The 121919-nt window shown below is 42.2% G+C and overlaps 3 protein-coding genes across 7 annotated transcripts; 1 reads left to right on the forward strand and 2 right to left on the reverse strand.

The window, feature by feature from the left end:
* Positions 1-9858: 9858 nt before the first annotated feature.
* Positions 9859-19860, reverse strand: MTX3 (metaxin 3). Of its 5 annotated transcripts, none has more exons than XM_040090777.1 (9): positions 19729-19860; positions 19194-19263; positions 17664-17740; positions 16044-16136; positions 14854-15036; positions 14629-14705; positions 13602-13759; positions 13117-13205; positions 9859-11741 (listed from the first exon to the last, which is right to left on the reverse strand). In XM_040090777.1, exons 1-9 carry the CDS (start codon positions 19807-19809, stop codon positions 11631-11633), a joined length of 939 nt encoding a protein of 312 aa, XP_039946711.1. In that variant the 5' UTR covers positions 19810-19860; the 3' UTR covers positions 9859-11630. The 5 variants fall into 5 exon arrangements, with proteins under 5 accessions (XP_039946711.1, XP_039946710.1, XP_039946713.1 ...); XM_040090776.1 differs by having other exon boundaries at positions 9859-11767; XM_040090780.2 differs by lacking the exon at positions 9859-11741 and adding an exon at positions 11811-12881 and having other exon boundaries at positions 13080-13205.
* Positions 19861-26893: 7033 nt separating this feature from the next.
* On the forward strand, positions 26894-66968 carry THBS4 (thrombospondin 4). The gene is made up of 22 exons (XM_040089761.2): positions 26894-26981; positions 31141-31344; positions 35514-35764; positions 36861-36966; positions 43416-43498; positions 44083-44134; positions 45474-45646; positions 48805-48942; positions 49635-49712; positions 52944-53096; positions 54434-54538; positions 54763-54870; positions 56486-56645; positions 57314-57432; positions 58251-58303; positions 60254-60447; positions 60736-60914; positions 62342-62390; positions 62489-62685; positions 63221-63393; positions 64704-64843; positions 66743-66968. Exons 1-22 carry the CDS (start codon positions 26894-26896, stop codon positions 66802-66804), a joined length of 2865 nt encoding a protein of 954 aa, XP_039945695.2. The 3' UTR covers positions 66805-66968.
* Positions 66969-70419: 3451 nt separating this feature from the next.
* On the reverse strand, positions 70420-111791 carry SERINC5 (serine incorporator 5). Its single transcript, XM_040090475.2, is given in 15 exon segments — positions 70420-76977; positions 77267-77414; positions 78114-78153; positions 81237-81303; positions 83536-83662; positions 86450-86545; positions 87133-87344; positions 88990-89083; positions 91906-91988; positions 92300-92478; positions 98451-98618; positions 111288-111356; positions 111358-111426; positions 111428-111604; positions 111606-111791. Coding segments are annotated over 15 exon segments (1863 nt in total). The 3' UTR covers positions 70420-76829.
* Between the last annotated feature and the right edge of the window lie 10128 nt (positions 111792-121919).

Below are 121919 nucleotides of genomic sequence, written 5' to 3' on the forward strand. Positions count from 1 at the left end.
ACACATCAAGTTCATCCTCATATGCTCAGATGTCTCAAAAATATTCCATTTTCTGAGAAACTTCTGTAATGTCCTTTCTTGGAGGAACACAATAATTAGTCAACATAAAGCAGAGCTATCCAACTGGTGCTCACGAACACAAGTGTTGGCTCTAATGAACCACGTTATTTTTTTTTCAGCTTTATTACTTTCTGCATGCATGTTACTGGCATCTTATGTTTAAGTGATTCAAATTTAAAGACTTTCAAGCTATTAGAGGGAACTGGAATCTGACCACCATTGTGATACCTGATTTACAGTCAGCAAGACATTTTCTTTTTCCTGGATCCCACTTGCACCCTGGGAAAACACCAGGAACAGATGGTTTACTATCCAAATTTTATAAGCAGTTCAAAGAGGACTAGGCACCCTGCATGCTGCAAACATTTATAGCATAATCTGCTCCAGCTAGCCACAGCCAACTGCATCAATAAAGTTAGCAGTAAGTATGGGGAGAAAAGCCTAAGGCAATACAGTTTTATGAACATTCTACATTGTCTTGCACAATATTTAAGATTACAGCTAAAGAGCTGACACAGATGAGAGTTCCATGTCTAGAGCAGAGACTTTAACACTCATGGTAGGTTATTCATCTGTACCAGTGGCTAGCAAAATAAATCTTTAGTTTCATTTTACCTTGCAGGTGTGAAAGGCTCTTATAGCAGTTTTTGGTGAGGAGTGCTCTATCTGGAGTGCTTTTTTTTTTTTTTTTTAAATGCTGATTCCTTAAGGAGGTGAAAGTAATGGGGAGGTTTCACTTGTTCAATGGTCTTTGGGCAATTGAAAAGATATCTTTAATGGTCCTGCTTTTGTCCAACAAGAGTTAAACATTATATATCTGCTCCTTCTTTCTTTGAGCAAGACAGTGTGAGAGAAATTCTGCTCAAGATTCTCAAAGCTCAAATTGATACAGAAAATTTAAACCCCGTCTTCTTTAACTACATCTGAAGTGCAAATCAACAAGAAGGTCTGTCTTTGTTTTATTATTTCTATGTGTTTTGATTTCTAGCTGTATTTTTTAAGTTCATCAAGAGCTGTACTTCAGCAGACATCAACAATCAATAGAATATGCAATCTAATAGTTTTCTTTCTTGATTATCTAAAGTGAAAAGCCTAATGAGTGCAGCACACTTTCTTACAGGTGAGATATTTCCATAGCTTCCTCTTGATATCTGAAAATATGAAAAGCTGTTACAATCAGCATAATGACTCATTTAATAGCTCAAAAAGATCTGCTCAGAGATCACTACGACTCATGAAGTATAAGGAATAGGTTCTGTTCCATTAGTTGTAGGAATAGTGGCTTGGAAGAAAAGATTTCATGTCAAACAAATGCTATTAGCTAAAAGCATCCATGCTATAAATTAAGTTTTAAATTTGGAATTTGGAGACAAGTAATATAATGTGCTCTTGGTTGCAAACAGGCTTTGTTATACAACATTTAAACTGAGTTTTTAAACTAATACACAGGTGTTAGTTGCTGTAAAATGTCCTCTGGTTATCTATAGGGTTAGTGATTCAAGAGTAAAAAAGTCTTTTTCAGAGTCACTACTGAAACAGAGTGACATTGTTTTACCTTTAGGACGCAAACCCCAGGACTTGATCAGTTGGCTTCATTTACATGCAATACATTTTAGTTTAATATGTACTGAATTTTAATATGACAAGAGAACTTGACATCTGGAATCTGAAGAGAATTAAAGTGCACTTGCTGCTTGTACTGTGACAGTCAGCATTCCATTTCCTGGAAGAATCTGCAATCACTCTGCTCAAGGTCTGCTGAGAATTGAGACTAATTGTGGTGACAAGGCATCATGGAGTTTGGCACCTCCACAGCAACTAAAGTTCTGCTCTTCTTTCCAGAGGCCTAAAGACTTTAAAATACCTTTTGGAAAAACCCACAGCTCTGCCTCATACATTTGACTCTTCAGAAAGGCAGTTTTCAGCAAAAGAAAGAAGTTTGGAAAGGAAGGAAGACAAAATTCACTCATGTTTTTACACAAATAATGTTGTTCAAAGAAATTCAAAGGGTGAGTATCAAATCATTAGGAAGGAACAATATTAAAGTCTATTTCTACAAAGCAATAAAGTTTGTCTTTTTGGTGTTTTGTGGTTTTTTTGTTTGTTTGTTTGTTTGGTTGGTTGGTTGGTTTTGGGGTTTTTTGGGGTTTTTTTTGTGTTTTGGTTTTGGGGTTTTTTGTTTTTTTTTTTTTTTTTTTTTTTTTTTTTTTGACAGGGTTTTTGTGGACTTTTTTGGTTGTTGTTGTGGTTTTTTGTTTCTATTTTTTACTGTATCATTTTGTCAACCTGCTTGCTCTTTTGAGGAATCAACCAAAACTGCACTCTCCATTCCGGTACTCTGAGTACCTTTGTCTTGTACCAAAGTACTGTAAAAGAAGGCACTTTTAGCATGAGGTGCTCTAGAACACCTTGGCAAAATCAGGCAGTGGGACTACAGACTGCTCTAAGTGATGAACACACTAACAGGTCCTCTTCCAGGATCCTTTCTTTATATTCCTGGACAAGCTGCTTTCTTTATATTCCTGGACAAGTTGCTTGCAAATCTTTCTTTGGGTCCCAGCTCCCGGTACAGTACCCTTCTTCAGCTCTTGTCTTGTGACTTCTGAGTAGCAATACTGTGAGCTGTAAAAACTCCTTTGCTTTCACTTTTGATAGACAGATAAAGTGATCCCATCAGTGGCTGGGGTCTCCAAGGGCACCTTGGGGCTCAGCCTCAAGAGGTGATGAGCATCAGGCTGGGATATATCTAAACACTAAAGACTCTTTGTCTTGATTCAGCCTACAAGTTCATGAGTGAGGAGGTACTAAAACACAATAAAAACCAATTTAGGTTAAGTCCTAAATGCATACTGTTATTTAAGAACAGTATTTTAAGCTTCAGGCCCCAAAATATAACATTGTGCTTTTAAAAAAGCTTTCCTAGAGGTTTGGCCCTGATCAGTAATTTTGTTGTATGAGTTAAACAAGAGAAATGATACATGTCTTTGCCAAAATACTTAATTCACTATATCCTCATTTATATTGCACAGGAGACTCTAGGAACACACCCTGTTTTCCTTCCAAAAGACAGCATCCTTCCAACATCCACACTGGGCACTGTGGATGTACCTCAAGTTACCAGAAATTTCTTGCAGAATTCAGCTAGTGAATAATTGCCAAGGTCCTGGAAAAGGAAGAAGAGCAGAGGAGAACAAACAATACAAGTGCTCGTGTCAGTTCAGGCCATCTCATCTGTTTAGTGTTTGTGTCTGACCTGTGACAGCATTGGAAGCTTCTGCAAAAATGCACCAGAATAAACTGATTTTGTAAAAACATGGAGATGGAAAAGTGGGAGTACGTTAATCCATCTATGTAGTCAGATGATATAAATCAAATTAATAAATCAAATGTAGTCAGAAGAAATAAGCAGGCAATCTAAATTCACCTATATCAACTTAAACTGACTGTATATAAGTTCTTTCCAGGGTGTGTCAGCCTCATATGAAAAATTTCCTAATTTTTTTTGTAGGAATTATCTCAAATCAAGTTTTGGGAAGATACCTGGTAAAATCTACAACTAAAGGAAGTGTTACTAAAGCTGAAAACACACAGAAAAGTTATTAAAACCTCAGGCCACACTAAACCAACTGAAAAATAATGAAAAGGATATCATTATTATTCAGAACTAGCAGTTAATTGCTTAATGAAAATCAGATGGTTTACATACTGTGGTAATTTATGACAGCATAGCCTATTTTGTTTTGTTCCACTGGCCTTTGGAAGAAAAATGGTCTGGTTTTGTTCTATACTGGCCCATTTACAGCAATATGCTATTTCAATAATAGCTCTAACAGATCAGCAGATCCAGTGAAGCAATGTAGGCTCTGAGGCTGTCAAAAACCCTTCAAATATCCTGACAATTCAGGGAGCAGATGTCGTTCTGGCACTTACTGTTTCTTACTCCAAGAATACAATTTGTGATTCAGGAAGTAAGATATTCTCTCTATGACAGTGGACAATTTTCTTAATGGTGAACAAAGAACCTCTCAAAACTGATTTTTCTTTATGTCAGACTTTGCCAGGCACAAGAAAAGAACAGAATACAAGAATTCTGTGCACCAGAAATGTGAATTAAAAACTTGAGAGTGGAAAATGCAATGTTATGCAGATGAGGGCAGGACTTTTCTACCAACCCATGCCCATACTGTGAAGGAGGTAAGGAAATCTTCCTTTACTCTGCCAGATAAAACAGCAACCTCATAGTCTGCAAAGATTTTCCAGACTACAAATCGCTTTGTAAACTTGGTGAGTACTTTAACCAGCTCTGGAAACCAGCCCCTTCTATTTCTCAGGAACACCCACTTCTCCTGCAACCGGATGAGTCAGGCAGCATCCAGGAGCTTCATTCCAGGAATCTGGCCCACTCAGAAACCAGGAAAGAAGCACAGAGAACTGACATTTTCTTGATAAAAGGGAAAACACAGTGAGCAAATGCTCTGGACAAAGTCTACCCTGAACATCGAACAAAAGGCCCTAAAGAACTGCCCCCACTTCTCTATCACTAATGTCACAGCTTCCCTCATTTAATCTGTGCATCAGGCTTGTGTCAGAGTCAATCTTTGTCACAGCTACGGGTGAATTTCTCATGTCCCAAGACAGAGCATCCATATTTATTTGTCTTGTCTCTTAGTACCAACCAGTTATTAAATCCCAGGACCAAAGCTGTAAAAATGGGAATGGTAACATTCTAACATGTGTTGGAACTTTCCAAACTAAACACGATGAGCAATTATATGGACAGCTGGCAACTTCAGGCTCAGTCTTCCTCCATCTGGTAGGACTGACTGCAGGAGAGCAAACTGGCACAGTGCCAGTGTCAAGACGCACCAAAATAAATAAGGAGCCTTCTCCACTAAACTGGCATAAGCATACCTAAGTGAGACCTGAGGCTAACCCAAGAGAAAGCTGAGTTGGTAATTTGAGGAGAAATGTGGGTAGGGCCCACTGTCTTTCACTGGGGAACTGTCATTTCAGCTGTCCTAGTTCTCTTTGGAGTCTCTGGTGGAAATTGATGTCTACTGATCGGGGCTGCAAGCAGCACAGAGCCCTTGGGGAATTTGCTGTCATGACTGCCCATTGCTGGAGACAGTATCTAGCAGATAGGATGCCTCCCACAAAATACTCTCCAGGAAAAAAATAAATAAGTATTCTGCCTCCTTCAATCCTTTAAGTATGTCACTCCGTTGCTATGTTATCCGCACTGGGCGCCAACACCATTTCAACACTTTGTCTTCCCTCTGTGAAGATATCTACCTGGCTCAGCTAAAATAAGGACACCAGATAAACAGAATAATCCTTGTGTGCAGCTAAGAAAGCAAACAGAACAGATGGGAAACTGCTTTCTTACCCCATGGAAGCCAAGGGGATTTCTGAGTTTTTCATATCCTGCACCAAGGAAACAGGACCTTTTCGGGATTTTTGTGAAAAATAACGTACCTCTGCCCACTGCAGAGAAACTACTAATCCACTGGCTCAGACACTTGCCAAGAGGTGTGGAGCAGCCAAAATGAGTTCTCACTTTCCTTAATTCAGAGCAGACAGCTGAAATCCCTTTCCCACGTAATCACAGAGTATCAGCTGTTTCAGGAGAATTTGTGCCTGTTCTGTATCCATCAGTTCCCTTCCCTCATCTCCAAATTTCTATCTGGGTATGAGCAATCTTTCCTGTCCAAATCACTACATTTCTTTGTAGAACATGTAGGTGTGAAAAATTGGCTTATCCAAAGCAGTTTCAGCAGGACATGTGTCACTGGCCATGGATGTACTGTAGCTCTTCCTCTTGCCACGGCTGCTGCTGAGCAGTTATGTGTTGGTCTTGCGTAACTTGGCTTTTAGTGGGAAGAAGCCAGCCACGGAAGTGAATTTCTGTGAAAAGCTGCTAAAAGCTTCCTCCATGCCTGGCAAATCCAACCCTTGGCTGCCTCTGAGAACAGACATGCTGCAAAGCCAATTAGAGAAGCTGGTAACGCCTCTGTGATGGGAAGTCCTCTGAGAGATGTTTTAATGTCGTCAGGGTGAGCAAAAGTGCTTCAACCCATGTGCAGCCCCTAGGCTGCCTCAGTTTGCAGGGACTCTCCTTTGAGAAGTCCCTTTAAGAGTTCTGCTTGTGGCTCAAGGTAAGAAAAAATACACCCTAATGGGTGTTATTGCTAACTGAGGCAGCTTAGGTGTTGTGCACTCTTCAAGAGAATGAATTGAAGGAAAAGTGTTGCTCAAGTTTATTTTACTTTTCATTGTCTTCTTTTAAATCTGTTAATAATGAATTTTTCTTTGTACACTTTAAATATGAGCCTGTTTTGCTCTAAGTATTTTCTCTTAAATCTTTACCTCAATCCGTGAGCCTTCCTTTGCTCAACTATGGCAGAGGAGAATGAATGAACAGCTTTCACAGATGCTATTTCAACCATGGTATTTCAACCATGGTATTTCAACCAATGTCAAACCACAACAAGTTGTAACATACTGCTGAAGGGGTTTTAAGAGATGCCTTTCACTAGTGGTCACAACTCAGAGCAAAACTCATTGTGAAATCCTGGCCTGAACATACATAGCCCATTTATGTTCAGTGTATGTTACTTTTCACCACAGCAAATGACAATTCAAGCAAAATGGACTCCACCTCTATCACTTGAACAGTGCTTTGGGTAAGCTAGAGCTTTTCAGAGATTTCCCCTTTCTTATTTGTGCTCTCCCCCTCTCACCTCTCTGTTCCTGAAAACAAAAACCGTGAGGTGTCTGCATGAGTTGGCAGGCTGCCTAGCTGACCTTGTCAAAACGGGTTGGTAAATTTGATCAGAGCACCAAATGTTTACACAAGGATTGCTTCTCCTTAATGAGCTTCTTGATTCTCAAGGCATATAATTTCTATGCACTGAGGGCTTAAATGAAGCATCACATTCTGAATTTTGATCACAGTAAATCATCAACAGGACCCACATGCAACACTTGAACATATACAAATTTGGGACATTTACATTCATGATTAATAAAACCCATGTGATTTTAAAGATAAATGAGCAAAAGGAAGGTGAAAAGCATTGAGGAACACCCTTGTGCTGTGTGTTGATTTACTGCAAGATCTTACTTGCTCTGGAAGTACAGTGATTCCTGATTAACTTGTAATGAAACACAGGAAACCGTGGTCACTTGATCCTGCACTGAGGCAGACTGACCTAACCCATTACAAATAACTACTTTTTGTTTGTTTGTTTGTTTGTTTTGGTTTTGGTTTGGTTTGGTTTTGTTTGTTTGTTTTACCAAGCATGCAGCAAGCCACTGGATTCCCCACTGTTTGGGGGTTTTTTTCCCACAAGAACAGCATATTGTAACTCATGAAGCAGTCTTTCAGTCCCAAACAACATGACACTCATAAAACTCTGACAAGAAGTCACTTAGGGTGAAAACAGATGCCCCTGATGCCTCTCCCTTGATCACCTTTTCTTTCCTTCTCCTTCCTAGGTTCTCATTCCAACCTGATCTGATATCTTTAGACAGCTGGGATCTATTCCTGGGATTTTTGCTCCAGGCACAAACAGCAAACCAGCATGGCACAGGGAACCCTGGCCTTAGTTTTTTCCTTCTTTGCTTTAACACATCCCTGAGACAGTGCAAAAACTCACTTGCCATCCTGGCAGCTACTTCTGATACAGAACTCAGCTCCAGAGCAGGCTGCTCCTGGCCCTTACCTTTGCTGGGCAGGTCGCTATGGGGTGAGGAGGAGACCACAGAGTGGGGCTTGGTCTCTGCCCTGCTGCCCAGACCAGGACACAAGGCACTAGAGGAGCATTAAGCCCCACATCAACATCACCAGCATGGCTGGGCCTCAGACAGATGCAGAACAGCAGAGCTGACGAGAGGCCCCCAGGCCAGATATCACATACCATATGCCTGGCAAGCAGCTGGGCATGGGGAGTAGCTTCTCACCAAGAAACATGCGCATGATCAACTGTTTAGGACATCTTGTTGCCAACTGTACAGATCATCCAGATTTCTGAGTTACAGTATAGTTTGTCAAGCTAACATGTAAAACTGCTCTGCCTTTCTGCATGGGAAAAAGAAAAAAGAAAAAAAAAGAAAAAAAAGAAAAAAAGAAAAAGGAAAAAAAAAGAAAAAGAAAAAGAAAAAAAAAAAAAAAGAAAAAAAAAGAAAGCACTATGAACGTTTCCTGCTGCGATGCCAAGAATCATACCAAACAAAAGAAACCTACTCAAGGGAGTCTGCAAACTATATTACTCAGAAAAAAACCAATAGGGTGGGTTTTTTTCTTAATGGAGTGTTATGCTACATTAGTAAAAGTGATGCGACATCATGATTGTGTAAGCATATATAAAAGCCTAATATAACAGTATTTTCAGAATGGGGAGGGGTAGCGGGAGAGAGGAGAAGGGGAAGGGAGGGGCAGACATTTTTAAAGCAGTCTTGGAAATGTTAAAAAGAACATATTTGTAGCTATTAGTTTGTGACCTTTTTCACCTCATTTCTTCTGGAATATATATATTTCTACAACCAGGTGACATAGAAGAACACAAAGTAGCCCTACAGATATCTACATACAGCTTTCACCAGAAAATTCCCCGGGAGTGAGAGCGTTAAATTTGCAACCTGCCAAAGTGGTCCACTCCACTCATGACTGGCAGACAGGTAAGTTGCTTTTAAGGTAATATCTGTTCCTAGCCACCACCTTTCCAGGGGGAGGGCAAGGATGACAATGCTCATCAGCTGCTGCGGTAGCACCCAGGCCCTGGAAACCCAGTGCTATATCCCACACTTCCACATTGTAGGTGTGTGCACCAGAAGAGAACAGGTGAACCTGAAGTATTTAGAGACTGCAGGGCTGCAGAAGCTACAGCAGCCAGCGCTCTGCACAGGTTGCAAACAGCGGTTCCAAGGCCATACCACTGCTGTCTGGGCAGAAGGCTGCCTGACTCCTTGTGTTTCAGAACATGCACCAGTTCAGGCAGTGGAGGAAAAGCCAAGCACCGTGGCAGGTTTTCATCTTAGGTAGAGTTAGGCAGCCAGGGCTTCCTTTGCACACAGCAGACACAGCACATGTTCAGGAACGCAATTCTTATCTGCTCTAAGTAGACAAATCACACCTCAATCACACCCATCTTTCCCTCCTAGCCAGAGAAGCAGCTTTGACTACTTCAGATGCATAGTTATTTAAATTGACTCCACCCTGGAAAGCCTTCACCTCCCAGCTTCAGAACATACAAAATGTGCCAGTAAACTAACGGGCAAGCCTGAGTTACCAGCCCAGGGATGACACTGCCCACATAAAGGAGTCTGAGTTTGAATTCACCTTGGATAGAAAGTAAAATAAGGAAGTGAATGGCTATGCAACCTCACTCGTTGCCTGGGACGGTGTGCATGACTGCAGGCAATGTTTGCTGTGATCTCCAGCCCTGTTTGTCCTCTGCCACCAAGTGAATGAAGTTCCTTGAGCATCGGTATACCAAAATTTCAGATCGGCCCAATCACATGGCCCAAAGCTCACATTTAGTAAGATCAGCAAATGTGTGCCTCCACATTCCTCCTTTCCCAAAAGCAGTTGTGTTGAAAGGAAGTAATGATACTGAAGAGGTGTGATAAAAGTTTAAAATCTAATCTCATGGATATGCTAAGTTGCTTCAATTTCTTGTCCCAGCAGTCAGCAGGGTTTTTGTTTTATTTTTAATGGACAAGATAAACTTTTCCACAAGGAAAAAATAAAAACACACAGAAACCCCAATGGATATACCACAAAAAACTCTACCAAAATTCCACTAAAAATCCAGAATTTTAATCTCGGAATAACAATCCTTTTTACAAAGAGATTTTATAGGCTGAGTGAATGTACTCACAAAAGCAACAACCAAAGGCATATTTTCCATGGCCGTGTTTGTAAAAGAAGAGCTCTGTAAAGCTATGTGACTTGATCTCATGTAAATCTTGTCCAGGTACAGGCAGTATGGATTTTAAACATTTAAATTACTTTTGCATGTAATGGACTGTCAGTTTATACAGTTATCATGAATATGAGCTAAATTAGTTTCAAGTCACTGCAACAAATACTCTAGTAAGAGCATGAAGCTTCAACAGTATTTTAAAGTGCTCATTAGAAACCAAACATTTCAACTAAGAAATGTTAAAGATATTACATTCTCGACATATCAAGTCCAAAAGGTACAATATGTACACAATCTACCATCCTGTTTTCACAAAGAGGAAGTAATTTATCTGTGTATCTCAAACGTGACTAGTAGCCAAAGGGAAGCTGAAAGACTATTTGGATTTGGCCAGAGAAACAACAACCCTGCCTCTGAACTGTTATCCCACACATACAGCTATCTGAATTCTGTATCCCAAGCACTGCCATTTTGACCAATCTCCTTGTCTAATTCTCTTTTCATCCACTCATGAAACACCTGCCAGTACTTTGCCAGTAAAAAAATTACATCTCTTTTGTAACAGAATTGCTTGGATCTCTAGAGCTGGCAAGGCTTCTGTAAAAGAAAAAGTGTAACTGAACAGAAGAAATATGCCCTGCAATATACCACAGTTTGCAAAGAGAAAGGAACTCTGAACTAGATAGACCATCATGTAAAAAAAAATTTAAAAATTTTTAGTTTAATTTTTGAATAAACTGTAGTGGTTTTTAAAAAATAAGACTAAGCTAATTAAGAGGCATTTGTGACACATTTAAAAGCCTACATCAGCCTTCTTAACAAGCCCTAAATAGTCCCTTTCAATCCACAGATGCAATAAGTTTGCTCATCCAATCTTGTCCTGACAGCAGCTAATCAAATGTTTCCATCCACTACAAGATTTCTGTGATTTTGACTTAACAGTTTTGCAGCATGTGCTATTATTCTGTGCACAGGTTAAACCTGTTTCACAAAGAACTAATACGAGGTACTGTGAAATGTTAGCATTGTGCATCATTTTAATCCCCATAGTGCACATGCTTTTCAATAATCCCCTTCAATATACAACATGACAAAGTTTCAAAGATACAAACAACCATAAAACACAAATCCCAAGTTCATTAAAGCACAATAAAAATATTTACCTTCCTGTCATTTTTTTTCATTTCTCAGCAGCCATGAATGGCAACATTTTGTCTTTTCAGAGTTTGCAACTGGACTTTGTCCTTTTCAGACACAGTATACCCACTCACATACAGTAACATGATTACAGTAAAATCAAAACCCACAAAATAAAATAACAGTGAACATTCCATAAGCAGATTTTTAACTTTAGGTAAACATTTCTGCTAGGCTAAAGGCAAAAGTATGCTATACAAAATCATGTTAACATCTGCAGTAATAAGCTTGGTTCAGTTTAGCTTAGCTTAGCTCCAGAGTAGTGTGTGGCCAGCCTGATCTATGCAATTTCATAAAAGAACAGGTAGACAGAAGACTGTAAAACTCTAATTCTTCTCTACTTGTACCCTTTAGCATATTCATCCCTTGCAAAACATTCATGTGAAAAAAATTTACTGTGGCACTCAGCTGAGTTACAGAACACATGTATATGGGCAACAAGAGATGTCAAGGCGATAAGCGACTCATTGGACTGCTTTCCTCTCCACCTGCAGCAAGCTTGAGCGTTGTGAGCTTACGAGGGGGATGCTGAGGACTCTTACGAAGGTTGTCATCCATCTGCAGAGAAACAATGAGAGCCGGATCTGGCAACAGCAGAATATAGATTATACAATTAGTCTTATTTGTCAGAGCTGCCATCATTTATACTGGGTTGATGTATGTTTACTGTCAGGACCAGCAACAACTGGTGGTTTGTTTTATTTCCACTCCCAAATATATGCCTGTGTTAGAGCCGCTAATTATTCCCTTACATATGGTGCATTAAACCCAGCGCACCTGGATGTGCTTCTGCTCAGGCTGTTTGGTCAAGATTACTGAAGGAAGCAACACCATTTCTAAGAGGTCAGATATTGTACAATAACCAAATGCTGTGAGAAGGCAGATCAAGAGTCAAACTGCTAACATCAAGGGATGCTTCTGCCTATTCAGCACCATGCAAGAATAAACCTTTTGAAATCAGAAATGTTCTGTAGATGCTGAGTGAATTTGTATTAGTTGCACATTTCAAAAAGTATGTAATAAAGCACTTGTGTTAAGACCTTTTCAAATAGAGGTTAAAATTAATCTCTGAATATAAATAATTTACATTTTCATAGGAAATCACTCTAATGCCCTCTACGTAATGTGGTCTGAAAAAGTTAGTTGATACAGAATAAAAGCACAGGGGAGATCTGCAGAGGCTGCCTAGTCTATTCCATTTCTTCAAGGCAGGATCAGATTTTCCTCCATCACACCTAAAAAATGTCTATGTAACCCATTGTTTAAAACTTCCACAGCCACATTTCAATGCCAGAAAGAGCATCAATACCTAATGCTACAGAAGGCTGATCATAATGAATGATCTATTTCACACACTGATCTTTTTCAGGAAGAAAAGCCTTCTACCCTTTCAGTTAGTGTTCTATCTGCATAAAAAGGCTAATTCTTCACAAGTATTTTTCAGGTAAGTTGTATAGCTTTTGATAGGTGCTGAGTGACAGCCTTAGAAGTAAAGAACATAAGAAAAAACAGCGAGATGTAGAACAAGCAGGAGAAGAGTGACTGCCGGTTATTTACTACAGCATGCAGCTGAGAGCAAGGAAAGCTGGTGATCAGTTTTAATTTGCAGGACCATTTCTGAGTTTTGACCAATACATTTGCCTCCTTTGCTCAACGTACGCCTGCGGAAAGACACCACTCCTCTGTTGGTGTGCACACCTGCAAGACAATGTTCTTTTGGTTGTATTAAAAATACTTTTTTAGTGCAAGGCTTCATTAATTCCTCCTTCCAAATAATGTAATATTCTTCTCGCCTCTCTACACAACGTAACTCACTAGAAAAGAAGTAATTAAAATAAAGTCCACTGTACAGTTGCATTTGCCATGCAAGGGTATTTGTGAGCAAGTAACCACAACAAAGCGGCAAAATTAAAGATACTGAAGCAAAAGTAACCTTTTCAATCAAGTTGGACTCCTTATTTACAAGCTGTGTGAGTTTCTGCAGATTAGCATCTGCTGTATCCTGTCCAGCTGGAGAATGGCCTGGAGAGTGAAGGTAGAAAGATGAAGAGTGAAAAGGTATTTATAGAAGCTTTTAAATTCTTAAAAAATAAACTCACATTGGAGAGAGAGTTCATGCAGTATTTTTACGCAAAGAAGAATCTAAGTGAAAAAGCCATTCCATGTGAGAAAATCAGGAGTACTAAGCGTGAGCCATAAGATTTTGCCAATACTCAACAGAATCTAAAACTGAGTATTAACACTTGCTTTTAATTTTGAATCCTTTCTGCCCAAGTGTAGAAGTTTCTTCATTTCCCCAAAGAAAGTCTAGCATAAACGACATGAAATCTAATCTGCCTTGGTTCACAAATAGAATCTTTAAGTACTAATTCCAATAGGAGTACAGACGACAAAAAGGAGAAAAACCCCACAACTTACCTGAGACAGTTAACCTGAAGTAGCAAGTTAAAATTTCATCACAAAATCGACACAGATTGGAAAGCTGTTTCAAATGCTCTTGCAACTGTACCCTCGGGAAGCAAACTTTATAAATTGGTGCAAGGAAACCAAACACGAAGGCATCCAAGGTGGTAGGCCTTAAAAGAGCAACACAAGAAAATACTGAAGTGACTCGAGATAAGACATTTAAGACTTCTAAGCATCCAGTTTTCCGTGTATGTCAAATACAACTCAGGACAGAATATAGACAGTCCTTCTGTCATTCCACCTTTGCCCATCAACCTGGTAATCGCTTTGTACCAACTTTCAGCACCCAACTTTAAATCCTTTCAGCATCTCTTAACTAGAGACATGCTGGCAATAATGTCAGCATTACAACAGAGTCAATGCTATCCCATACACGGATAAGCAAGCCATTCTAAAACACTTTTCTGCCACCACAAAAATCATGCTGGGGACCAGGGGACCAGGATCCTCCCTCATGGAGCGGTCCAGCTTCAACAGCTAAAGAAGAGATCATGCCTTTCAGGACCTGCTGGCTCTGTGTTCCTGGCCCTATCTGCTTCCTGCTCTGCACACACACCACAGGAATAGCATTCCTGGACCTACGCCCTTCTCCCATGAGGGCAGTAGTAACACCTCAGCCAAAAGCTTTTTTTTCTACATACAAAGCCAGGGGGTGACAGTCAGTGACTAAAAAAGTGTTCTCCAGTGCACCTCACATTTTCTTAGCAGCTATGGGCAGCATTTCCCTCTCTGTGGAAAAAAGCAGGATAAGAGAGACAACACATTGACTAAGTCTGATGATCTCATTCATGCCCTGTTTGCTCATTCACATTTATCTGAAAAGTAGAGTGTGAGACAAAAAGCTACTGGAAGCACTTCTAACATCCTGGCAGGTTAAAGAGAAAAAAAGTTCAAGCGCTCACAGAGTGGTGTGGTACCTTTTTTATTAGTCATTTACCAAAATAATAATAATAATAATAATTTAAAAAGTCACACTCACGTATCTCCAAAGAAAAACTGAGATGTTCCCAATCTCTTCGACAGGAGATTTAGGCACTCCTTGGCATCCCTGTATATCTGATGAGACACAAGACCATCTAAGAGCTACAGGTGTAGCCAGGCTGGTATGCACAGCACCATTTGATAGTTTGACAGTTTGCTAGACTGTTTCAGTTCTTGTCTTTGACAGAACCAACTTAAGAGTTCCTTACTGCACAACACATACCTGCGCTTCCACTTCAGTGAGACTGTAGAGTGGAGGGCCTCCCTTGGTCAGCAAGATCCTGTTCAGTGCTTCCCTGGACATCTTTCCAGGCAGATACAAACTCAGTGGGAAGGCAATCCTTGAGGCAAACCATGGCTTTGTCACACTGCAGTAATTTTCAGCCTCAACCCAGAAAGTGTGCAGCTGTAACAACATGAGGGAAAATGTAACTGAAATTTGAATGAGTAGACAACTCGTGACACCTGACATGCAAGCCCTCTCTCTGAAAAACACAAGAAACAAGAATCGTTGTAATTTAAGGCTATCAGGCTCTGTAGAGGAACATACTAATCCTGTGACTGCAGGAGTACATGAGTAAGGCAATAGTTACCTCCCAAATAAAGAAAAACACCAATTATATTACAGAGATCTATACGCATCTGCATAAAATTATGTATGTATTATGTATTGTACAGATACATACACACACACTGTATATTGAAAATAAATTACAAAAAAGCTGCATATATACAGCAACAGGTTTGAACTTCCTGGAATTTTGTTTTGAAACTGTATATAAATCTTAAAATACAAAACATTATGAAATTATGAATTGGAAACCATGGTCAGCCGAAAAGCTGAATAGCTTATGATACCATCTGGTCAGAGTATTTTTCCCTGTACAAAATGACTTCCCAAAGTCATTTAAAAGACTCAGTGTCTCTGGGTCTTATAGCTCTAGTGTAATTGCACTGAAATAGTGAGGGCAAATGGCCATGTCTTATTTAGAACTGAAAAACTAAGCTAGCAATGGACATTTTAATTTCTTAATTTTAACTCAAAAATTCAAAAGGCTTTCAATTGTGCATCTCACATCAGACACATCTTAATCAGTTTTTTTCAGAAAATCAAATGAAACAAAAAATGGCCACAATAAGCTGTTTTTAGGATACTGTTTCCCAAAGACCAACAGAAAAAAAATCCTAAGTAGGTGTCCTTTTAAAATGTATTCCATAAATCTACTATTATTACTTGACACTCCACAAACACACACTTATTTCTTTTTCAAGAGTTGCTAAGCAGTATTTCCAAAAACCAGACTAATGAAACAACCATGTTCCAGCCAGGGCTGCGGCTGAGAGTCTTTAATGTCTCTTACAGCATTCAATTCCAAGTATTCTGACCATTACAAAGTATTCATTAATATTTACCAGAGCAGGAAGCAGTTTCTCTTCAAGTAGTGCAATATATGCCAGTGTATCAGCTCCTTGTTTTGCAGACAAATCATAATCAGCATTGTATTTCTATTAATTTAAAAACAAAACAAAACAACAACAAACCAGTTTAAACACAGAACTTTCAAAAAACATTATCAATGGAAAGTTACTGCTGCAAACTTAACACTTATCAAGGCAGTAAATAAACAAACCATTTTTGGAATAGAAAGTATTCACTCACTAGAATATTCTTCCTTCGGGCCAACTCTGCCAAATCTTTTTTCCACTTTCCCATTCCTAGAGCTTGAGGCCCTCCTATTTCCAAAATAATTCTTGTGTCTCCTTCTTATGTTTCCAAGCAAATGTAAAGCGATACAGAGGCAAATTTTCAATACTCAGGGATGTAGCAAACCTCTGGTAAGTCTCCACTGTTATTTTTCAAGAAGCATCTGAAGACACTTTAGCAGGTGTAAGCATAAAATAAAAAGCATGCGTTCCCATATTTTGCTTTTAATAAACATTCTAAAAGTTAAGAAATTGGATGGTAACAATGTAAGGGAATAAATGTACAGCTAAATTTATGCAGTTACTGACCGAACTTTTAATTCTAAAACTGGATTCTTCTAAGATACATTATAAGGATTGAAAAATTTGGGGGCTGAGTGAGTAGGCTTGCTTCATTAATTTATAACCAAAAGGCCAGTGCTGACACTTGAACATCTGGAAAGCAAGCATACAACTGTTATACTTTAACATAAAGAGGGTTTTCCCCTCAGCATCATGGAACCTTTGTTATTCACATGAATACCAAGTTCAAATTCAATCCATATGAATCTGAAACTTCAGAATTTCAAAACAACTGTCTAAAATTCCAACTCAACTGTCTTCCCATGAAGCTTTAAGTTTCACTAACATGGTATTTAACAGATCATCTAACCAAACAGGAACTGCATTTCTAATGTAAAAGCAGAATAGTGGGCTAGAGGTCCATCTTAGGAATAAAAAGATGATGACATCGTTTACTAGATATCATTATACTTTCTGCGAAGAAGAAATTGTACAGCTTTTTTCTTTGTGTACAAAAAACATTAAGAGTCCAACAAAAGGCAATAACCTGGTGTGCATCAAGAAATGCCTGCAGACACTTTTATGTTACAAGCTATAGAAAAAACACAAAGATCAAAAACATGTATTTTTTTGATGTATGTATTATACATTATTAATATGTATGTATGTATTATCTTTCAAAAATAGCACTGGGAAATGACCCATTTAAACTGTTAACCTAAATGATGATATTTTTCAAACCTAGGTCTGCAAAGTCATAATGACATTAAAAGTGTTATAATTATAAGCAGGGTGATCAGTAAGGAACTCTCAATTAGGGACAGCTTGTTGTCCTTTTCAATTAGATTTTTTCAATGCTTATTTTTAAATCTTTCACACAACTGATGATCAAAATTTTAAATAACAATTTTTCAATTCTCATGAAAAACAGAAAAGCACTGGGTCTGAACTAAACTCTGTGTTTTGGAAGCCTGCATCAGTGTACAGAGGAGACATGCATGAGTCACTGCAAGTCAAAGAAAACAAGTCTTTTTGAAAGAGATCTACCTGCTTTCTTAAGAAGTTAAGTATTTTTGCTGGCTGAGAAATAACAATGTCTTCTGATACCAGGACTGGCAGATCCCCTAGAAGGCATAAATAATACAGTCAACAATTTGTATGAATGAGTTCTAACTAAAAAGCATTCAGTCACTGTATGTACTTTCCTTTTCCTCAATAGCATGCTCTGATTTTCCTAACATGTAAACAGAAACAAAACATTTTACATAGCAGGGGAGTTCCACTGACGTTACAAATACTCTTAGTCTATTGTGGCCTTTACTAATAATAAACATAAAAAAGGGCAACATCAAATCAGACTGAAGACAATGTTTTTTCCTAGGTATCCAATATTTTGAAAACTGGGTTTCTTGTCTAGATTTCAGATGATCATCTTAAGACAAAAATTCCAACTCAGTCCAACTATCCTCTCAATTCATCCACCTCTGAGCTGCTTTTCAATTTTTCTTCTTCCCCTCCAAATCCATTTTAACCATCTTTTTTTTCTCTAGCCTTGCTACAAACAATGCCCAAGCTACCACTGCGTACCCATGAATTACTCAAAGAACTAAGTACTTCCCCTCTGCCAGAAGCTGACTGGACATAATCAACTCCTTTAGTCGTAAAATTGCAGGATCAAAGCCTGTAGAGTGCAGAGTCTCTGTAACAGGGGCTACCTTACAGAGCATTCAAACAGAACTGCCAGAACGAGCCCAACAGGACAGTGCTAAATAATATTAAAATATTAATTATCACCAACACTTACATTTAAACTGCTTTCTTAATTGATTTTATGTGTTTTCCTTATGAGGATAGCCACCAAATTTCTAGCAAGTCCACCCAGCTCTCGGTATTTTCCCCTAACAGAAAATAACACACTGAAAAGCAAGAACCAAAGACTCGACTTGTGCATGAACTGATAACCTGGTTAAGTATAAGGGACATAGGACTTTAACCTTGCAATGATTTTACCTCTCTTAAATACACCAAGACAATAACTGTTGAGGAAACAAATAAGCAATGAATAGAAGCATCCAAAAGAAAGTAGTTCTCTCTGACAGGTTACCTTCACTGTTTTTCAGTCAAACCCTCTAATTCAGCACGATACCCAAAATCCCAGCTAATGTAAGCTGCACTTGCTGAGGCTCACATTCCACTTGCAACTGTACCAACCCATTAAGCTAAAGAGCTCTTCCATACACCTGTCTATTTACTGCCCTTATAAATATGCAAAAAGCTTACAAATTTGCCTTCACTATAGCATTAATTCAGACTGCCTGACTGAAACAGTTACGTTGGCATTACTGCTTTAACTGCCTGTTGCCTCACCCATGCACATTTTAATGAACTGTCCTCTGAAGCACTTTATTTATGTCTTCCATTATTTCATTCTCACAAATTCATCACACTTGATCCTGTGAAGTCATTTAATTGGGGCAGACTGCACTCATGAACACAAACCCAATGCAAACACAGAAACTGGGACCTACATTTATAACACAGCTGTGATTAGAGTAATAAAGGCTGCGAAGATGGTACCTTTCGGAGCTCTCCAGGAGTTAGTTATAGTATTCACTGTCAGGGGAGCACCAGAAAATTTGGCGTAAGCCTGCAAAAAAGATTGGAGGGCAGGGGAGAAACCTTGTCACAATGTATAAGAAAAGCGTAAAACAGAGCTTTAGAAGTTGTGCTGAACACCTTCGTGCACTGAGGAACAACCACCAGCAGGTGCGCGACGGGTTTCGGTCGGGCTTCATTGCCCCAGTGTGGCTCCAGGGAATGCTGGGCAGAGGCCCCGCAGCCCCCGGCAAGGGCGGCAGCGCCACCGGGAAGGGCTCCGCAGCGCCACCGGGAAGGGCTCCGCAGCCCCGGGCAAGGGCGGCAGCGTCGCCGGCGTCTCCCGTGGGGAACGAGGCAGGCCCGCGCCGCGGGCCCAACATCCCGCCTCCCACCCCCGGCCTCTCCCGAGGCAAGAAGGAGCCCCGCGAACGTCCGTGCGGGCGGCAGGCGAGCCCCGGGGCGCCGCCGCTCCCCCGCCTCCCTCCCGGGCCGGGCGGTGGCCGCCGCCCGTTACCATGACGGTGAGAGACTCCGGGTGCAGGGACGGCAGCCCCCAGTCTCCTCCCCAGCAGCTGAGCTCCATGGGAGCCGCCATCTTGTCCGCCGGGCAGCGCGGCGCTGCTCCCGCCGCATGGCGGCGCCCGAGGGGCCGCGGCCGCGCTGCGAGGAGAGAGAGAGGCGGCCGCGCGGGAGCCGCCGCCTGCCCTTGGGAAGTCACCGAATCACCGAATCAGCTCGGTTGGATGAGGCCTCTGAGATCATCGCCACCAGTTTGTGGTCGACCCCCAACCAGACCGCGGGGGCAAGTGGCACATGCGGGTTTCCCTTGAACGCCTCTAGGGGTGGTGACTCCACCACCTCCCTGGGCAGCCCGTTCCCGTCAAATCACACTTTCTCTGAGGAAATTCTTCCAAATGTCCAGCTCAAAGCTCCCCTGGCACAGCTTAAGACTATATCTTCATACTACCCAGGTCCCTTCGCAAAAGGACAACCACTGCCAGGATAGCCTCCTTTCGGGTGCTTGTGGAAACCAGTAAGTTCCCCCCTGAGGCGCCTCCTTTTCACCAGGCTAAACAAACTCCTCTTTCGCCCTCTCAGCCCCTCCCCACAGGACTTGTGCGCCGGAGCCTTTCACAGTTCCGTTGCCCTTCTCTGGACTAGCTCCAGCACCTCAATGTCCCTCTTGAATTGAGAACTATGTCCTCTTGTCCTGTCACTCCCTGCCTGGAAGAGGAGGCCAGGCCCTGCCTGGGGACAAGGTCCTCTCAGGCTGTATCCTGGGGGTCAGCCTCTTGGGAAGCAGCACGGGTGCTTTTGGTACTGTCTGGCTGAACCCTCATCCTCCAGCCCTGACACGGAGTTACGACTTTTCATAGGAGTGAGAAATGACAAGATTTGTCTTTACAAACAAGCCCTGGATCTGCTGGTAGAGAAAACTAGCACTGAGAGATAAGAGAAACAATGGGAAGGATTCTACTGGTTGATGAATGGAAGATACTTGCCTTTACAAAATGAAATTGGATATCGAAAGATGAAAGTAACAATGGGGAAAACCATAAATCCCATAAGAATTAAAAATTAGGGGGGTTATGCATTAAAAGGGGAATCTTAGGTCTTAGGCACTCCAGGAAGTCTGTACCTCTCAAGTCCCTCAGCCAATGGGGAAAGAGAGAGGGAAATACAGCCGGGAAACTCGGATAAAAAGGAGGCTGCGTCCTCCAAAAATTTCAGAGACCCTAGGGGAAATGCCCCGTGGCCTCTCCCTTTATTTGAATAAAGTAAAAGGATTCCTCTGTTTCCTTTTTGGACATAAACCTCTGGTGTTTGTGGATTAATTTCCCTAACAGGAGGAAGAAAAAAAAGTAAAATTGTGGCTCTCAATCCACTGTGTAGAGCAGCCATCAGCAATTTGGCTCTAAAAACAAGGAGCTCTGATGGTACGTTACCAGTTTTGACCAGGTTATAATGATAACCCGTTCAGTGTGGTTTTAGCTGCAGACCTTTAGAGGCATCAAGTTGTCAGCTGTTTGTTCCAGAGCTTGTGCAGTCGTGCCACGGCACATCTAAATGCTAAGTCAGGTTTCCATCCTTCCCACAAAAGGAAAAAATGCCACACACTGACTAAAAAAAGGCCCTGCACTGACCACCCTTATTCAAGTCTTCTATGCAAAAGGAGGAGGGTAAAGTTTAATTTTTTCTTTCACTCTCCCAGATCCACAATTTCAGATGCACATAAAAATTGTGGAAGAAAGTGTCAGGATAAAAATTTATGCCACAGATCTGAGATCTCAGATCTGTGGCATAAATTCTCCATTTTATGAGAAACATGGGAGAAGAAATACATACCAACATTTTTCCTCAGAAAAACATACCACTGGCAATGTTAACGGAAGCATTTTTTTTAAATTATTTTTTTTACTGCCATATTACATTTTTCCTTCTAAAGGCTTATTTAAGATACATATTCTAAGGATATTTTTTAATTTCTTTTCCTCCCTACGGGCACCAGCTAACTTCTCAGTCTGTCCAGGTACTTTGCTTTCATTCTTTCACCTTGTGAACTGAGATGTATTGACATGCAAAACTCTGAAAGGGAATTGTGGATGCTAGCAGCTGTGATTCCAAAGATCTGTTTCTATAAGGAGTATTTTGCAAAGGGCTTAATACTTGCTTAGCCCTATTTAGCGTCTTTGCTGTTGACCTGGACAAGGGGGTTGAGCACAGCCTCAGGCAGTTTGCAGGTGACACCAGTCTGGGTGGGAGTGCTGATCTGCTGGAGGGCAGGAAGGCTCTGCACAGGGATCTGCCCAGGCTGGATCACGGGCTGAGGCTGATGGTGTGAGGTTCAACAAGGCCCAGGGCCGGGTCCAGCCCTTGGGTCACAGCAGCCCCAGGCAGCTCCACAGGCTGGGGCAGAGTGGCTGGAAAGGACCTGGGGGTGCTGGTGACAGCGACTGGACACGAGCCAGGGTGTGCCCAGGGGGCCAAGAAGGGCAATGGCATCCTGGCCTGGATCAGCAATGGTGTGGCCAGCAGGAGCAGGGCAGGGATTGTCCCCCTGTGCTGGGCACTGTTGAGGCCACACCTCGAGGGCTGTGTCCAGTTTTGGGCTCTTCACTACTACAGGAGGGTCATTCTGGTGTTGGAGTGAGTCCAGAGAAGGGCAGTGGAGGTGGTGAAGGGTCTGGAGCACAAGTACTGTGAGAGTGGCCAAGGGAGCTGGGGGTGTTTAGTCTGGAGAAAAGGAGGCTCAGGGAGGACCTTATCGGTCTACAAGTACCAGAAAGGACTACAGATATGGGGGGTTCAGTTTATACTCCCAAGTAAGAAGTGTTAGTACAAGAGAAAATAGCCTCAAGTTGCACTAGGAAAGTTTTGTATTGGATATTATGAAAAATTTCTCCACTGAAAGGAATGTCAAGCATTGGAACAAGCTGCCGAGGGAAGTGGTTGGAGTCACCATTCCTGGAAATGTTGAGGATGCGTTTTAGTGGTGAATATGGTGGTGGTGCTGGGTTGATGGTTAGACTTGGTGAACTTAGAGGTCTTATTTTAAGAAAAACCTGACCCTTCTACGAGCTTTTCTGTCATATGGCTTTTCTTAAGGCAGGCTGCAAGAAGGCTTAGGAGGTTAGTAGAGAAGTAAGCTTTGCTTTGCCTTCAGGTCCAGTTTATCTCTGTGTTGTTGTGGAGTCTGAAAGATAAAAAAAGAAGCAATCTGTGCCTTTCCTCTCCCATGTCAGGAACTTTTTCCTCTTGGTTGCCTACATGGAATTTCTATCAGTGTAAATGAAAAGTAAATAGGTGCATTGAAGATTGATATATGACTTGACCTGAAGAAGTGGAGCTTCAATTTGTGCTTTGGAAAAGCAAAAATTCTTTTGAAACCTGTCTTTGAAACTTGAAACCCTTGAAACCAACTATTTATTTATTTATTTATTTTAAATGAAGCAGGATTAAAACCAGGAATGTTGACATAAATATGAAAGGATGTGTTTTAGAGCTTCACTTGCCTTAAGATTTCTATATCTTAATTGCCCATGAATCCTAATTTTTAATCATCCATATAATTCCGTGAAAACATTGAGTCTCCTGATGCATATTAGGAACAAAGCATGTAAGGTGACTTAAGCAGCAGGGTTCTTTTCTATTTCCCTTACCCCATTATTTGGAATTTGAACAAGTTACAGACACTTCTGTAAAGCAAAATCTGTAATGTTTGCAGTTTCTCTATATTCTGTATGCTTAAAAACATATCAAATTATATAATCAGCTCAAACATTATAGTGATTAAGGTTTTCTTGCAGATTCTATATAAAAAATTGCAGTCACATACTTGTGACTTTCTTACAAAATGTGACTGACATTATAAAAGTTTCTTGGAAACACAATTGATTAATCATGTTAAATCATTCTTACTTCTTATTTAACCTCCAGTAATTTAAGCTGGAGTTTGTACTTCAGAGAAAATACAAGAGTAAAAAGGCAGTCGCTAGTATTCCATTGTTTTATTGAAAATGTTGATTAAAGCGTCAAATAGTCCCTTTCAGACAGAAGATAAACTTTCTACTTTGTGAATTCCCTTAAAGAAGGTTGTGCTTGAGCACAAAATCCACTTCAGTCTGTAACATATTCCAACATAAAACTCAGAATGGAAATGAAAACTGGAAAAATTACAGTGACCTTTACATGTATACAAAGTTCTTATAAACATGGACTTAAGCTTCTGTTTATATACATTGTGAATTGGTTCCCTTCTGTCATATTGTATTGTGCCTCATGGGCTGTTTGCCAAACATTGCTTCCGTGTGCATTCTTTGTGAGTAAGCACAAAGAATAAGCAGATACAGAGAAAGAAAATTATATGGTCCTCACAAATCTAATGCTAATGAATATGTAATACTACAAACAAAATCCTCCTCCTGTAGGGCTGGTTAGCACTGGTGCAAGAGACTCCTGTGTATTTAAATCAGAATTAAGGAATGGTAAGTTATAATTATTTAACAGATATTTTTGTCAGATTAGGAAATCTTCCAAGCAAACATTTCATATGCTTTGATAAACTCAAACTGAATAAACTCAAAGTACATAATAAATGGCTGCAAATTACTCATGGTGTTCCCCTTTGGTGAAAGCAAGCCCTTTTTGTCCTTTTCTCACCCTTCTTTTTTTTTTTTTTTTTTTTTTTTTTTTTTTTTTTTTTTTTTTTGCCAGAACTGTAATGACTTTGCAGACCTTCATAGTGTTTTTCTATCATGCACTTAAGTACATGTTTGTAAAAAATGCTCTCTGTTGAGTCAAGGCTTTTCTTTAATAAGCAGTTGGACATCATCAATGCTTCCCTAGATCCACATATTAGCTTTGCAGCATCTGTACTCTCCCCCCATGCTTTAGCTTGGGGACAAATTCTGAACAAACACTTCTTTTTAAGGACCTTATGATACTCAAAGTTCCTTCTTTTCTTTTTCCTTCTTCTTGTCTCTGGCTTACCCATTTTAGCCTCCCTTTTTTCCCTGTTCCACAGCTCTCTGCACCTGATGATCTGTTTTCTCACTCCCCTGTGCAGCTCTTGGCCAGCCCATTGACACTGTCACTTCTGCTGCAGGGGCAAGGATGTGGGAGTGAAGCTGATGTGTTTCTTCTTGTGTGGAGATGTATACAGAAGGGCAGTAGGGTGAGGAGGAGGAATAGCACCATGCTGTGCACATCGGATGCGGCAGAGCGCCCTTCTGCCTGGCAATGGGCAGAGGAAGAAACGGGCAACTTAAGGAACCGGTCAACACTGCTACCAAGGATAAGCTAAGAAGTAAGGGCGTGTTGCAGGGTATATGCCATGTGGGGAGAGCAATTAGAGGACATGTGAATATAACCCAGCTGGAGGTACCTGAAAATCTCACTGGCCTGTGTTGGCGAGCAGCCCACGGCCGTGCTCTGTGTGGTGTAGAGCTGCTCGGGCAGCCCCTGTGCAGCGCTTGCAGCCCCCGCCCTGCAGCTGCGTCTTGCCTCGCACACAATGAGCCCCCCGAGGGCTGTTCTCTGTGGTGCTCCTTAGATGTATGCACCAAGCCTGATGAGACTGAACATTAATCAACACTGCCTTGCTCACTTTACCATAAACTTTCTCTTCTTTTGTTGCTGTACTTTTTATGATGCAAATAATATCAGACAGCTCCAACTTTTCCAGCTGAGTGTGGATGGCAAGCTGCGATGGGGCCAAGCAGGGCTTCCTGGATTTCTGTTGTGACAGATGTTAATCAGCAGAACTGATACATACAGAGACAGAGATGTACAAGACAACGAGTGCAGCAGGATGGGAAGCTCACAATGTGTTTGGGTTTCTTATTTGCCCCCTTTCTCCTGTACTTTATTAACATCAGCAGTGAAGACGTTAGAATTTTCTGAAGTAGAGGACAAATAATAGGATAATGATATCCTAAGGGAACACACAGTGCTGAAAATTGTTGTAGTTGAAAGAAGAAGGTTTTGGTGTTTTTTTTAAATTGACTTTGGCTAAGTTATTGAGTTTGGGAGTTTGCTAAGACAAACAGCGTTTTTCCGTAGTCTCCATCTGGTCAGTTTGAGCACTCCCAGTGCTTCTGAGCTCTTTAAATGAAACAAAGGAGCAGATGATACATTCCTCAGTGTGCCACTCAGTCTTCTAGAAGCCAAATTTGCCCTAGTCTGCAATCGGCACAGCTCTTTTTAGTGACACTCTTCAGTTAGGAAAAGTGGAGTATTTAAATTCTTACCAAGACAAAGTCTACACACCAGAGCATCCCCATTTGTTTTAACTTCATATATGCATGAGAGAGAATCTGTTCTAATGTATTTAGACCATAACGGTTGACACTAAACACCTGTCTGCAGAGCAGACAGAGAAACTTGAGAGGGGGCTTTGCAAAGACGACAGCTGTATTGTTGTCAGAAGACACAAAGAAATGTGTGGTCACCATTTGCTGAACATAGAAAGGGAGGCAAGAGAGGTTTCAAAGTAAAATTGCGCCAACCTCAAAGTTAAACCTCCTGCAGCCAGAAGGACTAAGTAAACAAGGCTACATTATCTTTATGCATCTGACACTCTTCTACATCCTTCACCAGGCTGGTGGTTCTCTGAAGGGCCGCTTGCAACAGTGCGGGACTAGTATGAACTTACAGAACTCTTACTCGTAAGCTTACAGAACTCTTACTTGCTTCTTAAAGCACACCAAATTCACATTTGGGGCCATCTTCTTGTGACTGGTAGTAAGCATAGCAGCTTATTAACCATTGCACTCCATGATCTTAAAGGTCTTTTCCTACCTAACCAATTCTGTGATACTATGACTTTAAAGCCGTTAAACACATTTCAGTTTCCAGGGCTCCTCAAAAGGCAGAGACTCCACACAGGGTCTCCCACAAGCGTTGATTTCGGGGGCCGTGGCCAGGATCTCCGCTTCTGTCCGAGCCGCCAGCGCCGGTTCCCGGCTCGGGTCCCGACGGTGCGCTCCCTCCCGGTGCACCCCCGGCGCGCTCGGCTGTCCCCCGCCGCGGCCCCCGCCCGCCTCCGTGGGGGGAGCCCCGGCCAATGGCCCGCCGCCTGCCGCCGGCCGTGCCCGGCCCCGGGGCCGCCCCCGTTAAACGGCGGGGCCCGGCGTGGAGCCCCGGCCGTCCCTCGCCGCCCTGCCCGGCCCGCGGCCGCCATGGGGTGCGAGAGCGGCGCCGCGCTGCTGCTGCTGCCGCTCGCCCTGCAGCTGTGCCCGGCCCGCGCCGCCGCGCCCGCACCCCGAGGTAAGGACCCCGCGCCCGCGGATGGAGCGAGCTCTCCTGTGCCCTCTTCCTTTGGGAAGGCTTGCCCTGCCCTCCGCCGAGAGCCCTGCCTGGCAGCGAGGGGGAGCGCCTCTGCAGGTGCTAGAGAAGCCGGGGCCGTGGCGGGCAGCGGGAGCCGCCGCCGCCCGTCGAGGCGCGGAGCAGCCCCGCTCCCCTAGCGGGACTAGCGGTGGGCACCGGAGGGGATGGCGATGTCGCCGCTGTCAGCCGCCCCCGTGCAGCCCGCAAGAAGCGTTTTTGTAGGTGTGCTGGTAGGTGCGTGGAGCATCTGAATAGCCCTTCTTCGGCTGCAAGTTCTCCTAAACGAGAAGTGAATTTCTAAGCCGTGAAAACTCTTTGGGGAAGCTCTTCTACATAGTAGAGTTCATAGAAAAACTCGTGCTTCTAAAACCAGGATTGCCCTGGCAATATTTTGCACGTATTAGTTCCGGAGCTGCTGTATTTTGGAGCTCGAGTTAGGTGGGTGGGTATCGCTCTGCGGTAGCAGCCTGTGACTGGGACCAGCACGGCTGCCGAGCGCAGCAGTTAGCGCAACTTCGTGCTGCTCCAAGAGCCTTAAAGCTGCTTGTGATTTTTGCTACATTTTTAAGCCCCTCCACTGCCTTACCGAATGATTTTTGACACTTCAATCCGTTATTACTTAAGCAGATCTAAAAGACAGCCAATCAAAACAAAACAATACAGATCATTTCCAAAAGCCTTTGTTGAAGACCTTTACCATGTGAAAACATTTCAGAGAGTAGTTATGATGATAAATTGCGTATTACCAAATTAAAACAAACAAACAAACAAAAAAACCAACCAACCAACAACAACAAAAAAACCCCCCGAAAACTCGTCTTCTAACTTGTCAGGGGTGGTGGCCGATGAAAAACTGCACTCTCAACAAGAGATGCTTCCAGCTTGTTGTGGTAGGGGGGGGGTTAGGATTTCACTCCAGGTGTCTGAGCCATTAATAATTACCTTGAAAAATGCTGAACGGGAAGGGAGCAGTGTTTGCATCTACAGTTGTGATTAGGTGTGACCAGAAAACAGCCTTGGAAGGTCTTAAAAAGCTGGTGTGATATGGCAAGAGAGAGGAAAGAAGGTGTGTTTTAAGTTCCATGCTCTCCTGTGTCACTAATTTCACTCCTCCATACCTCCTCACCCTAGCACTTCCCGTCATGTCTTCTAGCTCTCATCTGAAGAGCTGGCCTTGATGGGTTTGGGCAGATTTCCAAAGTGTGGTTTGCCACTGTCTCACCATGTAGCTCATCCCTTGTTAGCATTTGGCTAGGAGGGTGAGCAACTCTATTCTAAGAACCACAGAAGAAAAGTGGAGGAGAGAATTCCTGGTCTGTCCCACAAGCAGGCTCAGTTTAGCCCAGTGGGTATGCACACTTGTGCTTGAAGGCATAGAGACGTGTTGGAGTTTTCAGTCCATTGCATGGATTAAAACCAGCTGCTTGTGCCTTTCAGCTTTGGCAGTCCTATTCTGTACATTTGCTTTCAAGTCTGCCTTTCCATGCAGAGGAACAAAGAGATGAGGTTCTTCAGAAAAGGAAATGTGAAATCTTTGAGGATCTTTTTCTCCTGCTCCCCCCAAACAAATAAATTTCTCTGTAATGGCCAAGAGCTGTCTCTCTTTGCCAGCTCTGCTAAAGATGTAAAATGAATTTTCATAACCCCCTTATTCTTCTGCTAGCTGCGCTTGCTAGCATGTGTGTGAGCTGTGCTTAAGGATGGATCTGATCGTGTGGTACATCCACATGCTTGTCAGTGAAGATAGCCCAGGAAAGAGTTTGATAAAATGGTGCTGAAGGATCTGGCTAAGGCACTGTGTGTTGTGGAACACAACTGCCAAACCCATTTGAGTATTAATTTAAATATGCAAATTACAAAAATATCAGTAAAGGTTTTCTATGATGTTAGATGTTTCACAGTGTTTAGTCATTACTTTTGTAATATTTTAAGTGACTCTAGCATAGATTAATAAGTATCACAGGAATTGATAGAAATTCAGCCAATAGACCTAGAACTGAACTAATTGTATAGCTATATTTCATGCTCTCGAAGTCTTTGGTATTGTATTGCATTGCTCCAGCTGAGGAAACACAGCTGTATTTCATGAATGGCTATTCCTTGTTAAATGCAGTTGTACAGAGTACTGAGTTGCGTTTCAGTCTCTCTCATGGGCAGTTGCTTTGCTCTCTCTGCACTAAATGTGATTAAGTACTCAGCCTTTTCCTTCTGCATTCCATCTCACTGGTTTCAGTGGAAGTAAGGGTTGTCCTGGGATGCTGTAAATCTGAACTGAATGAAAGAGAAATATTTTGTCCAGGTCCACCTTACATATATGTTTCTTAGTTGTTTGGCGGTAGTATTACTAGTATATGCAAATCAAGGGCCTGATATTTTTTTGCAGTGCGTTCTGAAGATTCTCTGTAGAGTCATGAGATCCTCAGACCCAATACAAATGTAAACTTCAGAGATTATTTCAATGACTCTGTGAAATGAAGAGAACAAGGTCTTCATTTTTTTCTCTTTTTTTTGGAAATAATACTAGTGTCTAAATGAATGGAGACTCAGGATGAGTGATGGGAGCAGCATGAACCCACAGTATAAGGGAACAGGGTTTCCCACATATTTGTGGGAAGGTCTGCATGCCCATCTTTGAGTGCTCTTCAGTCTTTCCCTGTGTGTAGTGTATGGATACGCTGGAATGGTAGGATAACCTCATCACCCTACAGACAACAGCAGCTTTGGGGCTGTGCTGCATAGACAAGACTCTTCTGCAGAGGTTCACCTGTGTTTTTCAGCCTGGGAAACTAAACTTATCAGTACAACCATGGGCTTGAATCAAGCTAAGACACAATGTGCTGTCACGTGCCTTTGCCGTCTGCCTGGCGTTACGGCTCTTCTCTGGTGACAGCTCTAGAGTAGTGTTCTGCTGTGGGAGAAAAATATGGCCCAGCTGTGGTAGGCCTATGGAGTGTCAGTGGTATACAGTGGCTCAGTGTGCTCTTACCTTCAAATAACCCTTGTGCGAAATCATTTATCTGCCGGGGTATAATAAATATACTGCTTTAATTGCAGAGGGTTGGAATAGGAGATAATCAAGAAACCTAACAGAAGAGTTTATTGAGTTTGGAGAAGTTGTGGATTTAGGGACATTGTGGAAAACCCCAGTTTGTTGTTTCAGTGCCATAAGGGTCATAGGTGACACACACATATATATATATGTATGTATATGTATGTATGTATGTAAGTATGTATGTATGTATGTATGTAAAATCATAAACTCTTTGCTGATGCATTGTGGAAAAACTAAAATAAAAATTTGAAACAGCTTTCACTATGCCTTCAGGGTTTATTGGCTTTATTTTGTTTTGCTGTGTTTTGTCAGGCCTGTATTTCTTTGTTCTCTGTGCCAGAAGGAAAAGATGAGTCTTATTTGTATAATATATATTCTGAAAAGCCAGTGAAGTGAGAAGAAGGTTGTGAACATCATATTGCTTACGTGGCTTTTTGTCATTTCAATTGACGCCCTGCAAATGTTATCAAAGGATGAGCACTCTGGAAATCTGTCTGAAAATTTTAATGCTGAATCCTTCTCTAATTGATATGTGAACACATACATCTGAATTTTTGAAAGCAGAAATAGATTAAAAAGCTTTCTGTTGAGGTGACTACTCAGAAGATAAGAACTTTTGAGACCTACCAAAAAGTATTAGAGTACCTCAATTTGAAGCCTAGGTATTTCTGCGTTAGTAACTTATCAATAGTGCCTTTGAAAAAGAAAAGTTGCTAAAATAGTATCAGTTGTATATTATCAACAACAAATTATAAATATTTTGATAGAATCATAGAATAGTTGTAGCTGGCAGGAATCATCTAGTCCAAACTTGCTCCATGTGTGGGGACATGTTTCACTAGACCAGATTGCTTGAGATATCCCTTCTAGCACTAGGGATTTGGACTTCATGGTCTTTACAGATGATCATCATATTGATACATATATTTTTTATTATTTTGGGTAGGAAGAGTGTACAGTTTCCAATATATGGCTTCAAATCACATTCTTCTTTGGTCATTATCATATTTAATTTGCTGTTGAAATTTTCTCTTTTCTCCCCCCCAGTTTTCGATCTTCTTCCTTATTCCAACAAGCGTGTAGTACTGAACTTCTTGCAACAAGCATTTGGGGATCCTATGCTGAATGAAGTGTACTTGCTCTCAACATTCAAATTACAGCCAAAGAGCACGGCCACTGTTTTTGGCCTATATTCATCAGCTGACAACAGCAAGTATTTTGAATTTACAGTAATGGGACGGATGAGTAAAGGTGAGTTGTTTGGAATGCCTATGGTAGATCTGGTATTGGATCCATAGTTACTGGTGTGTGACAGATGAAAGTTGACAACTGTGTGATTAACCTTTGTGCTTGAGTCATTCCTGTTGCATGCTGTCACTTTTCACATCCCCTCTCACTCCTTCATCTCTTTGCTTCATCTCCTTGATGCTGCTCTCTCCTGGCCAGGGGAAGCTGACCTGACAATCAGCTGGTATCTCGGCTGTGGTGCTTCCTCTGAGAAATGCTGAGAAAGGAGGAAAAAACCATGGAGACATGGAGTATGGAGCAAGGAGTCAATTTGGTTTGGTCTCTCTCTCTCTCTCTCTCTCTCTCTTTTTTTTTTTTTTTTTTTTTTTTTTCCCTTAGGGACAATCACTGGTTCTTATTACTCAGGAATGCGAAGGACACATGCACATGCTGCCTCATGCATATGAAAGGCAGGTTCTTGTTCAGCTGACCCTGGAGGTTAGATGTGACTATGCAAGACAAATATTCCTGGTGCTTACAAGATCTGTTCGGTGAAATAAAGTGCTTGTTCTTTATTTACTAGAATTAGGTCGTCAGGAGTCAGAGTAGGAACTGCAGCAGTTTTAGGAATAGTTTCATTGATCTATAAACCAGATCTAGGATATACTAAAATTTTAAGGTTCAGTAAAAATTGTTGATTTATGTAATATTTGTTGCTGCATTGACTTCACTACTGCTGTAGTAATTTCCTACTGATTAATTAGCTGAATCAGATATACTGTGAAATTCCACTTTGAATTTTCAGTTTATACATAGGGAAATTTTTCAATATGCTGCAAAATAAGAAAAGCATACCTTTTCATTACACATTGTAGGCGAATGAGTTAGATAAAACATTGGTAGTTTTATCAGGTCTGCCAAAATCCTTCTGAGGTAAGGGAGTAAGAGCTGTATGTGTTGGCAATGAGTAATACATGGTCATGCAGCCTAATTAAAAGTGTCATACAATTCCTAACGCCGACTTACTTAATTACTAAATAAATGATAGATTACACACACTTTCATATATGCACAATTATATGTGTAGATGTTGTACATATATATAGGAACACATATGTATACACACAAATGTGTTTATATACATACAAGTTTGAACATATCAAACTCTGATTTTCAAAAATATCTGCATGCCTGATGGTTTCTGACAGTCTCTTAAGACTGTTAAAGTGTTTCTGGTAGAAGGCTACACGGTTTCTTTTGGTTTTGTCCTCCCTAAGTTGGTGTTTGAGAAGCATCTGTGTGACAGGACAAGCACAGTAGTGGCATATGTGTAGGCAGCATGAAGCAACTTGTCCTGTTGGTGACCAGTGTTGAGTAGGTGGGGGACATCTGTAACCTATCTGATGTAAAGGATTGACTGTCGGATTGATGCAAAGGATTGGCCAAGGAGAGGGAGGCTTTTTGCAGCAGGACTGCTCATTGCATCTCTTTGCCTCCTAATTACTTTAGAGCGCCTTGTTCAAGGCATATGGCAGTGAGCAGCAAGTGGTAGGCAGTGTTTTCACATGTGATTTCTCTCAAGTGTTAGGGATCCCACATGGCTACTTCATACAGTAAGTTAAACTGCATCCAGGAGATTGCCATGTCAGCAGCAAGCATGGAGTGTGAGAGTGGTGTATGATCCTCTCAAGACTGAACATCTTCACTTAAGTGGTGAACCAATGTTGGCATCTCAGTAAAATGCAGGGTCTTAATATCTGTGGTTTTGAAAGAATGAATAGCACATTCTCTGCATGGTGTTTCTAGTTATGCATCCAAATCTGATCTAAGGACCTCAAAGCAGGCCTTAGTTATACTTTAAAATGTCACATTTAAGAGTTTTTGTTCCCAATGGCTGCCTCATAGTATGGTTTTATTGTGGTATAACTGATAGTAACGTGTTTATAACTTGTAAATGTTTTCAAAAGTACAGGTCTAAATTACTGGGTTAACAGCTAAACTTAAGGTAGGCAATTGTGCCTTTCAGAGACAGATGGTGTCCATGGATTTCTTATCCTTTTAAGATTATTCCTTTATGGACCAAACAGCAGTTTAAGCATAGAAGTGTGGCAGTTAAACAATTCTGTGAAGCAGCTCCTCTTTCCATTGAAAATCTGTTTCTTAAGCAGTTTATGTGACACTCTCGTGAATATCTGTAAAATATTCAAGCAGCAAACATACTGCAGGGGCTTGGATGAGTTAAATCTTAGAGGTGGAGACTGTGATCCAAGAATAATCTCTCCTCAAAAGCCTACTGTAGTTTACCAAATGAATACGTGGTTTTGGCTGAGGAAAGAATACTTGATCCTCCTTCCAAGCCTGATTGCTCCTTGTCCTGAAACCGTTCTGGCAGGGTCTGCTCCATCTCCTATTTCTCTAGGCTACTGTTGTGTTTGGTCACTCTGAATGCAGGGCACAGATCCAAAGACCTTGCTTTATATGACTAGGCATGCATAATATTCACAAAAATAAAATGCCTGCAATGTACTCTGTCTTGCTGTTTCTTTGAGTTTGCCAAGAAATGCTACCTTTTAGTGAGTTGCTGGTGACCTCATGCACCTTTGTGGAAATCTCAGCTTTGGCAGTGTTTTGACATAGACAGTAGTGAAAATATTCCTGATATTGATCACAGCTTCTGAGGCTCTAGTACTAGTGTAGACCTCAAAGATGGAGACATGCCCTGCCCCATTCATGCTGGTGTAAATAGTTTTTGGGGATTTTTTTAATCATTAGACTGAGGAATTAGAAAAATTTTAGGGAATATGTGCACAGTAAGTTGGGAGGTCACCAGCAAACAGGTACCATGGCATCAAAGCAATTATATTAGTGTTTCATGGAAAGATGGGAAGGCAGTTTGTTAAATGAATACAAATGGATGGTTTCAGTAAGTAGCTGTTATTAGGTCCAAAGCTAGTAAGAACTTTTACCTCCACTATGCCCACAGTTTTTAGTTGACTTAGTGTCAGACCATTTGTGAGCTTCTCACTTGATGCAACTGTGGCACCCATCTGTGAATTTCAGACTTTAGCAAGAGCCAGCATGTAAATATTTAGATGTCTGGTGCCTGTGCAGCTTGATTCCTCATGCACATAACTGTTACAATCAGGAAATAAGTGACTGTTGGCTGGTGATCCGTAGGATCTTTGAAATAAGATCTGTCTGAAATTGCAGAGTAGTTCAGATTCAGATGCATTCAGCTCATTGCTTCTGCAGATAAGCAGTTGGAGAGTCAGGGAGGGATTTTGTGGAGAGAACTAGCTAGCTGATCTTAGAGATCTGGCTCACAGATTCTAGCTTACTGATCCAATTTCCTTAGGAAAGAGACTTTTTTCCAATATTACTCAGCAGATATTTATTGTATTTGTCTGTTGTTGTGGGGTGTGGGTTTTTTGTGTTTGTTTGTTGGTTGGTTTGGTTGCGGTGTTTTGTTTGGGGTTTTTTTGTTTTTGTTTTTGTTTTTGTTTTGTTTTTTTTTTTTAATGGTACATTTTACTTAATGAAATGAGAATTTTTATCGTGTAGGCCAGTCACTAATGCTTTTAAAAAGAGCTGAGAGAAGGTTTAGTCATCTCTAGGAGTGGACTATGCTTTTTCTGCATTATACTTCAGTTTTACTGAATGTTTGATATAGATAAGTGCAGGTTATTGGTTTGGAAACATGCTTGCTTTGGTTTTTAATTATGCATTTGGATACACTCTTAGCACCACTGTATGCTGTATGCATCACTGAAATTGATTTTGTGGTTGTACTCTTCTGCTACAGATTATTTCTGGGTCTGTCAGATATGTATGTAACAAAGTGCTGACTGCAGGCTGCCTGCTACACCCTGTAACTTTACCCCTTGCCTTTTAGCACATTATGGCCTGTAAAGTGACTTTGGTTAAGCCATTTAGAGAGGCCTGGACAACGCAGAGGAAGACTCAGCGCAGGCAGCAGCGCTTCACAGATAGGGACTCAGGCAAGCAGCCTGCTAGTGTTGCTTTGAGAGTCAGTGTAACATTTATTATTACCATTGTGTCTGCATATGGGATGCATTTACAAAAGCAGACGTGGAAAAATACCAGAGCAATTGCAGATTTCCACAGGATGTTCCTTGATCAGCCTTGGGCTATCTGCTACCCTCTGATAGTCCTTCTGTGTATTTTTGTCCTAGCGGTGCTGCGCTATCTGAAGAGTGATGGGAGGCTGAATTCCGTGATCTTTAGCAACATCCAGCTGGCTGATGGGAAACCCCACGCTGTCATCTTGTGGCTGAGTGGCCTGCAGCAGGGATTGAGCACGATAGAGTTGTATCTGGACTGCCTGCAAGTAGGTGCCATTGAGGACTTGCCAAAACCATTTTCAGCACTGTCTCAGAAGGTGGTGGCAGCTGAGTTGCGCACTCTCCAGGAGAAGAAGCCACAGGTGAGCATGGAAACTGGGAACTGGCTGAAGACTTAGAGGGATCACCAGTGAACCTCTGGATCACTGAATTCAAATCTCAGTCCTCACAGCAGCCAAGCTCTGTAAAGTAATACTTCAATAATAATAATGATAATGATAATAATAATAAGTTGTGAAATAAATAAATAGAAGCTCCCTATGGAACAGATTAAATCTTAGGTCACATGAACCCTATAATAATTATGCTATTTGTTTTAAATACAATTTTTAGCTTTTTTAATAAAATAAAAAAAACCCCTACTGCCTCCTTCACTTCAATCTAGTTGTTTTTTTTGCGGAGTGGACTTTTTGTAAGGACTTAGCTAATGCAGTAAGGGCAGCTTTTCACTGGCTTCTTACAGCTGTTCTGTATGAGCAGTGCTTGTCTGTGTGTGTGGCTTTTCTCTTCATGATATGCCAAGAGACTAAAAAAGATGAAACAAAGAGGGGACACTTTTGGTGCCAGAGTGAAACCCTCATCTGTTTGACTGCAATAGCTTTTCATTCTCCGTCTACCAAGAAGCAGTTGATAAAGCTTCCTGTCATCTCCCTATCAGCAGTCTGAGATAAACAGTGTCTTCCACAGCATCTTCCATCATCATTAATCAAAAATACCTATTAGAAGGTGCAAGGGCATTCTGCCCCCAAGGTTGCCCACTTACTTTGTTTCATTGCAGTCTTGAAAGCGAGCCTGTTTTTATGGAGAATGACTGAGGTGCCCGTGTTCCTGACATGAATATATGTACCTGTTTGAGAGCAGAGAAAAAAAAGACTGCTTTGGATGCAGTTAAAAAAACCCCGAACATATGCCACAGAAATGTGTGAACTTCTTAGTATGTGAGATCATATGAATTCAAAAAATAAAAAAGAAAATTTGAAATAAAATGACAGCTATGTGAAAATCTGTAGGGCAAAGATTGGAGATTTTATACAGTTGAAATGATGATGGATGATCCTGAAGGGAATGGTGTAGGACATGGATTCCCTCTCTTAAAAAAATAATTTATTTTGTCTGATATTTCATATTTTTCCCATTGTTGTACTAGAATTGTGAGCTCTGTTTTTCTTGTGAGCCCAGGATACACTAGATGAGCTAAAGCTGGTAACTGGAGGAACCCTTGCTGAAGTGGGAAACCTGCAGGATTGTTTTCTTCAACAAATTGAGCCTGTACCTCAGTACACTGGTAAGGCCTGCAACTGGGAGTTAAAATTATTTCTAATGATACCAAGTGCAAGGAAGCTAATGTGATGAATACTGAAAATGTGAAGAAGACTATAGTCAAGTAATAACAATTACATGACTAAATTAAAGCTATGACATTTTCCTGTAAATGTTTTAGAAATAGCTCAGTTTGGAGAGAAAACTCTTGCTGGTGATAAAGCAATGAATTGTTGCTTTAGTGAAAGACAAGCCTGTAATGATTGAAAGGGTTTTTTTTAGCCTAATTTGGAAGGAAATTTTTGTGATGATGATCTGTTTGTGTCAGCTTAATAATATTTTAGGTATTCAAATTGCAAACAATTGCACATGGAAGGTAGTGCTAAATAGGGCACATTGCTACAGGCTGTATGAAAGGAGGATGGAGTAGCAAGAGCTACTCATGTACATATCCACACAGATAGTATTCATCTCTTGGTGAGCACTGGACTGTCACCAAGAAGGAGCAAGGTGTGATGAAGCTCGCAGGATACTGGAGAAAATGTTTGTGCTGTGGCTGCAGAGCCTGTATGTCTATGTGGGAAAAGCCATTGCAGAGCAGCCACTACTCCTGCCACAGTTTAAATGAGGATTTTGTCGCCTGCTGAAGGGGACATTGATTTAAAAACAATTCCTTTTCTGCCTGTGCTGAGCATTGTGGAGACTGAGCTGGGAAGAGGGAGGAAGAGAAGGAGCTGAGGCTACTGGGATCCTTGCAGGGCTTCAGGGGCTCAGTGTAATCCCCTGCGTTAGATGAGTGTGCTTCCTAACCTCTGGACACAGAAAACCTCTGCTAGACTGTCCCATCTGTAGTCATTTGAGTCCCTGTCCATCTGTCTTTCTGCAGAGAGTGTGAGGGGGAAGAATGGGTTCACGCTGTGCATGCAATATGTTATTACATGACAACCACAGGAAGGAGACTCACTTCAAGGTTTGAAATAGGATCTGTGATATCTTCTCTCTCTCATACCTTTCCTGTCCCCCCTGCCAAACCCAACCATGCAGCATTGCTAGTTTTGATAAGAACAGAGACAAGATGCAGAAATTTTATGAGAGCATCAGGGGTATGTCACATGACTGTAGGCATCAGTGGTGTGCAGTGGTAACAAAATCTGGTCTACCTTTTAGCTATGTAGATACTTAATTCCAGATAATTCTATTTCTTTGCTTCTTAACATATATACACTTAGAGTAAAAAAATGAATTTTGTCCTCAAAGCGTTCTCTTTGAAACTAAATCAACAGGCATTTGAACATGGAACTGAAGGGTAATTCAGTGTTTGCTTCTGCAAAAACTGGCATATGGCAAGTTTCCAAATTACAAACTTGCAGCTTTCTAATTTGTAAATTTTTGCTTACTAATCAATAATACAAATGGTAATATACAGACAGATACTCTCTCTTTGTGGCTGCCCTCACCTGGCTTAGACTCTCGAATTGCTTTTAACTTTCAAGTGGAATTAGTAATAATAATAATAATAATAATAATAATAATAATAATAATAATAATAATAACAATAATCATAATAAACAACTACTCATATAAATACATTCAATGTCTACATAATCAAATCCACCGAAAGAAAAGGTGAGTGTTCCAAGAGCAATTTTAATTTGTCTGCCTTGTACTTTGCATATGCTTCATGATGCCCTTCTGTGGCAATAATCAGATAACAACAATTTTGCCTACTGCCAGGAAAAGCTGGAATGCAAATGCTCATCTATATAGGGTAGTGAGACCTAATATCTTGGTAAAAACATATGCTTTTATATTAATTGGAAAATCCTTGGGAGTGCTTTGGACCTGAATAACTACATGGCTTTGACTGTGTGCCTGGTTGTTGCTCATTGCTTTGGCAGCTGCGTTCCCTCCATGTTCAGTCCGTGAGGCTGAGACACCTAAGCAGTGGGATGAGATTATCATGATCAGACACACACTGAAGATGTGTATTTGGACTTTTGTGTTTGGGCAGGAGAATAGAATGCAAGGTACACTGGGTTTGGTAGATGAGATTAGTACACTGCATGTGATGATCATCACAACAACATCCCTGTCACAAGGACTCTTTGGAGGTTGTCTAGTTCACGCAGGGTACCTGAACCTGACAAAGTATTAAAAAAAATAGCTATGTTGCAGCAGACCAAAGGTTCTTTTAACCAAGTTGCTGTTAGATACAGTATGTCAATATAGATGCACGGGCAAGAGCATAATGGAATGGAGTCTTAGTGTGGCTTTCTCTGAATGCTTCACTGTTCTCCACTCCATGGTGTTCAGAGCTCCTGACTCAGAGGTGATGTCTTTGTGGTTTGTACTCAATATATGTTTTTGTCCAGGAATCTGTCCTGTCAGTTTTAATGCATGGTCAAGAATGTTTCCTGGCAAGAAATTTATCACATGTCTGACGAATATTTCCTTCTGTTTACTTGGAACCTGCCTCTTCCTAATTCCACATGCAACTTGTATGTACAGCTAATTTGATGAAAGATTATAGGCTGTTCAGAAACATTTTTTTCTTGTCAGCCATCATCGATTCTATAATCATGGTTCGCTCTCTGGATAAGAAACTACCATCTTCCAGAGTTCAAGAAGCTAGACAATGTTCTCATGCACATGTTGTGATTCTTGGGATTGTCCCATGTGAGGCCAGGATTTGACCCGATAATCCTTGTGAGTCCCTTCCAACTCAGGCTATTCTTTTATTCTGTGGGTATCATTCTCTTGGATTGACAAGTCAGGATTTGAATAGCAAGCGTGTTGCTTGATCCAGAGAGCTGTTGTTCCCAAGAGAGGCGGAAGCAATAGCTATGCGGTGTTTCCCTGCAGCTGGTGTTTGTGCATGCCTGGGCCAATTGGCTGTGCAATGAAGCTGGTTGCCTGCTCGAAATCCAGGGCCCTGTAGTTGAACAGTTTGCCTAGGGAAGCTATGGATGCCCCATCAGGAAATGCTGAAGGCCAGGCTAGATGAAATTTTGAGCATTCTGGTCTAGTGAAACATGTCCCTGCCATGGCAAGGAGGTTGGACTAGGTGATCTTCAAAGCTCTCTTTCAATCCAAAATTCTGTGATTCTATACTGCAACATGCTGGTAAGAGAAAGGTGGGGACTTGAGTTACCTATAGGTCAGTTATACTTCAGAGCAGTCTCTGAACTTAGTTATTACTGTGAAGGCCATTCTGTTAACCATATTGTTAATGACTGAAGAATGTAGAGCTGTGGTGTAGCTGAACTGAGGGGTTGCCTTATTAGGTATTAGGGGTGTTCTTAGTTCAAACAGGAGGGGGAGATGTTGGAGTCCATGGCATTCCTTTCGTTGCCCTGGAAAGTCAGAGACCTGGACAGAGAGGTCTGGGACCCCAGCCCAGAGCCCAGAGCTAAGAGAGAGACACTGGATTTTATTTCAGTCCATGGGAGAGGCTTCTTGCACTGCAAGAAGCATTGCAGACCACAAAAATGTGAAAAATAGTAGTTTAGTATATCACAGAGTAAAAAAACAGTGGGTTTAGGATTTTTAGCATTGAAGTGAATGGGGCAAGATGGAGAATTTAGGGCGTTGTCTCCTTCTTCTTCCTTCTTGTTCCCTCACTCCATTTCTGCAGTGACGTTGGCACAAAGTAGGTAGTGAAGATTAGGTCAGAGTAAAAATGACCTTTTTAGTAATAGTGATAGACATTGGTAATAAATAGTAAATAAAGAATATGTAGCAATTAGTATAAAAGATAAGGACAGCCCAGAGACAGGAGGAGTCACCAGATGTCCGAGCCGCAGCAAACATCTTTCGGACACTGAGAAAATTGTAAGATAAGAACTAATAAACAAAGCATGTAACCTTGAAGACTCCGTCTTTTCCTGCGTTTGGCACAGAGCTTTGCAGAGGGCCAGGACTCTAAAACCACCTGAATGCCGGGGAATTTAAACTCCCACAAAAGGAGCCCCTGACAACTGCCGTCCCTGAGTGGGCAGAAACAAGAGGCTACACGGAAGGGCCAGAAAACTGTATAGCTTCAGGCTGGTAACTTTTCGTTTATCTGCTTTCTCCTGGATTCACTATATTATGGACTGACAGTTTCCTTAAAGGCCTCTGAGTATTTATCTCTAAACACTGGTTATTCTGCTGCAAGTGGGGCCTGCTGTTGGAATTCCTTTTAATGGAAGAGAAAAAACAAAACAAAACAAAACAAACCCAGGTGTATTCCGCTTTTTCTACTCTGCTGTCTAAATTTACACACATGTAGTTCATGACAGTTTAACCTGTTTAGTCCACCTTAATGTTCAGCAGTCTGCAAAACTTAACTACAGAATAGATTTGGTTTTGATTTAGGTGCTAGCCAACAAACACCATCTGAAGCTTTGAGAATTTTTTGCAGATTTTAATCAATAATGCCTAAATAAGTCTTTGTTTTAAAAACAAGAAAAGACCCCAACATCTGGCCTGACAGCCTGTGTGCCAGGTTCCACTATGGGATTCTGAAATACCCGTGATATTATGTCCTGCTGTTGTCACCCAAATAGAAATATGGCAAGGCTAGGACTAGAACAGAGGCAGGCTCTGGAACAGGTGACTCGTAAAGCTTTTTCAGTATTTTGATGAGAAAATAGGAAGTGAAGAAACCATAGTATGTGAGGAGTTGGGCAGTTCCCACTAGAATGTTTGGAAACAGTTAGACATGCTTTGAAGAACAAAACAATGAGGTAAACATTAAGAGAAGCATTTTTCATATAAGCTTTCAGTACTCACAAAAATAACATGTGAATAAACCTCCCTGAAGCTATCAGGCATAATATCAAAATATCCTGCCTGCCTAGACTGTGGAAGAGCATGTATCTGTGAAGTTTGTTTTTAGATACAGACTTAGAGAAATAAACAAATATCTTCTGCTTGAGAGGTACAAATTCAGAAGTAAGTTGGAAACAGAAGCAACTGTAAGCTGCTGTGCTAAACATGCTCTCTGCTTCTTCTCTGTCACTGGCTCAAAAACAGTGTTTCATCCAAGAGATTAAAATCTCCTGTGGAGATCTTGGGCTCGATCTGGTCCTTCTCTTAGATTACAGATGTAATTTTTGGTCTTGTCTTAAAGGTCTTTAATTTGTTACTTAGTATTGAGGACTGACTTTTGGTCTGAGTTCATAGTGCGTTGAGTAGATGTTTTGTGAGTCCATACAATTCTGCACCTGTCAGAAGCAAATGCAGCCATGAAACTGGTGTACAATGTGATGAACTGCCTTTGAGAAGAAAAGCCAGGTGATTACTGCGGTTACTAAAAACACTGTTTTGTCAGAGCAGGCACGGTTGATGTCTCCTCAGAGCTTCACAGTGAGCTTGCTTAGAAAGCTGGGTAACTTCACTTTGAAAAATATGTATGAATCAGTTGTGCTTACGACTGTGCTGTGCCAGCAGGACCAGGGAAGTAACCAAACCCCTGTACTCGGGATTGGTGAGCCACACCGAGGCCGCACCTCAAATCCTTGCTCAGTTTTGGGCCTCTCACTTTAAAACTGAGATCGAGGTGCTGAAGTGTGTCCAGTGAAGGGCAACAAGGCTAGTGAAAGGACTAGAAAATGTGTTGTATGGGGAACAGCTGAGGGAGCTGGTTTGTTCAGTCTCAAGAAGAGGAGGCTCAGGGGGACTTCATTGCTTTCTACAACCACCTGAAAGGAGGTTATAGCCAGGTGGGCACCATCTCTTGTGCTGTGCCTGCAGTAGGACAACACGAAATGGCCTTAAACTGAGACAGGGGAGGTTCAGCTTAGATATTAGAAATATTTTTTCATTATTAGAGTGGTCAGCCATTGAAATAGGTTGCCCAGGGAGATGGTGGAATTACCTGGAGGTGTTCAGGTGGTGTCTGGATCTGGTGCTAAGGTGATGGTTTAGTGGTTTAGGGGTCAGTAGCGTTGGGTAGATGGTTAGACTGCATAATCTTAAAGGTCTCTTCCAACATTGATGGTACTATGATTCTGATTCTATGACATGGAATGCACTCACACAGGGTGTCTTCCCATTGCATGCACATATGCTTCATGGCCTCACCTTGCCCTCCTGCCCCAAGCAGGTTATCACAAATACACAGTTCAGAAACCCTGAGGTTACTCTTATGGTTGCTGGTCTCGGGCCTGGGGGGGACCCAGAAGCCCTGGGGGTGTTAGTAGCCTAGGAGAGCCTTGACACTGAAGTAATGGTAGCATGATCGTGATCTTATTTTTCTCTCTGTGGAGAGTTTTCTACTTTGCCCATTTCTGTTCTATATGAGTTCAGTCCAGAAAAGCCTTGAGTTCATGAAAATCACACTATAAAATTTGAGATAAATGCTGTGTTTGCTCTGATGGTTTCTACAGGGCTTGCATAACAGTAGTGTCTGCCCTCTCTTTATCAGAAATTACCGTGACAAACAAAGAAGAGTTATGTTGTGCAGTCTTTTGCATTGCTGTTCCCCTGCAGGTGATTTTAATAGGCAGCTGATGGGTCAAATGATGCAGATGAACCAAATACTGGGAGACGTGAAAGACCTTCTTAGACAACAGGTACTATATAGAGGTTTTGGTGTGAAATATCCCAATTTTTACCCTTTGATAGAGTCAGCACAGACTTCAGGTAAGCAATAAATTCCTGTGTAAACATATTGTGTTGAAGGCATGACACAATCAAGAAGAAATAACGATATAGGTCCTGGTACCCTGCCTGTGCTTGCAAGGGAGGGTCATTGAATGCGAGAGTGTATGGGGCTTGCTTATTCAGATTCAGAAAATTTAGTGTCTGGTGAGGGAGTAGCCATCCTAGCCCACTATTAGATATTTGTGGGTCTGTTGCATGGAACTGAAATTGCGTTTGTTTCACTTGCTGGTGGATGTCAGAACTGGAATTGCTGTTGGCACATTACATTGGTCAAACAAGGACCTTTGGACCTTTAAAGGTCCTGTTGATGAAGGCTGAACCTAAGTACATCCATTAACCATATCCTTAATTTTATGGAGTACAAAGAACATCTCATTTAAGACTGATTACCTGTGTTGCATGGTTTGAATAGCATCTTGGAGTCTAATGGTTCTTCTCTCAGCAAACTGGAACTATCTGTACCTAAGTAATATTTATTTTCTATATTCTCAAGGTCAAAGAAACAACTTTTCTGAGAAATACCATAGCTGAGTGCCAAGCATGTGGTGAGTATTCTTGTTATTGCTGGTAATCTAGAAGAGATAGGAGACTTGTTTTAAAACTAAAATTGATCCTGTTAGATTTATGTGGTTTCTAAAGAGTACTTTTTAAAAAATACTGTGTCCAAAGTTCTAGTGGTATTTGTATTTGGACACAAGTTTAAAACAGTTTTTCATTAGAGAAAAAGCTTCCACAGACCCAACAATCACCTACTGGGGGAAAAAAATGCCACTAAACCAAGCAGTACCACTCAGGCTGTACTGTCAGTTCTCACTCTGCCACAAAGCTGGGCCACATGTTCCTGTGGAGGGAGACACTGTCTCCCAGCTATCTCGTGTACAGTCTTCCTAGAAGGACAAGGGAGGAATCATGTTCTGCTCTGGCTGGTATTATCAGTCTGAGGAAGATCCTATGTAGTCCGCCTGAAGTTTGTCTGATTCTGACTCGGCAGTCACTAGTTATCAGCAGTAAGACCCAAAAGGTGGTCTTCATCTTTTCTCTAAATGAAAAAAATGCATACATTTCCAAATGCTACTGCATGGCCCTCCTGCATCACGCACAACTGACAATCAGTACACAAGTGCAGTCAGTATAAAAACCATTATACTTCCTTACTGTGTGAGATAGAAGGTCTTAAACTCATCAGGCCTTTTAGTTGATTTCTTCTCCCAGTCTGTCAGCCTCATCTAAAATCAAGTGGAGCTCTAGGCAGGGTCACCTTTATGTGTAAGTGCCAAAGGAAGAGTCCAATTCCTACAGGCATTTGTACCAAGGTTCCGTACCTGCCTGAGTCTCAGACAGACTTGTCTTTGTCTGGTCTCTGTGCACCTAAACCTGTGTACTTGCATGGTCCTGCTGTGTTTGTGAGCTGCCAGTTGCTCCTTCTTAATTTTTCTTATTTGTAGACTGTCAGAGATGCTGTTATGAAACCAGAACATTGTTCTTCTCATGAAATTATAGTGTTGCCAGTTTAGCCAGAGAAATGCCCTGTATTTGTACTCTTATACTCGAGTCTCTTGGTGTGAGGTCACAGGCTTTCAGAGTTTTCTTCCCTGGCCAGCAGCAGATGTTTTAGGACTAACCTAGGAGGAAGTCTCCCATATGTAGGCAGGAGAAGCACATGGACCTAAAAGAACAGCCTCAATTTCCCCTTGCTGGAGACACAGTAAGTTCCTGGGCCATTCCCAGTCTTTTCAGGGAGTCTTTTCAGCCACAGCACAGCTGGCAGCAGCACAGTGCAGGGACATGAAGCGTTTTGGGAGTTTCTTCACGATGCTTGCCAGCTGAGAGCCATGATGAACATTTCTTTCAATCACTGAAACTGTTGTTCTTTCTGCATTAAAGGTTTAGGCACTGTGAGTTTTCCAACTCAGCTTCCTAGGCGCACTAAACCGAAATGTGAAGTTAATTCCTGCTTCAGGGGAGTGAGGTGCATGGAGACAGCAGAAGGATTTCAGTGTGGGCCTTGCCCTGAAGGACTCACGGGAAATGGAGTTACGTGCTCAGATATTGATGAGGTAAAATAGTGACTTTCACTGAATTAAAAAGGAAAGCTAAAAAGCAACTGTTTCATACATATCAATGGGTTGCTAATACTTGCTGTCTTCAGCATTTACTGACTGCTTGCACAGTGAATATTAATTCATTCTGATTTAATTTTATATCCCTGTTTCGCTGTTTCTTCAACTTTATGGAGGTTATGTGTGTGAAAACTTGAAATGGTGAGTTGAGAAGTCACTTAAAGGAGCTTAATGTGTGGGAAAAAACACCAGAACCTAAACCCAACCAAACCAAACTTTTGACATTGGTCATATCTGTTCCAAAGGAAGATGCTGTAGCTTCTGGTATAGGCTGCAGGAGGTTTATTGTTGTTGTTTTGTGGTTTTGTTTTGTTTTGGTTTTGGTTTGTTTTTTAATATGGGGTTTTTGTTTTTGTTTTAATATGGGCGTTGTTTGGTGCTCCTGAACCAGCCTTGGAGACCAAAGTCTTCTCTTCAACCCAAACTGGAGTCATGTTTGCATCCTTACCTTAAAGGTCTATGAAAGAAAATAAACAATCATTGTCATTGTTCCTTTTGTTTCTCTGTGTTCGCGTTAAAATCCAGTAATGTTGACTTATATCTAGCTATTTTGTTGTGCTGTTTGTTAGAAATTCAGAGCTTGCTTGTATTAAGGACTGAATTAATAAATTTACAATATATTAAATGATAAAAGAAAACCTGTGTTAATTGGAATGTGACATTCGGAACAGAAACAACAAAACCACTTACAGGTTCACTGTGTTTTTTCTGTGGGACGATTTTTACCATTACTCTTTAGTATTTTTTGTGGAAAATCACCGGGTTGTAGCAGACCAAAGAACCAGCAGAATTAGGTCATAAACTGCGCCTGTGGATAACACAGTACTACCACTTACCTGTTTAATAATGTAAAACAGCAAAAGCAATTCCCCTTTTCTCCTTCCTAGCCAGCAGGAAATGTGCTTTGACTGCTCTTTGATTTACTCCCTCCTGTAGACCACCAGGTGAGGGTGTGATGTGCCTTACACCTGCCCGTGAAAAACGCTGGGGAGAGAAAGTGAGCTGAGTGTGGCGGTTTCCTGAGGTGTTGGCAATGTCTCTTTTTTTTGCCTGGCGTGAGCTGTGTCTGCTGCAACAGAAGGCACAAAAAATGGAGGTGAAGCTCTGAAATGTGAATGCAAATGATGGATCCAAGACAGCTGTGGTACATGTTTCATGCTACAGACGGGTGTGGTGTGAGGCTCAAGCCAGCCTAGGTGCCAATACGGATGGGTTTCACCTCCTGAGCTATTTTCAGCCTGAGGCAAAGCATGGCAATAATCTCCTCCCGGCCATTTTCAGGACAGGAGCAACGCTACCCATTACAGCAGTGGTGGAAAAAGAAAGAGAGACTGGTTTATGATATCTTGATATTGTCTGTTAGCAGTCAGGCTCTAATCACTGGAGATTCATTCACCTTCATCTTCCTGCCACCACTCCACATGACAGATCTGCTTTCCCATTAGAAACAGCAAGGAATTTTTGCCAAAATTGTGTCATAGAAATACAGTCTTGCTTATGATGACATCTTTATGTGGAGACTGCCATTAAAATGCCACCTTGTCAGGTGCAGTTTTATTCACCAGCAAATACCTACTTCATCGGCTGGATTTTTACTCAGATTTGCACAGGGAGAAATAAAGAAGCAATAAATGGCAATAATTTTGAATTGTCTAATGAGAGGGGATGTGTCATATTACTTGTTTTCCTGAGTTAGCTGATATGCAGGAAAGTTTTTTGGGTGGTTTTGGTTTGTTTTTTTATTTTATTTTTTTTATTATTTTTTTAAAAGCCTTTTGTGAATGAACTATTTCTGTACTTGTTAATAATAGGCATTTTAAAAGAAGTCGTTGTACAAATTCTGGTAAAGACAAATCTGGAAGATTCCTCACTAAGAGCTGCCATAATCTTTCCTGTGGTTGTTAGCATCTCTGCAGTATGCTCCCTAATTTGTTACCAGTTTGAAGACATTGCTTTGGTATTCTCATGCACATTATCTGGGGAGCTGCAGCTCTGCTCTGTGTGCTGTAATTTGGGTGCCCTCTGCTGCCTACAATAAAGAATCCACAGCAAAATAAGGAGGCACAAAATGTCTGTCCTAGGTTTGACGTTTTCCTTATATTACTGGTTGACATACTATTAACAAATCTTTCTGTCAAACGCACTTTGATATTAAACATACCTTTTCGTGCTCCCATGTGTGTGTGTTTGGTTAAAACTTGTATGACATTTGTAGGTAGATATTGTCAGGTTTGTTCTCCATTCATCTTGCAGATGCTTTTCTCTTAGTGATGGATGGAGAAAAAAGGCATTTTTAAAAAACTCTTTAATGTTTCCTGCTCACGTTTCTCATTTATTGTTGTCTTTGAGCCCTGGGCAGCAGGATGGCATGTTGATGCTTTTGGTACTCTTATAAACATTGCTTAGCAGCTAGTATTGATGTCAGAAAGGCAGCAATGCAGGATGTGTTTCCCAAACTGGCACCCAGTGAAATCAGTCACAGCTGTTTTGTATAACTGCATGAGGCAATGAAGTGAATGCTGCCTTCAGGCCAAGGGTGATTCTGTGGACGTGTGATATTTTGGGAGAAGTTCCAAGGATTGTCCGTGGGCCTCCTGTCTAGAAATGTGTGGAAGCCACTGACACATCCCTGCTTATCTGGCTTGTTTGGATTCCTTCTGGCTGTAAGATTTGTCCAAATATAAATGAAAGAAAATGCTGCTGCCACTGCTGTGTGTACAAAACTCATTAGAAGAGTTGTGCAGAGGCTTGGATTTATGTGGTTTTCCTGATATTGTGGTCTGACAGTTCCTTCCAGGAACCTTTCAGCCTCCAAGGGGTCTGAATCCGCCCAGCTAAAGGAAGGATTCAGGATGAGAGTTTAGGACATCAACTACAGGCTGTAATGGAAGGTTGCAAATGTTAGTTAAATTTAGCTGAAGACTTCCTGAGATCAGAAGTACCTGCAGAGACATTTTCCTCTCTAAGTCCTCTCTGAACAGGAGACATTACCTGTTTGCATGTAGCATTGCCTTTGGTGAGAGGTCTGTACACACAGTCAGAGCCTGGATGTTACTGAAGCACAAACGTGTGCTTGGTTTGTTTTTCCTTTGCAGTGTCGTTACAACCCTTGCTTCCCTGGCGTGCGATGTGTGAACACTGCTCCAGGTTTCCGATGTGAGACCTGTCCTCCAGGATATACGGGACAAACCGTGCAAGGGATAGGACTCAGCTACGCCAAGAGCAATAAGCAGGTGAGTGGTAGCACCTCCATGACAACTTCCATTGCGAGGTGCTGGTTTTATATTAGCAGTGCGTCTGTATTACATTGTATTTATTTTTCAGTAGTTCCATAACTGCCTTATGCTGTCAGGCAGAGCTCAGAGTGTTTCGGCTAGATCTGAATTGTGTTTAATGGGAGTATTAACAATCTAATACTCTTGACTGGCATAGAGACAAGAAAAAATGTCATTATATTTGTAAGAATCTCTGATCAGCTTCAGGGGGATCAGTTGATTTCTGTAAACTGGCTTTGAACTAAGAAGAAAATTACTAAAAAGGCCTGTTACACTGTTTTTTTTTTTGGGGGGGGGGGGGGGCGGTGGTTTTGTTTGTTTGTTTGGGGGGTTGTTTTGTTTGTTTGTTTTGTTGTTGTTGTTTTGGGGGGGGTTGTTTGGTTTGGGTTTTTTTGCGTATTTCTGTAAACACCCTAGAATAGGAACCCAGGTTTTGTGTAAACTCTTCTGGGTGAACCAGACCAGTTGAAATTTTCTGTTTCTTCAGGGTTTAGAAAGTTAGCCTATGGATACGTCTGTGACATTCTGAGAGCAGTTTCAGGAGGGGCTACATCTCTTTTCTAATCTTAAACTGTGGTGTTGTTTCTTCAGTCTTCCATCTCAATAAATTGACATTATTTTTATTATTTTTGGATTTGGTTTATTGTTAGGTCTGCTTAGATATTGATGAATGTCAGAATGGAGGACTTGGGCTCTGTGTTCCGAATTCCCATTGCATAAACACTTTGGTAAGTGTCTTTTCATTTATGCTTTTAAAAAAATCAATTGTTTCAACATTCCATGAGGCTGGGATTGGATTTATGGGTCTGATGAAAGAGCAATTAATAATACAATTTTTTTGTTTTCTTATAAATCAAAGAAGTCTTTCCACTTTTCCTAGCCAATAATAAAAAAAATCAGTACCTGATTTGTCTAGAACACATCCACCTGAATTGTACCCTTTTCACTTTCTCTAAAGAGCAAAAGTTCTTCTCTCCACACTATCCAGTGATGTGTTTTTATGGGTATGTTATTGCAAGACATCTCCTTTGGAAGATGAAACCTCTGCTTCCCATATCTCTTGCCTTGTGAAAACTGCTGCGACCAGCCATTCCCCTGGGTGTTCTCTTTATCGGAGTTATGCATACAGTAACAACAATCCCTCTAAATAAATGGAAACAAAGAGAGCTGCAATTGATACAAGACTGTTAATGCCCATAGATATTAAACCCAGGAGAGCAAGCATAGGAGAAGTGAAAATGGACTGAAAGATGTTAGGATCCAGTAAAAAGGGCATACAACCACTTTAGTGCTGTGAAGCAAGTTGGACATAGAATCACATGATCATAGAATCATGATAGAAAAGACCCTTAAGGCCAAGTCCAACTCTTAACACAGCACTAACAATCCCACCACTACACCGTTTTCCCAACTGCCACATCCACACCTATTTTGAACACTTTCAAGGATAGTGAGTCCACTACTTCCCTGGGCAGCCTGTTTCAATGCTTCACAATCATTTGTGTAAACATATTCTTGCTAATATTAAGTCTTAATCTCCCCTGTCCTGAGAGGCCCTGAGGATCTGAGGCCATTTCTTCTTAATGTCACTTCTTACTTGGGAGAAAACCTGAACGCTACCTACCTGTAACATCCTTTCTAGTACTTGCAGAGTGGCAAGGTCCTCCTTTTCTCCAGGCTAAACACCCCAGCTCCCTTGGCCACTCTCACAGTACTTGAGCTCCAGACCCTTCACCACCTCCACTGCCCTTCTCTGGACTCACTCCAACACCAGAATGACCCTCCTGTAGTAGTGAAGAGCCCAAAACTGGACACAGCCCTCGAGGTGTGGCCTCACCAGTGCCCAGCACAGGAGGACAATCCCTGCCCTGCTCCTGCTGGCCACACCATTGCTGATCCAGGCCAGGATGCCATTGCCCTTCTTGGCCCCCTGGGCACACCCTGGCTCGTGTCCAGTCACTGTCACCAGCACCCCCAGGTCCTTTCCAGCCACTCTGCCCCAGCCTGTGGAGCTGCCTTTGGGAGCAGCATCTGTGACCAGCCACCAGCTGGATGTAACTGCACTCACCAAGCTCTCTGGGCCCAGCATCCAGCAGTTTTTCACCCAGTGAACAGTTGGGCATCTGCCCAAGCCATCGGCTGCCAGTTTCCCCAGGGGATTGCTGTGGGAAATGGTGTCAGGGGTTCAACCACTGAGCAGATCACCCCGTTACAGAACAAGCAGGACATGCCTTTCATAAATCTGTGCTGGCCAGACCTGATCCCCTGGTTGTCCTGTACATCCCACAGTAGGAGAAAGGTTAAAAGTATCTTTCATGTGTAAAGGTGATCCTTTCTGCAGCAAGGTACTGTTGAGGTTATAATCTGTGTTCAGTGTTAGCTTTCTTTGAGAATAAGCTTGTTTTCTTAGGGCTGCTTTCATGGTTCAGTATGGTGGGTTTGGTGTTTTTTTTTATTGGTTTGTTTTTTAATATCTAGAACATTTACTGTCACATTGTGTATCTTGCTGCCTGATTAGACACGCAGCCTCTTTGGGAAGCCATCAGGACCTGTCTGCAGAGGGCAGGCACCAAGAGTCCTGCCATCTGTCAAAAGAGGGCAGTGGGGTTTCTAATCCTGTATCTCCTCAGAAACAGTCTGGTCTGGAAGTGCTGCCTTAGAGGCTATTTTAATGCATACCAGAGCTTGATATAGGACAAAATATACCAAGCAAATTCAGCAGATTCCAGAGGATACTTCCCTGGCATCCATTAGGATAAAGTGCACAGGCTGGTGTGTTTTAAATAAGCCATACCATTTTCATGGCCAGGGATTATCTTACTCTTCAGTCATCTGTTTATTTTCAGCTTCATCCTGAAAGTATGCAGACAGAAGAGAGTTAAAATTTGTTGCAAAGTTAAGAACAGGGAAAAAAAAAAATAAGGCCCATCTGAGCAGTAAGTAGATTTCTCTTTGATGGTGGACTACGACAGTCCTGACAGTTCTCCCAACAGACTTTGTACATGAAGAGTGAAGTTGTATGAAGCACCCCCATTTCACCAATGGTTAGATGCACATGTCTGTGAGAGATCTGCCAGTTGCTGTCCCTTGACATGTCAAAAAATAATTATTCTCCATAAGATAAAAAGATTGTTCTCAATTAACTTCTATGTCTTAAGTTACAGATCTACAAAAAATGAGACAAAGAACACACTGGATGCCTAAAGAAGACCTCACCTTATCAGCATTTATCTATTTATATCTCATATGGTGATTGGCCCAGCACATAATGAGATTCCTTTGCTTAGCTCCTTTGTGTTCGTTTACACAAGAGAGTAATACATATGAAGTACATATGCATGTGTCATGGTAAACTATAGCAAAAACTTACATGGATGCTCTTATTGCAGTGTAAATGAGGATGGCTGTGCCTTCAGATACTGAATCTTTTTCTGAAGAAAACAATTTGGATCAAATTGGCTTAATAACATTTTAGCTTAAAAAATAAAACAGGACAAAGACATGATGAACTTTCTTATCTCCAATTAAAATTGTGTCCAGTTGCCTTTAGATAAACTGATAGGTGTGCTTTACAGTGAAATAAGATCATCCAGCCTGATTAATGAGCTGCTGGTTAGAGTTTTGCACAAAGTTTCAGCCTCCTGGAAGCAGCACAGGGTGATGCTGGCAAGGACAAGGCATCATGAAGAAGCTTTTGCTGCTACATGACTTTTCTCTGTCTTAAAAAACCACTGGTCTAAACAGGCAAGAGTTGAGTAAGTTTTCCAGCATGCACTCTGGGAGCCAAATATCATTTTCCTGTAGAAAATAAAGTTTGTTCACAGTACAAGAGGGCTCAGTGGATGAAAAACTACACTTGCGCAGCAGAAAAAATATGACCTGAATCTTGCTCTTTTGCTTACTTTAAAAAGGAAAAAAGTACCATTAAAAGGCTGGCTGGTGACTTTTTGTTCTTACAGGGGTCTTACCACTGTGGCCAGTGCAAACCAGGATATACAGGAGACCAAACCAGGGGATGTCAAGCAGAACAGAGCTGTAGGAATCGAGCCCTTAATCCGTGCAGCATCCATGCCCGTTGTATTGAGGAGAGGAGAGGAGAGGTGACATGTATTGTGAGTTCATTAATTCACGCATTTTTACAGTGAAATCCAGCCCTTTTTAGGCTGGAGATGCGAAAGGCTTTGCGGTCATTTTATACAGTCGGATGTTTTACCAGTTGTGGCAAACTGGCCAAGACCAGCTGTGAAAACTGGCTTGCAATTGTTTTGCTCTTGCCACATGTCTGTAAAGCTGCCATATTCATGTGTCATATGTGCTGTGTCTGCGTAATTAGATCTTTAGGAATCACTTTTGTAGACGTTCTGTAGTCTCCTCAGAAAAGACTGTGCAGTGCCACCCTACAAACACCACAAGGACAAATTCCTGTCCTGGTGCTCAGCTACATAGCTGTGAGTAAGGATCCTGTCTGCATAGCCAACATGCCTGTATTTGCTGGCTGATAGAGACGATGTGTTTTAAAGTGACATGACAGATTCCAGGCACAGGGAGGCTGTACCGCGCTTACCAGCTATGGAATCAGAGGAACACAAGTAGCATAGAAACAGATGAACCTATACTAAGAGTATACTGAAGTATACTAGTTTTTCCATTTTGCAACGGAAAACAAGAGACTAATCCTGTGTCCTAAATTTGGATACAGTGCATGCTTTTGCTGGCACTTGCTTTGGTCTCATTTTCAAGTACATCTGTTCCAAAGACAAATAATCTAGGATCTTTTAAGTCCATGCTGTAATGGGAAGATGCCTAAATACTTACAATAGGCAAGTCCAGGTTTTAAGGGAAGGACAAATTTTGACACGCAGTTCTTTGCCTATGTCTTTGACAAAAATGATGTGTTGGTTAGAAACAGTAATTATTTAATTGGCTAGGATGAACTTGTGTGCAGAGGCATTTGTTTTGCAGATGCAAACTGAGTAACTGCCAGCACAGTTTTTTCTTAAAACTTCCTCTAGGTGCAGATGTGTTCTTGAGATACTGAACAAAACATAGTCATCCCACCTAACCATGTGCCCCTTGCCAAGAAGCTAGGTGCATACTCTACCTACGTCTCCTCTTTTACTCAACCTGCCAGTGAGGAGCCAAAATTAGCTCCTGGCCAGTGTCTATAAGAAATCTATAGCTGCAACTGAAATCATGAGCTGTGGCAGGCACACATTCCAGTTGACATCAATTTGTAGCTCTTTCTAGCTATGTCTGGCTACACTGCAGCATCTCTTGATGCAGGAAGAAAACCTTTGTTTCAAGCTCTCTGTATCTTATTGTACTTCAGTATCTGGCCATGACTTCCACATGCTGTTGTTTTCAAGACTGGTGTGAGTTTTCCTTCTTGAATATTTCTACAGTGACTCATTAAGCTTTTGACAGTACTACCATGATGTTTTATTGATAGTGTGGCATTGGATGGGCTGGTGACGGTTATATTTGTGGAAAAGATGTTGACATTGATGGCTACCCTAATGAAGAACTCTCATGCTCTGCTGAAAACTGCAGAAAGGTAAGAAATGCCTTCTTAATTCTATAATAATTCAAAGCACGTATGGATAAAGAGGAAGACTGTAATAAATATGACTCAATGTAGTGATCTTTTATTCAGGTTATTGTATTCTATTTCATTTGATAATTAATTTCCAATTAATTTATAATAGGAAAAAGTAATTCAAATTGTGAAGGCATCCAGTTTACCTATAGAACATGAGACTTGTCTCCTTTTTTGTCTAGGACAATTGCAGATTTGTCCCAAACTCTGGGCAAGAAGATGCTGATGGTGATGGGATTGGAGATGCCTGTGATGATGATGCAGATGGAGATGGCATTCCCAATGAGCAGGTGCTGTCTATAGTTCAGGATGCAGGGGTCTGTGCAAATAGAAGGATTTCTTGTTGCTGCAGTGGGAAGTGCTTCTGAAATGTGACTCACTATGGTTTGCCAGAGATTGTTACATACCCACTGTCAGTGGCCCCTTAAGTCTTGTATTTTTCTTTTCTATAATCCTCATTCTTACAAGACTTAAACCACACAGCCTTAAATCCTACCTGTGTATCCTCCATTACTACCTTTTACGATTTAATTCTAGAGCTTTTTGTGTATAGAGCTTGTGTCCTTGTGTCACACTGTCCCATAGCACGATCTTCAGGAACATTACCTGCATTAACATCTTTCTCTTTAAAGAGCAAGTTGACCTGACAACACGTTTCATCAGGGATCCAAAACCCACATAAATGAATGTGTGTCTTGCCAATAACTTGAAAAAACTTTGACTCATGTATTCAAAGCAAAAGAGGTTTCCATGTGGGTACACGCAGCAGAATATATTAGAGGATGGATACATTTAGATTGGAAAACCTTTTTAGTTTTCACTCTATATTCTTACAAGCCCACTGTTGCTCTGTATTAAGATTGTTGACTGATACTGCTTAATGTGCTTCCAAGTCAACGAGAACATGTTATCCAGAGTACAAATGTCCTCCTGGAGCTAGGGCAAACTAGCAGTCACAGAAGCTCTGGGACAGACTAGTAGTCATATAAGGTCTGTCTCAGGCCCTTTTGCCACAGAGTTCCACACTAGATTCTGCTAGCTTAAACCAACTGGTTTTATTCATCTTCTAAAATGAAAAAAATAAATCCTCCTATGACTGTAAATCTATTTGCAGGTTCAGCACCTTCATAATCAAGTAACTTCTATACTGTTTCTAGTCTCTGTTCTTTTCTATGGACAATAGGATGAGGTCATGGGTGTGCTAGATAGGTGTAGAAATTTTATACTACTTGGAAATAAAATTTCCTCCATATACCTTCTGGAGGACTTTAAAAGTCAGTAGCAGCTTGCTTGAAACAAACAAACCCACCAAAACCAAGCAAAACCCAGTACCTTTTTGCATCAAGATGTTCTTTCTCTAGTTTCCAGCCAGTGTGTACCAGAAGGGGGCAATGGCCTTCCACTGAGAGCATCAGCACACCTTGTCACTCTGAACTGCAGCTTTTGAGAAGGACCATGGGAGAAAGCCCGGGTACCAAAACAGGTCCCTCACCATGCCCCCATGCAAAATGAGAATCAGAAATCAAGGTTATAAGTCAAGCCTTATGGTACTGGGTATTTGTGATTAGGGTTTGCACAGTGTGGTTCAAAGCAGAGCTTTGAGAGAGCAAGGGAATTCTGATCCAGAGCTAATATTGACAAAAAATGTCAAAACTGCTCACACTGTCTTGTTGTTTTGGGTTGGTTTGGTGCGGTTTTTTGTTTGTTTGTTTGTTAGGTGGTTGGTTGTTTTTGTTGTTTTTTTTTTTTTTCTTGTTTGGTTGGTTGGTTGGGGGTTTTTTTGTTGTTGTTTTTTGGGGTTTTTTTTAAATAGACACAAATACAAGTGTTTAATAAATCAACTAAAGTAAAAATTAAGTGTTCATAGCCTGGCCTGACTGATGTCTCATTCTGTGTCTCTTGCAGGATAACTGTGTTTTGGTTCCCAATGTTAACCAGAGAAACAGTGACCAAGATATATTCGGAGATGCTTGTGACAACTGCCGTAATGTCCTGAATAATGACCAGAGGGATACAGATGGTGATGGGAAAGGAGATGCTTGTGATGATGACATGGATGGAGATGGTCAGTGATTTTTCCCTTTCAGCTTCTCTGATTTATTCAAATTTGCCCAGTGTGTTGTGTGTGTAGGAGATTTCATGTCACCAGCTGTAACACCTAGTCTTTCTTCATGAAACCTGTGTTTTTAATCCTTTTAATTTAGATAATACATATCTTAGCCTGGATTGGAAGCACTGTACACTGTAACAGTGAAACCAAGCCATGTTTCATGTAGAAGTTAAGATTGTTGGTCCTTCAGCAATTCCTTAAATGTACAAATGTTCCGGAGCATCCAGCTGCTGCCAGTCACTGGTACCTGAGAGCTACATAACATATTATTTTCATTGCTGTAGGAGGCTTGAAAGAAGTGAAAAAGATCACAACCTTTCAAATGTAATTTTAACAAATGAAATGTCCCATACTGTAAGTTGTGATACAGGAGCAGGATAGAATGAATTGTGTATAATTAAAGGGTGTGATGTGGCAGTCAGCTGTGCTTTAGCAAGATGTTCCTAACTACTATTAAATGAGTGATGCACACATAAGCAAGATTTACTCTGAAGGCTTATAATTTCATTGCAGGATTAAGTAGTTGCTGAAAAGGAATAGTGTCTTTACTGATTTAATGCTTATATTGTCCAGTATGGACAAATATGGGAATTGTCTTGAACACACAGTCCACTTTACTCTAGGTGTTAAGAACCTTTTGGATAATTGTCAGAGGATCCCCAATGAAGACCAGGAGGACACAGATAATGACGGTGTTGGTGATGCCTGTGACAGCTGCCCTACAATCAGCAACCCAAACCAGGTTAGCTCGCAGAAGGAAAAATTATTCTTGTTTAGGGAGAGGGACTGCTGAGGCCTAAAAAGGTGCAAGAGAATGAAGCAACCCATGCAGCCACACTTTTTATATTTTAATTATAAAGGGTATTTCCTGGATAATATAATATACCATATATCTAGGTATTCAAGAGTTTTACAGACCTGCTGACTCTCCTGATGTGAGAGAGGAGAGTCACTAGTTGTACTCTCATAGTTTGGGATGTTGTTAGGACCCCTGCTCAGCATTTATCTTCTACTCTCATGCTCTGAAATGGGCTGCAGAGAGTTCAATGCCATCCTCCACACAGGGGTGTGATTTAGTTACACTTGATACTCCTTTAATCAGGACAAAAATCCTGGTGTCCTTATTGATCAAAACTTTCAGTGCTCCTAGGTGAGAAATCATTGTAAATTTTCATAGGTTGGAATTCTGATTTCACCCCCTGTGACTAATGAAAAATGTTGGAAACTATAGCGAAACATGGTAGATTTTTAAAGATGCTTAAGAAATAAACCTTGCTAAGAAATGAGGAATACTTATTTTCAGTTGTAGAGGAAATCTTGCTTGAACTCTTCAATTAAGTTTAACCATGTTTATTCACTGTCTTTTTTTTTTTTTTAAATTAAAACTGAATTTATGATTAGATGGATGATGCAAAAGAAAAAATATATTCTGTAAAACAAGTGCCCTTTCATGCTTTTATTTTAGTGGTATTTGTTTTGTTTATGTTTTGATTTAGTCCTGCAATTTAAATAGATGCTCTTGACAGCTGATACTGGAACTTTGTCTGTTCTCTTTTGCAGTCGGATGTCGACAATGACCTGGTTGGAGATTCCTGTGATACCAATCAGGACAGGTATGCTGTGAGAGAGGCTAGTACTGAGCTGAAGCATGCTGCTGATTCCTGGAGAGCTGTAATCCGTCAGGCCAGCCTGGATTTAATTCCAGAGAGATATTATTTCAAAAACAGTGTTAGGATTTATTAGCCTTGTTTGTTCACTTCCCTGGGGCAGCACACTTAGAGAGCCTTCACCCTTATAGCCATTCACACAGGCTTCCTGTGGAAGTGATATTCAAGCAGTTCTTTAGCTGTAAAATCCAGACCACTGCTCAGAGCTTCTTTGTGAGAAAAATATTTCCTTTTTTTTCTTAATTTTTCATTCCTCTTTTATTTCTCTGTTTCTTTAGCAGAAATTTCACAGTTAAGGGTTCTGTGTTTTTCCTTAAGAACCTGGTGTTGCAGAAATAATATTTTATTACCAAGTGTAAAACACTTGCAGAGCAATCCCTTTGCTTTAGCACAGCAAGACTGGCAAGGATCCTCCGTCTATGGCTATCATATGCCTTGGGCATTCACAGGAGCACATCCCATGACAAATTTCATCACTTGTCTGGAAGCAGCTTCTGCATAACCAACTTAAGGGATGGCAGGCCCTCCCATGTGCACCTCACTTACAACAAGAGGCAATGGAAATTATAAATCCTGTGCTGTCACAGCATTTCATCAGCCACAGACAACTGCTGGTTTTCACCCCAGGGCCCTTGGTGGGTGCTGCTCTCTGCAAAAGGACTGGCAGGGAGCCCACTTCCATGTCTCTGCAGGCATCATTCCCAACACTGGGCCAGTAGCTGCCAAGGCCATCAGCATTTTATTCTTAAATTGATAGGTCTTTGTTCTTTTTCTTGTTTTAGAAAAGGACTTCCCTCCCCCCAGAAACTTCACTAATGTGTGTCAAGCATTTCCTGTGTGAAGCGCGCTTAACCTTGCAGTAGATACACATGTGTGGTGCTTATTGCATTTTATCTCAATGTTGTGCAAACATTGATTACTCCTACCTAAAATTAAATCACTTTTCTTAAGCAGGGGGAGGTATTTGGGAACATTCCTACCTAATAGCCATAGCATGGCCTTGATTTGGCTGCAGATCACTTCTGCTCTGTGCTAATAATAAACTACTAAAGGAAAACATGCCTGCTAATTGCTAGAAAGCAATTTGGTTTTGGTGTGCATACAAAACACACTGCACTTCAGGCAGATTTTTTGCAGGGATTCACTTAACACTTGGGATGGAGAAGTTATGTAGCCACCTCAGAACTTCTTGAACCCTCTGCTGCAGTCTGTGTCCCGGTGTCTACAGGGAGCTACAGACTCTCTCCTCTATTTATTACTGCAAACCCTGCTTCAGGATGGCAATAATTCAGTTTGGAAAAGACCTTCAAGACCATTGAGTCTAAGCACTAATTTAGCAGTGCCAAGTCCACCATGAAAAATTTGCTATGCAGGAGAGTGAGAACACTGCTTGTTTTTAAGTAAGTCTGATTTCAGGTGCTCACGTAGAGTCTCTCATGAAGCTCACACGTGGATGTTCGTGAGCACCGACACCTGTGCACATTAGTCAAGGCACACAGGTGTCCCACTCTTGCTGACTCCTCAGTGCCTCTTCATTGGTGACACTGCACTGCTTGGATGTGCCTTACAAGCCCTTTAGGAGTGGATGTTGACTGGGGTCTTGGGCTCCAGGAGCAACCATGTAAGGTTTCCCACACCATGTAAGGCTTATTTTTCTTTCTCCTGAGAGTTTTATAGCTCCTAGCTTGGTCTTTGCTTTCCTGCCACCTTATCTTATCGGAGTCTATTTGTTCCTGCTTTTCTTGCAGTTCAGCCACCTGAGCAACAACACGTTGTGTTGCCCACTGGTCTGCTTCCAGCTCCAAAGCTGGCACTAGTGTGTTTCTGTGCTGTTCCCTGTGCAGAGGCAGGAGCTGATGCTGGCGTACCATTTCTTTTTTGTTTCTGTGCTTGCAGCGATGGTGATGGGCACCAGGACAGCACAGACAATTGCCCTACCGTTATTAACAGCTCCCAGCTGGACACAGATAAAGACGGGCTGGGTGATGAGTGTGATGAGGATGATGATAATGATGGCATTCCTGACCTCTTGCCCCCGGGCCCTGACAACTGCAGGCTGGTCCCCAACCCAGGGCAGGAAGATGATAATGGTAAGATGGGCCCTCAGGAGCTGTTCTGATTCTGATTCTCAGGCACTGCATTCATCTCCAGGCTGTGTGCACCAGGATGCCACACAGTCATTGCCAACGCATACACTCACCCCAGGAACAACAGCAGCACACAGAGGCCCTTTGGCCAAAACAGAGGCACTTTCTCAGGCACTACAGCCAGCAGGGCTGACACTCCACCTGCTTCTTGGACACCCTAATCCCAAGGCTGGGCCAGATGCGACTACTTGCTGCACCATAAATCTCCTTTCACTTCTCTGATGCATTCAGGTGATGGAGTTGGTGATGTCTGTGAGTCTGACTTTGACCAGGATACAGTGATCGATCGCATCGATGTGTGCCCTGAGAATGCAGAGATCACCCTGACAGACTTCAGGGCCTATCAGACAGTGGTGCTGGACCCAGAGGGGGATGCGCAGATTGACCCCAACTGGGTGGTTCTGAACCAGGTAAAAATACCCTTGGTCTTTCTTACCTGTCTGAGAGAGATAATTTGAAAACCACAAAAAAATTGTCTCTGTAATCACCGGACCTTTGGCAGACATGAAAAGTGGAACCTGTTGGTTAGTACTCTTCAGGAGTAAAAATGAAGGAATTTTCCTTTTGATACCCTTCAATCCATCAAAATTGATGCTCCTAATAATATAAAAGAGCTATATGCTGGCCATCTTATTCTGAGTGGATTTCTCTGCTGCCAGAAGGCAGACATGTTACCCTATTAAAATATATTTCTGTAGCAAACAAGTTCCATTAATCCTTCCCATAATGTAAAAGTGACATGCTAAATAACAGAGCATTTCATAGAATCATAGAATGGTTTGGGTTGGAAGAGACCTCAAAGCTCATCTCATTCCAACCCCAACCTGCCATGAGCAGGGACACGCATCACTAAACCAAGTTTCTGAGAGCTCCAGCAAGCCTTGAACACTTTCAAGTTTGGGGCATCTCTGGGCAACCTGTTCCAGTGCCTCACAACCCTCACAGTAATTTTTTTTTTCCTCATCCCTAATCTAAACCTACTTGTTCTTACTTTGAATACATTGCCCCTTGTCCTGTCACTGCATGCTCTTGGTAAAATAACCTTCTCCATCTTTCTGGTAGGCTCCCTTCAAGTACTGGAAGGCCACAATTAGGTCACCTCAAAGCCTTCTGTTTTCCAGGCTGAAAAAATCCAATTCTCTCAGCCCACCTTCATAGCAGAGGTGCTCCATTCCTCTGATCATCTTGGTGTCCTCCTCTGGGCTTGCTCCAACAGGTCCATGTCCTCCCTGTGCTGGTACCCCAGAGCTGGATGCAGCACTCCAGTATTCCTAGACTGAGTCCAGTAACTTACTTCCACTAACAAATTTTAGCCTTCAGGAGGCTAATGTGTTATGAGTCACAGGGAACATGCAGTCTTTTCCCATTGCCAAAGTCTCTGCCCAGCCAGATGGCATGTGTACATCTTCCTTAACCCAGTCCCGACAGTCAGTTTAATCCTGAACTCTGTGATCCAACTGTATGAGCTAAGCCAAGGAAAAGCTCTCTTCCTCCCACAACCCTCTTCCCTCTTCCCCGGCACCCCAGATTTGGCAAGATTCAGATTTCCAGAAGATTGTGGTAGGGAAAGAAAGTATCAAAATACCAGTATGACTAATTCTGCACTAGGAAAACTGACAAATTGTTCCCAACTTCAGGCTATGCAAGTAGCTGAAACATTACTATTTGATTATAGTTCTCATTGATTTTAGTTCAGAGCTGCAAGTGTCACAGATATGTTGGGAGCAAACAGAAAAGAGGGATGAAGGAGGTGCTAGAGGGAGACCAGAAAAGGCTGTCAAGGCTTAGCTAATCCAGCTTGCCACACATGCTAACGACCCTGAATTTATCCTTACAGGGGATGGAAATTGTGCAGACTATGAACAGTGATCCTGGCCTTGCTGTTGGTATGTAGCCTCTTCTGAGATTCAAGTTTTACAGCAGAAAATGCCAGAATATGAACATGTGTTCTGCAGAATTGTTTTTAACTTGTGTGTACCCTTAGGTTACACAGCTTTTAACGGCGTCGACTTTGAGGGCACTTTTCATGTGAACACAGTGACGGATGACGACTACGCTGGCTTTATTTTTGGTTATCAAGACAGCTCTAGTTTTTATGTAGTCATGTGGAAACAGACAGAACAGACGTACTGGCAAGCGACTCCCTTCCGAGCTGTTGCAGAGCCCGGCATTCAGCTAAAGGTACTGGTGGTGGCTCGTAACTGAAGACACAGTGCTCACTGCAGCCTGGCCATGCTCTCTTGCCATGTGCTGGCCATGGGCTAGGTCATCATGCCATGCATAAGCCAAGCTGCTGCACTGCGTGTCTGCTGTGCTGCCCGACTGCTGCTCTCTCTCGGCAGCTGCTGTCAAAAGGGTCAGGCAGCTGACACACAGCCCTTTTAATACCACTGCTTTTTAAGGAACTTATCTTGCATTTCTGATCAGCTGGAGCATTTAGTCTCTGCAGGGTTTGTGCTCTGACTCTGACTGGTCAGAATGCTTCCTCTTCCTTTGTCCAGGTACCCAGCGGGTTGCTTTGTCCACATAGGCAGTGGCTGTGGCTGTTGCAGAAGTTACAGAACAGAAGTTACAGAACAGAAGTTACAGAACAGAAGTTAGGGGCCTGTTAGAAGCAGAGAGGATGCTTCTACAGACCTGCTCCTCTCTAAAAAAACGCTGGCTTCTGAAAGTGACCTTTCCCTGTGGTCAGTGTTTGAAAATTGTATTTTTGCAGGCTGTGAAATCCAAGACAGGTCCTGGCGAACACCTCCGCAACTCCCTCTGGCACACAGGGGACACCAACGACCAGGTCAGGCTGCTGTGGAAGGATCCCCGAAATGTAGGGTGGAAAGACAAAGTCTCGTATCGCTGGTTCTTGCAGCACAGGCCTCAGATTGGTTACATCAGGTAAGAGAGGGTAGATAAGGTGAGTACAGATACATGTCTGCCTAAACTGTAATTTCTCAACACCTGGTTCAGATGATAATCTGAGAATTTGTATTGTGTCTGGGCTTTGTACTGATGAAGCCTCATAAATTAGACTTCTGGAATTCAGCCTCCAGCCCTTTTCCTAGACCATTCCACGTTAAACCTCTTTGTATGGACTACCTGTCTCTTTTAACTGTGCCTTATCCTGATGAGCTCTTTTCTAGCTTTAATACCTTGTTTTCCAAGCTACCGCTGGGCCCTTATCTAAAAAGCAATGTATTGCATATATTCTTAATTTAGATATTTTAGAATATTTCTGTTGGAACTGGGGTAGTTCATTTACATATTCTAGGATAACAGAATAAAAGTTGTCCACTTGGAAGTTGTGATCCTAACAAACAAGTAATTATCCTCATGTGATAGATTCGAGATTACTCAGCATATAGTCAGAAAGTTTGTCAAAGCTTTGTAATGCATGTTATATATTCTTCTTTTATGAAAAGACACAGAACCTTTCATTCCTTTCACCATTTGCTCTTTTCTCATATGCAGAAATGTATCAGCAGTATCCTCATCCACGAAAGAGCCCTCCCGGCTCATCCACCTCTGGGTCATTTACCCAGTATCCCATAGGCTGAGGACTTGATGTGGGCAGTGCTGCCACTAACAGCTCAGATGGCTCCAGTGTGGTCCTGCTCAAGCCCCCAGTACAGAGCACACACTGGGAAGCTGGTGGGGCACCGCTTTCACAGGGCTATTTGGGAATTTGCTGACGGGTTTTCTAACAAGAAGATGCTAGATCAGCAAAACAGTTCCTGGAGTTAAACATATTCCCATTTTTAAAGAAATCTCACTGACAAGTTTAAGATCCAAATGGTTTGTTTGAAACTTCCTATTACAAAAAAAAGTTCAGCTTCAAAGTTCAAACTGTGCAAGACAATATCCATCTATCCATCTAGTCAGGTTCTCCTATCACTGTTGACTGTGGAAAATTTCAAGAGCTAAAGCACTCAGCTGGACTGACTACAGGGGAAAAAAAAAATTCCAAAGCTTTTTAAGGGTATGTAGAAACCCCTCAAAAAACTCTCCCTTGTCTGGCTCTTGCCAGCATGCAGGATTGCTCCAGTTTCCAGCCTACACAGGAGTTACCTGAAGTGCTTTTTCTACCCTGGGCTAGATGGGAGGGATAGCACATCCAAGAATAGAATCTCCATGGAAAACAATATTACTTTCAGGAATGTTGCAGCTTTAGAAAAGACCTAATAGAGCTTCTGTTTTCTTTCATTAAGGGCAAGATTTTATGAAGGCTCTGACCTAGTGGCAGACTCTGGTGTAACTATAGACACCACAATGCGTGGAGGACGGCTTGGAGTTTTCTGCTTCTCTCAGGAAAACATTATTTGGTCCAACCTGAAATATCGCTGCAATGGTAATGTTGCTCTTACACCATTTTAGCTAGCAACTAGCAAGTGACAATGAAGAACCAGTAGTAAGACTGTTAGATTTAAGCCACTTAGCATTCTTTCCTTTGCCCTTCCTTTACAAGTTATTCACAGCTCTGAAATGCCTCCCCTGACACCAGCAGCAAACGGCAGCCCAGCCAGAGAGGAACTAACACCTCACAGCTGCTCCTCCTAGAGCAGTCACTCTGCTACAGAGAATGTGCCATCTGAGAGGAATAGCTGTCAGGAGAGAATTAGGAATGTTACATAAAACCAACTGACTGTGAGAGCTGCAACACACAACAAATACACTGACGTCATCACGTATGTAGATGCCTTGAATACAAGATGAAATACACCTGGAGAGCCAGTGAGCTCAGCCATCAGGCATCACTGTCACTTGTGTACTTGCTGTCTGGTCCTGTGTGTGGGGTGACAAGATCATAAGATGCCTTTCCTCCCATGTAGGAATGCTCCTGATTCTGTGGGAGCGTGCTGGCTCACTTCTCTTGGGGCAAGAGCCTTTTAGGTTAGCCCTGATCATCCACTGTATAGAATAACTCAATCTTTCATCATTCACACAGAAGCTGATCATTTCAGGTTATTTCTGTCCCAGCAGCAGTTCAGGTAACTTGAACTGGGGGTGAAGGGGCTGCCCCTCCTCCTCTCAACATCCATACCCAGCCTTTGGAAAATATTCTACCAGCCAAGTTGGAACTGCTTTCTGTGGATCTGAGAAGCCCAGTCCAGGACTGCAGGGGACATGGCCACTCTGTGGCGTGTTATTCTGATGGACTCTGGTACTTGGACACTTAGTACACTTAGGCTGGCTCTTGGGGGTCACAGTTAAACAGGGAACTTCTAGACACTAGTGCTTACAAATAAAAATTACTTGTCATTTTCAACAGTATTGTGGTTTCCCAGAAATCATGTATCAAAGCTGCCACTGAGTCATGCTCACATGGCAGTAAGCAGACAAGTGGTGCTGCTGCAGGAGCTACATCAAGTCAGTGAAACCCACTCAAAAAGACTCTGAAGTCCCAAAGTAATCTTTGTTTTCATATCAGAGAGGTTCCTACATTATGCAGAAATGGCTTGAAAGGAATTTCAAGCCTTTTAAAAGTGCTCAACAAAAAGCAAAGGACTCGTCCTGTTTCTACATACTGTGTGTGTTTATACACGTCCTTTTGAGTTTAGAGGCAGCTCTCCTGCATCAGGGTTGAAATAATCAGAGTGAAGCTGAGGTCATGCAGTTGAGCTTTGTTGCTGTGGCTCCATTCCTGGCCGCAGCTTTAACTCTATGGTTCTCTGTGGCTCTCCAGATAAAATGTTCTAGCATCTGGCAAAGGCAGACTGCAAATAATGCTTGAAACAGAACTGTGGCTGCTCTTATGACATTGATCCATCTCCAGCTCCCTTGTCCAAGTCTCAAGTCTTTATGCCAGTTGCTGTTGGGGTTAATGCTTTTTGTCCCTTCTTGTGGCCTGGGAAACCATCCCAGGGAACTTGAATTAGGATACATGAGAAATAGAGATGCTGACACTGCAAATATATCTGGCATGCAGAGCAAGACAAGCACTTCTCCTGCCTCTCTGGTCAGTGCTTATTGATAAAAATTTAAGAGTGCTAGCCACAAAGTTTTCAGAGATATGTAATTTGAAGACTTATAGTACTGCTTTGTGAGCTGGCACTGTAGCACTCCCTGTCTTGTTAGCCTCTTCATGTTTTCCAGTGATACGCAGCTGAAACTAAAAACATTCCATGTACGTTCTTAATATGTAAACAAAAGAGAAGCATGTTACCTAAAAAGAGAGTAGCTGGGTAATTTAAGTGCTCCTTAATTTTGTCAGAAGAAACTAAACTTTTGCATATTTTCCTGTTTTCAGACACCATCCCAGAGGACTTCCAAGAATTTCAAGCGCAGCAATTAGGTGTTGGGGATATTTAAAAAGTAAAAGCAAACTAACATTGCTATTGCAAACAGTAAAACAATATATTTTAAATCCGTATATGATTTTTGTTGTCAGTGTGCACACTGCAGCTTTGTTCTCATTGATGTGACTATGTCAGACTTTTTTTTTGTATAAAAGTGAAAATAAAAAGGAGACAAAATAGACTTGGGCCTCACTTCTTTTCAAATTTCCCCTAAAAATCTAGAGAGCAACATGTCAGTGGAGTGACAACTTGCTTATAACACTCTCAAGAAAAGTTTGAATCTATTGCCTTTTTGGATTTAGTATTAAACAGGGTGGGGGGGAAAGTGACATTTTCTCTGCCTTGAACGTATTATAAACAACAGGTTGCAGCTGGTAATGAAGTGGTTTGGAGCTGTTTGGCTGAGCCAAGTAGTACCTTTCCAGTCTTCCCATGAATAGGCTGTTCCTCCTTCAGGACATTTAACGGCCTTTGGAGACTGTTACCTTTGGCAGACCTCCTCTTAAGCAATGTGTTAGACCTCTCGCCCCCAGAAATTGGGAGTGACACTATCACATCCTGGAAAAGCAAAAAAGCTGACAGCAGAGCATTGTAGTCACATCTTATGACTTGCACGTGACTAAAACAAACAAACAAGACTACAGAGATAATAAATGCAGAATCACCTAGATAAAGCAATCCTAACTTTCACATACACAAAGCCAGGCTTCGGCCTGTTGCCAGAGCCAAGCTCTCTAGGCAGGTATTGCAATATTTTGCAAAGTCATCAAACTAAAACCCCAAAACATTGCATTAAGCATTAGGAACCATCAGGAAAGGACTGAAAACCAAAAGAAACTGCATCACAGTGCACTCTCTAATTTAACTGCAGAAAGGTGTTACTACAATGTGCACTTTTACTATATTCTCTTTCAAAATGGAGATAGGAGGGGAGGGAGGACAAGCTCCAAGGATTGTTGAATAGATAGGATAGTTACTTCAAAAACAACTATATACTTTTAAAATAACTGCAGGACAATGACTTAAAAAAGAACAGTTGGAAACTTCAGCCTGGAGGAAGGGGGAAGGAAGAAATTCAAAGGGAGGGAATACAGTGAGAGTTTTAAAATCAGAAGTAACCCTGGGATAATGAACAGTCCTAGCTCTTTCCCAGCACCAGGATACAGGGGAAATGCTGAGTTAAATTATCAGGTAAGAGCATCAAACAAAAAAAATGTTTCCTGCTCTCAGTACAACAAAAATACCCTTAAGGATATTACAAGCTATCAGTGGCTTTGACTACTAGCAGAATTTTCCCATGGGCTCCTCCAAAATTGCCAAAATTTCTGGAAAGCAGGGTGGCCCTAGGAGCTGTCCCATGAGGATCCCAGAGTCCCACTCCAAAAAGCACAATGCAGAAGCATTCCTTTGGGTCAGTGCTTCATGATGAAAGGTCCTCCAGTTTCAGTCCTTTTTTCCCCTTGGCATCACTAAACCCAACCTCTCACCAGATGTCTGAGGACTAAAAGCCTATTTACTTTGGTGCAACACAGAGGGCATTGTCAAATTATACTTAATAGATGACAAAAAAATGTCTTTTTCTAGCTGAGCATGAGCTGTAACTACAGTATTGTTCATTTATGAAGGAGAACACATGCTGCAAAACAAATTTACATCTTCCTTACCATACATTCGCATTTCACCAGAAGCAGCCCATTCTCTGGGCAGAAATGCTCTCTGAATGGTCTGGGCACAGCCTGGGCAGAAGGCAGTCACTACACCCACCCACACCACCACTGCAGAACACGTGGGGCCTGCAGGGCTCACATTTTGCACAAGTGGTCTCCTCAGAGTGGATGCAACAGGCCTGGCCCACCCTGACACGTCTGCAGCAAGGGCAGCACACACTGGCTCCACCAGAAAACATGACTGCACCTGGCCTTCAAATCCTTGCCAGGCTCCAAAGCTCTGCTCAGCCCCCATCTGCAGCCAGAGCCTCTCCTTCTGCTACAGTGGCTGAGAGGGAGCAGCCTGGCCCTTTGCCTTATCAGCTGGCTTACCACCACGGAGCTTGCCTGTTTCCAGCTCTCCTGCAGTCCACGGCCACGTGAGGATGGAAGGTGAGGTACGGGCTCTGGCTCTCATGCTGTTGCCAAAGGTAACTGTGTGAGGCTGTGAGCTTCTAACTGCCTTGATAGAAAATCTACTGGCTTGGCGTGCTGACAGCTGCAGATAAAAGTCACAAGTTAGACAGGCAGAATGTTCATTTCAGAAGGTGTTTTTGGGACTTTATGATGGGATGCTGGAGCTTACTCTGTGTCTGTTATAGTGATACACCAATGGCTGAGCAGCCCATAAGCTCAAGAGTAAAGCCAGCTGTAACAAATATCTGTCCCAAGAAGATCAGTCTGGGCTTGGGAAACCTTCTGTCCCTCATATTCTCATCAGAGGTTGCGCAGTCCCTGTTCAAAAATGTCCAAACAAGCTTCTCCAGCATCACAATCCCTTTCTGGACTATCGTGCAATGCAGACATAGCTCCATGTGTGGCCTCTGGCAAGTGAAGACACTGCAAACCCACATCTTTAAAACTGAACATGTAGCTCACTCTTAACCCCACCGCCTGCATAGCAGGGCTGCACTCAGCTGGAGCAGCAGCTGTAACTACTTGGGAGTTCAGAGTACTGCAGCTTCTGCACCAGGATCCACCCTCTCAGCAGTTAACTCTTTCCTGTGTGCTGCAAACACCATGGCAAACACACTTCAAGTGCTTCTGTTTCGTGAAGACCATCTGGTTGGAATCGAGAGGAGGGCACATCCTGCCAGGATGCTGCTGTGTTGGGTGAGGGCAGCAGTGGGCAGACTGGCAGGAGGCTGTGGAGCACAGGCTGTTTCAGTCCTTGGGCACAACTCAGAAACCTGTCTCTGCCTCGCTCCTAGGTCCAAACACACACCCTCCCAGCTCCACGCACCAGAGGTTCCTCACGCACCAGGAGCTGCATAGGGAAGAGCAGCCACCGCTGGAAGCTCGGCCAGCAGCTTCCCAAAACCACAGGGAACTGTGTCCTGGTATGGGTCTGGTCAGCTCTCCAGCACGGGTGCCGCCAGTACCAGGAAGCAGCCTGCAGCTGGCACACGCTGAAACAGGACACGGATGGTGAGAGGGAAAGAACCACCACCCGTGAAGACAAAGCACTTTCCCTGGTGTGGATCTTGGCATGTCAAATTCAACAGCTGCCCACCCCACCATCTGGGCAAAAGAGGGGGGAAAAAAAAGAAAAAATGAGAGATCCGTGTCTCAAACAGCTGCACAGTGCTTCAGTGCGACAATCAGCCTTGAAGATATTTTGTTTGCACTGCCAGGTTATCTTACACCTTTCAGGGAGATGGATTGTACAGACCAGATGTCACAGACAAATCTGTGCAATCTGCCATCATCTAGTATCACACACGGGAGAAATACAGAAACAACATGGGCATTGAAGGCCTCAAATATTCCACAGAGCAGCATTTTTTTGTTATACATTGAAATTTAGTGAAAAAAAAGAGATCATTTTACTGGCTCAGTAACTGCATAGCTCATATATTTAGATTATTTTTTAAGTTTCTTCTAGAATGAACTTTGCAACTTTAATGTATCACAACAATTCATTTCAAATGTAAGAAAAATTTTATTGGTCCATTAACATTAAATCTATAACAATACATTCACTCAGTATACAAAAGGAAGTGTCCATAAAAACTATTAACATGCTAAAAAGGCAAAGCTGTTGACTATTTTACAAGTGAGATCTTACAATTCTGGAATCTTTACCAATCCTTAAAAGTCGAACTGTTACAGTTACTAAAGACCACAACACTTGCAAAAAAGTTAAATAAACTAGCAAACTTCCACTTCACTGGGCTACAGCTTAATAAAATAAAACCACACATACACACCAAAAAGTTCCCTTGAGATATTAAGAACATTGAAAAAGACTAATTAAAATCCCCTCACCATTAAGAAAATGTGTTTATATTTTGACTATCTTGCATCCAGTTTTTGAACATGGCATATATGAGACCAAACACCATGCATCAGTGGTGAACAAAAAACAGACACTGAACCCATATGTTCCTAGTAAATCTTTCTTCAGCTTGTATATTACAAAAGTAGAAGGATTTCATCTGGAAGTTAATTCTATGCACTTTTTAAAGTCTGCATGGTGTCCAAAGGATGCCTAAGCACCTGGACTTGTATCGGTAAGAGGAGAACTAAAGCTGTGGTATGTCAAATGATCCATTATTTCCCCATAGTTTTCCAAAATTCTTGGCTTCGTGCTTTCTTCTTGGCTTCACGCTGAGGCTTCTTTGGCAAAAGCGTGGCTGCAGTGCTGCACCCTGCTGCTCTGGTGAGCAAAAGCCCTGGAAGCTTTAGGCTGTTGGAGTGGTTTCAAGGCTGATGAGTGTGGATCTGAACAAGTCTGTGAAAATGTCTGTACACTACGCACTGGGAACTATCAGAGACTGGCAGGGAGCGGGGAAGCCAACATGGCTTACATCGTCTAAGTTTTTAAAAACAACATTATCAAAGAGGTGTGGAAAGAATCAAATCTGGATTCGATAAAAAAACCCTGAAGAAAGGGGATTTAAGGTCTACTTGAAATCTACAGAATTTCCTTGGACATTCAAAAGCAGTCATCATGCCAGTCTCTCAAAGTTGCTGCTTCAAACTCAGTACAGTGTGTCTACATCCCCGTCCTGGAGCACCTGGGCACTCTGCCATGAAGATGGAGAAAATGAAGAGACATACCAGCTCCCAAGCTATGTATCCTGTTCCAAGTAAAAAAAGCTAAAGCTTTCTAAGCACTTGACCACTGGCATTCACTTGTAAAGTCTTGTGAAACACTGAACTCTAACTACTGTTTACAAAACTGAAAAACACAAGTAAAATGTCATGGTGTCCATTATGTGTTTTCCTCCCACAAGAATTCGTAGGCCACTTCAAAAAACAAAGAAGCAGTTATCACAGAAGGAAACTGATCCACATAATAAACGTGATCCTTGACTCTGCTTCTTCCCTTTCTGCTATGAAAAGGAAAGGATCTTTAAGACTGGCAAAGAGGTCTTTTTCAGAGTTTCTAGCACCAAAAACATCCCATTTGACAGGCAGCAGGTTGTCTGGGAATGAAGGAGGCTTACACTGCCTTTAAAAACAAATCCAAGGAGAAAAAGGCAAGTAAAATGAGGACATACAGCCTCTGAGCAAAAGACACTGCTTAGAAAGCCCAGAAGGAAAACGAGAGCAAAATTTTAGCTGTGGATAATCTCAACTCATCTCTCCGCAAAGGTACAGTCTTGTGGTATTTTGCTTCATCAACTTAGGAGAAAAGCCTAGCAGTTTATAAAAGATTTACAGCACAGTTTAAAAACAGTCAGTGGATTACTTTGTTGCTGATCTGTTCAGAGATGCCCATGATACTGTGGGCTGTTAGCCAAAGTTCAAGCAGCACTATCTTAAGTACCCAAATTTTCCTGATGTCATCATTCAAAGTCAAAGAACTGTTAAAACCCAGCTTTTTCACAAGTGCAACAGTTGCTTCATTAATAGCAATGTTCTAGCCCAGAAATGGCTGCAGCAGTAGCTGACAAAGCAATTGCACACGTGTAATTTATAATCTCAAAGCACTTATAGACTTGTAAAAAGGTGCTAAAACCATGAAATAAATAAATAAATAGACATGCAGTGTTTATGATTCTGCAAGGGGACAAACCCTTTCTCCAGACTATGCCTACATTAGCAACAGTGAATTCTGCATTTCAGAGGAAAGCAGCCCAAGCCAGCCAGGATTTATCACATTAGCTGGGCATGTACAAGCTGTTTGTACCTCATGGAAAGGCTCGAAGGAGAAAGCTGAGAGCATCACCAACATGCAATATCTTTGATGTGCGATTGCAGTGGAGCTGCTTACTTGGCATCCAGCTCCAAGGGCTGCCTGCACACTCTGAGGAACTATGCGGCAAGCAGCAAACAAGCATACCCATCTGCTTTCCACACAGCCTCATTTGTTAGTCCAGTTACTTGGATTCAGACACTTGCTCTCCAAGTCTGTCCCACTTATTTTACTCCCAACAAGAACCAGTCATGACTGCAGCTCCTGGTTGCCTGTACGAGCAAAGTAAAATTGTTCCAGGCTCAGATGATAGTGCAGCATTGAACTCCCAAATAATCTTTATGAAAATTTGAAGAAGTAGAAAAAAGCCTACAAAATTGTTTCACCTTCCCAGCAGGACTTCTGTCAATGCTGTCTATCCCTCCAGGAGTCTACTACAGATAGCATTAGTTAATCAAATTTAAATAGAGGAAATTTAGTATAGGACGTGCTCTCTGGTCTTGCTCTCTTTGTAAGCTTCCCCACTTCAAACAGCCCAAGACCACAAGGAGACAGAAGCGCTGCACTGCTTACATCTGGGAACAAATTCAATGAACAATCATGGTACAAGGCAGGATAGACACCATGTCGTGAACTGCCTCAGCAGACAGTCACCCGCACTTTCAGGTATGGGGAGAGAAAGTTAACTCTCTACAGCTTAAATGTGAAACTGATCAATTATTTACAAAAGCATCAGGCTACTTGTGAGTTTTCCCACTTAATTTTCCACTGCACAGTAATACCTGAAGCAGTCTTATCCCCAAAAGTTTGTCAAACACAGATTGTTTTGTCTTCCATGTGCACCCCGGGTCTGACTGTGCCTTGCACACACTGGTGTCCTGTACAAGGCAGCATCACGTAGCCACAGGCTCAGTCCAGGTTTTCCAGTTCTAGTGCCACCTGAATTAATAGTTATCACAGCAGTAGGTATGAAGGCACTTCTTAAAATGTTTGTTGTTTTTTTTTTTTAAAGCCCATTAGCATGAACTGTTTGGAATCCATGGGCTGGGAATTTGATTCCTTGACCCGAGCTGAGGACTTTATTATGTAGTTGCACATGGAAGTTCACAGTACGGATTTTACAGCAAACACTAAGGCTGCAATATTTACCTGGCCAGCAGGAAGCGTTGTCTTGGTGAGGAACTAGAGTCTTTGCACACCCAAGTGCTACTAGTTACTGATGCCTTAAAAAGGCCTGGAAGTCCATAACTGGATCTGGAACACCATGGACACATAGGCCCTCAAAGTTATTTATTTTTGGGGATTTCCCCCAAAACATTTGCTCAAACTAGACAAAACTGTGTAAACAGGCACTGCCCTATTCCCACACTATGTATACCTGCAGAGCTAGACACCTAAGGTGAGGTGAGTGCTGTCTAAGGATGGACTCATGCCTCACTGTGGACTTTCTTTTTACAGCTTTGTTTCCTCCATGCAAAACCTGTTTCCCTAAACATAAACGGTAAAAAAAAGCACAAGGAGGTGCAGAAAGCCCTGAAGCAAAAACTACATAAAATAATTGTTTCTGTAAACAAGAACATCCAGGACCAATATCAGTATTAAGAACGTCCACATTTGTGATGGGGATGCCTGCTATCAGAGCCAGACAACAGGAACCTTTCCTTGCCCTACGACTTGATGTGGTGCATGCCTCCCTCTGTAAAACTCCTTTCCCTGATTGTTCTGTTGCAAAAAACATGGCTAATTTAGGAAAACAAACAAACAAAACAAAAACAAACAAACCCCACAGAAACATCAAAACAAACAAATACAAATCCCAACTCGGTTTCTCATAGTACAACATATATGGCACTAGAAGGCAAATCTTACACACCTCTTAGGATCAGGCAAGGTATGCGCCTCGACAATTTCAGTTGCAGCACGCAACTACAGCACTGGATGAAAACTGTTTGTCAGAACTGCTGCTGTGAGTTAGATGGGACAACTGTTAGTCATCACTGCACAGCCCACAAGCTCTTATCTTAGAGATTGGACAGATAAATGCTTCTGGATTGAAAAAGCATTAACAAAGACCTTTTTCAGCTGCAGAAGTATCTGCGTAGCGAGATTCTAAAAGCAGGCAGAAATGTTCTGACAAGTCTCCATGCTAGCAGAACTCCTGGCAGGATCAGAACCTCCCAGCAGAAGCAAACGGAAAGAGAAAAACCTGCCTCCCTGTCCAGAGCTTTATGTCAAAGCTCCCTGTTCTCACTCAGTGTCAAAGCCCAGCTTCAACTGCTTTTTTAACTCTTGGTGCAAACAAGAAGAACAAGGCAGTCACTGCTGGACAGACTCCTTCTTCCCTCAGATTTCAGGACATGTATTTTGAGCCTCTGATTGCTGGGATGGGTGGCATAAGTACACAGGACTGCAGACCTGAAGATTTTGTTACAGGTAAGAGTGCAAGGGTGGGGAAGATCACATCCCTAGAAAGCTCCAAACAGGACAGAAGCCCTGGGATACCGTAACAACAAGGCAGCTAAAAATGGTAACGAAAACCAGACCAAAATCAAGATCCAATGTGTTAGGATTACTCAACAGGTGGGCATTAGCCATTAATTATTCCAACAGAAAAACTAAAGCATGCAAATCTTTTGGCCAACCCAGTGGCCTCCATGTTGTGCTTTTCTTTAATTTGCAGGAAGCAGTGGGTGAAGATTTAAGGCTCAATCACAGTATTTAAAAATAGAACTGCTAAACTGGTTGATATTTTACACTGTACGTGCATGTGAATATACATGTCAAGAGAGGTAAAACAAAAACCACCAGGACTAGCTCAACCATTTTCAGCATTCAGGGCATCTGAGCTGTTGTTTTACCACCAAATAATCTGCTTAAATTAATTAGAAACAGGTGACAAGGTAGTGTTTAATATTGTCAAGTCATTTGTACTAAGGCAGTTGCTTGTTATATTTGTGTCTTCTGGTTTTGCTTTTCAGACTGCTTACTCCAGTGCTTGAAATAGGAGTTCTATAAAAGAACTTCTGTCTCCATTAATATATTGGTTGGCTAAGTCCCATCCCAACAGCAAAGCTAATATCAACAGAGGAGTATAAAAATACAGCAGTTAGAAAAAATACTTTCCAATCAAGACACAAGGAGAAAAGATGTTGACACACTATAGTCCTTTTCTGAACATCAATACATCTAAAATATTATAAAACCAGTCATGGAAACAGAACTGAAGACCTGGGAGACCTTTAAAGACAAGGTCTTTAAACAGCAGGGCAGCAAAGAAAACTAGCACCCCACTTTTAAATTTAACAGCCACTAGCAGTGCTCCCTTAACTATCATTTTCACAACAGTAAACAATATGAATAAAGAATGTACCTTATCTTACATCCCCATGCAGTACACTCAACCTTTGAGTGACCTGGCAAAGCAAACTTGGACAAAATTCAGTTTGAGAATTTGTGTGTAGAACTCCCCTTCAGTTATTAACTGGGCTAAATTTGAATTGTGTAAAATATCCAGGTGCCTTTAAAGTATTGATAAATACTTTACTATCACTGATACATTCCTTTCTCTATCTAGGTATAAAATAACTTAATATATTTAATCCTTAGATAAACCATTTTTAGTAGATGCTTTGGCAGCCAAATTTCATATATTCTCTTATTTCTACAGAAGTATTTAGGTATGTTTTTGGAAAAAAAATTATCTGGATACTACTCACAAGAATTATATGCTGTACAAAACAGCAGTCCAAATCATCACTGCAAACTGTAAAATAAACAGTTAATGAAAGAGTATAAAAAGAAATGAATGCATCTTTGCTGGAAGATACCAAACATGCACAGGAAGTAAGAAGATACCATCTGCACCATGAGTTTTCCTTTTCTTGTCAATGAAGCCAGAGAAGGATTGTCAGTTATTTGAAGAGTATTTCACTTATTCCAGTTTATGCAATTGTGTTTTCTACACACCACACATAAGCAATGTAAAGTTTCAAAACAGATCTGTTCCCTTAGGCAACAAATGATAATTAAAAAAAAGGTAAAAAAAGTCTTCAATCATTTGTTTAGTCTGACTAAAAAGTTAATAACTGGTACATTATGATAAGTGGGTAGTACATATTTCCTCATTCCAAAAAAAAAAAAAAAAGTTTTTTAAAAAAGAGAAAATCTTAATATGACCTTTTGACTTGTTCACACTGAGAACTCTCTGGCTGGGCAGCAGAGTGGAGCAGTAAGAGTCCATAAGTACAGACAGACGCAAACCCAACAGGAGACCATCTTAATCCAGAAGATAGACCAGGTTCCAGTGAAGAATTTTTCAATCTGTGCACTTTCATAACTGTTAAGGGAAAAAAAAAAAAAAAAAAAAAAAAAAAAAAAAAAAAAAAAAAAAAAAAGGGGTGACACAAAATACTTTAGTGAGGTTAACCCATAGAGGAAGCAAGGGAGGGAGAAGAGCCCTTTATAGAGCAAGATCTTGCTCAAGAATGCCCAAGAAAGGCTTGTAATGTCTCTTCAAACTTCTACCATAAGGACAGGAAACACCCAAACAGCAGAACTTCCCGTTCACATCTTCCCTCTCTACACAGAGAAACACTGATTTCTCAGCAATAAAGAAATTCACTTACTGGAACCAATGAGTTACTGTCATCATCACATAGAGAGAAGCCAGGAAGAAAACGAAGTGGAAGTAGGCATAACTGTACACTGTGCCCTTCTTCTCATCGTACACCACAGTTTGGCCTCCCCTTTTTTCAACGCGCTCTTCAGCATCAGCTTAAGAGACAGGAAACAAAAAAGTTTTGCAAATGTAATGAAAACTGAAAACAGCAGGTGGCTTCACAGAGAACGAAGAGAAACCTTTATGGTGTGATTCGGGAAAGTGTGATTGACACAGAGTAACACTTGAACATTTACTCAATCTCAGGGCATGGGCCCAAACCCCGAGTCAAAAACTGGACTAACACTGAAATCCTGCCTTATAACAGAGCCTTCCCGACTTACAGAGTAGATTTTGAGCATTGAGAGCCTACAAATTGCTCTACCAATGCAATATTTTTCTAGGAAGTCCAAGCTGATAATCCTGGTTGTACCAGGTCTGCAAACAGGACACTTCCCATCTTATTCCTGAACTGCAGTCCCTGTAGAGCTGCTGAGCCTAAATTCTGGCAGCCAGTTACACCCACAGGCATGCAAAAGCCAGAAATTATTCTCTGTATGTTGCAGGAATGAAACGTACTTTAAAGAATTATTAACTAGCCTAGTATTTTTGAAATGGTGTTGCAACATCTCTTGTTTCCCTCTGTAGCCTAACTTGGAGAAGTTCAACTGCTTCAGTTTGCATTCAGTATTGAATGAATTCTATTGAATGAAGGTACAAGCAGCCAGCTCTCCATCCACAGCACTGTCCTTACTCTCTTGGCTTTGGTCCAAAAGCCACAAATAAGGTAAATTGTGCAGTGAAAACATAATTACCGTCCCCGTCAGGCGCACAGCAAAAGCAGCAACGAGCTACCTGTGGAACAGACAACAGGAAGGGGGTAAGAACCTGTGCTACAGCTGGGGAAGGAAAGTCAGTTATGTCTAAACTACAGATACTAATTTAGAAGAGTCTGGTTTGTATTTCCAACCAGCACAAAACTCAAATTAGGATTTGTCCAGTAGCTCAGAACATCAGTTTCCAAGCTTTGGAAAAACCTGCTCAGTAAATTTGAAGAACTGAGCCAGTCTTTAAAAATTACTCTACCCATTCTACATAAATTTAGGTCCAACACAGATGCAAATAATTATGACAAAATGGTGGGAAAGCTACAATAAAGCACATTCATACTTAGGGGACCTATCTATTTAGATGTACACACAAGTGTTTTTTAGGACATTTCTGTATGAAGACAAAAGTATAAGGCACTTTTAAAGCATGAGTTGGAAATCACAATTGTACCTGTGTAAGTCAAAAATGTACTTCTCTTTTCAAGACTTTGCTGAAATGGAGCCAGAATGAGCACAAGAAGAATGAGTAAAAGCAGAAACCTGGCTTTACTATTTTATTTAAATGAAGATTTTCTTTATTTTTAACCTGATGGAGAAAGAAAAGCTGAAATTGACACTTTCTGCGTTGAATGGTAATGTAAATGGAGAAAAGGTGTTGACCATCCAATAAACAAATTTAAGTGTATTTCCTGCACCAGACTACAGTAAAAGTCAGCACTTTCTGCAGTGCATCACAAATATTATTTGTACTGATAATATCACTCTCTGGGATTTCTTCTGCTTGTGGTGTGATCAAGACAATGAACCCAGTTAGGAACATTCACTTCTCTATTACATCAATCAGTCTTTATAATACGGAAGTGTATTAATTTTGTTTACTTGTATTTGTTCACAGTATACTCTACAACGTAACAAGGCACTGGAATTTTACTGGAGACTTTGGCATTGTTCACGCTTTACTAAAACAAACTAAAGGACAGCCCAGTCCTAGAAGTAAAGACATTGCTTCTTGGAAACTGAGAGCTGTCTACGAAGTATAAAACATGGCCAGCATCCTGGGGCCTCCAAAACACCTTTGAAACCATACCAGCATCATAGATAAGTAACTGTCTCAAGTCTGACTTCAAGGATGCCTGGATCAACAGACAAGCAGCAAGACTGCTGCAGAAACATAGTTGTTTTGCAAAGTTTTATTATGATTAGTAATGATGGTGCGGATGCTAGTGGCCAGTCAAATCATGCCGCACCTGAATGTCTGAAGGGTAAGAAGACCCTTGTGTAAAACCACATTTTGGGTGCCCAGTTTGGCTGGGACCCCACATACACATGAATAAATATTTATGCTTTGCACTTCTAAACTTTATGTTTTAGCTTATCCCTTCTTACCGGGACTGATTTCAAGTTTTCCCAGAGAGCAGGTCTTTAAAGTAAAATGTCCAGGAGAAACAACAAGTGGCAGGTTTGCCCTGCATATCCCTAATTACCTGTATTCACTGGGTTCATAAACTCAGGGAAAGACAAAAAGTTCATTCTTTTTCAAAAGACCGTCCGAGACTTTACATAAACTCCTTATTCTCTACCTCCTTCTATTCTTGTTGTGCCAAGCCACACCTGCAGCGCCAGCCTGAGTTATGCTGGGGCTGCACTCACATTCTGAAGCAAGCACTGGGTTCCCTTCGACATTTTAAGCAGTTGTAATGAAGCCCTGGCACAGAGAGCGCGATGGAATCGGCAATGCTGGCACACCCGTCCCCAGTCCCTAACACTCAGCTTTCTCCAGCAGAGTCGACAGACCCTCTCTGGGCCGGGAGACAAAGGCCCTTTGCCACAGGGAAGGCAATCAGAATGCAATTAGTTGCTCTTCAACAGCCCTTTCTTTATATTTACATTTAGTGGCTCTTGTACACTCTTTAAAACCCAACAGTCCAGAACTAATCCAGCGGGCAAGTACTCTGGCTCTCGAGATGGATCTTCCCGGCGAGGGGCCAGATCCCAAACCCGGGGCGTGTGGCACAGGCCCCAGCCCTCCCCTGCTCCTCCACGGGGCGCAGACAGCCTCGGCCAGAGGCCTCTGACAGAGCACGGCCGGCAGAGGAGGTGCAGGGCCACAAAAGGCGGCTGTCTTCTCTCCAGAGCTCTCCACCCTGTCCCTCAGCACAGGCTGGGAAGCACCGGCCCCGCCAGGACCTGCCCCAGCCAGGCCACGCCGGGTCTCGGTGCTCCGTGCCCAGCTGGCAGCGAGGGCTGGGCTGGCACTGCCGCCCTGCCCAGCCACAGCATCCTGCCACAGGGAAGCTGCCCGGCACCCCCACACTGGAACAGGCTGTGCTTCCCCACGGCCAGCTGCTGCATTTATGAACACTCCTCTGCATTTATGAACTCTCACACTCTCATTGAAGACTTGTGAAATAAAAGCTAAAACTGCAGATGCCTAGTAACACCAATGCGGAGAGAGCTAGGGATGGAGACTTTATCTTCCGCACATGTATTTGAAGAGCATCACTAGGGAGCCTAAGCAAGGGGAAACTGTTACTTAGCAAAAGATCACTCATGTCCCAGAGTTTTCTGGGTGTTCCCAGGACAAGGAAGCCAAAGAAACAGGCAGGTGGAACAAAGAAACTCGCACAGGTGAAACAAGGACAAGAAACATGATCAGAGATTAACTTATAGACAAAAAGATCTACTTATGTATGGAAATAAAAATAGGGACTTGGGATCTTAGCTGCTATGAGAACAAAGGCAACCATGACTGAAAATGTTAAAGAATGCCTCCACTTTTTCTTCTGGTAGCTTTCCAGCACGCTTTTCCCTTAAATGACAGGACATGAGCTCATGTCGAACATAAGATTTACAGGAAGTCTGCAGGATGCTGAATAAACTTCAAGAGCAGCAAATCATTTCAGTACATAAAGGCACATCCATGGATGCCAAGACCTGCTGAAGGGCCAATGTGGACAAATGTTCTGATGAGTCCATACCCATAGGTACATAGTATACAAGCTACCAAGAACAGCTTCTGTTTTCAGATTACTGGCCACAAAAACAACAGCAGTAAAAGCATGGGAAAAAGTCTGTATGAAAATCCTGTGTGAAGAAGCAACGACTCACTTCAGTTTCAGCTGTAGCATATATTCCTCTCAGTGCCTCTGAGCTTGCACGTGTTGTTGAGGTCAAACTAGGAGGAAAAGAAGACAGTGTCAAACCTCTGGGCACAACTAGAGCCCCAACAGGGTAACTCTTCAACATCACAGCAAACACAAGTAGCCTACTCCCATGTCTCAGCTAAGCATTTGCCTGGATGCAAATCAAGCACTAAGTATGCAAAAAGATTGTCCTGCACTAGGTGTAAACCAGCCTGGCAGATGGCCACTGGCCAGCTCAGACTGAATCATGAGCTTAAAAGTAGGTCATTCCTGGAAGGTGATGAATTCACCATCGACAGCAGCAAAATCCAAGTGCTCTAATTTGCAAGCCAGAAGAGATCTCCCCCACTGTGCGCAACCAGTGCTTTTATACTCCGTTCACAGCCATCACTTTGGCTCATCGTTTCTGTCAAGGCTTTGCCAGCAAACTCACAGGTCTCTGGCAACAGTCAGTTTTCAAAAGTAAATTACCAGCAACTGTTGTCAGCGTACCAGTTCCTAGAAATTACTTTCTTGCATGACTGTAGTTATCTGGGGGCGAACCCTTTCTACTTTGCTCTGACAGGGAACACTTCTTGCCCAGTCCTGCCCTTTAGGATGTGAAATGCAAACTTCCCATTACCCACCCTCCTACCCAGATAAAGGCTTTGGTGTGCACACTGAGCCTTGGCAAGCAATGCTTCACAACACTCCCCTTGAAGGTATTCTAACCTCCCCAGCTACACAGTACAGCTCAGTGGCAGGCTACATGAATTTTGTCTTTGTGCTGAATCACCTCCTCAGGGCATTGGAAATGCCCTTCTAATGTGAACTAGACCCATTATATGAAAAGTGCATATTATATGGCTCTGTGCAAGATATTTACTATATGTATAATGTTGCATTTATTAGTAGAGCTGTATTAATGTTTTGATAGTACGGTAAATGTAGTTTTGTAGCTAAAGTGTAGCTCTTGTAGTTCAGATACAAATGTCATACGTGGGATATGTTTTTGAAGAGAGGAAGGGGGTACTCGCAGAGATAGCAGCCACAGGATACATAAATCTTTCAGAGAAAAAGGATTTATTATTCCCTTATCAGAAAATACTAACTTCTGCCTTGCTCAGTCCTGAAGACACCATAGGGATTAAGGGGAAGAGAGTGACACTGACCAGAGAGAATTCTTTGTTTGAATAGAATTTATGCACCATGTATGAGAAGTATGACTATTCAACAGGCTATTGCTTTTAAGAGCTAATCCTCTGTTAACCTGTTAACGGGTGTCCTTTTCTGGAACTTATTTGCCCGAAAAAGCACCCAGACTTCTGTAAATTTGTTTTTATTGTCTCACATTGTCCTAACCCTAATTGTCCAAATTTTTATTACTCTAATTCTATAACTATTTTTATAACCATTTTATTGCTATTAAACTTTTAAAACTTTAAAATAAGTCATTGGCGTTTTTCACACATTATATCCATATTTATATATTTTATATCAGAAAAAATGGAACACATATGCATATCTGATAAACAGAAGAAGAAGTCTCTTGTTTTCACTTCACAAAAAATATGAAGGGATTTCTGCATGTGAACTTTGAAGTGGACTGATTCAGAAGCAGAACCTGCTCAAAAAACTGCAGCAGACAGACAGTGCTGTCTCCTGGCAAGCTGCACAGACAAAATAAATGACACACCACCTTTCAGTCAGAGGCAACTCCCTGTCCCAGAGCATAACTTAATTTATTGAAGTGAGCTGCAATAATACAAGATGAGCATCAAAGGTGCGCATCATGAAGGGTTTTTTTCAGAGCACATCAATGGGAAATCCTGATGGCAATACTGTGCTCATAATTTGTTCAAAGGAAGCCCTCAACCCTCTCAAACAGTTTGTTTTAAAGACTTCAAGGACAGTCATAGCCTCAGCCAGGAGGCTACAAAAATTTCAGATAGATTTTTCAGGTGAATGTAACTGTATAGAGTTTTAGAGTTTAACACTAAGATTATCTGGCATTATGGACAGGTGGATTTTTTTTTCCTCTGCCTCCAGATCTAAATTGCCCTATTTGATTTTAATGAGATGTATTTGTTTCCAAAATTGTATTATCTTGTTGAACATTTTTAGATAAAACCTCTAAAATTCTGAAGCCGAGGACAATATGAACCTTCCAGCTCAGCTTTATTCCACACCTCTCTGTGACTTCACATGAGGCCTGCTATTAGCCTTCACACTTTAGGCCACAACATTGCATTTACAGAAAGGCAACTGCAAACTCCCAGACTTACCAAGAGTACAAAATGCAGCCAAACAGAATTGTAGTACCCAAGCCAGTAACCAGGTTTTCATCTCTGTGCAGGCCTTGGCTGAATTCAGGTACACAGATTGTGATATTCCGGTTGTTTTCATCCAGGACTTCATAAAACAGAACAAACAAAAAGAACAGTTTGCTCGTTTCATTGCATTTTATAGTAATCTTCAGACTGAAGGCTCTCATTGAATTTTTATTATCTGACAGCAGGTAGGTAAATCCCAGTTGTTTCTGTCTATCTTTTAAAAAGATCACAGGAAAAATGGGTAAACCTGACCCGGCGGACTCTGTGTTTCAGACAAAACAAAAATGCAACTTAGTAAGGCACTAAAATTTCCTGTTTGACCACAACAGACAAAATAGGAAAAAAACCCACCCTGTTTTGTAAATGAAGACATACGAAGTTGGAAGTCTGCCAACACTTCACCCAAGGCTACAAAACCATGTAAGACCAAGACAGTACAGACCTCAAACCAGAAACTTCTTTGACAGCAAGGGTGCCTTGAGAACCATTGTGAAATCCACGCAAAGTAAAAAAAAAGTGACCAGTAGACCCTGTTCCCAGACTGACTCACAGAAGACTAAAGAAAAAAAGATGCACCAGCTACAGGCAAGTTTTTATCTCGGCATGTAAACAAATCCTACTTCTAGGTCCCTGAAATGAAACCAATTCAGTCCTTCATGTTCCAAGTTCCATCTGACTTTTTATTATCTCCTTGGAGTCAAGGCAAGGCATAGAGTAGACTGCAGCATCACCCCAAAGCAAGAAATGACAGCTGCACCTTAATATCAAATCAAGAACTTTCTGAGTCAATGCTGCTCAAGGCACTTCCTTTTTCCCTCCAGCAAGCACAATGCATCCCTACTGAGGCAGCACAACTGTTTCTAGGGGGAGAGGGAAAAATACAGCAAAGACTACTTCCAGGTTAAAAATAAACTCCAAGTCAGTCTCCTGACCCAGCGGGAGAGGACTTTGTATGGCCCTGCACAAACAGTTTTATCAGCATGCAGCAGGAACAGCACCAAGGGGAAAGCAAACAAAAGGATGACCAGCCTTTACAGAACACCTTGGCCAGAGATGTGCAGACTTCCCCACCTGTGTCCATTAACAACACATCTGCAGCCAGGCAGGTCCACTGTTTGGCAGGTGTTTTAGCCAACTCTGGCACCAAAAAGCTAAGGCAGGCTATAATTAGCAGAGATTCAAAAAACATCACCTTTTTATTTTCCCATTCCTTCTAAACACATATGCAACTCTTTCAGGGTGTTGCAAATACTTGTAACTTGCATTTTTTTTCAGGTCTTGTATGCAAGATGCCCAGTTTGGAAATCCCTCCTTGACAAATGAGTCAATGCTAGGCAAGTTCATGGCAAACCTGAGTTACAGGGCCTGTGACACCATAGTAAGTGCCAGCACCTCACACATTCTCTAGCACATGCCACTGTGAAAGCTGACAGGCAAATGTGGAGTCCTTATCACACAGGCAGGTGAGGAAGGAGTATCTCTGAGAGCAGATGACAACCTTGGAAATTCTCAGGCATGGGAAGACAAGGAGGTCTAAGAATGTGCTTGATGCATACTCTAACAAATGCAATAACCACATCTGCAATATATACAAGAAGAATTAGAACATTCACTCAACTGCTGAAGACTTTGTGACAAGCATGAACCAACACAAGGGAAATTATTTAAATCCACCTATCATTTTCTTCCCCTTCTTTTTCTCTTTACACTGGCAAGACTTTTGAGTAACTCAGATGCCTTCTAAATTCAACTCTACATTAATTCAAAACACTGCTAAAGTTCCATAAGTAAATTTTACACCTAAATACTGTCTGCTTTACTTCCTAACTCTAGAATACTCTTCTGTGTATGTCTGTACCTACACAAGTATGACAGACTTTTTCCCCCATCTCTCCCCCTTCTTCTTGAGAGCTGTCTGTATAAACTTTTCCTTCCTCTCACTGGACTTTTTTCCCTCTAGTTATTGTTGTTTCAGCTATTGAATACTCAGGGAAAGAATGTTTTAGTACTAATGCAAACCAGAAAAAATTTTCTCTAAGAAAGAAAAAGAAAAAAAAAGAAAAAAAAAAATTACAATGCAAACATATGAATCTGACATTTATTTGGGTAAAGAACAGTTTGAATTGTGCTGTGAGGTCTTGCTCTGGTTTTGTAGTGTAAAGAACTTAAAATTCTAGCAAGTTCCATACTTCTGAATTGCAATACCGGTGGCTGAAAGGCAAGTGGAGTTCAAGAACTCTGCTGAAGAACAGCATCATCTCAGCTGCAACATAACTGAGACATAACTCAAAGTCCTCTCTTGGAATATTTCCTCTCAAAACAAAATACAAGTGGTACTCAAGTTTTTGCTCCATTAGGAGCCCAGGCCTACCTAGCAGACTAATTCTAGGAGAAAAAAGTGTCATATCCACTTTGATGGCCAGCACCTAACTAACTGGACCTTGTAAGCTTTTGGATGGAGCCGATCACCCAGCTTCTTCCAGAGGAATCCAAGCGCCACGTTTCAATCCTTTCCTATCATGTGACCTAACACATTATGTAGTTTGTTATATCCTATTTTATGAGAATGTGTACTTGTCATAGGAGGAACAGACTACAAGACTTTGGGAAATCTGTTCACAGGAAGTGGGAAATGGTGCAACTCACCCCAGGTAAATTAAGTGCCCCTAGACCAAAGCATTTAACACACACAGAGAGTTGCAGTCTCCTGGCTGCACAGATTTATTTGTACCATTTCCAATTTTTTCTGTGAAGACCAAACCCAGCACTTCTATATCCCTGAGTCTGTTAATCCAGGTTTGTTAAATTCTTGCTTGTAATCCACGGCATGTTTAAAAGAATTTACATAAAGCATTAGATAACTTACTAGTTTCTGGTGGTTTGCTGGATAGTGCTGAGAAAGTGAGGTACATGACATAGCAGCTGATAACTCCTGACTGCAGCAAGCCAGAATGGGGCTGGCCTTTACAAGAAAGAGGAAAATTAGTTATTTTTGTAGACACTTTAGCAAACAGAAAAATAAATTTATATCCTTTAAAAACAGCACCCCAGTGTCTTTTATTTTTTACCTAAACACAATAATTTTATCTGCCTGTAAAATCTCTGTTGGAGTCACTCCAAGTTTTCAGGCCCGATGTATGCAAGACACTAACAGCAGACAAAGTACAAAATACCGCTAGCAACTCCACCAGACCCAAACTTTACAAATGATAAATCCCAAGAAGTCAAAAGTAAATGGTAAAATAGTAGTGAGTTTGAGAGCTACCACTGCCAGATGTAGGTTAATTTCACAACACAGTGCCAACCATCAGCAGGTGGGCCTTCTGTACACTATGTGCCTGATGGCACACCCAAAGTGTCTCACGCTTCTGTGGTTTTAGCAGACAAGCTGACAATGAGCAACAGCACTTTACAATGTAGATAGAGAGTCAAGAGGAGCACCAGTTCTGAACAATTATTAGGCTTTCTGGCCAGACATGGCTTATGCCTCCAGGCAGACAATTGTGGCAGCACCAAAACTCCCGGAGGAGAAAAGGTCAGTGGACTCACGATTCTGGACACAGGGAGATATGGCCACGAGGGACACAAAGAGGCACAGGCCACCGTTCACTCCGATCAGGACCTTGTTGTACATGCAGCCCTCTGAGCGCGTGTAGAAAAGAGCCATGAGGACCAGAGCTGCCACGGCAATGGAGTACAGGATGAGAGTGACCAAGGCAAGCAAACCATTCCACATCTGCTTATGGTTTGCACCTGCAGTCCTGGGGAGAGAGAGACAAGCATCTTATCTTTGTCTTCCCTTGCCCAGAACATAAAATTCTAACAGCTGAAGAGTTCATATCCTCAAACACAAAAGACAGTGTTTACTTTCCCGAGGCACGCGTGCGTCACTAGACCAGCACAGACTCTTGCAAGGTTCCTACCCATGAAACAGAGGGAAAACATTCCTTAGCATCAGTGCTTATCTTCTGTACTATCACAATCGGGCTCCTCCTGTAATTATCATCCAGTGTTGACTCCTACAATTCCCATGAGTTCTCTGGGATCAGAGCACCAGCATACCATAGCTCAGTACTTCAGAGGTTTCCTCAGAGGCAACTCCAAGTGTCCCAGGCTGGGCTAGCAAGTGCTGCTCTTCACACAATGAAACCAGAGGTTTATTGCTCGGCATGGCCTCTCTTCTACTCTACCAGTAGTAGTTTTACTACTCTTTCACTCAAAAAGCCTTCTCTCCATTTGGGTCTAACCTCAAGTCTCCCTCAGCTAAAGAGTGGTCCATCTTGTTTTCCTCTCTTCACCTTCCAAACACTTCTTGCAAAGCCTACCAGGGTTTAAAAGGAGCAACTAAAACAGTTGTTTTGAAAGAACGGGCTGTTTTGTAGATGGAAAGTCTTCCCAGTGGCTTTTGTTTGTTTGTTTGTTTTTTGGTGGGTTTTTTGTTTGTTTGTTTTTGGGGGGGGTGTGTGTTTGTTTGTGTTTTGTTTCGGGGTTTTTTTTCCTGTTGTTTTGTGGAAACAGGACTTATTTTAAAACAATCTCTAATGTAAAGAGAGCTAAAGTTAAACGGTGGGGCTGGAAGTCTTTCATCCACAAAAAACCAGCTACAGTAATTAGCACTAAAAATATCTGTGGTATAAGGAGTTGTCACCTCTTCCTCCCCGAATAAGGAGTTTAACAAAGCTGAAGGTTTGCTAAAACTCTTTCTTAACAGGTGAGAGAACTGCACGAGTGTGTAGCAGAGGAAATGTGAGACAGAAAGAGTGGAGGTGGAGACAGGAGAATACACGTGGGAGGACAATTTAAATATTTTAATTTGATGAGAGGTGAAGGGCTAGGACAGTGACAGAAAGTATACCTGAACCAAAAATGCAGTCAATGCCCAAATAGTGTATGCCCAGGTTGACAATGGAATCTTGCATATTTAGATGACAAGAAAGCAGTTGAACACAAATTAGCAGTTCTTAATTGGAGAAAAAAAAAACTGACGTGCATTAAGCTGACATAGAAAAAGCAGGATTTATCAGTTCACAACACTGCATACAGCTTCACTACTACATTTTGCAAATCCAGTTTTATTCTCTTGCACCACTCTACTTAGCAGATGTATTTTCATATGAAATAGCTTGAAGTACGAAATTTTTGCATCCCAAGGCACTACTATTTAATGGAAGCCAAGCAGTTCAGGTTAAGAATAAATCAGCAGAGAAGAAGTGAACAATGAGGAAACAGTTCTGTTGGGGAAGGAGAAAGTAGATGAAGCAAATATGAACTGTTCTGAATACTGACATCCAAGTGTCGTCCTTCAAAAATTACATCCAAGATACTTTTACATTCTTTGTTACAAGAAAAGCATTGGTCAGGAGTCCACCAGAATTTTAAGAAAATAACTACTTGCCCAAGACCTACCAATTTTTATTCCACTTGTGTGCGAACTCAACCAGCAGGATGAGCTGAATGGCAATGAAAAGGAACCCTCCTGTTGCTCCTACATAGCGCCAGGCTGCAAGGCAGAGGCAGAAAATAGGTCAAACGGCTATCCCTTGAGATAAAATGGATTTATTGTCTATGCAGTGAAGCTGTTAACGTGGTTTGAATGTCTCAAGCTCACAAATGCAGCAGGAGATGAGAGATTTCAGATGAAAGGCCAGCTCAGTTAACTGAAGATTAGCTCCCTGATGAATTCAGCTTGCAACCTGCTACACTTTCAATATAACCATGTTAGGACAGCTATTGAGTTTCCCTAACCTAGAAAATTTTTGTGGAGACTATGAGTTACTATATTCAGACAGAAAATACTGAAACCTTTATTTGTGACTGGCGGGAGGGAGGTGGCGTGAGGGCATTCCACAGGAATCTAAACCTTGAAATTGCAAGGTACTGGAACTCAATCATTACTAAAAAGGGGAATTTCTTCTCCAGATTCCAGTACCGCAGAAAAACAAAGGTGGGGTTTATCTATTCACAAAAGCTGTTCTGAGCCACTCCCAAGGAACACTTAGTATTCACTAACTGGTTTTAAGACAGGTTATTTGGGTACTTAACTGTTGACCTATATATAGTATATTTGGGTAGCTGCTTGGATGTCCTGGACAACAGATATCTGGACAAGAGATTTCTTACACAGAATATCAGAAGCGTCTGAGGAAATACAGATACCTATTTTATTTTTTAGCTGTATATACAGCTTGGGCTGCTCTGCTGTACACACCCTAAAAATCACTTCAAGTGTGCAGCTGATTTCAGTGAAGAAAAGACCAAGGAAGTGCATCAGCAAAATTCAGCCATATCCTTTCATCGTGCTTTCCTTTTGAAAAAAAAAGCACGTGTAAGTTAAGTGGAAGAACAGAACAGACAGGGCTCATTTCCATTAGCAGTTGATGTAGGGATTGTTTTATTTTTTTCTTACTTTATCATAAGCTCATTATTTAAAAGCAAGCAAAGATGTCATTGATTTGCTAAACATATTGTAACACTTGACAAGCATTCTGTTCTTCAAACATACAAAACAAAAAAATGGATGAAGTTATTCTGTTAGAAACTACATAAAAATAGGCAGGACACAAAGTGGCATGTGTATTTGGGAGAGGGAGAATAGGAAAAGTCAGACCATCAATGGAGTGAATAATTAAATAGACAGACTCTCATGATCTCCCCCTGCTACTGCATACTGCAGTATGTTTATGGATCAATCACAGATAAGGTCAGCATAGGCAGTGTGGATTTAACGCTACAACCCACTGAGAAACCTACTGCTTGCACATAATCTTCCTCCTCCATAATTAACAAAGCACTTGGGAAACATGGCAAGAGATTTTATTTTTCAAGAAAAAAAAAACCAAACAGTTGGGAGAATGACCCCCCTCCCTCTAAAAAAAAAAAAACCCCAAAACCAACTAACCAAACAACAGTCTAAGTTTCTTAAAAGGAGGGGAGAAAACCCCACAAACATACTATACCCAAACCATCTGTACATCTCAAATTCAGGGGCAGACTAGAGGTCAGTTTAGCAGGAGTTGCAAAATACAGCTTTAGAGTGAAAAGTCACGAGCTGATTTGGGGAAGAAAGCTTGTTATGCTGTATCTCCAGAGTACATTAGACTGCTGTTGAGAATCAGCACAAAAAATTCTGTTTCTTCTTTTCTGCAATCACAACAGCTCCTGAAGGTGTTTCACCATGAAAATGGCCACTTGCAAGATGACAGGCAGTCTCATCTGCTCACAAGCACAAGGCATTGAACTGCGACATCTAATCCAAACAGAATGGGTGCTAGGGACAAACAGATACACACTGCTTCACAGAGCAGATGGAAGAGGGGCCTCAAACTGAGCCAGGACCAAACAACAGACAGCAAGAGCAAGAAGCTGAATTACACCTGTCAGTACCACTTCGTCCTGCCCTTTTAAACATCCTGGCTAGAGCAGATGGGCGTTGAGAGCAAGGTACCCAAGCAAGTCTTAGCGGAAGCAGGCAGCATACACGACAGCTCCTTTGCTTTGCTGATCCCATCCCTTTTCACCCGTCCAGACCCAACAGCTTAAGGGCTTACAAGTATCTCTAAGGTGTACTTATTGCAAATGTAAGAGAACAAACTCATCTTGGTATCACAGGACTTTTGCTCCTAGCCCACCAGACTTCTGAGATACACTCCCCTCCCAGCTTGCACTTCAGTAGTGGGCTAGTACCAGCGTGCCTGTGCTGTGCCAGCATTCCTCCCAAAACTGGAAATGGTGCTGACATGGCATCCTCAGCAGAGCACACATACCAGGGCCCAAGAACTCTAATTTTACCTTACTGCATGTACGCTCCCAACATCCCAAATTCTTTTGGGACACTGCAAGTTTCCAGGCAGCAAACACCAGTGCCCAGCAAGTTACTGTGCCTCCTTGGAGCACTGGCACCTCTCCACTGCTGCCCAGCCTGACTGCTGCACTATGCCAGAGTTACTTGCACAAGCCAAACTAATACACAGCTCTGTGTTCTTGAGTGAACAATTCCTTCAGCACCATTATAGTTCCGTATTTCTTAAAGAATTGGCAAGAAATCTTAGAGAATTGCTGCAGTGGTATTGTTACCTACCACTTCGGCTAGCTCTTGGTCAGAAAAAACCATGCTGTTCCCTGGACATTCACATGAAGACCACCATGTAGTCTGCACACACTGTGTTCCCCCCAAAACAGCTCCAAATACTATTCTTGCATCTGGCCTGTAAAGCCTTTACTTGAAGAAACAAGGCAATATTCACGCTGATCACACTTCTCGGATTTCTAACCACTCACATGATAGTAGAAAATGAAGCAGCACAACAAAACAAGAGGACATACCATTGAGGAAAGTGTCCTGATCAGGAATGAAGAAGGCTCCTGAGCACATTGCTGCCAGAACTATAAGTTTAATAAGCCAGAATCTGCATGACACAAAAAAACAACAACAACAACAACAAAGCTCATGTGGTTGTAATAGGAATTAGAGATTTTCAAATTCAGTACCACAAGAAATCTCTATTTAAAGTGTAACAAGAAAAAAACCCATCCTTTGATGACTGATGACCACTTTACTTGGTTTTCACTTGACCACGTTATTTCTGACAACAAGAGCAAAGTAAAGTGTTTTAGTTTTCTTTTTTTTTTCCTGCCTAGTACTACAACCAAGTGGAAAGTTCATGGCACAAACTCATAAAGAGATGTGAAAATTAGGCAATCAAACAAAAAAACTCACCCATTATGAATGTATGCTCGGCAGCTTTTGCTGTTGTTGATTTTGATGGTGAACAAGAAGAATAAAAAGAAGAAACAGGCCATTCCAAAACAGACTTTGTACACTGCAGAGTATCCCACCAACTTCTCACACATCTCACCCGCCTGAATACCCTTGCACATCTGCTTGTAGAAGGGAATCTGAAAAGCAGAACACATTATACATAAGGCGCTGGAAAGGACATGAAGCACACATAACCAAGCACATCTATATCTGTGCACCACTGCCTTTTCACTGACTTAATTTAATTTGACTTTTGACACCCCTTCAGCCTGGATTTCAGGGTTCAGGGGATATAACAAAATCTAAAACATAAGGGGCTGAAGTCTTCAGAGCCTTCACTCAACCCTTGGGGGACAAGTCCACCTTCCTTCAGCTCCCCTGGTTCATGCCATTCCTGCCCATTACTGCTTATTCCCTTGCCCTGGGGACCTTCTCCCTTTTTCCCATGTTGTACAGCAAAACACTCTGATTGCTTCAGTAATTTAGCCTACATGAGATGTACCAGGGGCTTGTGCTGGCTGGAAATGCAGACTGAAGCACACTCAAGTGTCACAGGGGCAGCAACCACCCTCCTCTCCATCACAGCTTCTGAAGCGGAGTTGTGCCAGTTGACCTGATTTTGTTTTAAATTAACAGAAAGGTGGAATATTCCTGCCTCTCTTGACTCATTAAATATTTGCCTTTGAGGCCTTTCCCCACAAAGGGGAAAACAAACAGCTGCACATTTTAGCTTCAGTTTCACCACATGAACACGACACTGGGTGCCCAAAAACCAGGTCTTGTGTGGCCAGGGCCCGCTGCTGTGAGACACCTCTGTGTAGACGTCCACCCCTCACAGTCAGAGAACCATTTAGCTGCACAGAAACACAGGAATTTAATTAGAAAATCATCATCAGTTTCAAAGGAAAGGGCCTCTCTGTATGCTTACAGCCTTCAGCTGAGGCTGGTAAGACCAGTTGAACAGCATCATTAAACGCTCTGGAGTTTGCTGCTATCCATACAGGTGACTGGAGGATAGAGAAGCCATGGTGTAGCAGGACACAATATGCACAAATCAACAGCTATGGCAAAGGAAACCCCTTCATTCAGCAAGCAGTGGAAGAGTAACAGGGCCTGGGTCCTAGCCATCAGGCAGCATTCCTAGCTGGGTAGAAAGCCCTCTGAGATGCAGGAAACAAGTGATAATTAAGTACACTGCCAGCTTCCAGCCACCAGGCTCCGAAAGCCTACCTCTCTCAGCAGGGTATGCAACTTCAACCCATGTTCCAGGAATCCAAACCAGTCAGGAGCTCAACTACCCTCCTAGCCGTTTCCCAAAAAGAGGAGCTCACAGCAACACTGAGCTGCTGAGCTAAGGGTAGCAAACCTAACCAACAATACGGAGCTGATCCTCGAGGGGCGAGAACCAGCCGAGGAGATGAACACTGGCCTCAGCAGAGCTGTGTGGTGCTACAGATTCAAGCTGGGCCACTCTGAGTTGTTCTCTCGACCATAACTCAGAGATTAGTAGCCACTGCGTAAAGAAGATGGACATTAAACAGGTAGCTGTGGCTAACTTGCATCCAAGAGTTTTTGGAAAGCTCCTGAGAAATTGAAATTCCCAGGTCTTGGAAAGCAATGAAATGTCAGACTGGGCAAACATGCCAGCATTCAAAATGAGCAAATGGACTGACTGGAATAATTATGAGAACTATCAACACCACAGTGATGTCAGGGCAAGCCATGGGGCCACAACAATAGCAGAGAAAGCAACCAGGCTATCAGTTAATGCTTTCCTGATCTTTGCTTATAATAACCATCAATCAGGAGAGGTTAGAAGATGGCATAGTATTGAACTAAAAATATTTCTGGGAAAATTACTTATTTATTTGACACAGTTGATAGTACTCACCCAAGGAGACAGATTTTAACAAGATCTGTTTGCTTTACTCCCAAGTCATTCAGAACACAACAAAACAAAAATATCACAGAACTTGATTAACTGACTAGCTAATTAGAAACAGATCTCTGAGTAACTATAAATAGGGACCTTCTTTCATTGCATAGGTTTCTACAGAGATCTTGACGGGATTTTTGAACCTATGTATTCTTTCCTCCTGTAAGTATTAACTTCATTACAGGTCTGGCTGAGAGAAAATAGATGGATTCGCAAGAACAATAGCTCAGTTTGCCCTACATAAGCAACGAAGAGTTTAGCCACCATGCAGTATTCACCACACTATGCAGTAAAAAGCGATGGCCACAGAAACAGTCCTGTGGGACTGAATGCTCTTTTAGGAGACCCAGGTCATGAAGGAACAAAAAAAGAATAAAATAAAACTCTTGGAGACCCTAACAGATAAAACACACAAGCACAATGCTGGGGACAATAGGACTGGCGTAATAAAAAAGGCATGTTTTTGTGAAAGGACGGTCTACTGCTGGGAACAATTTATCAAGGCTTATGTGACTTCACCGAAAGACAAAAAAGACTAATGCTTCTTTTCAATCTGTATCCCTGAAACACGTTCAGCTGCTGAGAAGGCTGCCCACCCTATGTGCTTTACCATGATAACCATTTGCTAGATATTTTTGACAGCTGCTAAGTCACAGATCAGCGATTTGCCGAGATGCAGTGAAATAACTACTTTTGTACCTTTAAAAGCAGTAGAAGCTAAACTCTTTGGCCTCTGAGTAGAGGGACAAAGCTTTCTTGTTGCAGAAACCCAGTATCCACTCCAATAACACAAATGCACCAGCTGCTGCGCAGGCAATGATGTTATCACAGCAAAGCTGGCAATTTTCCAGCACGCGCTGAAGCCCGCAGAGATGATCAACATTTGAGCAGCATCTGCGGAAACAGGATGCCCTGAACTTGCTCTCCTCTCACTGCAAGCTGCAAGGACACAGAACCATCTTGGTGCAAGAAGCCAAAACCTTTGAAGGTGGGAAAGTAAGGGCAAAAAAACCCAGGCAAAATCATCTGTCCTGGGCAGCTGAGAAATTAAATGAAAAACCAAGAAACCATCAGACCAGAACGCATCATCATGAATCTATGGCTAAATTTTTATCAGAAACACTGATATGCACTCAGAACTCTTATTTTTGGTAGCATATTTGGGGTTTAACATGCAATGATGCAATTAAGGGCCAAGATATAAACCTAGCTGGGGAAATAAGCTTGAAAGTATGTTTTGCCTGAACATGTGACCACCTTGTACTGAAATGCTTTCATACAACTGAACTGAGTTTTACTGGTGTTTGTTTTCTTGAAAACATCTTTCTTATTTTTCTTTTCATTAATTAAGTAGGATATAGATATTTTCAGACTGAAACCACTAGTTTTGAAAGAGCTTTAACATACAAAAATTAACTTAAAAAAATCAAAACATTGTTTTGAGAGACTCAAACAACTCTTCCCCTTTTCTTCCCTCAATTATGCTTTCAAAGCCTGTGAAATTCAAGTTTTTCCCTTCAACAGCACACATGCAAGTAAAGCTCTATCTGTTGTTTTTTTTTTTTTTAAACAGCATAACAGGAAAAAAGAAATAATATATGGATCAAGGTATAGAAGCACAACATGGAGAGTAATGCCTATTAGTCTTTTCTGTATTTCTGTCCCCATCACTGGGCTCACATGTCTTGATTGATGAATAACCTATCCTTTGCCTTGATATGCAATGTTGCTCTTGAAAAATCTATTTTATATTTTACTATCCAAAATTTTCCTGCACATAACCATCAACTTCTTCTCTGTTCCTCCACTGCCTCTTGCTTCTTTCCCCAGAGATTTACTACTGAAGACTTGGGAACTAACAGCAAAACAACCAAAGAGAAAAAAAAAAAAACCACCTCTCACTGACAAAAGAGAGATTCCTTCCATGTAAGATCAGCATGAGTATTTGAACTCAACAGTGGTAAAGGAGAAAAATGGTTCTTTGCCAAGATTACAGCTCTAAAAAGGACTGCACTACAATTTGAAATCTGAAATTCTTTACCTAAATACAGAAATTAGAAAAAAAAATCTGATCAAAATTAATCAAAATCTGTCTTCTCAAAAAAAAAAAAAAAAAAAAAAAAAAAAAAAAGGGAGAGTGAGAGGGGTTGGTCCTAAAAATATCATGCTAAGTATTTGATTACAGTCTGGCTTCAGGAGCCGGGAGTGTTCCATGACCCAGCCAAAAGCAAAGGAATCAGTAAGTGCACAGCACTTTAAAAACACAGCTCATCACTGAGAAGCTGAGACTGGATAGTCTGAATAAGTGTTTTCAAGGTGCACCCTATTAAAACAGTGCTGAATGAGCTTCAGGGGTCTTTGAACTTTTAACAGCCCTGAACATAATTATTAAATTAGAAAGCAGATAAAGAAAGCCTACTTTCAGATGGTCCATTTCCCATTCAAAGACATCAAATGCTCTGAACTAAGAGAGTGATTATCTTTCCACTTCAAACTAACAGCTACTCTCTGTCCATTTCTTCCCACACTGAGCTTTCAAGACTAGGAACTGGAAAAGAAATTTGGCAGTACTGAAAAGCATGTTGTTGAAGGTTTCTTGAATCACTGTTCTGTTGGATAAAGAGTATTTTTTGTTAGGGATACAAGCTGCATTAAAACCACACTACTGATGGAAAAGAACTTTATGAAATTTGGATATGAGCACATAATTTGTCTCCCACACACTTAAGTTCCTTGGGTTATTCACTTTATTGCCAAGCTAAGCATCTATTAAGTCAAAGTAATTCCTGGCAAGCAATTTCAGCATGCACATCTCAAAAACGAGCAGTTTTTAAGTCACAGCTCACAGTCAAGAATCATGTCTGTACTGGTCACTCCCACAGGGTGGGCATCAGCTTCTGGCGGCCTGGGGTAAAATGTGGCACTAGGATAACTCATGCAAAGTGCTATTAAATGAAAGAAAATTAGGATAGAACAGACAAAGAGGTACAATTGGAAGAAGGAAAGGTCACAGGCAGCAGAGCACAGAAACCTTCAAACTAGCCTGCCATAAACCCACTGCTGACACCAGCCTCTCCATCTGAGATGCTCTGGAGGGAAGTGCGTCAGAGACAACCAAAAGTCAAGTTCAGAATGTAACCAGGGCATCAGCTTGTTCAGCAACTGGTTCAACAAGTAAAAGAGGCCTCACTGTGCAACCTCACTCTCTTGGGAGAGAAGCCCGAGACAACAGGATGCTCACACTGATGGGAGCCTTCTGAAGCTCCAGGACAAGCACATACACAACCCTGAAGCAGGCCAAATGATGCATTTGGTGCAGAACCTCCATTTTTAAGAATCAAGCAATTGTTCCCTCTAGTTAAAAGCAGAGTTTTATTATTGTAGTTTGGAGGGGGTGAGAGAGAGGATTTGCGCTACTTGGGTGGCTTATGAAGCCAAACCAAATACGTTGTACAACAAGACCAGTGTGTGAGGACAAGCAGGCTGGTGAGCATTTAGCTTAGGAAAGTTATATTTAGACTCTGAAAGAAACTTGAGTTTTAAAATCTAGCGTTAGCCACAGCTCCTTTCACGCTTTTGAAGCTCTCTAATTAAAAAGACAATTAGAGATGAACAATAGTTGCTGTGGTTAGAGGCCATGTGAACGTAATGACTCAACACACACTGAAGAAAACCCCTTGTAGAAGCTCTGCAGCATTGTGTTTTGCAGTAGTCTGTCACACCAGGAAGGCAGAATTAAAATTGCAACACTTGAAGAGTTATTTTCCAATTTGCTGCTTCTGCTGCTAAACACAAGCTGCCAGAGACAAAACCAAGGTTAGACTGAACTGGTTTATTCTGCTAAAACAAGCTCCCTAATACTTTTCCCTCTTCTGACACTGCCTGCACAGCAAACGTGGGGTGGGCTCACTGCAGCAGATTTCTGCATCTGAGAGGAAAGATGCTGGGCCTTGGCTCTTCCTGTTGAGAAACATAGTCAGTGGGTGACAGGGAGACGCTGAGCATGGAAAAATCAAGAGACTAAGCATGAAAAATCACCCCACCTGGGTTTAGAAGTGGACAGCTGGAGGAAATCGACTACCTCTTCTGAGGGAGCATCCCTATGCACAAAGAGCTATGGAAGGAGCCCCATTTTCTTCCAGGGGCAGCAGCGACCACACCTCCATTACTTACGTGAGTTTTCATTTCGTTAGCTACTGTTGTAGACATCATGACACAGCAGATGATGGTCACCAGGATGAAGTAAAGCGCATACATGAAGCGGGTGCTGGTTGACTGTTTTATCTTGGGGCAGCACTTGCAGCACAGGGAGCAAGCAGCAGTACCGCAGCAGCAGGCCAACTGAAAAGTGAGACAAAAAAACACAAGTCAAGAACCCACCAAAACCTTCCATCTTAAGGCTTCTATTGCAAAAGTTAGACAGGGAAGCTGGGAGACCTCCTGCAAAACTCTGTAATTTCTCAAGTCCTCTCCTCCCAGCTGAGCAGCATTTAAGTGGAAGCAGACTGTCTTGTTTATCAAAACTCGCTAGTTTCAAGCACATCAGCGTCTAGCTTTCCCAGATTTGCTAAGGATGAGAGACATATTTCCCCATGTATTTCAGTTTTCTACCAGCAACTAAGATCAAGATAAAATCCATGAAACATAGCAAAATCCATGCAACTATTTCATTCAACAAGGAAAAAGGTACTGAATGAATCCTGAAAGGGATCTAGGTCAAGGTTCATTATTTTCTTGCTGCCAACAGTATCACAGACTTTCAAAGAGCCTGGATTCACCTCCCCTGCCTTCTACTTTTAGAAAAGTCATATATAAAATACAAAGGCAAGCCTTACTTATATTCATAAGGCAGCACTGTCCACAGCCATACCCTTACTTTCCACAGGCAGCAGCTCCATATGGTTCCTGTCTGTGCTTAACCCGCCGACCATGACCACAGGAGGGATTTTTGGACATCAGCAGACAGCCAGGAGCAGGGAGCCGCCCTCCCAGGTCTCACTGCTGCCAACCCAGAGTAACCTCACCCCCCCACACCCCCAGTTTCCAGGGGCTCTCTGGGGCTAGGTAAGGGGCACTGCCAGAGCCTGGCGCTCCAGCACACCAAGGCCGCTTCTCACTGGTGTTTCCTCAGCTTTTGGAGGGGCCACAGGAACATTCAGAGGACCTTCTGCTTTCAGCAAGCAGCTGTAAAAGGCGGATGCTTGCCAAAAGATTCAAAGTCCACAAGTGCCACATTTGAGCCAGCCAGGCAAACTTCCTTGGTTGTACGTGTCTTCAGGCGCCCAGGCATCAGGCACTGTTTTCCTCCCAGGACATTCCCCTTCCAGCATCAAGGACTTGTCAGATAAAGGGGAGGGGGGGTTCATGTGTGTTTGCAGACGTATATCTAACTCCAGGGAATCTCAATAATTCTGAAGGGATCTCTTGAAAAGAATCTCAGTTTATCACTTCCTTGCCATGACTACCTCTGCAAGATTCAGGGTCGTACTTCCTGCCTTCAGCTCCCAGGAAAGGGGGGGGTCAGACAGGCCCTTCCCTCTCTCCACAGCAGCTCTTCAGCCGCAGAAGACATAAAACAGGGATAGCCCAACCCAGCCCCTATGCTGCTCTCCTCTCACACCACCACTGATCTCACACCAGAGGAGACGGGGCCTCAAAGTATGCAGCTGCTGAAACTGCTGCTACTGCAGAACAGAAATCCTCCCCAAAACACAGAGCTCCAGATGCAGGGAATAACAGAATGGGCTCACGCTGGCACCTAGGCTGGAAATTAAGAATACTATGTGCAAAAGCACATCATGCGAGTAGACTTTCAAAATAGAAGGCTCTAGTGGTGGAATGGAAATTCTATTTTTTATAGGTAGCGAAATTACATTATCTTACACAAGTTCAGGAAATAAGGAAGCTACAGCAAGTTACTGATTAAGCAAACAAATGGGATAACATTTCAAAACAAATGTATACCAGAAATGTATAATTCACTCACTTTCAGAACTGTAACAACAACAACAAAAAATAAGACTGAGGGTCCTTTTAACATGGAAGGATTTGGCATCAACTCAATCCAAAGTACCCACAATGAACTTGAACTGTTGGCCTTAGCATAACATTAATAACTACAGTATAGAAGTAAAAAGGTATGCAGCTTTAGCTTTAGTAAGGAGAAAAACATTTTCCTACACCAGGTGCTAGAGAGCTCTGCCAGTAAAATCTCATCCACATCCAGCAACGTCTGCTATTCTACTCCTGGGTCCCTGGAGCTGCTACTTAAAGCAAAAAATGCTTAAACAGAATATTTAAGTCATTTATGTACTTTTCCACATTACTTAGACTTTAATGTTAGTTTCTAATACTGAGCACGTACCCTATAAATAGGAAATATTTGTGAAAAATACCAGTATTTCCATCCTTTTTCCAGATGCACCTCTTCAAACACTCTGAACAGCCATGGAAACTGTAGAAAGTTGGTTAGACTATTCAACCACAGCCCCAAATTTGGTGGTTTGGGGTTTTTTTATGAGGGTTTTTTTGGGTTTCTTTTTTTTTTCTCTCTTTCCTTTTTTAACTGCACCTCTCACATTCCGGAGTAGGCCACAATGAAATAGGTGCTATCCAAAAATAAATGAGAACAGTCTCTGTCCCAAAAACTAAGATGGTGGCCACAACCTACTGACCCAAGAGGTTTCAAAGATATTATCGTTGGGTGGCAAGGCTTCAAAGCCCACATATACAAAGAGTGCTCTGTTAAGTTTTGGTCAATGTGCAGCTAAGCTATGCAGATACTCTGATGCCACGTCCTTGACTGCAGGCATGGCCCTGCATCTCATTTCCCCTTTGCCTTTTGACTGCAGCAATGGTCTGCAGAAGGGCTCCAAACCCACTTCAAGTCAGCGACAAATTTTTGTCATGCTGTAAAAAAACCAGACTGAGAAAAAAAGGAAGCAGTGTCAAAAATCTTTTACAGATTTAGCTTGTCATTAAAAGCTCCTCCAAATAATGGGGCTCTGCAGGAGGAAGATGCTGTGCAGTTTTTAGGACAGAGACAACCCAAACAGCAATGAAGGTCTGTGGCCACTGCCAGCAGGCAGGTCTTGAATGTACAGGTCTGTAAGCACAGAACTCCTTCAGAGTCTCATGATCACCCCAAGGCCAGGTTCTCCCAGAGCCCAGCACCACGGCACCTGAAAGCCAGACTGCTCTACCAGGAGGTCATCATCCTGCAGCACGTTCTGGCTTCAAGTCCTTCTCAATCCAAAGGCTCCCACAAGTCAGGCAGCAAGCACAGCCAGCCCAGCTCGCTCTCCAGCACTGGGGTGAGCACCACAGTCTGACAATAATTACAAACACTGGGCAAATATTTATGCTTTTCACAAACACAATCAGCCCGCTCCCTCACACTAACCCGTCACGACGCCTCAGCATAGACCAGCAGCCTGCTTCGCTCAGTGCTGCTTTCAGAGCTCACAGAGTACTGCGCCAACTTGCCTGAGACCCCAGAATCTGAAAGCCTAATACACCTGAAAACAGAGTGCACCAGGATTTGAACTGCCTGGATGATGGCTGACTTGACTGGTTTCACAACAGCAGCTGTGGAAAGCTGTGTGGGAAATATTTCTGTTGAAATATATTCAAAGTGCAGTTTCACAGACATTTCTTCTGGTAAGCCAGGCTGGCTTAAATACCCCAGGCTCGACTCAGCCTGTCTCCCAATGACATCAGAGTTGTGGGTATGATCCCCATATGTGCCATTCATGCAAGAGCTGGCTCAATGATCCTTCCAACTGAGACTAGTTTGTGACTCCTCTGGCAGCCACTCACTCAATCCTACCCCTGCTCCAGCGCCTTACGAGCCCTGACAGTTCTGGGGATGACCAAATAAAGCAACCTAGTGAAAATTACGTATCAACTCTTCTCAGCTGCTGACTTCTTACACAACAGCAGCAGCGGTTCTACCACTTCACGTGAGGGCACGGTGCGTGGGCAGGAGGGGAAAGCAGAGGTGAACATTTTGCAGCTGTCCTACACGCCTTCTCCCTTCTCTGCACAGATGTTTCCAGCGGCGTTTTCCTACCACCTCATTTAATTTGAGTGCTGTAGGTGCCTGCCAACCAAGGAACAGTAATTTTGACATTCACCCAGTAAAGAGCGGCAGTAAGCAGACACGTAACAGCCCTCGTTCGTGCAAAGCACATTTCCAAGTACAGCCAGGCCCGGACATACTGAACAGTTCCACCTTACAACAGCCTGGGGAGCACCTATGGTTAACAAGAGTCAAAGAGGTCAACAAAACACCGTAAAAGCAAGCTTACCAACCTGCGCGCAAACTACCGGTTCCCTACAATAAACACTCCACCAACACACACTTAACATCTGCCACACACACAAGTCTTGATTTTCGCAAGCTGTGATGCAATCCGATAAATCACTGGAATGGGGTATGTCAGTAATGTTGAGCACATGTAACTGTTTACATACAAGACTGAGAAGTAAGAGAACCCATCTTGCCTGCTGCTTTTATAGAGACAGTGAGATTTTAAGAACATATTTTCCACGTACGTTTCCAAAAAGATCTCAAAGGCATTAGAAAATACTTTGTGTAGTCATTAAAGTGAGGAGTTTCAGGATCACTGCCCAAAATAGCCTATGGTATTTTTAAATTATACAAACCATAGGCAAGAATCAAGCTTATCACAACAAAGAATTTCCTTTTGGGAGACTTCAGCAGAAATGGTAAAAATCAAAGGGGGTAAGAGCACAATGGGGAAAAAGACTTGCATTCTTTAATGAAATTAAGACTTATCAGCTTTTCATTTCTTCCTTCCTGACTGGCAGCCTGGTGAGAGCGTCGGGGGAGAACGCGTGCCTTCCAGCCTGTCCACTGAGCTCAGGAATGTGCCTTGCTGAAGCTTCTTTTCATAGGGGCCTAGAGCAGCTTAGTTTTTCATGCACTGCTTGATTACTTGACTGCCAGCATTATCTGGGCCATAAGGTTTGCAGATAATGCAGTCACTGAGCTGTTAACAGCAGCTCTGTCAAAAACATCCAAACATCTACTCTCACAGCTGCAGGCAGCATCCAGGCAGGCTGGATAGGCAAAGCACGAAAAGATCCTGAAGCAGCTACACACCTGCCCCTGCTTGGGACTTTTGGCTTCAGGAAAGAAGCAAATATTTTGTTAGTGCACTGGTTCATGAAAACAAGAGATGTCTGATGCCGGCTGTCCTAAGCATTAGGAGCTGGTCTTAGACTGTTATTGAAAACCTACTGCTGTTATGCACATGCATCTTCCAAAAGCTTCTTCAACGGGTCACATGATTATACAGCTGTTCGTCCCTGTGAAGTAACTAAACTCACCAAAAAGGAGGCTTTATTTTGTCCTCTGTCTGACTTAACTGGCTTTCCACTGCTTGTCGTTTAATATTCAGACTCACCATGGGACTTAAGCCAAGAGGCTTTGTCAACCAACATACCAATTAATCAACTGATGACCTATTTCGAGGAGCACATCTCACACTGCAGACTGCGCAAAATTCAAACAGACTTCAGAGAAAAGTCACGCCAGCCCAGACGCTGCCTGAGTCAGGCTTTCTGGTGAGGGCTTCCTACCCTCAGCCATCACGGGGCAGAACTGCCATACAGCACCAAGCAGCTCGAAACCTAGGCAAGAAAGCTACCCTGAGAGTTGGGCCGTGGGTGAGCCACTGCCAGGCACTGGCAGAGCTGAAGGTAAGCTGGACTGAGAGTGATCAGCTTCTGTCTCTCTGCACAAACGTAACCAAGTGGTGACTCAGCTCAGCATGAGAAAATAACACCCCTGCAAAATGTCTACATTCCAGTCTGCTCAACTGCTCTTCTCCGGGTGACTTTGGAAAAATCAAGCCAATTGTTAAGTCTGACCTGAGCCTTACAGTGTATCATATCACCCATCTCCTCTACTGAGCTATTTTCCATTAGCATAGACCATCTGGATTTGACAGCCGTACGAGAAAGACTGTCCACCCCAGTGGTTACTTAAATCTGACACTGAAAAGAGAACAAAAGATCCCGACCTTCTAATTTGTCTGCTGCAGTTCCCTAGTCATTGGGTCCTGGTGAGACTTTCTTCACTAGCTTAGACAGCCTTTTAATTTCCTGGTTTTTTTCTCCCTGCTCATCAAAGAAGGAAATCAAAACATTTATCATCTGTCACATCTGAAGGTTTTAAGACTTCTCCACCAAGCACTTAAGTTGCTCAGGGTCTTTTTTTTCTGAAAAAAGTTCAGATTTGCCCAGTCTCTCCTACAAAATCATGGTAGTCCAACTGCAAACAGTCCAGCACTCAGTCACAAAGGGGGTGGGACTCAGCCTTGTAGCACTCCACACACAAGGTGGGCAACCAGCTACATGGCTGTACTTAAAAGGTTGTATTTTATCTACAGTGGTGTCATGCCATCTGGGTTACATCTGATCCATTAGTCTCCATTTCACCAGTCCTTTCATCTGCCTGTGTGCTTCTGGGAGCAATTTTAAAGATCCTCTCAAGTCACTGATCCTGACACCTCTTTGCACTGATCCCTTAACATTCTTTACTGACAGCAACCTCTGCTGGGTGACAGGTTCAGCTGTCCTTTCCTTCAATTTTGTATTTCACAGTTTTCTCATCTGCAGGTAGTTTAAGCTCATGCTGCAGCCACTTCTGAAACTTTCACAGCAGAGGAGATAATAACCGAGCAACTGAAAGATGAAAGAGAAGTCAGCACTGGCAAAGTCTCACAACTGTGGCCATCACTTCAGAGATTCAAAACATCGCTTCATACAGATTTTCTCCAGGTTAGCTCTGATGGTCGAGACCAGGACTCTAGAGGTAATTTGGCACATGGCATAATGTGGTGTATCACCAGGTACAGAGAACAAAATAGAGGGCAGTAACTGCCTAAGTCCATGAACCACAGGAGTGAAGAAAATGAAATTTTTATTTGCATTGACTTCATTGACTTAAAAGCACTTAACTGGAACAGCTGCTTTGCTTTTGAATGAGCAGACAGCTTTGAGCTGTTCCACAAACATGCTGTGTCTTTAAAAGATGGTTTCAGTACTGAGTACAAGAGGACTTCAGCGTGTGGAGTTTAAAAAAAAAAAAAAAAAAAAAGGCATTAACACTTTGTACAACATGACAAAAGCCAATAAACAGGTACAAAGCCTTAACTCTTTCTCATCCCTTCCTATTAAAAAAAAACAAACCTATTTGTTCAAAGCATTGCTAAGGATGCTTCAGTTTACATCCATGTCCCAACATTCACACTTTTCCCGACTGGCAGATTCAAAGTGGAGTCCGCTCACATCCTGACATTGCTTCTTGATGAGCATTTTTAAATATAATGCCTGTATCTTCCTGATACAGGAAGTATTCCTGAACCACTGTTTTGCCAGTGACTGTAATAAGCCAAGAGAAAAACCCACGAGACAGGTCTTTTTAAAAAACACGAAGCACAGTTCCTGTTAAAACTCAGTACCAGAGATTACAGGTTGACATATTTTGGATCAGTGCTACTGGCCTGGAAGAAGGAAGAGCAAAATTTTTACGTTCTCAGACTGTTAGCATTTTATATGTTTAAATACTTGAGCACACAGCATCTTTAACTGCTGGAAGATCCAATTACTAATAATTCCTGCACAGCTACCGCTAATTGCAATGATGATGAGAGGGCTGGTGTGTGGGTGTCCCCTCTCCCCATCTGCCATCACCCTGCAGTCCCCCCACAGCTCTGGCTGGAGCAGTCCCCGGCTCAGTGCCCCATGCTGGAAAACGCTGATGCTGAACCTTATCTCCTGGGTGACCTGAACAAGGCAGCAGGTCAAATCTCATCGACAGAACAGTCAGTTGCAGCCTAAATGTCTCACAGGCCAGGCACTGAAAATGCCAAGACCTCTTAGGGCCTGCACAGCTGAGAAAGAAATGGAAGCACCATTGACTGGGATCCTTGAGTAGGACACAGGAAGCAACCTAAGGTCCGAGCATCTTCACATGGCTAACTTGAGAACACCATGCGACCTCAGTACGTGTTTGGGATGAGAGGAGTCACTAGCTCCAACCAGCTCCTGCCGTAGTCACAGCTCAGGCTTTCATTCCTGAATTAAATATATCTTGTACCCACAACTGCGAGTGCTTCCATTGCAATCAAAGTCCCAGTAACGGGAAAAACATATCCTGGAACAACCACACTTGCAAAAACTAAAATAAAACCAGCAGGAGTATTTAGATCCTTTGGCAGAAAAATACTCCCCTGTCCCTAAAAGTGAAGGCCCTGCTCTTATACTGCCTTCACTCCACAGTGCTGGAGCTATGAGTTTTCAAAGCATTTCCTTAAATCCATAGTACAACCAACTCATGGGATGCAAGAGAAAAAGTCTAAAAAAATAAGAAACAATTGGAAATCAGGCAGGAATGAGAAAGACTGTCTTCTCCCTCTTACGCAATGACAGGGAAAGGATTACAACCTAGAAATGCAATGTCAAATGATACAACACTCTCAGGATCTACCCATCTTTTGGTCACTTTTCCTTCCCTTTCTGGTTGCTTTTGAATCCAGCAGTAAATTTTATCCTGCTATGGCAAGCAGATGGAACTTCAACGATAAGTTTTTAACGTTTCCTTGAAAACAGGCAAAAGTTTTAGTGGAGAAAAAATGGTGTATCAATGCTAAGCAAGGAAAAGGTTGCAACACAACTTCATATTTATTAGAAAGGGAATCAGCATGAGATGCCAACCTCAATGGACAAAGCTGCAGGAAGTCAGGCTTTGCTAATTCAATTATTCAGGAAATTGTTTATTTAAAGCAAAAACTCCATGTTTCTGCAAACGGGGAAAACAGTCCTTCACCAGGTTTTTCTTCTTAACATATTGGAGTACGCTACAATATTCTACATCTGACCTCAGACAGCTAGTTTCACCTTCTATCACAACTAATAATAGCAGTGGCAGAGAACTATCTACAGCTAAATGTTCAGGTCAAACACACTAAACAAACCCCTCTCACCCAGGAATACCATTTGCAGACCAAGAAATGGTATTTTTGTGAGCACTGTGTGGTGTGAAGCCAGGAACACCACCAGCACCATCCCACAGCACTGCGGTACATCACACTACACGTATGTCCTGCTATGCTCCTGCAACCCTCAGAGGACACAAATCTGGATGAGGGTGACAGAACCACGCTTTTCACCATGAAATGAAAAGAGGAGACCATGGGACAGGACAGCAAGCTCCTGTCTCAACCTGCAGGTGCAAACAGGCAGCACCAGAGAGGCAGGCAGTCCCGGTGTGCACAGGGATCTCCCTCCTTTCCCCAAAAGCTATGAGTCACAAAAGTCTTAAGATGAGCCAAGGTCAACCTTAAAAATATAGCAGCACTGTTTTTACCTCTTTTTTTTTTTTTTTCCTTTAAAAAAAACCCATCAGAATTAGAATTCTGGGTAGAAAATGAAAACCTGACACTCAAACTTGTGGCACATCTTTTATTCACTACATGATATGATTTCTAAGGGCAGAACACCATTAAGGACATCGCTCAAGATTTAACAAACCTACAAAAAGAGCTTTGCAAGCTTTAGTAGCTACTAGTTCTGACTGAAAAATTAAACTTCTTGAACAACACAGCTACACCATACTGTCCAACCAAAATGAATGTTAACGATCTAAATTACATTTATTTAACTCTGGAAAAAAACATATTCATTGTAATAAAGATTTTCCGCAACAGCTGCTTTCTTTAACCATGATCTCAACTTTATTCTCTTGAGAATTACTACTGAAGAAAAGCCAAATATAAAATCCTGTTTCCTGTCAATTTAAGCAGAGTTTTTATGTAATCAAAAGAATTGTGGAGGCCCAAGCCAAACTGTATTCTCACTGCATTCTTAAAATAGGTCTACCAACAAGACACGAGCAAAACAAGAAACATTTAGCAAGCTTATTACAGCTCAGAAACATAAATATCACAATTGTCTTCAAAGCAAGGATGTACTTTGCCCAATAAAAAACAACTGCAGAAATTAGAGTTTATAAACAGCCAAGTTTCTTCAAATAAAGTTTCCAGGGTGTATTTGGCAAGGATGCAAGTCGCACAGTAATGTCCATTAAGATAATTTTAAATTATTTTGCAAATGCAGAATCAGCATAACCGAAGTACTCTGAAGTCTGGCGGCTTGCTGCTATATCCTGTAGCAACAGGAATCTGTGCTGCAAAATCTGAATGCATTCATTCTGACAGACACCATCAACTAGACATTTAGCATGGTTTGACTCAAAAGAAGTACCAATCACTCATCATCTACTTCACACCAGGAAAATTTTTTTGAGTGAAAATTAATTGTCACGTTACCTCACAGCTACAGACAAATGGCAATTACACACAAACAACAATTGCACTTAAACAGCTCAGAGAGACAATAACAAAGTTCTCAGTTGGTTCTAGAAAAGATAAACAGACAGAGGCATGCATAAGTTATAAACAAGGCAAAATTACTTGCCACAACAAATCCTCACACTACAAGACATGAAGCACATTAAACTACTATATTTTAGGAAAAAATCAGGGACCTAACATGAGAGTTGTTTTGTATAACTCTTATAAAAAAGTTTCATCTTTCCTCAAGTACTTAATCTCTCATTCTGGACATAGGGTTAACTTTATCTTCATGGAAACACTGAAGGAGAGGCCAAATTCCTTCTTGATTTTCCTGCTTGATTAACAGTACCCACAAAATGCCTGAGGAAACTTGGATGAGAGATAATTAAGACCTTCTATCCTTTTTGTTTTTCTTGTGCATTAGTCATGTTACACAAACATGTCCTCATCAACGTTGGAATAAATCAAGCAAAAAAGGCAAAGACCATTTTTCATTTTAAAAACGTGACACTGCATGCTACTGAAACATGGTTTATGCTATTATCTTAGCCTATAGAAAGGCTATCCACACTATGTTTGCCGATGTAACTCAAGCAATATGTCATATTTAGCACAGGTAAGTCTTACATCAAAAGTAATGCTTGAGCCAGCAGAATAAATCTCCCCAGGGATTTCTGGCACTATGACTGCATCCACCTTAGGGCTCTTGTTTCATCTTCAACAACACTAAGGAGTTCAGTTTATTTACAGACTCCAAGTGACACATCAGGGTACTATCAGGGAATACTACACCGGGTAGGGACAGAGGCTTTAAGAATGTCTCCAAGAAAGGCTGGTCACGCTAAAGCCATGCCATTCAGCACCAAGCATCACAACAGTTTCATACTCTTGGTGTTTTAAGTTACTTCTCCAGGAGCTACACCAAAAAAAAAAAAAAAAAAAAAAAAAAAAAAAAGGCACAATGAAAATGCAAAAAGCCACTGCAGTAACAGCACCTACTAACTGCACTTTGTTGAGCTGCTCCCCAAATTGTTTCATACACTGCCAAAATGGTTATGAAGCAGCAGTCAGGGAGATCCCTGCATTAAGGAGAATATTAGCAAATGTGGTTACTGCTGTCCTCCAGGTCCACAGGACTGTGTGGAGAGGGCCAGGGCAGCTCCCAGAGGGCAAGCAAGTGAATGCACGCTCAGTAATCCTCCTGTCCCACTGAAGATTGAAAGAACCACAGACAAAAGACCAAATCTAGCCCAGGATTTCAAACTACAGGACAGACTAAGATTTTTCCCAGGAGGTTCACACAAGAGCAAGAGAATAATCAGTTTCTAAGCGTGGGGAGAGTGAACAAAGGAAAAGAAGTATTAACAGAATTAGGACCATAAGGTGTTTAAATACATAAAACAACAAAAATAAGCCCACTGGCTAGTCTGTTGCAGATAGAAGTAGTAATGCGCTTCTACTGCAGAAACAGAGATTTGTGGAAATAAACCACAAAATAAAGTGCCTGGAGAAGCGGTGTAACATCAAACCAGAGAAACAACTACTAGGAACAGGAGACCCTTCCTTCAGTGCAGCCAAGGAGGAGATCTGGAAAGGGCTCACTGCTGCCTATCTCCTCCAAGTTATGATCCTTCATCTATGGGATTGATTTAAACAGGAAAACAGGTGCACCATGGTAAGATGAGGAGTATTGAACCCCCACCCCATGGATACTGAGCAATGTTGGTCCAGCACCGCCCTCCATCACCACTTGCTCTCATCTCTCACTTCCTCTGCCAGCACCTGAGTATGCCGAAACCTTCCACAAGCCGAACTTAAAGGAGTTTGTGAAAGGGTCTGAGGACTGACAGGCAGCCAGTGGCTACGAGATTAGTTAAGACCATTCCAGTCCTTATACCATGCAGTCTCATCTCCCCACCACCCGCAGCAAGTGGCTACTGCCCAACCGCCTGTCGTAGCTGCAAAGGATCTGCTGCCCCTTTGGGAACGGCTCCTTGCCGTGCAGGGCTTTGGGAAGGCCTCTTTCCATGTCGGCACCTCCACCCGCACGCCGCTGCCCTGCTGCGGGCGCCGGTGACAGGAGCAGCTCCCGCCCGTCCGCACGCACCTCGGGAGACAGCCTGCCTCCACCCACCCTCCCGGAGGGGAATCCACCGAGGGAACCGGCAGAAGCACCACCGTGGGCACTCTGAGAGCCTAGAGCCTGCTTTCCCTCTGCCGCGCCGATGGCCCGGGGAGCCCGGCCCGGAGCGCGCCGAGCCGCGGCCGCGGGGCAGCGCAGAGACGGAGCGACCGCCCTCGCCCTCGCCGGCCCCCGCTCCCAGGGAGAGCGCCCACCGCCCTCGCCCTCGCCGGCCCCCGCTCCCAGGGAGAGCGCCCACCGCCCTCGCTCACGCCGGCCCTCGCTCCCAGGGAGAGCGCCCACCGCCCTCGCCCACGCCGGCCCCCGCTCCCAGGGAGAGCGCCCACCGCCGCGGCCCCGCCCGGCACCTCGCTCCCCGCCCGACACCTCGCTCCCCGCCCGGCACCTCGCTCCCCGCACGGCCGCGGAGCCCCGGGCGCGCTGCCCGGGAATGTCCGCCCGCACACCTGCCGCTCTCCCCGCGGCCCCGACCCTCCCCACCTGGCCGGCGCAGCAGCGGGCGGACATGCTGGCCAAGCGGGGCGGCGCGACTCCCTGGCGGCTTCTCTCAGGCAGGAGCGCGCAGCGCTGGGATCTCCCGGGATGGGCAGGGCTGGGACGCCCCGGGATGGGCAGGGCAGAGCGGGGCGCCGCGGGAGGAGCGGCACCGCCTCTGCCCGGCTGCCAGCCCGGCCCGGCCCCGCCGCCCGGCTTCCGCTGTCGTCAGCCCGCGTGTGAGCCTCGCTGCCTCGCTGCCTCGCTCCCCGGGCCGGCTGCAGCCGCGGCGCGGAGGGTGGATCCGAGCGGGGCCGTCCTCGGCGGGCTGTCCTCCTCGCAAGGACACTGCCGAGATGGCGTGCCTGCTAGTGTACTCACTCACCTGTTTTTGAGTAGCTGGAATCTAGTAAATTCAGTGAATAGGGCATTTTAATATGCAGATACGGGCATCAGATCGAAGTTTAACGCTGTAGCGCACCAGCCCCGGTGCAGACTGCTTTGCCGCATCGCACGGCCGGCACACAGGCGCGTTCCTGCCTGGAAAAGCCGTGTCTGTTCCACGGACAGCTGTAAGGCTGTGTTTTCCTAACAGGAGCTGAGAGCTTTCCTTGGTGTTCCCAAAATACATTCTCCAGCCTCAGTCGCTAAGAACCATGCGCAGCCGAGTGTTTCTCGGCTTCCCATGTGAGGGTAGGAACTTGGAAAGCCAAATTCAGATATGACAGGCGTCAACATATCACGTGAATATGTCTTTACAAGCACACTGCGTGAATCTGTTTCTAGATGAGGCCAGAGATGTGTAGATAAAGAAATTATGAGAGAACCCATTAATTTTAGGAAGCTTTACTAATTGACACAGGCTGCTGCTCAGCCAAGGTCATGCTAAACTCCTGAACTTTATGAAGAAAAACAAAGACTTAATAGCATTATGAATATTACCTCCTATGCCCAGGGTGGCCTTAAGGCTAATTTTAATGATCATTTATTATGAAAAACGCCAAACACTTGTTTTAAAATTTTAAAAGTTTAATAATAATAAAATGGTTATAAAAATAGTAATTGAATTAGAGTAATAAAAATTTGGACAATTAGGATTAGCACAATGTGAGACAATAAAAACAAAGTTACAGACGTCTGGGTGCTTTTCTGGGCAAATATGCTCCAGAAAAGGACGCCCCTTAACAGGCTTTTAAGAGCCCCTTAGCTCTTAAAAGCAATTGTTGAATATTCATACATCTCATACATGTACATAAATTCCATTCAAACAAAGAATTCTCTCTGGTCAGTGTCACTTTCTTCCTCTTAATCCCCACGGTGTCTTCAGGGCTGAGCGAGGCAGGAGAAGTTGGTCTCTTCTGATAAGGGAATAATAAATTCTTTTCCTCTGAAAGATTTATGTATCCTGTGGCTGCTATCTCTGCGAGTACCCCCTTCCTCTCTTCAAAAAAAAATCCCCTCAATCCATAGTTTCTATTTTAACTACAAAAGCTATATTTTAACTACAAAAACTACATTTACCATACTATCAAAATATTAATACAGCACTACAAATAAATGCAACATAATACATGTAGTAAATATCTTGTGTAGAGCCATATAATATGCACTTTTCACATTTATGTTGTACAGGCAGGCTATGCATTAAGATGTGTGGTATGTGGATGGGGAAGTCCGCACTTTCACAGGACTCCTCTGTCTCCTTTGTGGACACTAACCTGTAGTGACATGAATTTCCCACAGATAGGAATTACTACTGCAAAGCTATGAAAGCAAAAAGTAAGGACTTTATGGAAAGACTTCCTTATCTTGACTGCTCTGTGTCCTTTTGCATGTGTGTGTGTGCATGCTGTAGTATTTAATATAAATATTTTAAACTCTGTTTCTAGTCTTAACTACTCTTACTTTAGGAATTCAGTGCTACGAAAAGCTATTAATCCTGAATAGGGGTACCTACATGGTGTAGTTAATGTAGCAACACCTACCAAGGAAACTGGTATGGATTGCAGGATGTAAAACCCCTTCCTCTTTCCTCATGTACACAAACAAACGGAGTTGATGGTTCAGGAAGTGGATCATATGATGAATCAGCATTACATAATTTGGTGTTATACTAGGGACTGAAGAGGCCAGTTACCATAGTGGTACAATGAATAAAACCCAGATATGTACTTTGTTTTTAGTGGTGTTCCAGAAGCTGCAGATACTCGGCTAGAGACACTGTAGAGATGGTCATGACACACTGAGCAACGTATCAAAAGCTTCTCATTTATTTGCTCCCTTTTTATACATTTCTAAACAAAGAGTGTACAGAACATATTTCTAAACAAAGCTTGTACCAAAGTTATTGGTTAATTAAAACAGCTCATCATGTTCATTGGTACAAAACCATTAACGTCAATTTATTTGGCAAGCATTGACAAAAATCTAAAAGCACGTATTCATTTCTGTTTCTTTAACTGCAAAACTGCAAAAACCCTTTTAATTGTTGTATTGGTTCCCATGCCAATGACCTTGTCTTCTTCCTTTCACAGGTATACACAAATCCTATCAACTTCTGCTAACTCCGTCATTTGGCTCACTGACCCTCTGTCAGCCCCTAGAGTACAAGATTAATTCTGTCAACCAGATGGTTATTAACTGCAAAAGACACCAGTTTGTGGGCATCTGAGAGGACCCCAGAACAGTTCAGGCACTGATGTGGCTGATGCTCCTGCTTTTAGAAGCAGCAGAAGTCCCAGCCTCAGATGGGGACTCCTCAAGCCAGGACTAGGGCTGGAGGCTCAGCACATCTTCTCTGATTTATAGCTCCTTTCCCCAGAAGCTGCAGAGATGGACTCAAGAATTGAACAACCATCAGGAAAGCAGCATGACCAGCCAACAGGCAGTGGAAAACCACTGGTGTGTTTAACTTTGAAACACAGTCAGTTTCCCAAGTGGTTAAGATACGGAAACACAAGGATCACAGCACAGTGAGAACTCAGCAAACTGCAATCATCTTCTATTTCTGTTCCAGACTTATTGTACAATTGCAAGAAGCTGTCTGGTTGGGCTTTCCTTAATTTCCACATCTGCAAAATCAACTCAAATGAGGAAGAAGAATCTGAGGTTTAGTTTAAAAATGAAACTGTATTACGAAGAGGGACTGGTGAAGGCGATTGTATGGGCATGGTGGAAGAGTACGAGGGGCTGCACCACATGTCAGCATGTCTGTGATAGCAACAAGCATTCACTGCATGGGAAGCACCATTAATTCACTGCTCTCTGCAGGTCTGTTAATGCCAGCCAGTGCTGTTATGAACAAATCCAGCCTCCGCACTGAAGAAAACAGCAGAGCTCTATAATGGCTTTCCAATCAGTTAGAGCACGCTGGAGCACTGGGATGTGTGCCTTGGCTTTTTCAATAAAAATTTATCACCAGAAAGGCTTGAACTTCCCTGCTGTGTTGCTGGCAGACTAATAGCAAAGCAATGTGCAGATGTTACTACATGGAAAGAACTGTCACTCTCAAACTATCAGTGCATTTAGAATAAGGTTTATCCATCAAATACACATTCTGAAATCAGAGGAGGCTGATCTGATTTACTGGGCAGAAATATTCAACCAGTAGTAATTCCTCAATATCTTCCTTTTGCCAGGGAGCCTCTTTGAAGAGATGCTTATTCTGATTTAGGGCTTTCAAGTGACAGGGCATTCATAGCATCACTAGGGAACGGCAAGATGCCTTGGTGTTGCTTTGTATAGGGAATTTTATGCACACAGACTTACAGAGTTCTAGTAAGTCAGAAAGAATTGAGGCATGGAGTATCCTCGCAGGACAAAAGACCGCCAAGGAGTACCCAAGAATTGACTTAAAACTCTGATCTCCATTCAGGTGTCGGGAAGCAAAGAAGGAAGGAAAGCACTGGGTTAGAAACTGTAGCCAAGGGGCAATCCTTAGGAAAACCCATGGTCAGAAGCCAGTTGTGCCCTGGGAACAAAGCATTCTCCTCACCAGAATGTGTGCAGGTAGAGCAGCAGAATGCAGTGTTACTACCTCTACAGAGAACTCAGTAGATGTTTGTGGTGAAGCAGAAAGCTTTTTGGCATAGCATAGGGAAATCATAACTTTCCAGGAATGCTCTAAAACTCTCTGCTTCCTCAGGATGAACCAGCCCAGTGTATTTTGGGATAAGAATATTAGGAACTGCATTGTTTTGTTCTTACCTTCTGAAATAAAGCTACAACTCAGAAAGATGCTTTCAATGTTACATAATTTCAAGTTTTTTCAGTAATTAAACAGTTTTGTTTTGTGTCAATTAGCAAAATGAAGAGCATAAAATGTCTGCACAATGAGAAGGAGAAATATACCACCTGTCTGTTTTTCAGGTGAAATTAAATATGGCAATTTGTTTTCCAAATGAAAATGCAAGCAGAAAGAAAACAAAACCAGATTATTACATGTGGTGGTCACCTCTGTAAATTTAGAATTTGTATGCCTGTTAAAACAAAAAAGGCTCGAAATTGCTTTTTAAGAAAATGTGTATTTTGCTTGAGCCTAGTAGGTAAGAGACCAGGCATGATTATGGGAAGGAGGAAAAATGTCTATGCATGTGCACACATATGTTCTGGAAACCACAACTTAGATTCCCAACCAGAGTTCTGACACAGCCAATGACTTTACTGTTTGCTACAGTTGTTTCCTGTGGGAAAGATATTCCAGTATAGGGAAGCATTGTGCAAAGGTGTGATCAGACAGAAGTAACTTGTTCCCTGTAGTTTTACTTGTGCGTCACTGCAAGATCACCCGTGTCAGGCAGTCTAGGTGGATAACGACCATAATAAAGTCATGGCTTTCTCCATGTGTTCCAAAGTGTGCACCAGCATCTGGATTATGGACCACATCTCCCCACATGCTTGTAGGTAGCCAAGGGTTTCCAGAAGCTCTGGCCTTTGGACATTTTCCAAAACCCAACATACCCTAGGAATCATGCCAGCTGAACAGCACAGTACGTCCAAGCTATGGGCCTGACAAAGAGAAAAGTTGGAATATTCCAGTACTTATTAAGGCTGTGACTGAATGGCAACCCTTATGACTGTGCGTGGAGGTTGGGGAGGCACAGCAAGCAACCACAACAGCAACACAAACACCCAAGGATCTGCCAGCACAAGGCAGGAGCAGCCTGCAACTACAAATCCCTGAAGGGGAGTGATCACAGAGACAATCAGTGCATGTGGGGCCTGTGTCTCCCCCTTTTACAGCAACGGGTTAGTCATAATGCTAAATGGTGGCATCTTCCTCTGTACCTTTATTAGGGTTTTGTAATTCACACACACACACAAAATTTCTGGCTAGTAGCAGTTACTGGTTTCTAAAAAATTATCCACGCATTTAAGTATTCAAATTTAGTTAGATTCTAGTCGAATGAAACTTGCTGGACTTGAAAGCATTGCATAGCATTTGAAGAGTTTAGTTTTTAAAACCCCACAAGGATGGTATTTCTAGGCAAAATTGCTTTTAAAACCTTGGTTTTTGAGAATCATAGTTTAATAATCTGGTTGTTTTTCCACTCCAATGTTAATTTAGAATGGATTGAGATCTGCATTGTCTATTAAGGAAATGCATCAATTACACCTTTCTGAAGTTAATTTTTCTAAGTAACGCATAGACGTGTGGCATTACACAGGTTTGCACTGAACTCTCCCCTGCGTTGCATTTGCATACTCTTCATTGCCCCTTTTTAAGCACAATGCCATGAAATGCCACTTACAAATATTATTCTAAGCTCCCTGCCACTGGATGCAGTACAGCATTTCCATCCTACTCAGAATTTCATTACACAATGTCTCAGATTTTCAATCACAACTAGAAACAAGTGACACGGATGTTTAACTTAGGTGACGCTGAGGAAACTGTGTGCTGGGAGAAAAGGAGACAGCCGTGTACCCCTGCATATTTCACATTTCAGACACTCAGGTAACCAGCCAGCAGCAGGGAGTCTGGTGCTGACTGGGAGGCACTGTCTTACTGGACTTAATGAGTGACATATGGAAGAAGGGAAGCCTGATATCCCTGAGTTACCAGATAAGGTCAATATAAAGGGTCTTATTAAAGAGCTTTACAAGAATATGAGGTTAAACAGGCTCAGGCTGACAATCAACCTGGTTTTCTGTGCTTACAACAGACCTTGAAGCTTGTAGAGTGATGACTCTCAGAGAGACAAGCAATCACTAGGTTAAGATCAGATGGTTGTTACCATATCTGACAATCTACCGTGTTTCTCTGTCACACACAACCTCTAGCAGGAGGAAAAACTGAGCTGGTTGTAAATCAGAATTTCAACTCCTGCAATTAAGCCTAATAGACTAAAATCAGTTTCTACCATCATATATAAAGATGAAGAACATGGTGGCACTTTCTGGACTCTTGACTTATTCGGGATGCAAAGGAAGTTCCCAAACCTACAGGTAAATTTAAAGTAGCAAGAAAAGGACAGTTTTACATTTGTCAACTCAGTAGCAGATTACTTCAGGCCTGGCAGGTTGCAATTACTGTTAATTATCTTTAATTTTGACAGTGAATGTTTTCTTAAAAAAAAAAAATCATAGATGACAAGTCCATGCAGCACAGCGTAAGTATTCTTTGAGGGTACCTGCCTACTACCTTGGCCCAAAGTGGAGATCTCCCCAAATCAAAGCACATAGCTTCGATGTATGCCTGTTGTGCGAATGAGCTTAGCATAACTATCAGTGCCAAAGGAACACATCTCCTGTGGTAGGCAATGAGCTACACAACAGTAATGCCTTCTAATTAAGAGCAAAGTACCTTACCTTCTTATTCCATCTCTGCAGATCATTCTGCTCATATCACAGTAATGAACCCTGTTACTAAGAAGCTTTCTGGGCACAATTTGAGCCGGCAGAACAAGAAGAAATGGTTACAGTGCTAATGGCCTCTGTGCTGTCCACAAAACAAGACACTCAAAAAGTCCTTGTGCAGGACCTGCAGCCCCATGGATTTGATTCTTTGGAGGGAAGAGACAGAACCCTCCCCCTCACCTGCTTCTTTTATTTGAAAGGAGTTTTTAAAAATAAATAAATGGAAATTTTTTGAGTAAGTTGCCAACAAAGAAGAAAAAAAATATTGGAAACACTAGAATGGAAACAGAGATATGAGTCTAGTTCAATAGCATCAAAGCTCTGCTTAGGAAAACCTGAAAAGAAGAAATGGGCATTATGTGATGAAAAAAGTTTGGCCAAATAGAATTCTCTCACTAGCAAGACCAGAGCTGCTTCAGGAATCTTCCTGATACTGGTGGGCTACAGGGGTCAGTCTAATTCCCAGAAGGTTTTCTGGAAGGTTAGGACCAACAGAAGGTTTTCCTAGGCAGTGCTGTTTTGGAGCCAAAAGAGACAGCAGCTGTGCATGTCTTTTGCAGAGCCACTCACGTTACTGAATACCAGCAAGGTGTATGTCAAAATACAGCTGGCCAAAAGTGTTCAAAGCACTCAGTTTAGTTCTCTTGAGTTTTTCTGTCTCAACTGGATAAACCATATGCAGACGTATCTGTGGTTTATCCTGTAATTTTATTACAAGCTTGTGGAGGGAACAGCTTAACTCAGAGACAAAGCTGACATATCTGAGTATAAAATGCAAAGGGGAGGAGAGCAATTAAAAGAAAAACAGACCCAATGATAGCCTCTTTTGAAATGACCCCTTCCTTCTCTTGCAGTATTAAAAGGTTGCAGGTAAAATCTGCTCTGTAAAAGAATCATTATACTGATGGAGATGGAGCATAAACATTTGTGCACCAGAAGAAATGGCCAAGTGAGCAGTGCATATGCAGTGATTCAAGAGAACAAGAACAGTAACAAAAGCCAAGAATGATTGATAAAAACAAAGAATTGGCAGTGCTGCCCAGAGCACATCAAGGTTATAACATGTACAGAAAAATACCAAAAATGCAAAACAGTAACTGTGGCCAAAACAAAAAGGCTTCTGGGATCAGCATTGGCACTAATCAAGAACAAGAGAGACAGAGGAGGATGTGATAGCAGTCCTTGTTCTCCACAAGTAATCCTGGCATCTACAAGAAAAGGAAATCAGTTTTGTTTAAAACAGAGAGCACCTTTCTCTATGGTGCGCTCATACAATGAGTTTTGCTAATTTATTGTGGCAACAAGGTGGAAGAAGAAAACAACATTCTAGTTCAATTATAAACAGTATCAGTACAATGCACAGAAGTCACACAAATTCCATCAAGTCTCGAGGTAAAAGCCATCACATTTGCCAAGAGGAGAATTAACCTTTCAGGAAGAAACAGCAGTAACTCATGATAAAAAGATGGTAAAGACAGAAGAAATGTCTTAACCCAAGGGAAAAGGCATTTACACTATGTTCCTGTTTGCTCAGGTGTACAACTGAGAGTTTTGCACAAGCATGCACGTTACATGCTCCAGACAAACCGTGCTTGATTGCTGTGGTTCTGAACAGAAGCCAAATAGATTGCAGTAGCTGCATATTCAGTAAGTTGGTGTGATTAGAGACAGGCTATCAATGCTGAAGCATGATTAACATGATATAGTTTACAAACTAACCAAGTCACAAATTAAACAGTATTTAGATGACTAATTATATTTACAAGTCCCAAATATTTCTTCCAGAGTTCTGACCTGTCACAAAAGTTAAATCAAACCATTCAAAAAAGATTTAGAAAAAAATGTGCTGATCCTTTCTCTAGTCTTATCTTACTCTGTGATGCACACTATCACTAAGAGCAAGGCAATTTAATCCCTGACACAGGTAGCTTCACTCATCTCCATTCAACCGAAGCAATTCAGCTGAACTCAGCTGAAAACAAGACTTACTGCACACACTCATGGTATACAACAGGGCCCAACTGTACATAGAGAGCACAGTCCAAACTGCTGCATGGAAGCTGGAGGGAAACAGCTCCTGTACTTGTATTATATAAAAAATTGCACTTTGTGAGCATCTACTGTGGCATACATGCATGCAAGACAATAGTCTTGGTCACAAAATATCCTCTCACTTTGTTTTGCCAATTGACAGGGCAATTTAAAGGACACATACACCAATGGAAAGAATGGTCTTATATTACCACAAGTATTAAGGCAACACAAAAGTAAAATGATACATTCAATAAAACAATAAGCTTACTACATGCTCAGCTTTAGCAACACGCAAAAATAAGCAAGATAACATGCCTAATCATAACTACACAAGAGAAAGGACAGTGAATTAGAAAGATATATCATCAACTGCCTAAATACTTTACCATCATCCAGAGCATGAAATTGTCGGGGAGCCCCATTTTGCAGAGAGGACCTGAAGAACGCTTCCCGGCAGTTAGGAAAATCCTATGGAATGTGTCCACTCATAGGTGAGGTCTCCAAATTCACCTTGAAAGGGGGCCCAGCTTTTATCGGCCCAAATCAGCAAGTCAAAGTGACTTGATTATATTTTTAGTGCAGAAGCACCCAGGTCTGGTGGCGTACTTCCCTCCCAGCTGGGGCCAGGGCAGGGCCAGAGGCCAGGTCTTAGCTGGGAGGGTTCTCCCTAAAATACCCCACAAACAAGTGTTTGGGAAAGTTCCTTAAAATGATACATTTCTTACAGATAGCTGCACAAGGTTATGTGAAAATTTCTAAAGCAGCCAGTTTGGTGATAAACAGCCAGCATAAGCGTCTCAGTCATTTGTTTTTAGCTAAACAATACTCGGCTGTTAGTCACACAATGCCTAAGATTCATCTTCTCAGCTCTGGCTGAGGTCTGCTGCTCAGGCCTTAGTACATCACACTTCCAGCCACTCTTACAGAGCACAGTAACCATGCTCTGTGCATTAATACATTGACTGCCCACCTAATTTGGTATCTACTCTACAACTTTTGCCAGTAGGAACTTAGAGGATTGCTACTTGTTTCAGTGGAAAAGGTTTTGGGTATTGTCTAGACAGGTACAACTTTTTTTACGAGTCAGAAATGGTGCTTCTTTCCCAAAGCAGCACTGACAGAACACTTAAGATTATCACTATCAGGCAAACCTCATCTGTTATATACCCAATAGTAGGGATACTGCATTTTTCAGTGGCTGTTTTAGTGGCTGAAGGTTTCCAGGCTTTTAGGACCAGCTAGAAAGACACGCTAGATAAGCAAATGCAAAAAAGTTTATTTTACAGTACTCCTAAATCCCTTTTCCCTATTCAGATGTAACATATTTTTGAACCTGTGCCAGTGAGAAGCAGGACTGTAGTTATCTTAATCCTCTAGCCTGCAATGAGGAGTATGATGTTTAATCAAACAGACAATAAAAATGTATACAACTACTGCTAATGGATAAAATTTTCTCTACACTGTCAATTAGATATTAGGAAATCTGCTTGCTTTTCAACTGCCAACAACCAATACAAAACACAGTAGGCTACTGGGAAAATACTAACTCTTCTCCCTTACAAGGCCGAATACTTTACATTAGCTCAAGTAGCAGCAAAATGAAGGAACACAGAAGCAAGATGATGGTTGCTGTTCCTCTACAAGCCTCAAAGTCTTGCACTACTACACTTGCTGCAAAATTAGAAAAGAGAATGCTGGATGTGGTTCAAAATCAGAAAGATGACAACGGCTCAGCAGACAGTCCTG

This window comes from Hirundo rustica, chromosome Z, assembly GCF_015227805.2.
Source record: "Hirundo rustica isolate bHirRus1 chromosome Z, bHirRus1.pri.v3, whole genome shotgun sequence".
In the NCBI taxonomy this organism is placed as follows: Eukaryota; Metazoa; Chordata; class Aves; order Passeriformes; family Hirundinidae; genus Hirundo; species Hirundo rustica.

What these genes read in the sequence shown, in the direction of transcription:
- THBS4 (XM_040089761.2), top strand. Translation starts at nt 26,894, where the DNA reads ATGGGGTGCGAGAGCGGCGCCGCGCTGCTGCTGCTGCCGCTCGCCCTG. An exon ending in AATGGGACGGATGAGTAAAG is followed by an intron (nt 31,345 to 35,513) that starts GTGAGTTGTTTG and finishes TTTTTGTCCTAG; the next exon opens with CGGTGCTGCGCTATCTGAAG. An exon ending in TCCAGGAGAAGAAGCCACAG is followed by an intron (nt 35,765 to 36,860) that starts GTGAGCATGGAA and finishes TTGTGAGCCCAG; the next exon opens with GATACACTAGATGAGCTAAA.
- MTX3 (XM_040090780.2), bottom strand. Translation starts at nt 19,809, where the DNA reads ATGGCGGCTCCCATGGAGCTCAGCTGCTGGGGAGGAGACTGGGGGCTG. An exon ending in CTCCTGGAGAGCTCCGAAAG is followed by an intron (nt 17,741 to 19,193) that starts GTACCATCTTCG and finishes TATGCCTTCTAG; the next exon opens with GGGATCTGCCAGTCCTGGTA. An exon ending in TTAACTTCTTAAGAAAGCAG is followed by an intron (nt 16,137 to 17,663) that starts GTAGATCTCTTT and finishes TTAAATTAATAG; the next exon opens with AAATACAATGCTGATTATGA.